This window comes from Dysidea avara, chromosome 5, assembly GCF_963678975.1.
Source record: "Dysidea avara chromosome 5, odDysAvar1.4, whole genome shotgun sequence".
Taxonomy (NCBI): Eukaryota; Metazoa; Porifera; class Demospongiae; order Dictyoceratida; family Dysideidae; genus Dysidea; species Dysidea avara.
In genome coordinates, this window is record NC_089276.1 from 28,731,565 (window position 1) to 28,841,725 (window position 110,161).

The window sequence follows — 110,161 nt, forward strand, 5'->3', positions numbered from 1 at the left end:
TTTGAAGCATTCCAAAGATATGGCTAATTTACTGTCTAATACATAACAAACTAACTTTTCCTTATTAGCTATAGTTTATAGAAGTGTATAGCGATCAGGCGTGACAAATTGATGACAAATCACTTTGTTGACAAAATAATATCTCCTTTCTCAACGCAGAGCACTTAGCATAATTTAATTTTAACCCTGGATCTGCCCCTGCTTTCTTTCTGGCATGTCAAGCACAACAAAACTGGTAAGCTTATCATTTTACAGCTTATTGTGCCGGTAAATGCTCACCATCACTATAATAATATGACCAGGTACTTTATCTTTATTTCCCTTCGAAATAATTGCGTGATTATCTATGAAAACCCCAAATTGCAACAGCTATTATAAGGCTTGTTCCTTATACCGTATAGCCTAAATATTTCGAGGGGCAAATATTTTGAAGTTGAGTAATGTTGCTAAAAATAAATTTTTCGTGGATTTGCAAACACTCCCAAAATGCATGGTGGTCTAAATATTTCAAAGCTATAATTTTTTGCTGATAATCCCCAAAACCACGAAAATTTCCCCCCTCGAACTATTTAGGCTATACTAGTCGTATAGATGAGTCCTGCTCTAGATGTCTATATGAAGCCATGTCAAATGTGCCTGGTATGTAAACCACAAATCATATCCTCAATGTTACAAAATCCTGTTGACATAACTAATTGATTCTATAGAATATTTTGTGGAGATGAATTCTGTAACATTCCTTCATAATTGTCACTTATTAGTAGTATTCTAACTTGTTATGATAACTAATATGGCTTGTTACTATGTTGATATATGATCAAAGCCTCAAACACTAAAGTACAAACTGCTAAAAGTAGATGATTGGAGCAGCATGACTTCATGATAGTAAGGGCATGAAAAGGAATACACCAAACAACCTTTTGCTATGGCCTTAAAGTAACTTTTATATGTAAGTTTGTCATAGTAGATATGTAAAGTGCTGAGTCTTTACGGACATTAATTCTAATGGCAATACATCTCACAGGTTACAGACTGACTAAGACTTCTCATTGGTGATGTACAGATATTACACAATTATTCAGCAGCCATTTAATGTTACCTTCAGCCACAACAGACATTAGCAGCAGGAAGTGTTCACAATGAGCTCAAAGAAATTTAGACGTTGAAATGCAGCAGAGTTCATATCAAGTAACGAGAGAACTCTCAGACACATGGAAGCTTCAGAACACCATTTGTTATCCCATCATGAAGATGACAGGGTTAACAATATACCCTATCAACTTAGGTCAAATGCTGCACCTTCAATAGTAGCTAAAAGTGCCACAAATGATTTTAAAAAGCAACCAGTGTTTTACCAAGTAAATAAATGACTACACAGTAATCCTATTGCTCTGACCATTATAAACCAAGTTCCTAGTTCACACTTCTTTGCCCACTACACAAGCCATCAGTACTAAACATTGTACTTGAGTTACAAAGAACACTTTGTAGAGCTCTTATTAACTTCCCACACATCCTGGATACATTCATGTACAGTTCTAGGTAGACTGCTTGTACCTAGAAACTAGAGTATGTTATAAATAATTTATTATAAACTATTGTAATAGCCTGCTGGAACAAACGACCATGAATATGTTTTTAATTTCACAGCACTAAAAACAATGATTCACAGAATATAGTTAAAAATTTATCAAATTCTTTACAAATTTCATACACACACAATTAGTACTGGTGAACTGCCCATTTGACAATCGACATAATTATGTACTGAGGGAGGAATTGTGTTCTTTATGCTTTAAATAGGAAAGAAGTGTCGTCCAGCCCAGTGTGACCAGGTTGACGTAAGTGACTCGCAGGAAGCCAGGGACAAAACAAAAGTTGATCACCTGAAAAAATAAAATTTAACATTTACATACCACAACACTGAATTTCACATTGTGGACATATCTACAAAGATGTGTCCTGGTTTTAGATGTCAATTTACATACATGTAGAGGAATGAGAATTGAACAAAAGCATTCTCGTCATCAAGGTGCACTGATTTTCCATGCTATAGTTTTAGATAGGAACTTTAACTAACTACGTACACATGTGTAGGGTTTCAAGTGTCCAGATAAACAAATGCAGTTGAAATTGTTAGTGACCATGAACAAGTCACGACCAGGTTGACGTATCCACATTTCAGAATTCTTCATTTCAGGATATACATTCTGTGTCTACATATTTCAGTGATCTCCTTCTCAAGGGTTGTTATAGTCTCTTGTGACAAATCAACTAATAAGCAACTGAGGGTTAGATGATGTGAATAACAAATTTAATATGGAGTACCTTAAACCTAAATATCTTTACATTGGTACCAAGAGTTAATACCCTACTACTATTAACTCTTATTGGTACTGTATGTTAACAAACAAATGTCTAAAAGGGCCAGTAACCTTATTAACAAGATACATGCTATGTGTCATTACCCAGCTAGCTGTTGTCACTTGAATCATAAAAACTGCATAGATTAGGGTGAGTATGTGCTACTACTATTACTACCACAAAACCCAGCCTACTAAGTATTACACTTGTTTTACCCACACATGACTACATTAGTGTACACACACTAAATATAACTTCAAGCTTGTCTACTTTCAAAAAGGATATCCTGTTGTACCATCAAGTACTAACTGGAATACTCTGAACAGAAATTTCCCCTCCATCCTAGACTAAATGAGATACTACACTCAGTGTATTGTATGATTTTTACATGTGACTGACAGGCACACGGGCATCCGACACTCATAAATCAAACAAGGCAGATATCATGCAGACTGTATGCCCAGAAGAGATGGTGTACTAAAGATGGTAAGCTATATGCCATGCATACACTTTTAAGCTAACACACCAAAAAATTTACAAGTATTACTTACTTGTGCTGCTGGCCATACTGCCCAGTCTGCCTAATGTTAAAAGAAAACACAATACAATCATGATTATAAAAACACAAACTTGTACAAGAAACACATAACAGAGCATCATCAACATTCAAGTGATGTGAAACACTACACTCAGATGTAATACAAACATTACACAGCAATGCTTACCCAGCATAACACTGGTATAGCTATGCACTATCCAGGTACTACATATGAGGCTTAGAAATGGGACCACAGTTGGTTAGTTGGTTGGTTCTGTAAAACCACAATTGCCTGCACCATTGCCTGTAATGACTACCAGGGTCTAGACAGTGGGCATATAAGATAATACAATGTAACTCACTGGTATTGTAACAACTGTGCCAAGTAACTGCAATAGTTGAGAGGGATTTAATCTTTGTAATTACAAGGGACCTGATATTCCACTTAAACCTTTATATGGGTAAACTAGAGCAATGGGAGAGCAGTATATAGTTTTCTTGCTCAAGGAAATGACTACAATAACTGCATGTATGCAATACTGAACTGTTACTCTGTGATTACCAAATCAATGCTTGACCACTGCAGCAGCAGCTGCCACACACACACACACACACATACATATGGTATACATGCGCACAAACACACATAATTACAGAACACACACACATAATTTGGATACCACTATATCATGTGATTCATCATTGGTTAATTATTAAATAAACAGGACACATTTATACAAACTTGAGGTCTTGAGCACAAAAGGAATGCTACCAATTATGGTTAAAAGGGATGGGCATTACTTGGTGGCTGGGAAAAGGAAATCTGGTGCAACATGGACAAGGAAATTTGGTACTACAGGTAATAGCAAGAGTCCATAATAGAGAGAGCCCACTCCACTATGAACTCTTGGTAATATTATCAGGTCTAAACCACAGATTACCATTGATTTCACACTATAGAAGATTGCTTTGCTCAAATAGGACCATTTTCATGAAATGGATGAAAACATTTAATTTTGCAAGATAAGTCAGTCAATGTTATGATCAAATATTTTTGCATTTTTGCATTCACTTTTTTTCTATTGTGTGTTTACGTTGGAGAGGATACTAAAGAGAGGTCCCCTTGTCTCAAAAAATCTATTTAGATAGAATAGTACCAACCCAATAGGACCAACCCTAGTGTTGTGCTGATTGATAAATTTACATTCACGCTCAACTTGTAAACTATGTTACTCCACACTAGAGTAGAAACACTTCAGGTTGTTGATAAGTAGAGTATGTCTGGTGTGCGCGACACTAAGAATGTGTTAATATGAGCTATTTGCACCCTATACTTGTTTTGTGGGCATTGGTACACACTAGTGTAGTTCATGATGAACTAGAGTTCAGAAAATAAGGGCTGACAGTAGGAATTATATTATTTTACATACTAATATCACATGTATGTTGAAAGTTCATAAGTTCACAGCTCACTTTGTAACTTGGGAGAAATTTGTTCTGCAATTCCATCTTACTTGCTGTCCACATCTTGCCTTCCATTAAACTCATTCCTACAAGAGAATTAGTACAGACATTGAAAGCTAAACATTCCCATGCACACTGTTGTGTGTGGGCGTGCTTATGCCGACTTTTAATTTCCAGCCCACAACAAAGATAGCAAGAAGCCTGCAGTGTGAAGTGCAGAGCAACACACTTGCATTGTCTCTATCTACCGCCACACAACAACCACGTACTCACCCAGATAAAAGACTGTGATGCACGTTGGTGCAAACATCAGTTGGTCACAGACTATCTTCCTCGCGACAGTAGTCAAACTGTTTCCAACGATAAACCGGTCCAATTGAAGATACCAGAAATGATTTAAGGGGCCCATACACACGCCAAGTGCGCACATTCGCATTGTCCGTGCGTAGTCATAGGGAAGACCGGCCCCAAATACTTTCTGTTGAATGACATCTCCGAATGTGTAGAGAGTCCCTGTCACCGTAGTATTGAATAGTAAAAGTCGTACTGTCCTAGATCCTTTTCGAGCAGTAGCTTCTGGTAGTAGGAAGGTTTTGAAAGAATTCACAGCCAATGAGATGGACCTAGCGGCCCCTCGATACATCACCATACACACTCTCTCTCATAAACCAGCCTGTAAATTACTTAGGAGAAAATAACGACTGTCGCAGTACTAAAGGTTAATGTATTTATAGAAAGGCTTTAGTATATTCTAGAGTCTTCAACTGTTCGCCGCACCCATGGATACTCGTCCGGTGAATCAACTAGAATTTCGACTAGACTGAATTCTTTAAATACCAGTACGGCACAATGCGTCCGGTGCTTATAAATTAATAATTAGAAATACCGTATAATCGACGCTTATTAATTAGAACTTAAGCGCTTCATAAGATGGCGAGGTTACTCACGCTGTTTTTTAGTAGACACTTATTACTAGCCAACACTTCGATAGCTTGTCTCATTGACGGACTGGGAGATTATCTGGAACAAAAGCTAGAAGGCGCAGAATGCTTGGATGGAGCACGAACTGCTCGCTTTGCCTCCCTGGGCCTGCTGTTTGGTCCATGGGAACATTACTGGTACCGAGTATTGGACTCGAGGCTACCTGGGAAGGCCACTAGAGTAGTGGCTTCTAAAGTATTACTGGATCAATTCCTTATGTCACCTGCTGAGTATGCAGTATTTTATGTAGGTGAGTTTCATTGACTAATTTTGTATTTCTTGAATTACATGCACAGTTCTCAAGAGGTTCACTGTACACCAAGAGGGTAGCAATGAAATAATTACATCCTGTACTCCAATCTTCATCCTCGGTCAAAAGTCAAGCTGAGAATTTGCAGTTGGTCAAAGCTAGGACAAGCACTGTTGTGAAGTGTATAAAATTCAATCAAGCGTTTAATTACTAAGTTCAGGGTCAAGGCTTTCCCCCCTGCTTTTGACCAAGGACAATCAGAGTACAGGATATATTGGGGTGCAAATCCCTTGTACACCATATAGTGGTCTGCAGCTGTGTGCAAGCCAGTAGTCCAGCATATATGATTATAGTGAATAATTAGGAAGGTAAAATCAAGTCAAAGTCAATTTTGACTACACTCACAAATCATGGCACATAGTCAAAATTTGCGTTAATCACCTTCTAAATTTCAACATGTACATAATTTTGTTGCTATAGAATTTGGGTCTATGTCATAAGTTTGTCTTTGTGTTGTACATCGATGACCTTTGTTGTACCATTAAAGCCATAAATTCTCCAATTATATTGTCTTCATGTGTTTCATCATGACTTTTCATCATGCTGGGCTGTAGTTTCATATAACCCATGTAGTGGTTTTGTTGGTTTTCATGAGACACCCTCAAATTAAATACCATTGACCTCTAATGAATAAGACTGACCTCTTAATGCCACTTGATTAAAAATACATAGGATTTTAAGTTACTCAACCATATGTTGCCATATTCCTCTCCACATCAATGACTTATTGTGTAGAGTAGACTAAAGTATCAACAAATGTCTGTGGATGTTGTTAATAAGTGGACTATAAAAACTTTGTGCGTTGCACCATTTATGGCATCCTTGCATATTTTGTAGAAGCATGTTTTTGTACATTGAAAGTTATAGTAGTTACAGCATTTACCTTGTAAAGCATAATTGTTTGTGTAAAAAATGACATTTTTGTCAACAAATTGTACTACGACATGACAAATGGTGGTATGTTGTTCTAACACAACATCCAGCCAATAGTGGTATAGACTTGAATGTTTCCACTATGCTGTAACATTGTGTGTTCAATGGATGTATGCGTGTGCATATTCACTGTTGCAATCACGTTACCAATATAATAGGCCTCACTAGAATGGAAGGACACACATTTACTGATGGACTGGATGAATTAAAGGACAAATTTTGGCCAACATATAAGGTAGGGTATTTCCCTTATGCACACTTCACATGACATCACGTGATCCATCCTCAGGTTGATCTAATGGTATGGCCACTAGCACAGATGCTCAATTTCTATTTTCTACCGCCAATGTTCCGAATGTTGTTTGTCAACATAGTACACCTGTGCTGGATTATATTCTTATCTTACATGAAGCATAGTTGATTGGTAAGCTCATTGTAACCCAGGCTGAATCTGATGGATAATTATTTTGATCGAGTTTGCATGCTTGAAGAAGATTTGAGACTGGATTATTTTCATAGAACAATAGGACTCTGTACATGTGTTGACTTTATCCAGTTTACTTATTTAAAATTGGTGTCATGGTTTAAAAGAGGGTTACATAATGTTTGTGTACATTGCATAGTGGCAGTGTAACATTTGAGTATTGTGATGGGTTAACACAATTTGGGCATCACTGGGTTCTATAAAAATTTGAGGGTAAATTATTGGTATTATACTAACTGTCAGTCACACTAAGCAATTATTAACTAGCTGGCAGTTTACAGATCAATTTTTTCATACACAGAATGTACATCAATTGTGAAAAATTTTCCCCTTTCAAATGAGATTTAATTGCTGATAAAGTTAATTAGTACAAAAATATAAATAAATAAAATAAATCATTTGGTAATGACCAATAAAGATTTTATTGGAAAATTTTATTTAGATGTCCTTTCCATTTTTTCTACATCAAGATTATCAGCTACTTGATCCTGTAATGGTAGTAGTAGTTGTAATAAGAGTTGTGTTTTAACACTTGGTTACCATGGCATTGATGATGCTAACGTGGTATGTGATACTGCCATTTTGTTCAACTAGTTTCTCCTGTATCCTCTCTGGATCACCAGCCACCAAAACAGGTTTGTCTGGTACAGCCTGTATAACAGCACTGCATAAAAAAGCTTTTGCAAACATGTTTGTACAAAATGTTGTTTGTGGTATTTCACTCCAATAGAACACACACAAAATGGCAACTATATGTGCAAATACAATAAGCTTTTATGGGTGTAGAATATGTCATGTGATCCAGTGCAAGTGGACTGGAAATGGGGTTTGTTTGGGAAGATGCGTATCACAAAATAGTGCAAAATATAATTTAATTGTATGCACACAACACAACGGACACTTGTACACTCACAGGTTGTTGGTTTCTCAGATCAGACATTAGTCCACTCATTCTAGAGGGGAAGTCATTGATGAACACTGATGGATCAAGTGCCATAAACATGTGGGCCTACAAGTAATAAACCACAGTTACATACTGACAAACAAAATACTAACATGGTATTGCCACAATTAGACTACCCAGCCTCAAACTGGATTGTCTATGCTAATGATAGTAAAGGATTTGCAAACAAAATTCCATATGTAATAAATGGAAATCCATGATAAATTTTTCACCGTTACCCCAAAACCTTGAAAAAAGTTTTCTCTTCAAAATATTTAGGCTATGCGGTATCTCTTGCTCACCACGCCACCCCCCAACCCTGTTGAGCACTTGTGATACAGCAGCACTGCTGAAAAACCAACAGGAAACTCTACAAAGATTACCTTCAATACAAGATACTATTAAAGGTTATGAATTGCTCCATCTTTGGTGAAAAATTCGTATGCGTAGCTGCCAGTTACAATGCTGTATAATATTAAAATGTTAGACTCTATTTAGGCTGTTTTGGGTGGGTAATAAATCTCATATACTCCACCTTGTTTTCTAATATACTCCACGCCTTTAAGCACAATATGACATATGCTCAAAATCGGATTTGTCCAATCGCTTTATGCGTTGTTCACGTGCAGTGATTTAACGAGCGCGATTATTTAGTCACATGAGGACGCATAGTTGCCATGGCGCTAGTATTATCGTAAGAAAACCAGCCGCTTTTGCCGAGCCTACAGCAGAAACAGCCATGGATGAGGTAAGTGATCTGAGTGTAATGTGAAATAGAGTCTAAAGCAGTTATACGGGCACAATGTGGAGTCTATGAAATTTATAAACCCTCAGGCCCTTAGTAGCGCCCTCGCTTCGCTCGTGCGCTACAGCCCGGGCCTTCGGGTTTATAAATTTCATAGACTCCACATTGTGCCCGTATAACTATTATTTATTCTGTGAATTAACAATGTACACATACAGGTGATTTTCCAAAATTCAGTCACACATGCAATGAATACTTTATCTATGAAAGGCCGCATTTTCAAAAAAAATCTAAATTTTAACCAAATTCACGATTTTAGAAAGATTTTACAAAATAGTTTTGTAAGGACATGCCACTTCACAACATGACTGCTCTATTAGAGTATGTTGGCTGAAATGGAACCTCAAGTTTTGTACAATATATAGGACTGCACAGGAAGCTAAGATCACAGCACAGTATACACACTTTTCTAGTGACAATATATTCTTGTGATTCTGAAGGTGTACCCAATGAAGACTCCTCTGAACTACTCCATTTCCTGATACGCTCTTTGAAGCGTCCCCCACTCATCACACCACACAACACATCCACCATTGTAGCTAGTCCATATCCTTTGTAGCCAGCTAAGGGGGTGTAGCTGATACTCAGCAGTTAATAGTGGGTGGGGCTCATTACTCACATGTCTCCTCTCTTCCTCCCAAAGGTAACAACATTCCACCATCATTATACTCTGATGTACTAGTAGTGTCCTGTGAGTGATATAGGCAGTGAATATGATATGGTATTGTCTTCCAATACACTCAATCCTGCCAGGAGACAGTACTATTCTTGGCCCTCATGAAGTAGTGCAGATATGTTTCTCATGCTCACATGTTTGAAATAAATAAATAAATTTTTATGGCATTGGATTGGAAGCCTTGCTGGCATGACAACAAAGGACAGTAGGCAGTTGTGAATGAAGAGCCCAACATACACTCTAGTACCATAAACCACTGCAAGCAACAGTTTTTCTGGTATACGCACACTTCCTATAGGCCAACAAGTTAGAGCAATGCCACCAGACAGCCTTTGCATCGTTGGGGGCAAGACTAATCAATTACTCTCATGCCCAGCCAGGCCTGCACTAATTGCACAAACACCATCTGGTGACAATGTTTGGGCCCAGAAGTGCAATCTTGACTAATGAGAATTGACAAGTTGCATCACATGAAGTTGATGAAAAAGCAGATGATTTTATTAAACAAAGAAGAGAAAATGTTAGTTCCAAATGGTTTTTTTTTCACCAACTTCAAATGATTATATACACAGCTCCTCAATTCTGATTGGCCAGCCAATATTCTGACTGAATCACACTTCCGGGCCCAAGAAATACGAGCATTGTCACCAAATGGTGTTTGTTAGGGTAGGCCGGCCTGCACTGGGATAAGGACAGACTAATGCTCACCTTTCCATCTTTATCCACTGCCCACCCAGTTGGTATTGGTATTTGTTTACGATGGTTCACCTCTACCTGTATAATAGTATACATAGTTCTCATAGTTAACAAGATAAGGTTCCAAGTATGCAGTTCCAATTTGGAGGCGAAAGATTAATCAAAGGCTTCCAGGAATGCTATGGGAGCTAATACCAATCAAATGCCTGGACAGGTGCAATTGTGGTGTGTACAGGTGTCCTTCTGTAAACTATACAGTAAAATAATGATAGTAACAGCTGCAACAACCCCAAGTGCTGCCTGCAAGCATTGTTGTAGCCACAGCACACAATACCATATAGCTGTGGGTAAAATTTTCAAGGTTTTGGCAGTTATTTGTATCCTTGAAAATTTTTAGACCTTCAGGAATGCTTTCAAATCTGTTTTTTTTTTTTTTAAATTTAAAAAATAAACTTTATTTTTACTTTGCTCAATTGCAACCTTGAAAATGCCCCCACCCCCCCTTGAAATATTTAGGCTATGCGGTACCACAATTTTGTTACCATGGCAACATACCTTTCCTTCAGCTACAGTAGTTGTTGACATGTCCAACATAAACTCATCACCATGGAGACCAGGAGCACCAAAGGCAATTGGATTAGTACCCAATACTCTCTGTAGAATATAAAAAGATAAACTGATAGTTGCAAAAGACCATGGAAAGGTTATATATTCATTTGGATACGCGTGATAAGCAAAATGCTATAAGGACTGTTCTATTAGAGTATTTTATCACAAGGAGTACATTCTACAGTATTGGTGCATGCATAATGTGCAGATTCACTTATCTGAACATTTTAGCATGCACAGGTGTTCAGATAGAGTGGTCCCACTCTTCATACATTTCAGCTACATAGCTATATGAGCAGACTTGACTGCATAGTACTATTAGAACAAATTTTAATAACTCCTCTGTTAAACTATCAGAGCCAATGTTGCACAATTAATTGTAATGCACCTTTTTCCCTCTGGTGGGCATCATTAAGGGTGATGCGTTAGTCATTGACATTCCCACTAATCCACTCCTGGTGGCCATTTGACTGTAGAAACCAGCTATCCCATAATGGTTGGAGTCTGACAATGAATAGTAAGGTAACATAACACACAAACAAACAAACAAAGAGGGTACGCAACACACGTACTTACGTGTACAAGTAATCCAACCAATTCCAGCCTTCCTGGCTTTCTTGATTGCCAGCTGCATACAGAACACACCAGCTACCTACAGGAAAAGTTTAATACCTAAACTTTTACACAAAGCATTTCTAAAGGATTCCAGTGACCAAGTACATATACATACAGATCCTTCAAGTGCTGATCCAGGAGGGGATATAAGGTAGTCTGGAGGGAGTGGATTATCCTGAGTTAAATGTCTTCAGTGTAAGGGAACTAGTGAGGGGGTCGGAGCTATCCTAAGCCACGTCACACCACAGGTTAGATGTCTGTGCCAAATACACACACACGATTGCTGGAACAATATGTAATGTACCATAAAGTGTATAATACATAATGATACTGATTGTAGTGCACAGCAGTAAGGATCATGAAAGTGTAGGGTCAACATCAATTACAACAACTATTGTACCTTATACTATCGACAACTTGGTGACACTGGTTACAGTATAATTAGGGATGAGCCTATTTTGCTTTTTTTCTACCTATTTTTCTTTCCAGCAATTCTTTTACTTTTTACCTATTTTGCTCGAAATTTTTCTATTTTGCTGAGCATCAGCAAAAATTAATTGCAGTATCTCAAGCTTACAAGCATGTGTAACTACTCTATTAGAATATTTCGTACATAGTGACTGCTCTATTAGAGTATCTTGATCTTCAGTCACCATTTCCTATGAGCATATCTTGTCCTAATACTATGCGTGACTGTTATATTAGAGTATCTCAATCTTTATCATACAAAATGTGCTAAGTTGCCATTCCTGGGTGCCCATTTTTCCAATTTTCCACCTATTTTTCCAGCATTTTGCTCTTTGCTTTTACCAACGTATTTTTCCAAAAATGTTGCCGGCAAAACTGGCACATCCCTAAGTATAATTAAGGTCAAACATGCTCACAAAATTAATGACAAGTTGCACAACTTCATTTCAATGAATTTACTGATGGAATGAATTACTAATGCAATTGATAATGGTACACAGCTCAAAACAGGCTAACATTACAAAGATGATTGCATAAATTAAAACTGTCCTAATACCACTGAATGGAAAGAATTACCCGACGTGGAAAGTACAATGCTGGATGGCGTTAATGAAGGACAGTCTTTGGGGTATAGCCAGTGGAACTGAAGTAGTGCCAGGTGAAGACAATGCAGAAGGCCGAATGAAGTTTTTGCACGGAGAGATTGTGCCCTCGCGATAATTGTGCTTGCTGTAGACCTGTCGTTATTATATCTACTGGGGGGCCTGGAAGATCCAAAAGCTGTGTGGAAAAAGCTAGAGGAGCAATTTCAGCCTAAGATTTGGTCAAACAAACTGCAGCTCTGACAAAAGTTCTACGCCTTCAAGCTAAAGGAAGGTGGGTCAGTCAATGAATACATAAAGACCATGAGTGAGATTTTCGAGGGACCTGCCGTTATTGGAGATGCAGTATCAGAAGAAGACAGAGTGGTACACTTATTGGCCAACTTACCAGAGTCATATAATGTGTTAGTGACAGCACTTGAGGCACAGTCAGAAAATATCCCCAAGTGGGAACTTGTTACTGAGAGGTTAGAGTCAAAGCTCAAAGAAAAGGTACCAATACCTTTGGAAGACAACCGTAAAGCCCTTACTGCAGGCCAGAATAAGGGGTTCAAGAAACCACTTACGTGTCATTACTGTCACATGCCTAGCCATTTTAAGAAAGATTGTGGAAAGTATCTAGCAGCTCAAAAGAAACAGGCCAGTGTAGCTGAGAAAAAGGCAGTGATGATGAAGCACTTGTAACTATTCATGCACTTGCTGCTACTTCTAGTGGAACTTGGATAGTAGACTCAGGTGCAACCTGCCATATGTATAATGACAAGAATCTGTTTGTTGATATGAGACGCCTGGAGGCCCCACAGCAAGTGACGCTGGGTGATGGAAGCCCAATGGAAGGACCAGCAGAGGGCACAGTGAAACTAGCTATGATTCTACCTGATGGAAGCACACAAAAGTGTAAGCTAGAAAATGTTTTGTATGTTCCTAAGCTGTCATATAGTCTCTTGAGTGTGTCAATAGCTTTTGAGGCTGGGAAAACCACTAATTTTGACAAAAAGGAGTGCAAAATTTTTAATCAGGAAAAGAAAGTAATTGCTGTTGCCACCAAGCATGGAAACCTGTATTACCTAGACCACTCTAGAAAAGGGGATAGTACAAATGTAACTAAATGTGAAAATGAAATGTTGTGGCACAGAAGGTATGACCATGTTGGTGAGCAAAGCCTTAAAAGTCTTGCAGGTGGTAATTTAGTTGAAAGGTTTGACTATAATTTGTCAGGTGACCTTGGCTTTTGTGAGAGCTGTATTGGTGGAAAGCAGCACCGAAATTCCTTTGAAAGTAGTGAAAGGTAGACAGGAGATCTGCTTGAGCTAGTCCACTCAGATGTTTGTGGAAAAATAAGTGACAAATCGATAGGAGGAGCTCAGTACTTTCTAACATTCACTGATGATAAGTCGAGGTACTCCTGGGTGTACATAATCAAAACGAAAGACCAGGTCTTTCAGTGGCTTGTAGAATGAAAAACTCTTGTAGAAAAGAAGAACTTTCAGAACAGACAATGAGGGCAAGTACACCTCATCTCAGTTTGAGAATTATCTTAAGGCAGAAGGTATAAGGCACGAATTGACAGTGCCCAAAACGCCTCAACAAAATGGTGTCGCTGAGTGTTTAAACCATACCTTAGTTGAAATGGCTCGATCAATGCTTTTAGATTCAAAGCTGACTGAAAAAGTTTTGGGGTGAAGCTATTTGAACGGCAGTGTACTTGAGGAACAGATCACCAGTCAAAGCTTTGAAAAAGACACCTTTTGAAGTGTGGCATGGCAAAAAGCCAAAGGCGAACCACCTGAGAGTGTTTGGCAGTGATGCATATGCACATGTTCCCCGAGATGAGAGGGCTAAGTTTGATTCGAAGACACGCAAGTGTATTATGGTGGGATATGGAAATCTTACCAAAGGCTACAGACTGTATGATGCCACACAAGGGAGGATATTTCATAGTCGTGATGTACAGTTTAATGAACAGGTCAAAGAGCACGGTCAGATTACACAAACTACTGCCAAGAGTAATTATCACTTGATTGCTGAATTTTCTGAAGTTGAAGTTCCTGAGATGGAAATGGCTGGTGATGCTGCTCAACCTGAGCAAATCAAGGAATCAAGTCCTCCAGAACCTCAAAGGTCTACCAGAATTAGAAAGCAGCCTGACTACTATGGCCAAGAAAGTAGCAATGTATGTGAGGTCCCTCAATCGCCAGTATCCTACAAGGAAGCTATTACAAGGCCAGACAAGAAAAAATAGGAATCTGTTATGGAAACAGAGATGACATCATTGAGAGAAAACAATGTCTGGGACTTGGTGAAGTTGCCTGAAGGTAAAAGGACAGTTGGGAGCAAATGGGTTTACAAAGTAAAAACCGGAGCAGATGGATCTGTGCAGAGGTACAAAGCAAGGCCGGTTGCACAAGGGTTCACACAACAGTATGGAACAGATTTTGATGAGACATTCTGCCCAATAATAAGACAAGAATATCTCTGGCTCCTAATGGCTTTGTCAGTAAAACATGGCTTGTCTCTTCATCAAGTTGATGTGACTACTGCATTCTTAAGCGGAACCCTTGAAGATGAAGTATACATGCAGCGGCCAAAAGGTTTTGAGTGTCAAGGAAAGGAAGAGTTTGTATGCAAGCTTAACAAAAGCATTTACGGATTGAAGCTGGAACTCCACTCTTGATACTTACCTGAAGGAGATGCAATAGTGATCCATGTATTTATTTTCGGAAAAATGGAAAAGATACGATGTTCATTGGGGTCTATGTTGATGACATAATTCTTGCTGCCAAGAATGAGAAACAGCTCAAACAAGTCAAAGAAAAACTGTCTAGTAAGTTTGACATTAAGGACCTTGGTGAACTCAAGTACTTCCTTGGTATGAAAATTGAGCAAAACAAAGAAGCTGGATCCATATGGATTGGACAACCTGCCTATATTGAGAACCTGCTAAAGAGACTTGGAATGCAAGACTCCAAGCCAACAAGCACTCCGGCAGATGTCAGTTCAAAACTTCAACCTGCAACCAGTCAAACTGAGCCAGTTTACCAGGCTGAATACCAGTCAGCCGTTGGAAGTTTCATGTATTTGGCAGTGAGCACAAGACCAGACATAGCATTTGCTGTAAACAGCTTAGCTCGGTTTAACTCAAATCCTCAGAAGGACCATTGGACAGCCTTGAGATATCTAAAAGGTACTATCAATATTGGTATACTTCACAAACAAGGTGGTTCAGACAAATTTATTGGGTACAGTGATGCAGACTGGGCTGGTGACACTTCACACAGAAAGTCAATTTCTGGCTACATTTTTATGTTTAGTGGTGGACCAATCTCCTGGCGCAGTAAAAGCAGAAGTGGGTAGCACTGTCCACAGTCGAAGCTGAGTATGTGGCATTATCTGGGGCTGCCCAAGAGTGTTTATGGCTGAGACAACTAGAAAAGGAGTTAGGATGCTCTTCTGAAGGTCTGACTTTAATATTTGAAGATAATCAATCTGCTATAGCGATGGCTTATCATGTGACATGGTTGCATTATAATTGTATCCAAGAGAAACTGGTCAATAAGCTTCACTAATTAATTCGAGGTGTTAGCTATCCGAATTAGTAATGAGATTAGTTGACTTGTTACTTGTAGCAATAAAATTTAGCTTTGTTATCATTACTTAGGTAACCTAGTAACTTGAGTTGTATTACAACATATTACCACAAAAGTATCATGTTACATAAGTAACACATTAGCCCCAACACTGCTGATGATAGGACAAAATATTTATCATGTCAGTGTTGGATGAGTACATCAATACCTTACAATTAGCCATACAAGAATGCAACTCTAGCTACTTACTGATTCGCAAGTGTACCCATCCATGCACTCACCGATCCTAGGCCATTTCTTGCATCAACAAAAGCTGTCGAGGACGTTTCTTTGACAATAGTTGGTGTAGCATTTCCATCACAAGCTTTAGTCTTCACTTCTTTGATGTACATTTCTATGTATGTAAAAAAAAACATAGTAGTAATGCGTTTATTTAATATAGGCATCTTCTGAGGTCTCACCTAAGCGATTTAATCCATGGCTATAATGCCCCTTAGTATCCGCCGCTACTAAAGTATCTGCTAAAGCTCCTCCGTGTTTCGTCTCCGTCCCAATAACCGCCATACAATCAATAACGAAACGTTTAACCTCTTTGGGTGTTACCAACAATTGGGCTGGAAACCTACGACTCATCCTTATCACAAATAGCTAGCAAGAAATAACGACGTTTGAAACTTGGGTTTGAAAAGAACGAGTCAACGTAGCTTTTCACGTGCTTATCTCATGCCTAATGTGCACGTGGTTTCCAGCTTAAGATTATGGTAACACATCAGTGAAGCTCCAGTATTTTTCAGAGACCCCAAAGTTGGCTCCGAGCGTGGCGCTTGGCCGGAATCTGGGTGGCCTGCGGATCAAGTCACGATGGAGTTGGCTTTTTTTTCACCCCTTCTAGGTATTTGTTCCGTTTCACTTTAGGATATTTAGCTCAAAGATTTTCGCTTAGGCTCCTAGGCTATGGGTAAACACCTCGAAAAGGCTCTACCTTCTGTGTACACCCTCCAGTGCCTAACTGGTAAAGTAGATAATAACATAAGAGAAGTTCAGGCCCAGACACGTGCCTTAGTTAGAAGCGCCCGCCCCTTTGTATTTGAAGGGGCGGGCGCTGCCAGACCATACTGCCATGCAGTGAGCTAATTTTGAGCACATGGGTGCATAAAAGCAACACAATAGTGAATACTATAGTAAATAGTGGTCATTACTGTACATTTATAGTGAACATCATTGCAGTGACATTGAATTTAAGAGTTCATCAAGGAAAGGAATAAATTTCTAGACTTGGGCCAAGGTTCTATGGGAGCTGGCTAAGACACTAAATAAAATGGATGTGGTGGGTCACTGTGGGTGATGCAAAGCTATATACTTGCATGCATAGCTATACAGGTATAAAGGATCTATGGTTATTGCATGAGGGTTACACCGCTGTAGCAAAATAATCCTTCTATCTGATGATAAGATCATGAAATTCCAGAGTATATTATACCTTGCATGGCTCAAACAATGTATAGCTTCAGTGAAAATAGGTTTTACAGCCTTTCCAAAATCCCTATAGTTTAACTCTTAACTCCTCTTGCTTTTAACCTATCACTTTAATATTACAACAGGTGGTATAGTGTGAGGTGGTACCATGCACAGTCAAACCTCTCTAATCTAATGCTCAACGGGAGCCATAAATTTTGCGAGTAAGAAGGCTGTTGGATTATCAAGTCATCTCTGTAGTCCGACATTGTACAATATCTAGAATTATGTCAGATTATACAGTAAATTACAGGTAAAACGGATCACACAATGTTTTAGCATGAATTAATTTTAGAATTTGCAAGTAATACAGCTTTTTTCTATTACCGTTACAAATTAAATAATTTGGTTGCTTAAAAATCGTTTCTGTGATTGCTTTTGATGCAGCATTAATCTGTTGGATTACAAAGGTTGAAAACATAGCTATCTCCAAGTCTAGGGAGTCAAATTTTGTGTTGGATTATGGAGTATAGAGGTGTCAGATTACAGAGATTGTTTTCTATATGAAAGTGTTGTGTTGGTAAATGACATTATGGTCAGATTAGAGAGGATTCTGGATTACGCAGGTGAGTACATACACATGTAATTGGAAAGACTATAAGACCACTTTTCACAGATCACATTATTATATTTCATACATAAATTTGTTCATTTTGTATCATCAAAACATTCAGCTAATATAACTTGTTGCTTTTTGAAACTCTTCTTTGGTATAAACCCCAAATTCATGTTCTAAACATTTGTTAAACAGCCAACATGCACACAAGTACAAGTGTTTTTTCATACGATGTGAACTCACACCTGGTACAATAGCTACAACAATTATACTAAATACATTATTTGAAGTGCTATTGGAAACTAAAATAGTGTTAGCTGACCCCAATCCTGCAGTAAAACAATACATGAGCCATAACAGCTGACTGGGATGTTGAAACTTTTAAATTTCTAAATGAAAGTCTCATATAATCCTTTACAGTGTGCCAGTTTCACTTAATACAGTGTCCCAGAATGGCAGGCCAGAGACCATGCATGCATGCATGCACGGGCACTATGGAAGATAGCATCTTTGTAATGATATGGAACTGACTATAAATTAGTAGTTGCAATTTACACGTGACATGCTGGTGATGCAAAGTAAAATAATTTACTACGTGTAGCTGGTGTACAGTGTGCAATTGGGAAAAAGTGGGGGGAATTAGATTTATTTTTATCGTGACAGATAAATCTAGCTATGTTTAGATGTCCTTTCCATCTTTTGTACACTAAGGCTATCAGCTACTTGATCCTGTAATGGTGGTAGTTGTGATAAGAGCTGCGTTGTACTATTTCACATACCATAGCATTGATGATGCTAACGTGGTAGGTGATACCACCATCCTGTTCAACCAGTTTCTCCTGCATCCTCTCTGGATCACCAGCCACCAAAACTGGTTTGTCAGATTCCGCCTAGATATAAAACAAAGCATATAACCATGAACTAGACAATTGCATAATCACATAGTCAACTGAAGTCCTATAGCTAGCAACTATCCCAATACAGCACACTCACAGGTTGTTGGTTTCTCAGATCAGACATTAGTCCACTCATTCTAGTGGGGAAGTCGTTGATGAACACTGATGGATCAAGTGCCATAAACATATGACCCTAATATGGAAATTACTGCATATACGACAGAACTCTTTAAAGAAACATAATCAGGCCTTGCTCATGATTATAAAAAATCGCCAAATTTTATAACACACAACTCTTCAAAAAAGAGCACCTCTCTAATAATTATGATAGGTACTATGGTATAAACAATTGAGCCCATGTCCATACCAGGTCAGCCTCTGAAGGGTCACCGGTCCATTTCCTGATCCGCTCACCATAAGGTCCCCCACTCATCACACCACACAAAACATCCACCATTGTAGCCAGTCCATATCCTTTGTAGCCAGCTAAGGGTGTGTGGTTGATACACTGCAGTGAACAGTGGTGGGGCTCACTACTCACATGTCTCCTCTCTTCCTCCCAAGGGTAGTAATTTCCCACCATCATTGTACTCTGATGTGCTATTAGTATCCTATATGTAGCGAATAAGATAGGAAAGTAGTTCTGTTTAATGCTCACCTTTCCATCCTTATCCACTGCCCACCCTGTAGGTATTGGTATTTGTTTACGATGATTCACCTCTACCTGTGGATAAGGTGAACACAACTTAAGACTTGCGTACTGTGAGAAGAGACTGGATCTGCAAGAATTCACATGTTTGCACAAGCCCTGTATTTCACAGAACTCATTTAATAAATGCAAACTACAGTATAAAATTTGAAAGCATGCATTACAATGAAGGAAACAAGTAGGTTTACTATTATCATGTTCTCACACAACTAAATCCCTGGTCATAGGATGCTTACCCAGTAATAAATTTATAGCAACATACACAGAAGCCATCATGTAGCCCCACAAACATGTGAACTCATCATGTATACATTACCACATAGCTATTTTTAGTAGTTAATTTTTGTACTCCATTTGCTCTTAATTTAGTTACATGTTCTTTAGAGTTGGAGCATACTCTCTTGGCTTTAGCTTGGCGACCTACAATATAGATTTACTTGTTTACGAGAATGCACATGATTGTGTAGTTGTGTGCTAAGTTATGATTATTTAAATAAGTGCCTGAATTGAAGCTCTGATTGCTTCATTGTTAACATGTAGTTACTATGGTAACACACCTTGCCAACAGCCACAGCAGTGGTTGCCATGTCCAACATAAAATCATCACCATCCATACCAGGAGCACCAAATGCTATCGGATTAGTACCCAACACTTCCTGTGGAGTACAATGTGTACTGTGCATAGCCACGTAATTTAACTTCCAATAAATCAACTCACTTTTTTCCCTCTGGTGGGCATCATTAAGGGTGATGTATTAGTCATTGACATCCCCACTAATCCACTCCTGGTGGCCATTTGACTATAGAAACCAGCTATCCCATAATGGTTGGAGTCTGATAATCAGTTATCATGCATGATGACACATATACAGCAAATGACAAGACCATACGTGCGCAAGTCACCCAGGCTATTCCTGTATTCTTGGCCTTCTCAATTGCCAGCTGCATACAAAATATCCCTGCCACCTATAGCACAAGTAAAACATATCACAAAGTTACAGAAGGCATGATACAGCTGTACGTATTGTACAGGTACAAGAAGTGCATGTCATATAATTGTGGTGCTTTACAGAAAACAATAACTAACTTGTGGTTTGTATGTATGCACGTTCGTATGTACATACATACATACAGTATGTATGTAAACAGTGTTGAAGATTTAGTTACTAGCCTTTTGCAAAAGCCAGGTTGATACTACAATACAAACTGCATGCAGTACTGCAATGTACATATACAAATTGAGTTCATTTATAAGTACATACGTAGGTACGTAATCAAGTGATTGAGTGTTAACGTTAAAAAACTGAACAAGGAAATCCATATACATGTTACATGAGAGTTTATTAATAAGGATTCACTACAAACTAAAACCCATAACCTAATAACAAGGTGGTGAACCATTGCTTGAGTAAAGCATTTATTGGGGTGAGCCTGGCGAGCTCTACACAGATCGGTAGTCATTTGACTGTGGTACGAGCGTCGCGTTTCCAAAAATTTACGTAATGAAACACGGCTTAACTTCCATCTATGGTTCACGTTATCAACCATTACAAGATGAATATATGCTATAGATTACTGATGCTCCAAATATGGTTTGCGCTATTGACCATCACATGATGAATATATGCTGTAGATTACTGATGCTCCAAATGATGAATATACACTGTAGATTACTGATGCTCCAAATATGGTTTGCGCTATCGACCATCACACGATGAATATATGCTGTAGATTACTGATGCTCCAAACGAATATACGCTGTAGATACTGATGCTCCAAATATGGTTTGCGCTATCAACCATCACACAATGAATACATGATGTAGATTACTGATGCTCCAAATATGGTTGATGCCATCACACGATGAATATATGCTGTAGATTACTGATGCTGCAAATATGGTTCGCACATGATGAATATACGCTGTAGATTACTGATGATCCAAATGCTATAGACCATCCCCTGGATGAACGAGGACAGAAGGGAATGGAAGGAACGCTCGTTTGAAAGTCAAGATGACAGATGTAGACAAAGACGTAGAGACAAAATGTGATAAAGAAACTTTACAACAGAAACAAGCAAGAAGAGCCAGACTAAAAGAATACCACAGACAGAGAAGAGCTGAGATGACACTGGAATAGCACAATAGTTTATTACTACAAAGAAGAGAAAGGTATCGCCAAAGAAGATGAAATGAGCCCTTGCCTGATAACAAGTCATTTGCTACCAACCATCAATTTCCCCCCTTTGATATAATGAACTTCATGATGATAATCACACATTATACCTTCTCAAATATTTGCTCAGGCTCGCCCCTCTTAGCATCTGTCTAGTTTATATGCCATGTACACTGTTGTATGTAGTATACGTCTCACAATGTACTGAAAGTTGTACCCACATGCAGCGGATAACATGTTAAAATCTACATACATTTACCATTAGACACAAAGCTTTCCAACAAGAGCTTTTACTCATCGAGCTTATGGGAATGATATTTACATAGAAACACCATGCCTACTTCAAAAAATAGCAAGGCTTGTCCCACCCTTGAAGCAATAGCATCTTAGTTGCCTCTCAGCAGTCACATAATTATGATAGTGATTGCTGCCATATTTCTCCATCCCTTAAAGAGATGCTTTCCCATTAACCATCATTACATCACTTGAGGCTTGGACACCTTTCGAGTAAAATTAAGGTATACAGTGTAGGCTAATGGTTCAAGTAGTAGCCTCGATGAATACAATGACCCTTCAATAACCCTTCTCAAGACTACATACATCATATGCACATCTTAAACATATAATATGGTTAAAGTACACACATGTACCCTGTAGGTACACGTAGCTGGCATCCAAGAATGCATCCAGTCAATTAACAAACTTTTAAATTTAAGAACAAAAACATGTAGAAATTCTCTCATATCTAGCTACCTTGTTCATAAGACCACCCAACAAACACAGATGCATTATTCTTATTAATTTAATATGGCCACCTTGTCCAATACGGCGAACGGCCACATGTGTACTAGAAACACAAACTATAGGCCACGGTACAGTAACACTGCAAAAGTTTATCTGTGCAAAATGTTATGGTTAATAAAGTTTCTTCACATAGCTACGTACAATCATACATCTGCTTGCATTGATATTTACAGTACTACTGTATGTGCAACTGCTCTATTAGAGTACTATATCTTGATCTCTTCTGCTCCTTGGTTGTACTCCGGCATTATGCTCAATACATTTACCAGCTTATTAAAGCATGTCGGCTGACATAATTGGTATACCGTAAAAGCAGAATATTTGACTGGGAATTAAACTTGGCAGTTGGTGAATTTTCACTGGAATCATCAAATTTAAATCTACCAAATAGCTGACCAATTCATAACAATAAGTGATGTTAGGTATTACATTTGCTCTAAAGCACACGTATCTAAACTCATGGCTCTTTTGAAGTACTTCAAGAAGACAGAAAATAATGACGGGTTGCCATCTAAATTATAGGCCAATGAACACTTGACTGTTGACTATATTGAATCCGCAAATAAGAAAAATCAAGCTTGGTGATCAATAATGCGGAGAAATGTAGGGGAAGATGTGCATCGTATGCAACTAACACCATTTGGTGCCAGTTGATGACTGGACGATGGAGAAGCAGGGTAGCAAGAATGTAGTTATCAAGGGATCAGACGATAAATGACAAATAACTGTTGTTTTGGCTGCTACTTTGACAGGATGCCTTATGAACCCACAGATTTTGTACGAGGGCAAAACCAGTAGATGTCACCCAGCGGTTGAATTTCCTGAGGGTTAGGATGTGTCGCACACTTCAAACCACTGGTCAAATGAAGTGTCAATGATTCAATATTTGAATAAAATCGTGATTCCTTTTCTTAAATCAAAACGAGATGCACTGAAGCTACCACAACCCCAGCCTGCCTTGGCAATATTTGATGTATTTAAAGGACAGCAAACAACTAAATTTAAGGATTTGCTACGTACCAATAATATTCGAATGGTGGTAGTTCCAGCTAATTGTACCGACAAGCTACAGCCAATTGACCTGGCCATAAATAAAACACTTAAAGATGCCATTAAAAAGTGGTTTAAGATTTGGTATGCACAAGATATGCAAAGACAGCTTGACAGTGGGGTACCTGTAAACAGCATTAAATAGATGTATGGATTGATGAGTGCAATAAAAGCCATTGAATGCAAGCTGGCTGATGTCTTTAATCGCAGAAATATATAGCAGGCCTCAACTTGCCATTAATGGATTTAGGCATGCTGGAATAACCCATGCTTTGCAGATATCAAGGTCTTCTGATACAGTATACTGTGATAATTATGTGTGCATTGATTATTGTTAGTATGAACTTCAGTTGATTTTGACACTGTACTATGAATAAATTTACATTTGTATTACACAGTCATTTCATTAGCTCCATGTGATTATATTCACAACATGATTCACTAGTGACTAATAGTGTCCAAAACTCTACATTGAAGGTTAGACAGTCCTTTCTGCTTTGTTCTTCATTGATGGTGAGGAGCTGAAGGGAACCAGAAGTTTATCTTCAAAGCATTGTGACAGGTGGTTGTGCATCACTGAGTGTTGGTAATTACTAAAGCATGGCTCATCCATTGCAATATCAAATATACCACAGTCATTAAGTGTTGGCTACATTTCTGTGTCCACGATTGATACTTTTAGTTTCTTCTCATCTGTAACTAAAGCTTTTATTATTGACAAAAGAACTACCTTAGGATGGCTATGGAAAGCTGAATCACAGACTTTCACACTGTCATCAGACCACTGCATTGTTTACAACAATCTCCAGTGGTTACCACGAACCAGTAAAATTTATAGCCTATTTGAAGGTAAAACCTTACCATGTCGCAGAGTTGATTTGAGCCCAATAATAGTGGGAACTGTTTCTTCAAAAGTGACTGTGCAAATGATATGTGTTTGTCTGTTAAACAATAGCCACCAAGTAAAATGGCTTTATCATTTAAATTCATGGTAACTCTGTCAAGACAAACCCAGTTTTCAGTCTGTTCGTCAGAATTGGAAACATCTGAGTCTTCAACAATAGTTGGTGCAGTTGTAGAATTTAGTGCACCTTCATCACTGAGGTGAACATCTCCATCTTTATCGTATGCGACACATGTATTAGTAGGTTTGACAGCACTCCCAATAGCAGCTGCAAAGTCAACATCACCTTCAGCAATAGAGTTTTCTGTGTCATAAGTTTCTTTTTGAGCAGTAGCAGTAGAAGGTCTCTTGAATATCTTCTGGTTGATATCACTGTAGTACCATCCAGAGTATTTGAAATCCTTGAGAGAAACATCAACAACAATTCTGGAAGTGCAGCAATACGTTCCGTGAATATCTCAATAGACGCCTTGATAAGCCAGTTAGTAAGTCAGTACAAATTCCACTAAATTAAACCATGCAGGTACGTGCCCACGACCAACTGTGGGCTCACGCCTGGTTTCCAATTGGTATGGAAAAAAACCGTGTGTCTGTGTGTATATGTGCATACTGTCCACACACAGTCCTATTGTGTTGCAGAATATACACGCTACTTTACAATAACATCTACATGTAAATGTATTCATGTGTAACCCACTGTAAACACTCCAATGCTTACTTTCTAATTGTAGCACATATGGTACTACTCAAATGTAACGTTGCACTCGCTCGCACCGCTTGATTACAAGAAAACGGAATGAATACTTACGAAGGAAACGGGTGCCACGCCCTTTAATTAGCAAGTTTTTTAATCACTCGCCATGCAACATTACGTTTGAGCGGTACCGTAAGTCTTAGCATTATCATCTCTGCACAAACAAATAGCCACAGGGCACAGTATTTAGCTACTGAGTGTGACATAAAGAATATCCAATACCTTGTACTACAAGTTAGGTCACTTAATTAAAGTATAATAAAACCATATAAACATTCGTTAATAAGGATTCACTACAAACTGAAACCCATAATCATTCATTAAAGGTAAGACTATAAATACTGACATGGAGAATTACTTGAGTCAAGATGAGGAAGTACAGTATATAGCTCCACCATGACTGTAATATAGAATTTTTGCAAGGCCTAATATACATACATGTATGTAATGGGCCCAAAGCACTTACTGAAGAAGTACTGTATGAAAAGAAACCTTGCACGATCACAAGAACAGATCTATCTTGGATTGGGAAGGGGGGCTCACAGGCATGAGCCCCCTGTGGGGATCCGGAGCACACCCCATCAGAAATGTTAAATTTGGTGATAAGTTTGATCATACAACAGGTAAGTTTTGACAAAAGAAAAAGTAGATGAATAAGTTGCAGTAAATTTGCTAACTTTTATTTGTCAACTTCCTATAAATGCCTCTAAACATGTTTATATAAGAGTTATACCATGGCTACAAGGGATTTGCTGATATATACACCCAAAGCCCAAGCCCGAGGGCTGCGGGTGTATATATATATATCAGCAAATCCCAAGCAGTCGTGGCATAAGTGATATATATCATTTGGGGCCCACTTACCTAATAGGTGAAAGAACTAACGAGAACTCATCCCGTTTCTTTTATACAGTAGCATCTGAAGATCGATCGTGGTCTTAATAGCGTGGGCCAATAGCCATCAGAACGTTATCCATACGTTAAAACATCATTAATACGTTACCATGCTTCAACACGCAATGTTAGAAAACTTGCGATTGTGGGATGGAGTTTATATTGTTGTCACTTTTGTACTAAGTTAAGCCAACTTATTGGGACAGTAAGCAAATTATTATATTAAGTTAAGTACTTAGGACTGTAAGTTACTAACCTATTTCAACGTAGCAGTAGTAGCTTTGCTGTTCCATGGTTTGTTCAAAGGCTGGTATGCTGTGGGTAGAAATACGCATCCAGGATCGCCCAAACAATTATTTTGTGCCTTCATTATCCTTTAGTAACCACCAACTAGTCTATCTTAACAAATATACTCAGCTTAGCAACCACTACAAAAATGAGTCCCACAATACAAAGCTCTATGTCGCTCAATATAACGAGTCAAAGCGCATCGTTTCTTTGAGCTGGCTGGGTATCAAAATCATTGGTAAACCACTTTCCTATGATATTTCCCGGGCAATATGAGAGTTAAACACCGAGTGGCACCTTTGAACGCCCACGCTAAAGTGGTATATATTAGGAATTTTCAGAGATTATAGCCAAAAAAAGTACGGAAACAAGAGAGGTCGCTTACACCTGAAGATATACTAGTGGACAATTAATCTGTACTTCTAAAAATTGTTTCTACTAGTTTGTTTTAAGTAATAGTTAGACTTCAGACCACAGGGGTCTAAGTAATTTAGTAATCTCATGGTCCTGTGTCGTGGCGCCTGAGCGAAGCAAAGGCGCTACTATAGGGCCTGAGGGTTAACTTATTTAGACCCTTTATGTACTTTTTGCACCTTAACACTGTTGACAGCTGCTTGCAACAGAGAAATGCATCATTAATTAGAAATATTCAGAAATCCACTCTTCCAAGCCTGTATACAACCTTTGTGAGTGAAGGACAAGTTTGTGCAATCTATATTAACTTTTTTAATACAGACAATTACAGACATTCATTTACCTATGGGCTCATATACATGTACAAAAGTAGTCTCACGTGGCCAAACCTCTTTTTCTCGGCATGGTGCTTATCGATTATAATTATAAGCACCTGCTCGAAAAAAGGTCTGGTCCAGAATTAATACGTAAACTCGTTTTCACACCCCAAGCTAGAGCTCAGGGTGTTTAATGCACTTTCGTCATTAAACGTATATTTCCTATTAAATTTCAAGCCAGGTATGCACTGGAAATGCCATGAATGATTTCTGGTAGCGGTGATGAGAGACACTGAGATTGTTTTTCTACAGTTGAAAAGGTCACGGATTGATTCCTTGTGAAACGAAAAGGCGAAAGGCGAACCGAGCAACCCCAAACAGGTAAAACTAAGCCCAAACAAGCTTTCAGATCAACCTGAAACACTTTCAACAAGTTGCTAAAAGAATTATTAAACAAAATTTTCTAGTATCTGACTGACTGTGTATCTGACTGACTGATTGACTGACTGATGCCTTCAGACAAGCATAACTCGATAACAGCTACAGCCAGACACGTACCTTTTGACATACCGCAGTATGTACAATGCATTCTTCATGGACTTACCAGTGTCCTCCTTTGTGTCCCATTTATCTTTGCTGACAGTGAAAGATGTCAATTTGGCGATAGAGCATGACGGCTTCCCTTCGTACTGGAAATCGTCTGTATTTTTCATAGTCGCTACTGTGATTGCAGAGGTGCTTTTTGAACAGGTTTTGATTCATACTACTTGTAACAGGTTAACATAGCTGACAACAAAGCATAATGGATACTTCACTTTTCAGACAACAATTGATAGCTGGGGCACGCGACACCATTTCTTTCTTTTGATGTGGGTTCACCAGTCACAACAATTTTATATTACAAAAAAAAAGAACATAACAAACAAGTACAAATTTTCAACTAGAGTAGGGACCATGGTACATCGATAAAAAGTACTGAAACAAGCTGGAGTAATGCATGATATTAAATCACAGTAAAACAATGAGAAGTGTTATATCCCTACTGTGCCATAACACTTCTTATTGTTTCACTGTGATTTAATATCGTGCACTACTCCAGCTTGTTTCAGTACTTTTTATCGATGTGCTATGGTCCCTACTCTAGTTGAAAATTCCATTTTTTGTGTACTTGTCTATAGTAACAAAGGAGTGGACAAGCAAAGTTTCAGCAATTTATGATTGACGGTCTTGGAGTTATAGCGTTAGACATTTGGAATAGCAGTAAATTTGACTTGCACAGCGACAATATGACAAACAAAACACAGACCTGCACTTATTCAATCGATCATAACTCATGACGGAAACAAGCTACAAAGTTGGCTCGATCTGTTCATTACTGTATGAACCGGAAAATCCTTTAAGGTATAGTGCCTTCCCCGTGTGGACAATGAAAAAGGCCATTCTCTCAGTGACAATGATAAACTTTACATCGTACATAAACGCCTATAACCCATGTCCCTTTCACTGTATGACCACAAAATAAAGATTGTCTTACTCTCTATGAACAGATGAATTTGGTGGTGTATAGGTCTTATTGATTTGAACTTTGTTTCAGTGTGTACCGAAACAATTAAAACGTACATAAATTTTCTTATGCATACTTTTAACCTAGTTTATAGCAAAATAGAATTCTGCGGCTTGGTCACAAATGTGCAAGTCCAGTGTACACATATACGATAGCTCAAAGTTACAGCACAAGCTAAAGTGAAACCCTTTGAGATGAATCAAGACACAAAGAGAGTGACACAAAGCACACAGAATGGGAGAGCAACATGTACAAGGGTTGTTGTAGCAATGACTCAATATATCCGGCCATTTGTAAGACTACTCCACAAGTATCTAATACATACATATATACCAGAGACAATGGTGTTGGTGTGGTAAGGAAATGAGATGATATCAACAGTTAGCAAAGCCCATGTCATCATGTGCATATCAGTACCACATGTACAGTTAGTGTTCAGGAATGTTGGGCTATATTGCAACCTGTATAGTAAATCAAATTACACAAAAATTAAGCATTTTAAACAGAGTTATACAAGAAGCTGTCCAGCTAGCAATGGCACGTACATATACTGTATTACTTGCACACGTATCAACCAGTACTGCATGCAGGTCTGAAGAACTAGTGCAGACCCTAGTCTGTATGGTTTGCCCAAAGGAAATGTGTGGTGAAAATTTAGATTGACCGTAATTATTGTGTCAGGCATTCCAACAAAAATATTTTGAAATATTTTTAGCGGGTCAAGTAGTGCTACAAATGAGCCAAATTTCAAGATCATGTGTAATTGCATCCATGAGTTATTAAATGTTTTTGCTCAACGTATTCAAACTATAGCCTAAGTACACGTACCACTTGTCGATGTCACATGAGCCTTTGGTATGCACAATATTATGCTTTTACATTCCCCCACCCTCTAAAAGAGTACATTAAACTTGCGTACATGCTTATTAAGGCATGAGCTCGAGAGTGGTCTTCAGCAGGGGGTCAATACATTATCCATCACACTGTAGACTCACTCATACAGTTCTTTTCTACTGGAAGAAAGCATCAGCTTGACACACGTACTTGGAAGTTAAACATTCTTTGTTTGATTCAGCAAAGTTTAACCGACAGCTATGGAGACTGATTACTCGGGTAACAGCTTCACTACAAACTAAAATCTGCAAAGTGACTGCATGTTAACCTGCAGGACTGACTATTACCTGGTACAATTTTGTGAAAGTGATAACTGCTTTCCTGAGACATTATACATTTTATGAAGCACACGCTTTATATTTATAGCACACTTAGCAACAAGGCTATCAGCAAGACAACAACCCTCACATCCACTGCTACTAAAGATTTGTCACCTTACGGTATCATGTACACAATGTGGTACACACAATCTGGTACACTAACAGTAGACTATATTAATGGCCTGAGCCTATATGACACCAGTCACTTATTTACTTAATGTCCCCTTCGGGTTTATAATTGAGATCGGAGTTTATAAATGTGGCTTTTATACAAGTACTATATCTACAGTACTGTTGAGGCCTTTTAGAACATTATAGTTACAAACATAATTATTGTAAAAATTATGAATGGTGCTCAAAATCATGTTCCTTTACACCCAAGTAGAGCAATCAGGCTTTGCATTATTGATGTCTCATTTTACTATATTTGCTTTAGGACCATTACCATAATATGTACGTATATACAAAATTTTGAAGTATGTAAAATTCTCGTGGATCAGCAAATTTCAGTATTTTTGTGGGTTTATTTTTGAAGATCACTCGTATTTCACTGACGTTACCTATTAGACAGCATAGAGCTAACCCTGATAAATGTCAATTTTCGAGGATGAAAACTCCTGGACAGCCAAGCAACCGTGAAATCCATGAAAATTCTGTCCTTTGAAAATTTGTATACTACAGTACGTGGTCATAATAATCCTTGCAAAAATTTTGCAAATATCTATAACACAGGATAACACAGGATAACACAGGATAACACAGGATGCATAACTTCTTGTTACTGCAGCAATGGCAGGAGCAAGTAGAGTCCTGCGGTATTGCCAAAAACCTTTATCGGTATAGACGTATTTTTAAAATAATACCCCTAGTATTGTTAAATATAAATTTACCCTACTGTACAATTGTTGAATAGGAGTGGTATTTAGTAAGTCAAACACTCAGCTACCTGTAAAAAAAAAACAGTGTTTTGATGCCACAACCTTGTATTTTACTATTAACTACTACAATACTTATATTCGGTATTTTTGATATTTCGGTTACATGGTTTGGTATTGGGCCTCAGTATAGTACGTACATATATAGTATTGTAGATTTGTTAATAACTCGGCGTAGGTACATGTATATCGCAGAGCCCTAGGAACACGCAGGACAATACACTCCAATATTGGGAGAGAATTTGCATTAGCTACACTAAGTGGTGGATAAAGACCGAGATACACATATACTATGTGACAAAAAAAGTTCACATTTTGGTGATTAAAGTACAATGTTTACCAGCAATATACACTAAATACCCTATGACCCTCCATGTGTGGAGGATGATTAAAGCGCAACGACAAACATCCTGTTTAAGCGGAAAAAAACAAAACACAGGCATCTTGCAATATAGGATCACTAATTATAACACTCCTATAGAGTATATTTTTGATTTGTCACTAAGGAACTGTGCATAGATACATAATTCTTCAACTCCATTCTTATTATTACTGTGTACATGTCCACTAGTATATCTGCAGGTATAGGTAACCTCCCTTGTTTCACCACTTTTTAGCTGTCCCCTTGCTTCCCTGCTTTTCTGTTCTTTGATCCCTAATCCAGCTTAAAATTCCTAATTTTGCCTTCTACTTGTTTATTTTTTATAAAACACAATTATGACTACTGAATCCACATGTACACCTGTACCACACATTTAAAAGAATGACGTATTCCATAAAATAATATTGCATCTGAATGCGTACCCCAATAATCAACTACGCACTGAAAAGTGAGGTGGCTATCTACGCTTTGTTTGTAGCTATGCTCCACTCGTTACACAGCATTACAAACGAAGAAAAATACAAGAAATTTCTCTGCAATGAATCCAGTCGCTACGGAAAATGCAGGTGAAAAGCATGACACAGCCAGAGGGAAGCCGTATTGCGCTATTGCAAATTGATACCTTGCGTTGTCAGAGAAAAGAACTGGAACACAAAGGAGGACAAAGGTAAGTCCATGATATATGCATTGTAAGTACTGCGGTTAGCAAAAAGGCACGTCTTGGGACGAAGCAACGTCGAACAGTGAAAAAATCAAGCCTGTAGCCTTATCCATTGTCGAGTTATGCTTGGCTGAAGGTATCAGTTAATCAGTTAATAGTTAGTTAGTTAGTCAGTAGAATACTCAGTTACATAGGAAATTTTTAAAATTCTATAGAAATTTGTTTGGGATCACTCTGAAGGCATTTTGGGCTTGGCTATGCGTAGCCAATACTGCTGAGCTGTTATGAAGGAAATTTGAGGCTGGTTTTAGGGTGATATTTTTGGGCAAGAAAGCCCAAAACTGCATGATCCCTAATACACAGTACTACCATACTGTATGATACACTCTGTTAACTTTAAGCTACATATGTAGACTCTTTAATTCGCAACTTCTTTGAGCTTACCACACCTACTGTATATGTCCCAGATCACTTTGTTATTCCTGAAAGTCATCAAATAAATTCATTGATATAAAAGCCGATCACATGTGTACACTTAATTCAGATAGGCATAGAGTTAACTATACAAGTATAAGAAAGCACAGTAGGGATATTCACTTCTTATTGTTTTACAGTATTTGGACATTACGTACTACTCCGATCCAGCTTGTTTCAGTGCTTTTTATTGCAGCATTATACACTGTCCCTAATCTAATTTTAAATTCCATATTTTTTCTTATACTTGTTTGTGAATTTTTTTGCAAGCTCATGACCACTAAATATCTGCTGAGTTACCCACAGCACTATTATACTAGATTATGACTTGTACAATAACAATTGATCAGTGGGCGTGGTTCTACATAAGCCTACAGACAATAACGAACGTGGATTCATGCATATCTACATGGGCGTGGCTACCATATGTCTACAGACAGTAATTTACGTAAGTGGGCGTAGCTCACGAAAGAAGCAGAGCTACGTTATGACGTGTGGTAACATGTCCACATTTAATTTAGCACGTGGGGTCAGACCCGAATAATCTGTAAAGCAGGACCTGGATGACCCAACTCGGTTTAACATTGTTACTAAATAAACTATATTTATTGACTTACACATTGCTATATAGTTCACCGTGAGTTGCTCTCTCTAATCGATATCAACAGCAAGTCTGACGTACGCGTGTGCTTTTGGTACAACCGGCGACCACGTGTATTCGAATAGTTTGATGCAATATATATTGGTATGGAAGCCGTACTGTAGTCTATTAACACTTAGCGGTAGAACCTTGACTGATGGCCATGGTAAAGAAGGATAAAAGGTAAGACAATAGCGCAAGCATTGTATGTTTATCAATATACCAAAGGTTTTTTCTTAAGCAATCTAGAAACGTTTCTGCGAAAGAATTAGGGCTATAGCTGTAGCCAGTTTTGCGCTACGCTTGACTGAAGGCGTCAGGCAGGCAGGCGGGCGGGCGGGCAGGCAGGTAGGCAATAGAAAATTCCATTGACTAAATTTTTTTAAAAATTCTGTAGCAACTTGACGGAAACATTTTGAGTCGATCTGAAGACACTTTTGGGCTTGGTTTTACCCAACCAATACTGTCATGTCTTTGTGAGGAAAAATCATGGCAGGTTTTTGGGTTATATTATTATATCACGGATCGCCCCCACACCTTCGATGTCCCTAATATACAGTACTATCATACTGTATGATAACAGTGTGTATCTCAAACTAAAGTGTATGTACCTTAAGACATAAATAATAGACCAACAACAGCCTCCACTCAAGGAGATTTACATATCGGACAATGCTGAGTTCTCAAGAGTTTCACCAAAAAATTTCCATTTTCATAAAGCTAAGTAAACAACGCTTTATGTGATATATTGCTATTTAGTTTTGCAATTTCATATACTCCATGCCTTCAGGCATAATATAACATGCTCAAAATCTACTGAGTATGCATTGCTAATGTACAGCGATGTAATGAGAGCGCTTAACTGTGTCATGTGAGAATGCATGGTTACCATGGCACTAGTATTATCGCAAAAGCTAGATCCAGCCACTTGATGTTATCACTGAAACAGCCATGGAGGTGATAGTGTAATCAGAGTCTACGCATAAAGTGGAGTCTATGATATATATATATAGCGCCATCACTTCGCTTGCGCTATATACAGCCTGGGCCTTTGGGTTTATAAATTCCATAGACTCCACATTGTGCCCAATTAACTATTATTTGTAATTATACTGTGGTTGACTCCCTTATAGCCATTATCCCATGTACTCAAACAATATTGTTTTCAACCATTAGATATTAGCAAGTATCAGATTTTAGGTGCAGCCAAGAGGTCCGCAACTCGTAAAAACCTTACACGAGATTTCAAATCTTCAACTTTTCCCAAGATTTCAAAGATTTTATGGCAAGGTTTCAAGATTTCAGAGCAAAAAAAATCGTGGTATCTGGAATAGTTAGATCACAAGACACTTAGTATCTGGAAATGTACAAAAACCTTTGCAAGTGAAGATTTAAGATTTTGAAATCTCTAGAAACATTACAAGAGTTCCAGACCAATGTAAGCATAATGCTGAATATACGAAAGTATACGTAAAATACATGTAATTTTATTTTACAACAATTTTTCAAGATTAAAGATTTCAAGATGTGAGATTTCAACAAGATCTCAAAAAGGCTGTAAAAGATTTCAAAGGAAGTGTGGATGTGAGAATTACAAATGGCAACAATCATTTTTCATTTCCAATATGCCACACCCTAACTACTACTGCATGGATAATAAAGCATTATTGACTGTTTTTGCACACGGAAGATCCATATATACTATTACGTACATCTCAATGTCATTTATGTAGGTCAGAGAAAAGTCCTCTAAGCACTCACAGGTCACAGCTACACAAACATATTAGTGGTATGAGGTTCTGGTTACACATGGTATATATGGTTATGAACTTGTAGGAGCTCTTTTAATTGTGTTTTCACATTCTATCAAATTCATTCATCAGCTCACCGGGACACAACGATCGGCATAGAAAGATGAGCAAGCTTTTTGGCCGGTCATCAGGAAAAAGTGGAGATGGTGAGTTTGTTTGTAAAATAAGAACCCTTAGTGATGATGATAACTACTAAAGTAGCCATGACTTGTGTATTAAACGATTTTATTGGGCTAGAATCAACAACAACGTTGGTGGCGCTATACACACATACACACTTTAGTGTTGGAACACGTTAAAAGGCATCAATACTTTACGTGCCAATAGCTTATCTGGCTCATACACACATCCGCTATTACACACTCACCGATCCTAAGCCATTTCTGGCGTCAACGAAGGCTGTAGATGGCGTCTCTTTGACAATGGTTGGCGTAGCATTCCCATCACAAGCCTTAGTCTTTACTTCTTTGATGTACATTTCTATATAGCAATAGGATCAATTTGCAACCATTTACGAGCTGCTAGATTAGTTACTACTAACCTAAGCGGTTTAACCCATGGCTGTAATGGCCCCTGCCGTCTGCCGCTACCAGCGTATCTGCTAGAGCTGCTCCATGTTTGGCCTCCGTCCCAATAGCTACCATACATTCAATAATAAATCTCTTTACTTCTTTGGGTGCCACCAAGAATTGGATAGGGGTTCGACTCATCGTTCCCACCTCGGTTCCCACCAAGGCAATTTACTGAAATAAATGCCTACCATTTATTAAGTTATCACGTGCTCCCCAAACTTCTTGAACAGAAATGGGCAACGCGGCAACGTCGAAAAAGGACGGAGGTTCTTGTACAATGTTGTCATAAATAGTATCACTTTGTACTTCTTTTATTTAATAAGCTAGTTTACATGTCTAAGAGGTGATAATTATCCGCTATGCTTTTTTCTAGTTGTGCAGGCGTACTTGGCACAGGCTAAAGAAGAATTCCACCGAAAATGGGAGGCCAAAGTGGATCCTGTAAGTTGTTTATGTGGGATATGAAAGGCGCTAAATGCTAAATGTGTGGCGATAATTCTAGGCGTTCCTTTATGTCCTTAGTCACCGTGCTTTACGGGGTTCGTTTGCCACACCTGGCCTGTTAAAATGTGTCTTAAAGTGGCCGCCTTAGCTGCGATAAACTTTTGAGTTAGACTGCTGCAGTGTTTATAAAAGCTTGGTCTTACAACGGAGGTGTAATATGCTCTCTCTGAAAGGTTTTAAGCGAAAAGATAAGAAGGGCCAAATGGATAGGGACCCGCAAACTGGAGTCGCCGCTTCGTTTTCTTCTCTTAAAATAGCTGGTAAAGAAGATGAAGCGGTTAAAGGCGAAGAGGCACCGGTGCTTTACTATTTGTGCTGTAAATGTAAGTGTTTTGTATTCTTTTCAACAGGTTGCAGCCAAGCTAGATGATTTTACAAGAATTAGAACGCTAGGCACTGGTTCATTTGGCAGAGTTATCCTAGTGCAGCATAAAAAGACAAACCAATTCTTGGCCATGAAAGTGCTAGATAAAGCCAAGGTAGAGTTGTCATAAACAGGAGATTTACACTTGGCAGTGACATTTTTTTTTTTTTAAGGTTGTAAAGCTCAAGCAGACAGAACATACCCTTTACGAGAAGAAGATTCTGCACTCAATTAATTTTCCTTTTGTAGTGAACATGCAGTTTGCCTTCAAGGTATTTAGAAACAGAACTATACAAAGCATTCATGCTAAGTTGAATTTTTAAAGCCTGCTCTATGCATTAGCTACAATTTTAAATGTCTTCTTGGTTCCATTGCAGCTGTTTCATATGGAAACATAAATAGTATCTTGTAAGTGTTGGTGTTACTTACAGAAATTTAAAACCTTTTTAAAATTCTTTTTGACAAGCGAAACGCGAGTTATGTTGTGTGTTTGTTTAGTGTTATGTGTCGTTTAGGACAATTCCAACCTTTACATGGTATTGGAGTATGTAGCTGGTGGAGAGATGTTTTCTCACTTACGAAGAATTGGTCGCTTTAGCGAGTCTCACTCCAGATTCTATGCTTCTCAGATTATCCTGGCCTTTGAGTACCTGCATAACTTGGACATTATTTACAGGTCAGTCCAGTAATTATTCCAACTATCTTGTAGTTTGTTTAAATATGCAAACTGTAGGGACTTGAAACCAGAAAACATCTTGATTGATCATGAAGGATTTGTTAAGGTGTGTGAGTATTTGAGATCAAATTGGTTTCATATTTCTTTAATATTATTTATCTGTTGTGATTGTAGATCACTGATTTTGGATTTGCTAAGAAAATCAAGGGACGTACCTGGACATTGTGTGGGACGCCTGAGTACCTTGCTCCAGAAATTATCCTGTCTAAGGTAAGTGAGAGCAATACACTAAATACTAAAATGATGTGTATTGTTTTAAAGGGGTACAACAAATCTGTTGACTGGTGGTCCTTGGGTGTCCTTATGTATGAAATGGCAGCCGGCTATCCACCATTCTTTGCCGACCAACCAATACAGATCTATGAAAAGATTGTATCAGGAAAAGTAATGGGTTGTGTCCTAGTCTTACAGTTTGCTATGACTGTGTTTTGTTGGTAGGTGCGTTTTCCATCCCACTTCACTGCAGATCTAAAAGATTTACTGCGGAATGTACTACAAGTAGATCTCACAAAACGTTTTGGTAATCTCAAGAATGGAGTACAAGATATTAAGAGCCACAAGTGGTTTGCCCCTACTGACTGGATAGCCACTTACCAGAGGAAGGTTTGTACGTGTGTGCGTGCGTGTGCATGTGAGAGAGAGAGACGTAATCCCCTCTTATCGGTTTGCAAGGCCAACCAACTGCCCCTGCATCACATGGTCAGGGATAGTCATATCACCACCAGGCCCATAACTGGACATTGGCAAGGTTGATAACCCAGGCCCTGCTTCTTAAAAGTCTGGAAGTTCATTCCCTTGCCTAAATGATAATTGATACCCAGCATCCTCTGGCTAGGTGAATGGCTTTGGAAGACTGTTGACAGGCAATAAATATGTTCATAATTATTGTGCTGTGTGTGCACACGTGTGGTGTTGTAGGCATGCATGTGTGTACAGTGATTATTTGTTGCTATTGAAGAAGAGAATATGGACATTACATTGTTAATCTTTGGGCTAATGTATACATGTGTGTTAGGTCCATTTTTAATAGCAACACTTGTTTATACTACAAGCACTACATGACATTTATTGTCATATACTTCCGCCTTGGTTCCTATCAACGTCTATATCCTATGATAGTTATTTACTCAGAACAGCAACTTACGTATAGTAGGGACAGTGTTGTGTCGCATGATGCTGGTGCAGTTTAAAATGTTTCGTCGTAATTTAGCAACATTTTAATATTTTTTTGAAATTTAGTTGACCCATAGCATTGGTCTAGACCACAAGTATTGGAGGAATGCGCAGCACACAAACTAATTAATCATTAATCTTGATATTAATTTTAATGAAGCTGATAAGTGGCATGTGCAGTGTCTATCATGTTCAATAAGTGGTTATTACCTATTGAAAACATAGCCTTGATTCTACTTCATTTTTGTATGCATACAAGAAGGACATGCTCCCTTTAGAATTTTACCATTTCTAGTAATGTGCACACTAGTGTTAATTGTACTGATATGACATTTTGCCAGTATTCCGATAACCAATATTTCCAAATATAGCCGATCCAGTATAATACTGCATGTCTACCTTCAGTGAATTTTATCGCAAATTTGTTTATAGCTTGTTTGTAGTGGTGGTAGTGCTACAACAGTAGCTGACAGTACTTTTAAGCAGTAGTAACAACACTGCAAAACAGTAAAATGCTACTCTATACATAGTTTAGTGCATGAGCATGTATTTTTACATAGTACATTATCTGTATCTGCTGTCTTTTCTATTGTGGTGTCGATCAAATACCAATATACAAAACATGCAGCTGATATATGGTTTTTCTGATAACCGATCCAATTATCGGTGCAACACCAGTGTGCGTACACACACACACACACACACACACGCACGCACGCACGCACACACACGTCTGGAGATCATCATCTATGCCCCAACCCTCCATGAAAGGTACACTCTCACCTAGCCAAGGAACGCTGAATAACCCATTTACAAGCCTTTGAATTTATGCGAGAACTCACCTAGCCATGAGACGTTGAAAACCTATACCATATAATAGCCACTGAAGGTGAGACCACTCCCAGGAGGATGGATAGATCATAGCCAACTGAGTCAGAGACTTGGTCTCTTCCTTGTGCATAGCATAGTGTATAATAATGTAAGGGCCCTGCAAGGCAAACCCAATGGAGTCTGCCTGTGACAATTCATCCCATTTCATTTGGAATGAATACTTGCAAAGTGGGTGCTACACCCTTTAATTAGTTTTAATTGTTCGCACTCTCGTGAGATGGCATTGCATTTGAGCGGTGGTGTGTGTCACCACATGCGCACATGTCAGTGTGTGCTTGTGTATTTTGTGTGTCACTGTTACCATGAGTATGTGTTGTGTGTCTGTTGAACATATGAGTAGGTAGTAACATTTTGTCTTGCATGTTATGATGGACACTCACCACAATAATGTAAAGTGTACTATTCAGTCCATTAACCCCATAGGTAGTACAAGACAAGCCATACTGATATCTATCAATAACAGTGTTCGTTATATTCACTTGACAGATACTAATTGTGGTATTTGAGGGTCAACTTTAGTAACCGGTTTTGATTTCTTTTATAAAGTGTGAAGATTTTGATAGTTGTGTTATGTTACATTATGAAATATGGATACCTCATAATCTTGACAATTGTACACGATATTATATAATAGATCTGTAGCCAATCTGTACACAAATCAACAAATTAAAGATTTCAGAAATTTTACAATTACATGTAGGTAGGTGACAATTTACAATTACATGTAGGTAGGTGACAATCTTCTATAGTGCCCTGAGCCGTTTCTCAAGATAGACATGTTATATGATACCACTCAAGTGCAACATCTTGGCAAGAGTGCAAGTGATTTTTTTTAATTGAGGGCGTGGCACCTGTTTCGTTCGTGAGTGCCATATTTGACCAGTTAATAGCCACGGCTACTATAACTAAGGAAAACTCTATGGCTACTATCCGAGGGCAGCTATTATGGGCTTGTGTGGAAGTAGCTCATGGTGTTTATACACATTCACCAGTGACTCGGGGGCGGTTCCAAGAGCTGGAAAGGGGAGGGGCACAAACAAGCTAAGTTGTAGGTGGTTGGAGAGAGTGGATTCTCTTGTTAGTTGTTGTATTTTGTAAGTAGCAATGATCACTCCTTTGTAGGTTGATTTTTGTCATTCTGGGCCTTTGCAGATGGTTGTGTGAAGTCTTAAAAACTTTTTAAAAGGTTATGAAAGTCTTGACACCGGTAACACAGTTAGAGGTGCTTAGTATGTATGAAGGTACCGTATAGCCTAAATATTTCGAGGGGCAAATATTTAGTGGTTGAGCAATGTTACTAAAAATAAAATTTTTGCGGATTTGCAAACACTCCCAAAATGTATTAGACTATATGGAGGACTAAATATTTCGAGGCTAAAATTTTTGCTGATAACCCCCAAAACTGCAAAATCAGTGAAAATTTCCCCCCTCGAAATATTTAGGCTATACGGTACTGGGTGACAGTTTGACAACTATTGTAATTTGCTTCTAGTGAGTTTGCAACAAATGGTAGTAATATTGCAGTTTCCATCAGTTATATAATTTTTATTAGTCTGACATTCAAGGTGTCTAGTATTTCTATCAAAAAATGTAGCTATACATATGGCTCTTCCATGGGGGGGATTTGGCCCAAATGCCCTGTCCTGGATCCGCCATAGTGACTGACCTTGTTTAATCATCCTTTAATACTATCATTCACTTCTCTCAAAAATGTTATTTCCTGGTTTAAAACAACTCCTTTCAGTCCTTTGCCCAGTTTCTGTTTCATACGTGTCTTATCAACACTTGCATTAGTATATTCAGATACAAGCCACGGCTCATATCTGAGGGCAGATCTTATGACAATAATTCTGGGCTGTGGGGCAGCTACTATCTGGGGGCGGCTATTATACGAGCCACTACCAAATATGGTATTCATTTCATTTGGGATGAATACTTGCGAATAAAACAAATGCCATGCCCTTTAATTAGCTAGTTTTATCACTCACACTCTCGCAAGACATAACGTTGCGTTTGAGCGGTACTGTACAAGTCCTATGGTATTACCACTATTCTCCTAACTAACCATTGCTACATTCAAAACCTATCTTATCATGTCACCGCATAATAAGGTCACCTGTAAGCCTAATTGTGCCAAATATTTATATTTCTCTTTGCTGTAACATTATTCGAATGTTTTATTGTATCTAGGTTGATGTTCCCTTTATTCCCAAGTGTAAGGGAGCTGGAGACGCAAGCAACTATGATACTTATGATGAAGAAGAAATCAGAGTGTCTGGAACAGAGAAATTTGCCAAGGAGTTTACAGATTTCTGATCAGTTGTGATAAGACACTAAAAACTTATTATATTATTATTATTATCCACTCATACCACTATACTAATGCAGTGTGCAATGCTCCACAACTAAGTTTTATTATTTGTCTGTTTTTAACTACTAGTTGTCATTAGAAATCAATGTATCAAAATAATACAGTGTCACGTGATTGCGCAGGCCCTACTTGGCGCCAGAACAAAATTATTTTTGTCGGCGCTTGATTCTATATAAAAGCCACGTGACCACGGGTAACTTCGAAGTGTCGTTACGCGTGTGCTGTGTGGAGTACTATGGATGTTTCTTGGCTAACAAAGCTGTGCAGGAAACGGCCACAAGATGGAAATAAGATACGTTCAGTTAGTGTTGTAAGCGGTTTCTTTTTTATGATCAATTTCGTGGTGGGAACAGGGTTTCTCAGCGTACCGTACGCTTTCTACAAAGCAGGAGTGATCTCTGGAGCAGTTACACTAATTGTACTATCGTTCATCAGTTGGAATACCGCCAACTGGGTCGTAGAGACCATGGCAAGAGCTCAGGTTAGCTTATTTTCTATTTGTGACCTTGCAGCCTTGTGACGTATTGTACTTTTCCTGAATCATTGTGTAACCTACTTAACTGACGAAATCATAATACCAGATACTGTCAACAATGGTAAACACTTTCTAATGTACGACTGTTGTATTTTTATGATAACTCCTGTACCTAGTAATCAGATCATTTTTTTCTCCAAGTGTTTAGGCCAAGTCACCAGCTTCAGTAGTATACTGTAGTATGGTACTGCTCTGAATATTATTTCATGATTTGTTTTCACTGTGCAGAAATGCACAAATATACCAATTATCTGAGGAAGGAGAGTTAGCTATATGGGGGGTGGTCCAAAGCTTAATTACAGAAGGGGGAAAAGGATTATATGGGTCAATGTTAGCAAGAGCTCATATATTATGATCTCTTGATGTTTGTCTGATGTCATTGATTTGCTTGCATTGATCATGACTTTGTTCAGGGATGAGATTATTTACTTTGTTAGCAGAATGAGAAGTAACTACACCTTAGTCAGAGCGGGCAATCAATTAAATGCTGTGATCTTGTGATGGAGAGCGTGTCGTTGAGTTGTTGAGGGTCACTTAAATATTCAAGTATTTTATGTACAGTATAACTGCATAATGACATGATACAATATGTGTGTGACAAAAGTAGTATGCAGCTCCAGCTTAATTTAAACCTCCAGTTTAGATTCCCTTACTCACTGTACCATCCACCAGTGACTATCTTACTATTACCTGAAGCCAGGGTCAAGTGATGATGGCAGCTAAAAGTACCAATTTCAAATGCAAAGCAATACTGAAGTGCTTTCTCGATAGGTTAATTTTGTACAACTAAATTCATATTTGCTTAGCAAATAGGTCAGTGGTAGTCATAGTAATTTTTCAAAGCAGGGAATAGCAGATCCCGTGCTCCTTTTGCCCATGTACTAGAGGATCAGGTCACTACTTGGATAGGATTACTTAGAGATTTGTTTTACCAGACCTAGACTATTACAGGTCTCTATTTGGTCACAAGGAACTCTAACCTTGACAATCAGTCATATTATTGAGATAATACCCCTGCCTTTTAATTATACACACACACAAAGCAAAAAGTGGAAAAATAAAAGTCTTCGCTTACCATGATGTTAGATGGTCATGCCTACCCAGTGACCCAGCAGGGATACCTACTGTGTGTGCTACTCTGGTGCTAAGATTCGGTGCTGGTGGATCCTCTTGGGGCAGGACTGGTAACCCACAGGAGGTTATGCTATGTCTCACAGGTGAAGGTGTAAGCACCCAAGGTACAGTACATTGCTGCTTCCCCAGTTACAGGTATATAACATCAGGTTCCCATTTACATGGCTGGGTAGATTAGACCAATGTGAGTACAGTTCCTTGCTCAAGGAAACATTGACCATAGCAACTGGGCATAACCAGGTTTAACTTTTTACTACCAGGCCAGTACTCTAGCCACAAACATTGGTGCTTACAAGTTTCACCTTTCTAGTATATTGTACATACAATTCTAAAATAATAGTTATATCTTAATCTTTGCTTCAGTTTGTATAAACCTACAGAGACTTATATCATGGGTAAGCTATCCATAGTCTTCAGAGGACACCTCACAAAATTGACTTGCATTTTCATGTGTGCATTGAAATTGTAAGTTCATCGGCTTATTATTTTTATTATCCTTTCAAGTGTTGGAAGTGAGCTCATTTCATGACAATTAACACTGTTGTCATTACTGACCTTTGTGGGTTTATACATTAGTGCTGTGACCTCATGGTTGCTATGATATTATGGCTTCTCTTTGTAGTGAAGTTATTGTAATGTAAATTAACACTGCCACTTCAAAGACCTGTTTTGGTTTATTCAACAAACCACTGCTAGGTAATGGCTTTAGAACTTCAAACAGTTACTATAGTAGTAGTGACAAGGAGATATCTAATGCACTAGAAGCTAAGTAATAGTTAGACGTCAGACCACAGGGGTCTAAGAGAGAGAACCATCATTGACAATTGTGATGAAAAGATGTACAACAAAACAAATAGGCATGTGAAACCTCAGACAGCATGCGAACACAAAAAGTAGAGGACTACACTGTGGGCATGGCAAGGCAAAACAACAACAACAAAAAAGACTAATTACTGTAATTACAAAAATAAAACTGTCTAATTTGTGCACCACTCTTAATTTAGTAACCATGGCCCTGTGTCATGGCGCCTGATCGAAGCGAAGGCGCTACTACAGGGCCTGAGGGTTACTAAATTACTTAGACCCCTGTGGTCTGAAGTCTAACTTATTTAGACCCTTTATGTAGTTGTTGTACCTTAACATTGTTGACAGCTGCTTGTGACAGAGAAATGTAGCGTTCATTAGTAGAAACAAGCCATTACTCCACCCGTAACAGAATTAATTTTCAGGTGGCGATGCTGCGTTGCCAACGCTACCAGTCCGGGTGCGCGTAATAAACATGAAAAGGGTCTAAGTAACTTAGACACCTCCAAAATTCACCACAAAAAGGGTCTAATATAAGAGTGTTGTGGTGATCATGAAGTACAGGGACTGGTATTACTTGTTTATTAGTCAGTATTCCCTCAACTCCGATCATATTCCCTGAAATCATAAATATCAGAGTGGTAGAACAGACTAAAGTTGTACATACAGGGGGTGTACCAATACCACTTTTCATATCCGATATCAATGTTTATTAAGTGTTTCTGATACAGGACTTCTGATGAGCCAATATTGCAAAAGCGTAGCTGGTACTCATTATTTATACATGATCACTGTGGCCAGAAAATTAGTAATATACAAGAGAGAATAACACTGTACAGTCCTGTAACAAAATGATTACATAAAAGATAAATGGCTTCCTTTCTGTTAGTTAACCACACAGTAAAGAATGTTATTGGCTTCTATTCTACTATACCAGCAAGTCATTCAAGACTGAGTGCCAGCGATGATACACATGGACGGTACTCCTTCATTGGTAGATTACAGTAAGCCATACTAAAAGATTAAAGTTTTAACGTTGAAATTCTGAGCAATAATCCACCTCTGTCATTTGGTTCCTTCTCAGTTCTCTCGAAGTTATCAGCAGTGCTCTCGTGGGTTGCGATGAATATGCTACGCCACTTGGAAAAGAACTTCATTTGTTACAGGACTATGCAGCATTAGATGTTCTCCTCTCTCATAGCATACTTTTGCTGTGTGAAATCTTATATTCTCAACAGTATAGTATGATGTTTGTAGCTACCGGTATCTGTTTACAATGTGTCTTGATACAAAACTTGTCTGATTTTGTCAGTACAAAAGAGGCTACCAAAAGATGATGAAAAAAAGCTTCAATAGTGTACCAAACACTCCAGAATTCCTGCCACACGTACTATCCTAGCTGTGAGTCTTACATAGATACTTAAATAGATGCAGGGCTTATCGTGTTTAGTACTTAAACAAATATATTGGTGATATACAAGTTGGTTGTGGTACTGATTCTAATATAGTGTCGGACTGTCAGTATCGGCACAACCCTAGAACAGAAATGAAGTTTCATGGTGTGGTTTAAAGCGTGTATCAAATATACGCATGCCATTCTGGGGAATTTGGTGACAAATAATACAGTACAGTTTATTAGGATCATGAGCTTTATAATATCACTTCTTGACAGTTTGGCAACATTGGTTAGACTCAGCCAAGCCCAAAAATGTCTTCAGACCAACCCCAAACCCTAATAAAAAGTTTGTATAGAATTAAAATCTATTTAACAGAATTTTATGCTGACTGACTAACTGATGCCTTCAGCCGAGCATAACTTGACAATATGGGTTTGATTTCCTCACTGTTCAACATCGTTTTGTCCCAAGATGTGGCTTTTCAAAAATCACAGTACGTACAATGCACACATCGTGAACTTGCCTTTGTCCTCCTTTGTATTCCAGTTCTTTTTGCTGACAATGCAAGGTGTCAGTTTGCAATAGTGCAATGCGACTTCCCTGTGGCTGTGTGCTAATCACCCATATTTTCCATTGTATAGGTGCTTCTTCATTTGTAAAATTATGTAATGGTTGAAAACAGAGCGTCAGTATTTTGGTAAAATAATTAATAGTTGTGGCATACATTTGGACGAAAACAATAAGTCTGGTGCCAGTCTTTCTTTTGTTGCGGTATGCATGGGTTCACCAGTCATCATACAGTATGATAGTACTGCATAGTAGGGACGATGGAGTGGGCATGGCCTGTGATAAAATATTACTCAAAAACCTGCCTCAATTTTTCCTCACAAGGACATGACAGTATTGGTATTGCCAAAAAATCAAGCCCAAAAACACCTTCAGATCAACCCAAAACATTTTTGTCAAGTTGCTACAGAATTTTTAATTTTTTATTTGACAGAATTTTCTACTTTCAGCCTGATACATTCAGTCAAGTATAGTAGAAAACTGGTTACAGCTAGAGCCCTATTTCTTTCACATAACTTTCAAATTCACTTAAGAAGAAACCTTTGGTATGTTGATAAACATACAATGCGTGTGCTATTGTCTAGCCTCTTTTATCCTTCTGTACCATGCATGCGGTGAAGGTTCTTCATCGATAGATCAGTAGGACTTCCATCCAGGGGCGTGGCAACATTATGCAATATAGTATTGCATAACATGTACACTTGTGGACATGTGTTGTAGACGTTGCAGTGCTGAGTGTGCTGTCCAATATCATCAGAGACAAGTGTTCGTTTTTAACAAAGTTAACTACTTGCGTTTCTGAATGTTTGCTATCACAGTGACCAACACTGTGATCACTACAGGCACAAGTCCAGACACTCTTAATTGTAGACTCCCCAGCAATGTTTCACTGTTAAATCTTACCATTTAGGTCTTTAGAAATGCAATTGAAGCCTTTAACAGTTGCTGTAATAACTTTAGAAGATAAAGAAGATAATTATTTAGAGGCGCCTATCGCAGAAAGATAGCAGTTTCATGAACTATTATTGCTGTAAACAAAGGTAAAAGTGTTTTAGTTTGTCATATAGAATCTTGTAATAAATGTTTCTTTGACTGATAAACTGATTGAATTGAAGATAAACTTGTCAGCAGTTCTCAGTCAGGCATCTGCCAAATAGATTCCATGGAATCAGCCCCACCCACCCCTCCTTTCCTGGGATCCACCCCTGCACTAGCTGTTCACTTCACCATTATCGGGACTGGTAGCATGCTTTCCTTCATGACTTCTTTGTGTTTCTTCACATGATGTGTCAAGCAAACCACATATAACTGCTACTAATACCAGTTAATGAGATAACTCGATGAACTTCTAAGTGAGCACAGTTTAGCAATAATAATTATGTGGTATGTTATACTTTTAGCTAATTGGCAAAGATTTCCTGACTACTTGCATATACCCGTATAATTATAATGTTGTCATTAACTATAATTGTGACCAGTTTTGTGAAAAAGGGATCTTCCTGTGTACACATCCCATTTGCCAACTTCAACGAGATTTGATTCATAGCTTCAGACAGATTGAAGGAAACTATTGACTTCAAATCTGGTCAATAGTTAGCACCAACATTGCTAAATGGATATTTTTTTTAAAAGTTCTATGTATGGCTACTATATAGATGAGTGTTAAAGACCTGTTTCAAAAATCCAGTTAGATTATTATTAGAGGTGTACCGATATGAGAAAACTAAACCGATCCGATATGAGATTAATCATTTTGAAACCGATATGATACCGATCGGATATACCGATATAACTAAGTGTAGCTATTTATATTTGAGGAACCATGTTCAATTTCATTCTAACTACTGAAGACAGTCTTAAGATCATTGGCTATGCTTGATTATCCATGGTGGTGTGGCCTCTATTCACAGTTCAGGCTATCTATAAGGTACCACAAATATTTTAATACGTGCCCCTAGTCCAGATTACTCTGCATTTTAATGGCTCGTAGAGATGGCTGGTTGTTTTTATGCTGTGTTCTTGGTTCATTTTATTGCTGTTTCTCCAGGCTCACCACTATGAGTGTTTGTTGTATGATTGGTAAGTATTGTGACAACAAAACAGTAGTTATGGATGCACTTAGATGGCTTCATGTAGCATACTGCTTTTGCACAAGGAAAATAACTACCGTTTCCCATCCTTGTTAGCCAAATAATAGGGTGTATAATGTAGCTTGATTATTGGACAGTGTCCTTAAGATAGTTCAGTTGTACATCAGTGTATCATATCGGTTTTTTGCAGCAATATCAGCTCCCACCAATATAGCCAAAATTTCTATATTGGCCACCGATACGATATGTATCGGTGTATCGGTACACCTTTAATTATTATACAGTGTGATTAGGGGTCAAGAACTTGCAGAAAAAGTTCAAAACAAATATAAGAAAATTAGGAATTTTAAACAAGAGTAGGGACAATTTAGTACGGGATGGTATATTTAGCGGAAACGGCGGAATTGGCGGAAACAGCAGAATCGTAGCTTACAGATTATGGGCAGCCTTAGAACACCCATCACCACCTAGCTGCTCACTGTTACATATATAAAAACAGCTACATAGAACTCACCACGATTAAAGCACATGGTCTATGTATCGCTGATCTTGCAGCTTAACATTATCTGTAGCAATCAATTCTTAGAGTGTAGTCATATCTCAACCATCACACCCCATATAATATTTTGAAGCACATGTTACTAGAAGCGCCTTCAAGGGTGACGCTTATAATTGAAAATCTGTAAAAGCTACCTCAAGAAAATAGGGTATGGTAACTGGCTATAAGGCATTTCAAGTAGCATGCACTTTAAATTATGGTGTGTTAATTGGAATGTGATGATCAGTAAATCATTAAATTAACTGATGAGGCTCAAGATATGACTAAAGTCTAAGAATTGATTGCCACAAATAATAGAAGACAGAAAATCAATGCTACAAAGACCATGCGCTTCAATTGTGGTAAGTTCTATGTAGCTGTTCTATACGTACATAACAGTGAGGAACTAACTGGTAGTGGATGTTCTAAGACTGTCAATAATCTGTAAACGATGATTCTGCCGTTTCCGCCATTCCACTAAATATACCATCCCATTTAGTCCAACAATAAAAAGTACTGAAACAAGCTGGATTGGAGTAGTATGTAATATCCAATTGTTGTAAAACAATAAGAAGCAAATATCCCTACTGTGCGTTTCAATCTCCACAGCACAGCAGAGATATTTGCTTTTTACTGTTTTACAGCAATTGGACATTACATACTACTCTCATCCAGTTTTTTATCGTTGTACTAAATTGTCCTACTCTAGTTAATTTAATATTCTTATACTGGTAATAATATTGCAAAAGAAAGTTACCCTTAACCACACATAATTTTAAGGAATACGTGATTACACAAAACCATTTTAAATGGTCTGTCTAGCCAGACTAGCCTATGGTGGATGGGCATGCCATTAGGGCCGGTTCTTCTATTCTTTAAAAATAAATTTAAAAATAAAATTACCTAGAGCCATATACCAACAGAAAGCTTATTCATTAGGCTACTTGAGGAAGTCTAAATAACCACTGGAGCCAATGAGAAATGGTGATTCGATATTCCATTATTTCTCAATACTTGTGACAGCAGCTATAATAACAATTAATTAAATCACGTGAGCTATATATGGCATGACTCACTATTGAATGGGGAATCTCCTCGTGCTTATTTCACACGAATCTAATGAAGTAGGAGATGTTAACCATTTTCTAAAGGTATGTAAGGGGGTTTGCGTGCTTATTTTGCATAACAATAGTTTCAGGATGAGTTTTGGCCCCTTGCTTTCGTGCTAGGGTAAACCCCTAGGTACCATTTTAATCCTTGCTTAATTACTGTATACATAAAATGGTGTTGATTATGTAGCCATAGGAAAAATGATTTGTAACAGCCATGCGTAAATGCTGATTTATTGGCATTTACGAGTTAATAAACAAGTACAAGGAAAAATTGGGTAGTTTGTTTAGGGATCGTAAAGAAGTAGGGAAACAAATTAGCCGTACACCTGCAGACACACTAGTGGATATTTAGTCCCTAATTCAGTTCATTGTCACCTTTAAAGTATGCCAAATAAAGGTTTCTGCAGGGTCTTATGAGGTTGCCCATACAATAAGTGTATTGTGTTCTTGTGTGTAGCATTGTGCCTGTGTGTTACCATATAGGCTTTGGAGAACTGGAAGAATAACAGACTGCACCCAAGGGAGGCTAATAACATGGGAGACAGTCCACCACTTGATAATGATCCTAAAGTTGTACGCCCAGACTTCACAATACGGATGGACCGTAAATTTGAACTGGCTGAGCTATGCCAAATTTTTTATGGCGTTCCTATAAAATACCTGTATATGATAATCCTGTCTATTATATTACTGATGGCATGCTGGTCATGTGCTACTGTGGCTGGAACAGCCTGGTCTACAAATATTCCCTTCAACTTTGGTTCCCTTGAGCAATGCCCTGATGGAGCCTTCAAAGGACACATCTTTCCTAATCATCCTCATGGCTGTATAGATGCATACCGATTCTGTGTCATGATATTTGCCTTGATTGTTATACCGCTCTCACTGTTGGAGCTCACTGATCAGAAATACCTCCAAGTTTTGTTAGGGTTGATGAGATTTTTTACAGTAATCTGTATTGTGGTGTTTTGTATTGCTAAACTGATAACTGATCCACACGGCAATGCTGGTCATAAATACAATAACACTAATTATGATTATGGACATGAATTGTTTAAGTTTGATTACTCCGGCTGGCTGTTGTCTGTTCCTGTGTTGGCATATGGACAGATTCTTCACATGGGTATACCCTCACTGACACAGCCAGTTAGAGCTAAGCAACGATTGAGAGCATTCTTTGCTGCTGTGTTTACATGCACAACATTACTGTACACATCCCTTGGTCTGCTGGTTTCTTTGTGGTTTAAAGGATATGTTCAAGAAACCTGCACCTTGAACTTTGTAAGTACACATTTTGTGTATTCAGTTAGTATTTATTTCTTATACAGGTGTCCCCTGCACATCATAGCTCTTCAACTGCTCTTCGAGTGATGTCATACTATATTATATTTTTCCCTTCGTTAGATGTGTCATCAGCTTTTCCCCTAATTAATGTCACAATTGCTAACAACCTCTTCATACTTATCATGGGAGTGGACACTTCTCAAGCCAGCAATGTCAAATATGGTCGTTTAGTAAAGATATCACTGCGTGTTGTGTGCGCAATCTTTCCAATTACTGCTGCATTGTTTGCTACAAATTTAGTATTCATAGTCAAATATGGAGGAATACTGGGACTAACGTTGTGCTATTTCTTCCCAATTGCATTACAGTTGAAATCTCAGTACAAATGCTATCTTGTATTTGGTGGTAGTGGAAATCAAAAGGTGCAAGATGAACAATCTTATTCTGGTAGCCATGCCAGCGATGATCAACAACAGCCACTTCTTTTAAGACAGGCAATCAGAGAGGACACTAAAAGACATCCCTGGTGGTACAACCCAGCCTACTCTACACAGTATGCCACTGTCCTAAGTCATCCAGTATCGGTTGTAGTGTTGACTGTACTGTCATCAATTGCTTGTGGTCTAGCTATTGCAAGTTTAGTGGGATCTTAGTAACTTAACTTATTTTGTATTTATATTGTGTGATACCCCTTTTTAATGATAAAAGTATTCTAAAACTATACGTAACTTACACTAATGTGCAAGATACACATGTCTGCTTGCTATTAGTTTATACTGGTCTTGTACTCATTGCTAAAATTACCCTTGATAGTAAAGGCCTGGTTTCAATGATCCTTTTTCCTTTGTAGAATGGAAATATAGTAAATACCATGTGTCGGACGATAACACACCCAGTGTATCACGAACGGTTGGTATCCAGCAGAGTCTCTCTTGATTGCTCTATTAGAGTATTTCAATGCTTTTTGACTGCTCTATTAGAGCATCTCAATCGTTTTAGTCATAGACATAGTGTAAAGGATCTATATTATAGAGGAGGGATCTGGCAACATGTAAAGAAGCTATTTGGTGTCTCTGAGGTGATGCAGTGATGACTTTATTTAGTCCTTTTTCGCTGGTCGTTGCCGCACGTGTCTACAGAAAATAAACCAAGTGCGCATGCGCTGCATGTGGTGATGCAGTGATGACTTTATTTAGTCCTTTTTCGCTGGTCGTTGCCGCACGTGTCTACAGAAAATAAACCAAGTGCGCATGCGCTCCATCTGCTGAGGTATAAAAATGGTCTACAAGGAGAATAGCTCAGTACAAAGTTTGGAGGAATTAAGAAGTTGCAATATACAATGTCTAGATTCTGTATCACTCAGTTGGTAGTGATGCTCGGCGTCGCAGTTGTCTCAAAAGCTACTAGAGAAGATCGTCCTAATGTTATATTCGCGATGGCGGATGATCTGGGATGGGGTGACGTCCAGTATAACAATGGTAAGGCCGCCACACCCAACCTGAACAAGATGGCACGCTCCCCCCAATACCATACTCCTACAGCGATATTACAGTGGTGGTCCAGTATGTTCACCTACTAGAGGAACTGTATTAACTGGTAGGAACCATAATAGGTATTGTGTGTGGACTGCTAACGCTGGTAGAAGGTCTGGTGATTTCCTTAGACCAGCAAAGCAGCCACTCCCTCTATCAGAAATCACTGTAGCTGAAGTGATGAAACAGGCTGGTTATTCTACTGCCATGTTTGGTAAATGGCATTTAGGAGACTTTAAAAAACTTGACGGTAGCAATAAAAAGTGGCCAATATCTCATCCTGGACAACATGGGTTTGACAAATGGTGGGCCACTGAGAGATCAGCTCCAACTTCTTCTCCTAACTGTGGATGTTTCCTACTTTCTGAATGTGTACAAGGACACTATGGTAAACATCCAGCATGCATCAACTACCATACTAACAAAACGGACACCATTAAATCATGGAAATATCCTATCACTGGAGATGACTCTAATTTTATTTGGCACCTGGCTAAGAGATACATTACAAAACGGGCTAAGTCTAAACAGCCATTTTTTCTCTACCTTCCTTTCCACACTGTACACATTCCTTACATTGCTACACATGAAAACAGAGAAATGTACCTAAAACAAAACTACACTAAAGATCAAGCAGATTACTATGGAGCCATCACTGCTTTAGATGAAGTCATTGGAAAGCTACGAAGCATGTTGAAAAAGTTGGGAATTAAAAACAACACTCTTCTCTGGTTTACTAGTGACAACGGACCAGCACGTAAAACTCCAGGTGACACTAATGGTCTACGGGGACATAAACAGTTATTATATGAAGGAGGAGTACGTGTTCCAGGAATGATAGAGTGGCCAGATGTGATCAGTAGTAACAAAGTGTCATGGTTCCCAGTAATATCTAGTGATCTACTACCAACTGTTCGTGATATACTGGGTGTTAAGCCTAGTGATGATCGTCCAATAGATGGTATTTCTATACTTCCATTTCTACAAGGGAAAATAGACCACAGAAACCAGTCTATGTATTGGGGCTTCAATATCAGGGGCAATTTTAGTAGTGAATACAGCATGTCTACCAGTGGAGACCAGTATAAACTGGTAGGTACCTATAAGAATGGCAGGGTGGTTCATTATGAATTGTATGACTTATTGAATGATCTTGGGGAGACTACAGACTTAAAGGATAAGTTCCCCACCATCAGTAATGAACTACTAAACCAAACTGAAGAGTGGAGGAAGTCTGTGATGGAAAGTGTTGATAAAGTTGGATGTCTTGGAAGAGCATAGTAGCTAACAGCTTAACATATTTCTATTGCTCTGTTTATTCTAATACATGCATACCTATATAATATCTAATCCTCTATGTTTTGTATGCTTACTGATGTGCATTGATTGCTGTAAATGACGAGTTTGGTGAGACTAAAGTGTGTTGCAAATTTGTTACGTACTATAATAATAAACTTTATTATTCACTCTTACTAAGTAGCTTGTGGATATACTGTGGCTGGTATTACATAATAATTATAGCATTGGTGTTAACAGCCAGGTGTCCTCTGTATGCATTGCTGACATGCATGCCACGTGATTATCAATGGATGCACAAAAGAAAGGCATGAGCCTACACAATATGATATCATTAACATTTGTTATACATTAACCTCCATCAGCCTCAGTGACCTCATGCTCTATTCATATTACTAGGCATCCAAATTAGCACCCATTTGGTGTAAATTATCAGGGATAAGCTCATCAGCATCCTTCAGAACTTCCTTATTTGTCACGCATGGCATAGAAGCTGTCTACTAGATACCATCCAGGCAAAGTGCAGGTATGCTGGGCATTGTAAATTTGGAATGTGGTTATAAGGTATCTATGCACTAAAGTATATAATGCTCTTGTAATTTATACAAAAAGTCAGCTACTATTCAAGTCATTGTACACCTGTACATGTACATCTATCCCTGAGTTATATAATGATGTGCATGCAATTGTTTTAAGCTTGACAGTGGACATGCTCTTCTCTGGCATTGCCTACACTTTCTGTGCTACAATTTTCAAATGTAGTTATACACAAATAGCTGTAAAGTGTATCATAATACAGATCCTTCAATGTATGTTTTATACCATTTGACATAATAGGCATACATGGCTACATGCAAAGGACGTTCTAGACACAGATCAATTTGTGCCTTATGCATATAATGGTTGAGTCCCAATCTTCACTGGTGTTAATCTGTACAATAGCTAGTGGGATTTCCAGTTTTACTACACCAGGTGGTGCTTTCATCAGCTCCTTCACACAGTCAATGCAGTCCTTTGCAAATATATATGCTTGGTTCAGTATCCCATCACTGATGGCTGCAACTACGTAACAGAAAATATTGGCTCCATGTCTTCATCCACTCCATTAATTGTTTTTCATTTTGAGAGTTCTTTAACAGTAGAGTATGCACTGCTGTACATGTATGCATGAGGGAAAACTTCCACAAGAGCACTATTCAGGTTTGTGACTATATGTTCATTAAGGTGCTTAAAGTATACATGTCCTCTGTTATTGTGGCATATATAAAACTCTTATAGTAGTTCTTAAAGTTATAGATTTTATATAATGTATAGCAACAGGCTTATTAGAGCCAGTAGCTAAAGTGCACAAGGCATAGCTAAACTATGTCTGATTACACATCCACTATTTCCTTTAATATTATTGATCATGAATTACTACACCAATTCTTAGATTTTAACTCTACATACGGGTGTAATTATGTGATCATTCATTGCTGTAAATGACAAATTTGGTGAGACTAGAGTTTGGTATTTATAATGCATCAATTTCATTATTGCTATTCAGCTATTGCTATTCAGCTATTGCTATTCAGCTATTGCTATCTGCATTGCAAGTTCACCAATTATCCACTTTGGCATACTGATTTAGGAAATATTTTATATGTTTGGGAACTCACACAGCCTGCATGCTTGCCCAGGCCAATTACAAATTTAAAGGTTTATACGCTGCTGCATACTAACTACATGATTTTTTACTGGCAAAGTTCATTGGTCAGGATACTGCAATTTGTCATGCACTATATACTGTGGAATAACCTGTACACAGAATTCATAATGTTGCACAACCGTACTGAATAATTATAATAAAAATCTCTCTGTTTAAGTTTGTTAGCTAACTATCAAAAATGGTTTGTTGTGGATGGACCATGGCTGGTACATATAGCTCATTGGTGTTAACCATCCAACAGCTGTGCCCTCTGTATGATATACGATGCCAGACATGCCACATGATCATCAATGTATATTATAGCCTGCTAAATATTGTTTGATGCACAAAAGAAAGCACGAGCCTACATCATGCTCACACCATGATATCATTAATAATTATTAGCACTTCTATTGTGTGTATAGGTATCCTGATTACCACCCATTTGGTGCAAATTACTCATCAGTATACTTCACAACTTTCTTATTTTGTCACACATGGGCGACATGGCATAAAAGCTATCTACTAGATATCATTTAAACAAGGTGCAGGCATAGGTACCGGACATTGCGGTGTAGATATACAAGGTTATTGAATTTTATACAGCAAACTCAGTAGTTACGTGTAATATAATATAATGCTACCATTTTCATACAAATGCTTGTCTGTGATTTTGAGCTACAATTTCCACATGTATAGTTATACACTAATGCGAAGTGTATTGTACAGATCCATCTTGTACCATTTGACATAGCTATAGAGCATGAACGCATACAAAGGACATTCTGCAGACCCAATTCCTGCCTTTTGGTTGAATTCCAAACTCCATGCACTGGCCACTGGCAACAATCTATACAATAGTTAGTTAGTTTCTCTAGACTAAGTGGTGTTTTCATTGAACTCTTGTCAATGCTATCTTTTGTTGATATATGCACTTACCTGGTTCAGTCTCCCAACTATACCCAGTATTAATGGTTGTAGCTATGTAACAAAAGATATTGGCTCCATGTCTTCATCCACTGGATTAACTGTTAATTTCAGGATTGTCCACTACTTGGTCTTGTTTGAGGGTAGAGCGTAAACTTGTTGCACTACTGTATGCATGATGGCAATAGCTATACAAAACACTTCCATGTCTTGGAAGAGAGCACTGTTCAGATTTGTGTACATTGTTGCGCTTGAGGTCAAGGTGGGTTCTGAACATAGTGTGTTTGATGTACTACTGTACGATACATATAAAGTATACATGTCAGTTTGGGTGAGAGACATGTCCTTTGTAGTGTTGTATTCTGGACTTTCATGAATAAGATAATTGGTGAGTGGTTTTTAAACATGCACACATTGTAATGAAATAACTGTTCTTCTAGAGTACTCGATTGTCATGTTAGGTTATCATTTAGTTTACCTCTTAATAAAGTCAATTACAAATACTTGTAGTTTTCAATGTTGAAAAGTCAGCTACTATTATAGCCACAGATTATACATAGATACATAATCTATGGTAGCTATATAATCAGCTGCTTGTACCTGTTATATGGAGAGCTTATAACCACATTAGGTTTGTGTCATGACATAATTTCAAGCATAATTAGTTAGCAAAAGCATTATCCCATACAGCATAATAGGACAATCTTTTCAAGATTTTAAATTAAAATGTGTAATGCATGTCAAACAGAAAATAAATAATAAATCTTCACTTATAAAAGCTTAACTGATTTTGAGCACGTTAGGTTTGTTTTTGAGCATTGAATAATAGCCTACATAATTAGAAATCCTGTTTTTTTTTCTTTTTAATGAAATTACAGTTATAAATTGCTGGCACCCACTGATTAAAGTGAACAAGTCCCGAGAATTATTACCCTAATTGAAAGTCTTCTGGTGCTGGAGAACATGAATTATTGTATACTGAATTATTTCATAATATTTCACTTCATGATCAGCTTCCTTTCCTAATTCTAAAGCAATGTTGTAAAATCTATTCTGCACTTGCCTCAACTATCACGTACGCACGCACAATGGTATGAATAGGCACCAGCCTATTATGCTGGCATAATTTTGAGCATAATAGGTGCCTGAAAGCATCAAGCATAATGCTAGCATAATAGGCAGAATATTTGTCATACTGTAAGCAAAAATTCATGCCACAGAAAAAGGTGGACAGTACAGTGATGCGCAGTGGAACATAGTTATTTGACAAGACTATTATTATAGTTTACAATGCAGCCAAATTCTTAATGCACAACGAGCGTTAACTTTTACATTTAACCAGTTGTTCATAAGCAAAAGTTTATCATTATCCATTGGAAAGTAACAAAACATGGGAACTGCGGCAAAAGGTTTGAGCATAATTATGAGCATAATAGGCAAAAATTTTGAGCACTGCAGCATAGCATAATAGGCAAAATTAAAAGCATAATAGGCTGGTGCCTAGGTATGAACCAGGAGTAATAACAGCAAAATGTTAGGTGAGATGGCTAAGACTGATGGTATACGTAGCTGCTTGATACAATTTGCACAGAGTGAAAAGCACACTGTGCATGAAAACCATAGGGGGGTTCAAGGACATGTCCCACCAAACCTTTTTTTTAAAATCTTAAATTAAATTTGGCAACAATTTTAACTTGAAAATGCATCTGAATGTTTTGTTTGAGCATATGACTGCTCTATTAGAGTACCTGACTGCTCTATTAGAGTATTTAGATATTCAAAGTAGGGGAGTCAAGTTCCACCTGAAAAAAAAGGGGGAGAGGGCTCCAGTCCTTCTACTCCTCTTCCTGTTGCTATGCCTATATATGGTATGGCTAACATTTTATAGACCATAACATGTGGGAGGAGATCCATTTTACACAATTACCTAAAGAAGACTTATGCTGCTATATCTAACCAATTGAAGAAATTTTACAATTTGTCTTAAGTTTTTGGTTAGATACTCAGCAATATCTAAAGATTCAAAGTAATACTAAATACTTGATATGAACACAGGAAAACGCAACTAGTATCTAATTGTATTGGGTTCCTTAGCAACCAACATAACAAAAGGTGGAGTTAGTTGGGGTGCATTCATGGTAAAGTTTCAGAGTGACATGTTGTATAGTGCTAAATGCAAGTACATTCCTTGGTGCACTATAGCATCAGAGGTGGATTAATAGCTGAGCTGGTAATGGAATAGCTATTGTCATGTAGTGGTAATGTACACTCAGTTTTACAATGAGATGCTGTAGAGTGATCTAAATGCTTGGGGTGTAGTTATAAATCCCTGATGTTCCTGTGTAATGAGTGGCTGAAATTCATTCATATTTTTTAATACAGCCATGACTGTACTATTAGAGCTATTGACTGAATATGTAAGACTTGGAATAGAATTAATAGCTTACTCAGCTTATATATAACACTCCAGGTTAGATCAATAGTTTATGTGGGCATAAACACTACCAACTGTTCATGATATACTGGGTGTTAAGCTTAGTCATGCATGATCATCCAATAGACAGTATTTCTTTACTTCCACTATAGGCCACAGAAACCCTGGGAATCAGGGGCAATTTTACTGTACTACTTACTGTACTACTAGTGGAGACCATGCACTACAACCTGATAGCAACATAGAATAGTAGGACAATCTGTAAGACTTGTTGAATGATCCTTTACAGATCTAGACATAATTTCCCTACCATCAGCAATGAACTACCATTGATAAAGTTGGATGTCTATAAAACATACAGTGTAACACTTCACACAAGTTCATCTGTACATAATATGATCTTGTTGTTTAGTATTGTGCACACTGTTGTAGGATGAGTACATACTACATAATATAGAATCCAAACATTAAGCACTACTGTAAGTGACATACATATCAATATTAAAAAGGGTATCACACAGTACAAATAGAAACTAAGACATAATTACTTAAGTTACTAAGATCCAACTAAACTAGCAATAGCTAGACCACAAGCAATTGATGACAGTACAGTAAACACTACGACTGATACTGGATGACTTAGGACAGTGGCATACTGTGTAGAGTAGGCTGGGTTGTACCACCAGGGATGTCTTTTAGTGTCCTCTCTGATTGCCTGTCTTAAAAGAAGTGGCTGTTGTTGATCATCGCTGGCATGGCTACCAGAATAAGATTGTTCATCTTGCACCTTTTGATTTCCACTACCACCAAATACAAGATAGCATTTGTACTGAGATTTCAACTGTAATGCAATTGGGAAGAAATAGCACATGGTTAGTCCTAGTATTCCTCCATATTTGACTATGAATACTAAATTTGTAGTAAATAATGCAGCAGTAATCGGAATGACTGCGCATACAACACGCAGTGACATCTTAACTAAGCGACCATATCTGACATTGCTGGCTTGAGAAGTGTCCACTCCCATGATAAGTATGAAGAGGTTGTTAGCAATTGTGACATTAATTAGGGGAAAAGCTGATGACACATCTAATGAGGGGAAAATTATAATATAATAAGACATCACTCGAAGAGCAGTTGAAGAGCTATGATGTGCAGGGGTCACCTGTAGAAACAGTTATATAAACACATACTAAATACACAAAGGTTGCACTTACAAAGTTCAGGGTACAGGTTTCTTGCACATATCCTTTAAACCACAGTGAAACTAACAGGCCAAGAGATGTGTACAGCAATGTTGTGCATGCAAACACAGCAGCAAAGAATGCTCTAAGCCACTGCTTAGCTTTAATTGGCTGTGTCAATGAAGGTATACTCATATGAAGAATCTGTCCATAAACGAACACAGGAATAGATAACAACCAGCCAGCGTAGTCGAACTTAAACAATTCATGTCCATAATCGTATTTCGTGTTATTGTAGTTATGACCAGCGTTACCGTGTGGATCAGTTATCAGTTTAGCAACACAAAACACCACAATACAGATTACTGTAAAAAATCTCATCAACCCTAACAAAACTTGGAGGTATTTCTGATCAGTGAGCTCCAGCAGTGATAGCGGTATAACAATCAAGGCAAATATCATGACGCTGAATCGGTACGAATCTATACAGCCATGAGGATGATTAGGAAAGATGTGTCCTTTGAAGGCTCCATCAGGGCATTGTTCAAGGGAACCAAAGTTGAAGGGGATATTTGTAGACCAGGCTGTTCCAGCCACAGTAGTACAAGACCAACAACCCATCAGTAATATAATAGAAAGGCAGATCATGTATAGGTATTTGACAGGGACACCGTAAAATATTTGGCACAGCTCAGCCAGTTCAAATTTACGATCCATCCGTATTGTAAAGTCTGGGTGTACAACTTTAGGATCATTATCAAGTGGTGGATTGTCTTTCATGTTATCAGCCTCCTTTGAGTGCAGTCTGTCATTCTTCCAGTTCTCCAAAGCCTACACAGTAAGAGACAGACACAAATGCTACATAAAGTTTTTACATAAAGCTTTTACATGTACATGAATTTTTAAGCAGCAGGAACGAGTGAATTTATGTTGACTTGATATAGCACATTAACACGTGAGCTGACACACTTAAAAGATCATTATTACTGCACCTGGACAGTATGCAAAACAACTGTAAAATAAAAGAATGTGGAATACTGAATGAAACGTTAAGAACTGACAAAAACAGGTGTGGGTGGTGGACGGGAAGAGAACTTATTTGGAGTGGCAAAAACTCTGCCAAATGCAGAAATATCCCAGACCAGGTGGTGACTTGATCCACAGATAGCTTACAGTCTAGGCACAGCCTGGGAACCAGGATCTTCTGCAACAAAAGTCGAAATTTCTTTTAGTGTCTTCCATTCAGGGTTGTTTACTATTCACTATTCCACTACTGCAAGAAGGCTGATATTAGGATGATTTTAGGCTAAAATCATTATCATGCTGTTAGCAATAGGTGATACTGCAATGATTTGGTGTGAACCTTCAGTATGCAACAGCCAATGTTAAGATTTAGATGTAACTGCTAGGGATTTTGGCACCAAAAGAGTTTGTTTTTATGTAAGAGTGTTTAATCCGACTGCTTCATAATACTGCATTGCTTCCCTTTACAGACGATTTGAACAGGAGAAGCAACAAGTACAATTAAGCAGTGAGTTTGTGAGGTGGAAATGGGTTCATTTACTTCATTGGTGTCTACTGCCTTTGGGGAAATGGGTAGTGCTGCTACTACTGTTTACAAGAGATTTACTTCTCTGCTTTCTGTGAAGGAACAGCCTTATAGCTTGGTGATGCCTTGGCTACAGTACTCTATTAGCTTTTCTCTTTTATGGTCAGCTACCGTAGCTTTATAGCCTAAATATTTCAAGGGGAAATATTTTGAGATTGAGCAATATAGCTAAAAATTACTTTTTCATGGATTTGCAGAGGGTCAAGTGCTTTTCAGGGTAATTCCTTCACATTATAATTAATCCAATATGTCTATCTATCTATCCAATCTTTTTGTCCAGCACTTTACCATCTAGTGTTGGGGGTGGTAGCAAGGGGTGCTGGTCACCCCAGGTAGAGTCTATAATCCAAAAAATCAACTTTTACAAATTGATCCCCCTACCATTGTGGGATGTTCATTGTAGTATCCCTTTGCTAGATCCACCATGAAACTGGAGGCACGATTGTTGTCTTCACAGAAATATCGATTTTATTATTTCACGAGACGCAAAATTAATTTTTTTAAATTCTGTGCTCCACACAAAGGAGCGGATAAAACTTGCTACTTAGCTAGATATTATCTAGAGTTATTGTAGTTAAAAACTATGTACAGTAATAAGCAAATGATCCACTGGGTTCCCGGCACAGGGTTGCTTTCTTTCTAAAATCAGAAAACGAAACATGAATTTTTGAATTCAAACTGTCCTACCAGCCAAGACAAGAAAATCCAACTCTTCCTCATAGTGATGTGATAAGGTTGGATGGATAGTCTGTCTATGCTGTTAGTCTGGAAAGGATCTGAGACTTCTCACCATTTGGGTGAAGAGCGTCAAAATGTTCGGTCGTCATTCCACGGGATTCTCTCAATAGTGCCAAAGTCCTTTTTTCAGTACTTCTCATGGCACACTGGTCACCTAATTTTGTTTAGAATGATGATAAATGATGGTCCAAAAAGTTTGGTAGTGTTTCTGTGATTTCATATGATGTAGTATACCAGCAGCTCACCAGGAGCTCCACCCAGCTTGAATCGAAAATGAAAAATTTGTGCTTTTTCAGTTTGTTTTGAGATATTTTGCAATATAAAGGTGATATAGGGTGATCTAGTAAAGATTTGAAGCTGCTGTGGAACGTGAAAGGTGAAGTCAAATTTGGATGATTCAGCTGCCTGCTGTGGTGCATCGCTTACTTAGAGTGAGGTGTGAAAGCTATGGATGAAATAATAATTGGCAACCGCTGCTACCAGATGTCCAGGGACATCTTTTACCATAGATTTAGTCAATAAGCAATGGCTGCAGAAGCACTGGAAATAGCTAGAAAGCGCAATACAATTCTTTAATGCTGCAGAAATTTTTGACACTCGTCACCCAGATGGTGAGAAGTCTCAGATCTTTTCCAAACTAACAGCATAGACAGACTATGCACCCAACCGTATCAAAACACTATGAGGAAAAGTTGGCTTTTCTTGGTAGGGCAGTTTGAAATCGAAAATTCGTATTTCTTTGTCTGTTTATCCAAAGAAAGCAACCCTGTGCTGGTCACCCAGCAAATCATTTACTTATTACTTTTTAACTACAACAACTCTGGATATGATCTGGCTAAGTAGTAAGTTTCATCCGGTCCTTTGTGTGGAGCACGAAATTTAAAAAATAAATTTTGCATCTCGTGACATACTAAAAATGATATTTCTGTGAAGACAATAATCGTGCCTCCGGCTTCATGGTGGATCTAGCAATGGGATACTACAATGAACATCCCACAATCATAGTAGGGAGATCGATTTGCAAAAGTTGATTTTTCGGATTGCAGACCCTACCCCAGGAAAATAAAGATTTAGTGAATTGAAACGTCTTTTGTATATACAACACACAGATCATGGCAATGCATGTCAGTATATAGTCCAGCACACTCGAGGTCACACTCACACTGCATGATGTCTCAATTAACTGATGTATTGACATTAAACTAACCTGAGCTCTTGCCATGGTCTCCACAATATAGTTGGCGGTATTCCAACTGATGAACGATAGTACAATAAGAGTAACTGCTCCAGAGATCACTCCTGCTTTGTAGAAAGCATACGGTACGCTGAGAAACCCTGTGCCCACCACGAAATTGATCATGAAAAAGAAACCGCTTACTACGCTAACCGAGCGTACCTTATCCCCATTTTGTGCTTGTCTCCTGCACAGCTTTGTTAGACAAGAAAAATCCATAGCAATTCCACATACGCCCTTGATCTGCAAATTAAAGTTTATGTCACGTGGCTTTTCTTAATATAAGCGCTACTTATAAATAATTCTATGAAGCGACCGGATTCGGGTCTTATAGCCTTTCCAATTGTATGTACTTGGCAATCCAGCTTGAAAGTTGGTCCTAACATACTATTTCTGGATGTAGCTAATTATAAGATAATAGCTAGGTTAAGCACATATGATGAGTTACTCTGACTGAGCTACGAGGTTTATGCACTTGTCAATTTCATGCCCCACCCCCGGGCGTCCCCACACCCCAGATGGGGATTTGACATTGCTTCTTGTCCCCACCCCTGGGGAAATTGACAGTTGTCCAATTCACTGACCGATTTTCAGTAGTTGCATTTCTAAACAATAAAATCGCACTTGCTTTTTACTAGCTACAGGGCAGGTTTATTACTAGTCGCATGCATTAAATATGCGCTTAGTCATCCTTGAGGTGTTATCAAATCCCCTACTATGGGGGTGGGGACATAGTGGGGATTTGACAGCCGATTTTGCCCCAGTAGTGGAGAATTTGACACCACGATTTGTCAAATCCCCTGTACCCCTTCCCCCCCCCCCGGTGGGGCATGAAATTGACAAGTGCATTATATAGCTATGACTCTTCAAATTTGGAAATTTGGCAAGGCTATAAGACCCATTTTCGCAGATCTGGTCACATAAGATATAATCTTTGATCTGGTGCTAGCTAATTAGTCACATTCATAGTCATGAAGTAGTCACATTCTACTAGATCTACCCTTTTTTCTTCCACCCAAGAAAAAACCGGTCTGGGAATGAGACTGCTGATCCTCTAGGGGCATAGTGCTGTTGTACAATTACAATGTGACTAGAATCAAAATTAAATGTGACCAGATCTGCAAAAAGGGGTCTTGTAGCCTTTCCAATGCATTTACTTGGCAATCCATAGCTTGACTCGGCTTGTGAGTATGGTACTAGCCTGAAATTTGGCTACTTTACACTCACTATTCCTGGATGTAATTTTAAGACAATAGGTTAAACACATGATAAGTTATGACTCGTCAAACTTGGAAATTCGGAAAGGCAATAAGACACCTTTCGCACATCAGTCCAGTCACAAAATTAATAGAATACTTCTACACTGATTATCATATCATAAAGTCTACTGATGCCCTATGCTTAGCTTGTACTGTTGTCTTTGGTGTTTAACTATACAGATTTAACTAGCTACATAACTACAGTATTGTATACCTTGTAGTTAAGGATTTACTTTTAATTGGGCTCTGGAAAAGTTCACATTGTAAAGTAGATAGCTAGATACAGAAGACATGTAAATTTTAAATTGTGCATGCACAGCTACTGCATACAGATACACTCAATACAAGCAGCTAATTAAGTAATGATGTATATACTATTCAAGTTTCAGATGTTAAGCTACGTATAGCTATATTGTGGTTGGAATATTTTACTTCAGTTTTAGCCACATATACTGCTTGAAGCAGTGCGACAAGTATAAGACACACAAACTAGTTTGTCGTATGACTGATGACTATAGAAGAAGAGGTTTGGAGTCATCGATTGCAAATAAATTGCATGCATGCATAGTCTTTCAATCTGCAGAGTATTATTAGGAAAGAGGCATATCATATCATATAGCCACATAATTATACCTATACATGTTTCCAGGAAACTTTTACAATGCTTCATGCAGACCCTGTTCCTAAGGTGCACAGTGCTGGTCCTATGGGATTATGGGTCTGACTATCTGACTATCTAGAGAAGCAAAAGCCTTTAGATGCAGGGAATAAGAATATCAATGATGTATGAAGTCTGTTGAATGCAGAAAAAATCTCAGCACTTCTAATAATAAAGGACTGCTGTGTATAGAATTCGTGAGAGAGAGAACCATCATTAGTGATGAAAAGATGTACAAGAACAAAACGAAACAAAAGGCACATGAGTCTTTGGACAATATGCGACCACAAGTGCCCCTTGTAGAGAACCACACTGAGGTCAAATTTACTTTTGTATAATCATTACAATGGCGGATCCAGGATGGGGCATTTGGGGCAAATGCCCCCCTCCACCTTGTGGAGGAGCCAGCCATGCTTCTGATTAAAACAGTTAGTAAATTTTATGTCAGGCCAACCAAGATCAGTTTAAAACTTACGAAAATATGCACATTTTACTAGCATTTATTACAAATTCACCTGAGACCAAAGCGAACCGAAGTCAAACTAACTGTAAAATAGTCACCCTGCACCTTCGTGCGTACTAAGCGCCTCTAAAAATAATTATCGTGTTGCTGTTGTTTAAGACATTCAGAGCCTTTTAAACAGTTTTAAGACTTCACAACCATCTGAAAAGGCCAAAATGGCAAATATCAACAGTGAGACACCACTAAGAGGTGATTATTTGCTGCTTTAAAAAAGCAGCACTGAACTATAATAGAGAATATGGTTCTCCCCATGCATGCAACCACCTACAACTTACCCTGTTTGTGCCCCTCCCCTAGCCAGCTCCTGGATCCGCCCCTGCATTATGTGGCGGCTGCATCAAAATTAGTAAAGTGCTAGTAAAGAGGAAAACCGTAGGGAATATGGGTTCAGTTCTGACTAACTATAGTACGTGGAGTCTGGGGGGGCATTGAAATGTAAAGATTGAATCTGGAAGCAATTTTAGGGAAATGGTTAAGATCTGGAAGTAGCTAATTTAAGAACATATAGTAAGCTGAAGGGACAAAACTTAAAAAATAAAAACTACGTATATAACACGATGGCAATTTTATTTTATATAGTGCTTGGACTGTAAGAAAGAAAATTAAAACTAGTTGGATTGTAAGGAAATTTTTAATCAAAGAGCTTAACCATGAAATGGAACATTTTTGAAAATGGCTACGTATCTCAAGATTGGATCTTGGTTAGTTAAATTCCTGTAGCTAGTACGTAAATTGTAAATAGTTAAGATGTACAACATATAACTTTGAGTTTATACTTTTCTGTTGTGTAACTGGCTAACTATTTTTGTTTAAAGGTTACAACTAGCCCAATCACCATTTAGCTACAACTAGCTTTTTGACCCGACCATTTTTAGCCCCTGTAGACTAGCACTTTTATTTCAGTTGCTCTTAAGAATTCATATATACTTTTAATCTTGCTCTTATTTAAGCCATGATTTTTACTAACAGGGAAGTAAATATAATACGAACGCTCTATTGGAGTGATTTGCGTGTATAATCGGAAGTGTCACATGGTGTAATTTGATATGTGCGGTGTCACGTGAAACCATAGATACATAATCTATGGTGAAGCCTTGTACTGGTATACTCTGGGCTCACTGAAGTGATTACTCTTACGATTATCGTCCCGATCGTCCCTCTTATATAGAGGCCACTTTGAGAGTAGGCTATAAAAGTGGCAATATGGCGAAAGTGTTTAGACTCCTCCTGTGTGTACTGTTGTTGATCGTCTCAGAAGCTACTGGAGAAGATCGTCCTAATATTATATTCGCAATGGCGGATGATCTAGGATGGGGTGACGTCCAGTATAACAATGGTAAAGCTGCCACACCCAACCTGAACGAGATGGCACACTCCCCCAACACCATACTCCTACAGCGATATTACAGTGGTGGTCCAGTGTGTTCACCTACTAGAGGAACTGTATTAACAGGTAGGAACCATAATAGGTATTGTGTGTGGAGTGCTAACGCTGGTGGAAACACTGCTGATTTTGTTAGACCTGAAACAATGCCTCTCCCTCTATCAGAGATCACTGTAGCAGAAGTGATGAGACAGGCTGGTTATTCAACTGCCATGTTTGGTAAATGGCATTTAGGAGACTTTAAAAAACTTGAAAAGGGAAATGAAAAGTGGCCAATATCTCATCCAGGGATGCACGGGTTTGACGAGTGGTGGTCTACTGAAAGATCTGCTGGATCATGTACCATTAATTGTGGGTGTTTCTCTATTGCTACTTGTGTAAATGGCCACTACAAGGAACCTCCAACATGTACCAATTACTACACTTATACCAACAACTCTGGGGACTTGGAGGAATGGCCGGATGCTATTCCTGGAGATGACACTCATTTTCTCTTTACACTTGCAGAGAAGTACATTAGGGAACAGGCTAAGTCGCAAAAGCCATTCTTCCTCTATCTACCTTTCCACACAGTTCATATCCGTTACATTGCAACAGATGAAATGAGAGAGAAGTACCTCAAACAAAATTATACTGAGGAGCAAGCAGATTATTTTGGAGCCATAACTGCAATGGATGAAGTCATTGGAGAACTGCGTAGTCTGCTAAAAGAGTTGCGTATTAAAGATAACACTTTATTTTGGTTTGCTAGTGATAATGGAGCACTGCACAATAGCCCAGGTAGTGTAAATGGTTTACGAGGATACAAGACTTTATTGTACGAAGGAGGAGTCCGTGTTCCAGGAATGATAGAGTGGCCAGATGTGATCAGTAGTAACAAAGTGTCATGGTTCCCAGTAATATCTAGTGATCTACTACCAACTGTTCGTGATATACTGGGTGTTAAGCCTAGTGATGATCGTCCAATAGATGGTATTTCTATACTTCCATTTCTGCAAGGGAAAATGGACCACAGAAATCATTCCATATATTGGGGCTATGACATCCATGGTAACTTTAATGGCAAATACAATATGTCTACCAGTGGGGACCAGTATAAGCTGATGGCTACTTATGAGAATGGTAAAGTACTTCGTCATTATCTTTATGACTTGTTGAATGATCTTGGGGAGACTACAGACTTAAAGGATAAGCTTCCTACTATAGCCAATAAACTACTAAACCAAATTGAAGAGTGGAGGAAGTCTGTGATGGAAAGTGTTGATAAAGTTGGATGTCTTGGAACTGGTGACATTTCATATTTTAATAATTAGTTAGCTGCTTGTTTAGTATGATCTCATGTTAATACTCATGTACATGTAATACCTTATTGACTTACACTTAGTGTACAAATTGTGATATCTGCTCGTAAGTAATTACAAGTGGGGGAGTAGAGTATCTGCCTATTTGTATTATGTAGTGTCACAGTGCCAAGCCAAGCCTTTAAAATTAACCAAGTCTTAAAAGTTACATGACACTGAATCCTTTCAAGTAAATGGATTAATGTTTTATTGCTTGTTATTTTGATAGCTACCTCTTAATGTGTTTTTATCACCTTATCTAATTATGGGACAGATGTAATTATGGCAAGATGATACAATTGTGGCAATGTGTATTGGAGATTAATCACAAGTTATGGTGGTCAGTAAACTTCCTATGGCAAATAGCTAGTAAACTTCCTGAAGGCAGTAGGCATTATTCATTAGCAATGTATAACAATTGCAACAACCATACAGTAATGAGTACTGATACATTCAAGTTAAGTGAGATCTTCCAAGCCATGCATCCTAGCATGTTTTTGGCTGATAACAGTTTACTTGTTAGAATTTTTACGGTGCGTATAGGTACACAGAGATACACCAGCAATTTTAATGAAGATGTGTATACCAAGTGTGTTCATGTAAACAATTATTTTTTCATCCATAAAGAAGGACATACTTCTTCAGTAGACTGCTTCCAATTTACACACCATAGCACTGCTTAATTGTTACTTGCATATTTCAATTAACTAAGACTCTGGTGACTGCAGATTATGAGAAAGTATTTTCAAACAGTCTAAACTTGTTTTGCAAACAAAGTGTCTCCGGAACACGTGGCTTATACCAGCATAAATCTCAGCCTGTCTCCCTTCTCAAGTGTCACTGTGGAATGGGGCACAAGCAATATCAACAATCAGTTTAATAAAGCTTAGTTTAAGAGTCTATTCCGGTCATCACAGGGACAAAGTTTTCAAACCTTGCTAAGAAGGTGGCTGCATCATTTGTACACAGTTCGCACATTTTGGAAATTTTCATAATGGCCAGGTTTCAATGTATATATGTGCTATTGTGTTTTGACATATATAGTGTGAGTAGAATTCTTCATATATGTAGCTATGTAGAGAGGCAGTAATACTACTTTTCTATAAATTATGTTTGGATGTTAATTATCTTAAACGATTTTGTGCACAAATAGAGAATAGTACATTGAGAAATTGTTGCAATTAATCTAATGATGCCATTACCAATCATTTTAATAATCACAGCATCATCATTATTCTGGCAAACATAATTCAACAATGCAATGTAATTAAAATTTTATTACAAATTTGCCATATTGTACAGTGGTGGTTCTACCATTCAGATAAGAGAGGTTATATATGTATATAGTATTATCATAACCATTTTTGGAAACTGTATATAGGTATCAGTAGCATATACGTAGCTGTACAATTGATGTAATTATATGAAATTGTATAATTTGGGTTGTATCAGGTAACTGTTCTATTAAAATACGCTTATATTGATTTTATGCATTAAAGGTCCAGCAATTATAATTAACTTTGTAATTAATGTGTGTTACAAAAATGAGTGAAATGCAACAGTTAAAACAGCACCAGAAATTTATAGCTATTATGCACAGTGAGCAGTATAGGAGTATTATCAAGGTTGAAGGTTTGAGTAAGTGGGTTATCAATTCTTCAACAAGTTTGCTAGAATCAATCAAAAACTATGTATATTAAGTGAAATACACATTGTTTAGCCACAACTAGTTATTTCATATAGGTTACACTAACTATGGCATTTTATAGTTCAATGCATAGAATTTCAACTTTGGTTATTTCTCAGTCCTTTCCTTTGCTGCTTCAATCATTACATTATCATAGTTTAAGATACAGTTATATACACATTTGGTTTCAATTACTTACCTAGTTACTATATATATACAAGTTGAAAATTTGAGAGAGGGTCAGGTAGCTTCAATACCTGCTAATATTCCCTATGGGTGATATATATTTGACATAAGGCATGAATATTAGTGAGACACATGTGCCTGAAAACATCATGATTAATTCTAATACATTATAGTACTATATTTTTGCTTCTTAAGGTTCTATTGTCAGTTATGGTATTAACTCTGTGTTTTAAAACTGAAAGTCCTAAACACCTATGAAATAAGTAGTTACTTCTAAATATGGTAGGAATATGGAAGTGTGACGTAAAATATAGCCTTTGATTTCTAATAATAATATACATCTATACTTCTGTGTAGTTTAGAGTATTTGAACATGGAGTTAGAATCAAATCAGCATAATCATTATAATTATACATATACGCATCAAAATGTTTCAATCCAGGATAATAACAACCACTGCAAGGCTTATTGATATTGTAGATTTCCTAATTCTGACACGATAACATATCCAGGGTAGTTAATTTGAAGTACAACATGTGCAAGCAACAGCAGAAAGTAATGGCAAGAAGTGACAGAAAAAAGCAGCAACAGCAAGCAGTATAATAGTAGCCACAAGGACTATCGCTTAGGCAAATACAATGCTCAGGCTAACCGACCCAAACCTGTACTAGTAAAGTTCTTAAGATACATAACTAACCTTCTTAATTAGCAACAAGAGCAAGCTATCCAAACCAGTGTTTGTGAAGCCTGATCTTTCCTCTGAGGAAAGAGCCATGGAATCTATGCTATTGAAAGAAAGAATATGTTTGATAGAAAGGGAGTAGCTAGGCAATTCATAAAAATTAGAAACCAGAGCTTATTTGTGTTCAACAAACTTCATGCCAAATTACAAAATCAACAATTGCAATTGGTTAAGGTTACGGTATAGTCACGGGCAATCGTTCAAAATTTTGAATGCCTATCGATACTTTTTGAGAAGCCCATGAAACCAGTTTAGCAGCGTAAAAAGTTTTAAATGAAGGTGAAGCCCTTCATATTTAATGATTTTGTGTAGCTACAGTGTAGTTTGAGGCAGGTGGAACACTACAATTTGTTGTAGTAACACAAGTAAGCCAGCCCGTACATCGCTCAGCTCCAGCTGTCACTACCATGTTTTTCCGCCGCCAAATACAGCAAAAGCTGTAGGCTCTATTGGCTTTTCTGGGGCATAGTGATATTGTATATTACATTCATTAGGTCCTGTGGAAGCGTTTTTGGCGTGTTTCTTCCCAGTGACTCAGATACATGCCTTCAAAGAGCTTGTTTCACTCGAAAAAACTACTAAAAGTTCAATAAAACGTCTATACAACCAGTAACTTAAAAAATCGCTTCCACAGGACCTAAATATTTAAATTGTTTAGCCACTTGTGTTGAAATTATAAGGATTCAGTAATCTGTTAGTCTGGTTTTTGGCGGCGCGTTTTTATAAAACATCGCTCTATTGTAGACCACACACCCAAGAACAGTCGTTGTTCTGTAGTAAAAACAAACAAGCACAATTAGTTGTATTCCTAACACAACATAGTTGTTGAAATTATTTATCCCTGCTTGGTTTAAAGCAGGTTTTGTAATTTGTTCCGCCCACGTATTTTAAACTATTCCGTAACCTTAATGTATCTCCAGCTTCTGCTCAAACACACAGCAGGCTATGAGTACTTCTTCTGACCAAGCTTCAAATTGACTACCTATCAGTATATAAATTCCAATATAGATTGTGATTCACCATTGTCTACCCCTTCCACTAATACTACTGATACGCAAAATCCAGATACTCAAGATTGTGCACGTGTCTCAGATAGCAAAATTACCCACAGCAAGCTTAAATACTAAGTCTTAATTGTTGCAGTTTAAGCTCAAAAAAGCAACTTTTTTGGCTCTCATCACTGAACATGAACAGATATAATTTGTGCATGGTTCTAAATCTCATCTAGATGAGTCTTACCTTTCTGCTCAAATATTCTCTGAAGCTATAAAGTATTTAGAAAAGATCACACAGGAGGAGCTGGAGGAGTTTTTCAATGTGTACAGCAGAAGATCCAACGCTTAGTGTTGATGCAGAATTGATCTGGGTTAAAATAATTCTCTCAAACATGAAACAATTGTGACCGGATTTCACATAACAAGGCTTCCACACACACAAAATCAAACTTACGTTTTTACCAGAAATGGATTGCTGGCCTAATACACTATCACATTCCACACTGTACTTCCTTCAGGACTGGCAAGTCTGGTTTCTGTGGCAGCTTTCTTCCGACCCTGTCAAAGCCACGAGTGGGAGATTGGCGTCATTGAATGGCCATGGCTTTGAGATAATGGTGTGTAGTGAGCTGGGACTTCACAGAGAGCTCACCAATAGTGTTCTCGGTCAATTTGGAGTGATTTGAGGGCCATGGAGAGCCCAAACTTGGCCTCAGGATTCCAATCGTCTTCTTACTCCATTTTATACCCGTATCACCTGTGATATTATTACTCACTCGAGAAAAGCTGCCCAAAACAGGGCTAATTTTGGGTATCAGAAATGTATACACCCACTCAGTGATAGCTAGTAAATAGATGCATACTTGGTGCAAATTTTGTTTGCACAGCTGTAGGCACTGGGAAGTTATTACACAATGATTACTTAAAATCGCCATATCTCCTAACGAAGTTTTGTGCGTCGAAGCCGGGTTTTGTCAAATTCAGTCACAATTATACTTGGGTTCATTTTATCATCCTCCAGATCATAGATCATATCCCAAACTGGAACTCCAGACATCACTAAATAAATAAATTAATCAATCATTTCGCTCACCCGACATCATACTCCTTGGTGACTTTAATTTTCCTAGTATTGTTTGCAGCATCAGCAGACAGCAGCAACAGCAAGCAGCAGCTAGCAGCAGCTAGCAGCAGTAAGCAGCAGCTAGCAGCAGAAAGCAGCAGTTAGCAGCAGCAGCAAGCAACAGAAAGTAGCAAGCAGCAGCTAGCAGCAGCAGCAAGTAGCAAGCAGCAGCAGCAAGCAGCAGCAGCAAGCAGCAGCAACCAGCAGCAGTAAACAGCAGCAGCAAGCAGTAGCAGCAGCAAGCAGCAGCAGGTAGCAGTCAACCATATTAGTAGCAAACAGCAGCAAGCAGTAATTACAGATCCTCAAACTTCCAAGACAGTGTAAAAAGAAATTGGTACAGTTATTTCAAGAGGTTAGCTATGACCCTTTAATTGTTTCCCTTTCTAGATGTTCCAGTTAGCCCAAACAATTGCAAACTGAGGTTTAATGAGGCGTGGCAATTGTAGATGTCATGTGACTTAATTATAGCTACTATACTAATTGCTTGCAGCCACACTCCCGTTTGCCGATTTTAGCTCGTATGGGTTCAGACACAGATGCAGTTTATAGAAAGGACTTGTATACTAGCACTTTGTGTACTTCCGGTTGTGCTCTCCAACTCGGACATTGCTGTTGAAAGTCGTCCTAATGTTATCTTCGCAATGGCGGATGATCTAGGATGGGGTGACGTCCAGTATAACAATGGTAAAGCTGCCACACCCAACCTGAACGAGATGGCACACTCCCCCAATACCATACTCCTACAGCGATATTACAGTGGTGGTCCAGTATGTTCACCTACTAGAGGGACTGTGTTAACAGGTAGGAACCATAATAGGTATTGTGTGTGGGGTGCAAACACTGGTCAACAAACACGAGACTTCAAAATTCCTGAAACAATGCCCCTCCCTTTATCAGAAATCACTGTAGCAGAAGTAATGAGAGATGCTGGCTATTCAACTGCATTCTATGGTAAATGGCATTTGGGAGACTTCAAAAAACTTGATGGTGGCAATAAAAAGTGGCCAATATCTCATCCCGGACAACATGGGTTTGACAAATGGTGGGCCACTGAGAGATCAGCTTCAACTTGCACCCTCAATTGTGGATGCTTCCCACACTCTAAATGTGTACTAGGACACTATGGTAAACGTCCAGCATGCATCAACTACCACTCCAACAAGACAGCTGACACCATTACATCATGGAATGATCCTATTACTGGAGATGACTCTCATTATATTTGGTACTTGGCCAAAGGATTTATTACAAAGCAGGCAGAATCCAAAACACCATTTTTCCTCTACCTTCCTTTCCATACTGTTCACATTCCTTACATAGCAACAGATGAAAACAGAGAGAAATACCTGAAACAAAACTATACTAAAGATCAAGCAGATTATTATGGAGCCATCACTGCTTTAGATGAGGTTATTGGAGAGCTGCGTAGTCTGTTGAAAGAGTTAGGAATTAGGAATAACACTCTAGTATGGATTGGTAGTGACAATGGGCCAGAACGCAACACTCCAGGTGAGACCAATGGGCTAAGAGGTCGTAAACGCATGTTGTATGAAGGAGGAGTCCGTGTTCCAGGAATGATAGAGTGGCCAGATGTGATCAGTAGTAACAAAGTGTCATGGTTTCCAGTAATATCTAGTGATCTACTACCAACTGTTCGCGATATACTGGGTATTAAGCCTAGTGATGATCGTCCAATAGATGGTATTTCTATACTTCCATTTCTGCAAGGGAAAATGAATCACAGAAACCAGTCCATATATTGGGGCTTTAATATCAAGGGTAATTTCAGTAATGAATACAATATATCTACCAGTGGAGACCAGTATAAATTGATGGCTACTTATCAGAATGGTACCGTACTTCATTATGAGTTGTATGACTTGTTGAATGATCTTGGGGAGACTACAGACTTGAAGGATAAGCTTCCTACCATCAGTAATGAACTACTAAACCAAATTGAAGAATGGAGGAAGTCCGTGATGGAAAGTGTTGATAAAGTTGGATGTCTTGGAACTGGTGATACTCTTCTCAAACAAGTGGCTACTTTTTCTACATAAATATTATACCAGTAGTCAACTAATGATACTGTTGTTATACTTTATAATAGTAATAAAAAGAATTACATATGTGACTGGATTTGACAAAACAAGGCTTCCACACACATCCAATGCTTTGACTTGTAACTTGACCACTCAGTATGCTATTGGCCTAAAAGTTTCACAAAATGAGTCCATAGCTAGCACTATAAAATAACAGGTGAAATTTTCAAACTGATGGCACACTCCTACTGTGAGTTATGGTCCTTCAATATCATAAATCTGGATGTGTGTGGATTTGTCACTTGAAATCTGTTCACATATATTGATATATGGGGTGTATCCATTCACTGGACTGGACTGCTGGACTCTCATAAAGTTTGCTCAAATACCTTTTCCAACCACTAAAAATTATTAGCTATATGATCCTTACTTTGTATACCACACACTCAGAGTTCTCAGTGTCTTGTCTTGCATTTAGAGGCACATACAGCTAATTATAACTGTAGTCTAGTTTTAGTGGTCTAATGGTATGATAAATTTGTAATCAATGTAGGTTGAATTCTTAAAAATTTGTACACTACATTTAGTTTTTCTTACCTGCCTGTTAGATGGTGTTTGCATGCATTGGGAAGCATTCAGATTTCTCTGGCTAACTGAACACTGCGCACTTGTTGCTATTTACAAGCATTATAAACCCAGGAGCTGGCCAATCTATATATGTTACGTATGTGTTAAAATTTCTCTTTAGTGTTTACTGTCACACTGATCCATTTAGATTCTCAACACTTTTGCTGCTACAATTCATGAATAGCCATAACAATTATACATTGTAGTCATGTGTTTATATTGCATACTTAGCCTTGTATTTCGCACTTTATTGGCTTCAAAACTTGATAGCTGCCACAATTTTTACAGCATCTTTGGTGTGCAATATTGAAGGAAGTGCACGACACAGTACTTCAAGCAGTCATATTATATCATAGTATTGTATGTATGTGTGCATATACTGTATAAGCTGAGGATATATAGTGTACTATATATTAGAGCTAGCTAGGAGCTAATTTAGATAAAGATACCTAAACAACCTATTATAATTAAGATAACAATTTTATTTATCGAGATAATAGTAAATTTCCATAATTTATTGTATACCAACCACACTCAGATGGAAAGCCTGTGGAAGTGTTGAATTAGTTGGGGCCCGGCGTTGATAAAATTACTAACTTAATTGAGTACTACATGATGTCAAGTCAATGTAAACTGCATACTAAACATTACTCTATTATCAAGATAATATCAATTATTGAGATAAAACGGTTGTCACTTATTGAGATATAGATTTTATTATTATCACACAGCCCTGTTTACTATATACAAGTAAATGGTACTCACACAGTTATAATGCATATGCATGTGTACATATAAAAAATTAATGATAGTTTGTGTCTTTATGCTTACTGGGATACAGTCAGACTGGTGATGACCAGACCACAACTGATCAAGGTGATTATAGCAAATACTACTACAATGATTGGATGACTGAACACTGTAGAGTATGGTGTGTAGTAAGTGTCCTCCTTCCATCCTAAACCACTGCTCTTTACCTTCCTACTAGAAATCAATAGAGGTAGCTCTTCATTAACTGGCAAACGATGAGTTGGTAATAAAATGTGCATGAACCCCACTGTTGCATGAGGCCATACACTTGGGGTGTCTCAAGGTTAACCCTAGTTCCAAGTTGAGAGGTCTGCATTTAAGTGTGTTAAGCACCTCTAGAATAATTATTGCTTTAATCAATACAAGTGCTGTTTTGCTTCAAAACGTTATGTGAAGGCCTGCATTAGTAAGATTCAACTGTGAAACAGTGTTCAGAAGTGATTTTTACTGATTCATTGCTAAGCTATAGATCTATGTAGCTATAGGCTACAGAGTTGTATTAGCATTTACTCCAGCTGGACCGTGTACAATTCTCAGCAGTCTCAGTCTGGGTCACAGTTTTTGAAAACTTCCTGAACCTGAAGCTTCCTCTGAAAATTCCTAGATCCACCACTGTATATACCACAAAGTTGAAGTTATTTTTGTGTGCATTTTAAATCCTACAGTGACCTTAAGATCCAATCCTGTGTATGTCTTCGACAATCCACTATTATGATTATGATTATGATTATGATGTGATTTGGGTTGAGGCTTAGAAGCCTGTACACCCATTCAATTACATACATATACATACATAAATTAGATGCAATGAACAAAAATTAACTATGAATATAATTATTACATTAACATAAATTATGTATTGCCTTATAATACAGTACAATACTTCAGTACAATAGAGTATTTGGTTAAAAATAGCTTCCATATTCAATCTTGTGATAGCTATATTCTAAAAATTTCCAGAGGAAGCACCACCCCAGACCCCCTAGCTGGAAAATTCTACGTATGCGTACTCTACACACTGCATGGTGAGTGTATACTTGCCCTCTCAAACCCTCTCTTCATTGTTACTGTTTGGATGGTATAATTTGAGCCATGACTCCCATGAGACTGTAAAGCACACTAGCTATACCTTAAGCCAAGCAATACACTAAATTTAGCAATTTGGTATATTGATGAATTTACCATATAATTCATGAATTGATGTATTAGCAAAAACCAATCTCTAAAATTGCTAATTTAATATACCACTACATTAAGGTAGTTCAAACACAAAATTAATGGCAAGTATTGATCATGTGTAGTGGCATCCTTCTCCTTCCTGTTCTTTATGTAAAGAATATATTTTTGGTTACTGGCTGTGCCCTTATATGACACGGTAGTATTACAACTGTTCAGGAATAATTATCATTATTATACTTAGGTGACTCACAGTGCTTTACAAGCATTGTGAATCACTTAAACAAAGTGGCATCATTTTCAGTCAAAAATATTGCCAAATTTACTGAATAGGAGGCTAAATTTGCAAAATTTTTCTATGGGGGAATCAGTGCCCCAAGACACCCTAGATAGACTATGCTCCGCATGCTGAGTGTGCTTTGCACACTATAGCTAGTTGCATTAACCAGTTGTCGCTTTTCTTAGCCAACTAACCATTATGTTAGCACTCCTCCTTCTGAAATCCTAGATCCGCCCTGTAGTGTTCAACAAAAATACAGTATTCACAAAAAACAATAACAGTGACTGTTGATAGAAGATGATAAAGGCACAATAGACAGTTCAGGGCTCTGGTGCAGGAATTACTGCAGCGATAGTAATGTATAATGGGTATTATGAGTCGCTTAAGTTAAAAGCATTCCTATCACCTAATAATGTGAAGTCAACCCAATTTCCATACTACTTGTAGGCAAAGGTGTACCCATAAACTACACTATCCTAAACTTTCAAATATTGTCCTACCATGTGATGGGCTGTATGATCTTTTCTCTAAAGCACTGTAAATGCTCCTATTATGAGTCAAATGGGGGTATTATGAGTCACAATATTCATTACTTCATAAGTTCATTATTTTATATCCAATTGTGGTAAATGTTGTGGAAATATTTACAGGCACTCTAAAAACACTGTATTTGACTTGGTTTTTGCACTTTATATCTTCATACTCCTTACTACATGGTGAGGGGTACATGTAGCTAATCTGGAGCAGTATTCCTGCTTAATGAACTGTGTTATCTCTTAATTGGATTTGTGGTTAGCTTATGATCACTTTCTATGTTGATCTGAAGTGGTGTCATCCATTTCTTCCTAAATCTAACCCTCTGAGCATATTTTAAGCTATGCAACCCTTAACACCCTCTGACCCATAATACGTACCAGCATCTGCCTTAATCATAAAAGTCAGTTAAGAGATATTCTGATGTTGAGGATATCATACAGTGTTGACACAGACAGATAATTACAACGATCAGATACATTAGGTGAGGCAAACTTGATTACTTGTTTCTCATACACAAAAAAAATGGATTTACATGCTGGAGGGAGGTCATTTTTCATTATTAAAGAAAATGCTCCAAATCAGACTGTCTGTTACTATAAAGGCTGGCTAAAGCTTTGTAAAAGTTAATATACTTACGTTTTACCATCATTTCTGAGGTGCAGGAGACGTTTTGCTGCACTGTAAAAAGATAGCTAGCCTTCTTAACAGCAATAATGAAATTAGAGGCGGTGGGGTAAACAGGTATGTGGGCGGGGATGAGAAACTATTTATCAAGCCAGTTTGCCTGGCCTTGTAATATCTGGCTATGTGATGCCTAGCTAGCTACACACAACTTCTCTCAGCTTTACTTAGACAATAACTAATCAAACAATAGCATACATACAACAGATATAGATCAGCTACAACAATAGAACAATATGAAACCTTTATTTTTTTTTTTTTTTTTATTTTAACTGCTTTTTAATGCAGGCAAGGCCTGCATTAATGGTCTGTGGGCAACTGGTGTCCACAGCCAGAAAAAGTATACGTACAACTTACAATTACAATTGAATGTATAAAATTACAATCAAATTAAGTTAGCTGGCTAAGGTTATTACATACATTTACATTTGGTATATAGTTGAACTATCCTATAATTTTAAAACTTACATGTGTATTTAATAATAAACTTACTTATATAGCTAAGTACTTATTTTAAGAGAGAGCAAGAAGAAGAAGAAGAAGAAAAAAAAAAAGATTAATTACTGCTGAAGTTTGGTGGGCGAGGAGACTTGGAGCAGGTACTACAAGGGCAAACAAAGTGCATACTGTGGGGATTGTCAGAGTTAAAATTGTTTATAAAATGCTGCCAGAAGGTCTTGAGTAACTGTGATTTAATGGTGGGAAAAGGTTGATTTAAGTCAAGTACTGGTAGACTGTTGTAGGTTCTTGGTAATCTGTTAAAGTAGAAGTTACTTTGTTTGTTGGTTGATGTGAAATTGTGTTGAAGCTTGTTACTGGTGGAGGATCTGGTAGGATTGCGGCAAAAGTTGACATAGTTACTGATATTGAAATGATTAGATGGATGCTGGATTGATTTTACGAAGAAGAGTATGTCATAAAGATCATAGGTGTACATCAGTGGTAGTATGTTAAGTTTGATAAGACGTGTTTACAACAAACCATAATACATTATAGGAAGCTATTCAGTTACAACCACACATTAACAACCACATATTAACTATAACATGCAACTACAACCATATATTACTACAGCCTTGGACTGGTGGTATTGCTGTACTACATCCTGTAAAGTACATAGTCGTTGTTCAGAAGATCACGTGACTCGCAGAAAGAAAATGATATCGCAGTGGATAGTTTTTCTTTCGCTGTGTACAACCTCAGCAATTGCTTTGGAAAATCATCCTAACGTTATATTCGCAATGGCGGATGATCTAGGATGGGGTGACGTCCAGTATAACAATGGTAAAGCTGCCACACCCAACCTGAACGAGATGGCACACTCCCCCAACACCATACTCCTACAGCGATATTACAGTGGCGGTCCAGTGTGTTCACCTACTAGAGGAACTGTATTAACAGGTAGGAACCATAATAGGTATTGTGTGTGGACTGCTAACGCTGGTGGATACACTCCTGACTTTGCTAAACCAGAGACAATGCCCCTCCCCCTCTCAGAAATTACTACAGCTGAAGTGATGAGACAGGCTGGTTATTCAACTGCCATGTTTGGTAAATGGCATTTAGGAGACTTTAAAAAGCTTGACGGTGGCAATAAAAAGTGGCCAATATCTCATCCCGGACAACATGGGTTTGATAAATGGTGGGCCACTGAGAGATCAGCTCCAACTTGTTCTCTCAATTGTGGATGTTTCCCACATGCAGAATGTGTATTGGGCCATTACAAAGAGCGTCCATCATGTACTAACTACCATACCAACAAGACAGCTCACACCATTAAATCATGGAATGATCCTATCACTGGAGATGACTCTCATTTCATGTGGTATGTTGCTCAGGACTATATCACAAAACAGGCAAAAGCTAAGCAACCATTCTTTCTCTACCTACCCTTCCACACTGTTCACATTCCTTACATTGCAACAGATCAAAACAGAGAAATGTACCTCAAACAAAACTTTACTGAAGGCCAAGCAGATTACTTTGGAGCTATTACTGCTTTAGATGAAGTCCTTGGAGAATTACGAGGTCTGTTAAAAGAGTTGGGAATAAGGAATAACACCCTTCTCTGGTTTGCTAGTGATAATGGTCCTGAGGTTAACACTCCAGGTGTGACTAATGGATTGCGAGGGCATAAACACTTGTTATATGAAGGAGGAGTCCGTGTTCCAGGAATGATAGAGTGGCCAGATGTGATCAGTAGTAACAAAGTATCATGGTTCCCAGTAATATCTAGTGATCTACTACCAACTGTTCGTGATATACTTAGTGTTAAGCCTAGTGATGATCGTCCAATAGATGGTATTTCTATACTTCCATTTTTACAAGGGAAAATAGACCACAGAAACCAATCCATGTATTGGGGTTTTAATATCAATGGAAATTTCAGTAATGAATACAATATATCTACCAGTGGAGACCAGTATAAATTGATGGCTACTTATCAGAATGGCACTGTACATCGTTATGAGTTGTATGACTTGTTGAATGATCTTGGGGAGACTACAGACTTGAAGGATAAGCTTCCTAGCATCGGTAATGAACTACTAAACCAAATTGAAGAATGGAGGAAGTCCGTGATGGAAAGTGTTGATAAAGTTGGATGTCTTGGAACTGGTGATACTCTTCTCAAACAAGTGGCTACTTTTTCTACATAAATATTATACCAGTAGTCAACTAATGATACCATTGTTATACATTATAATAGTAATAAAAAGGATTGCATATGTGACCGGATTCGACAAAACCAGGCTTCCACACACATCCAATGCTTTGACTTTAAACAACTGTAACTTGACCACTTAGTGTGCTATTGGCCTATAAGTTTCACAAAATGCATCCATAGCACTATAAAATGACATGTGAAAATTCAAACTGATGGCACACTCCTACTGTGAATTATAGTCCTTCAAAATCATAAATTTGGATGTATGTGGAAGCCTAGTTTTGTCAAATCTGTTCACATATATTGCTATATGTATATGTACGTAGCTACTAATTCTCTGTTGATAATATAGTCACTGAATCAGACACTGATATGACTCAACAATGTTGTGACTGCCATGTACAGTACTGCAAAATTGTGTATACAATTATAATTGCACAAAGTCTTTAATAATTTTTGACATGTGTCTAAAGTACTTATGGTGCTGCAAATTCTTTTACAATGGTATGTGTATTGTCTGCACCTCTCAAATTTTTTCACAAGATGAAGCAACAACTGTTATATTAAACAATTAAACGTAGCAGCTAGGTGTGTTAAAACTTCTCTTTAGTGTTTACTGTCTCACTGATCCATTTAGATTCTCAACACTTTTGCTGCTACAATTCATGAATAGCCATAACAATTATACATTGTAGTCATGTGTTTATATTGCATACTTAGCCTTGTATTTCGCACTTTCTTGGCTTCAAAACTTGATAGCTGCCACAATTTTACAGCATCTTTGGTGTGCAATATTGAAGGAAGTGCATGACACAGTACTTCAAGCAGTCATATTATATCATAGTATTGTATGTATGTGTGCATATATACTGTATAAGCTGAGGATTTTAGTGTACTATATATTAGAGCTAGCTAGGAGCTAATTTAGATAAAGATACCTAAACAACCTATTATAATTAAGATAACAATTTTATTTATCGAGATAATAGTAAATTTCCATAATTTATTGTATACCAACCACACTCAGATGGAAAGCCTGTGGAAGTGTTGAATTAGTTGGGGCCCGGCGTTGATAAAATTACTAACTTAATTGAGTACTACATGATGTCAAGTCAATGTAAACTGCATACTAAACATTACTCTATTATCAAGATAATATCAATTATTGAGATAAAACGGTTGTCACTTATTGAGATATAGATTTTATTATTATCACACAGCCCTGTTTACTATATACAAGTAAATGGTACTCACACAGTTATAATGCATATGCATGTGTACATATAAAAAAATAAGAATAGTTTGTGTCTTTTATGCTTACTGGGATACAGTCAGACTGGTGATGACCAGACCACAACTGATCAAGGTGATTATAGCAAATACTACTACAATGATTGGATGACTGAACACTGTAGAGTATGGTGTGTAGTAAGTGTCCTCCTTCCATCCTAAACCACTGCTCTTTACCTTCCTACTAGAAATCAATAGAGGTAACTCTTCATTAACTGGCAAACGATGAGTTGGTACTAAAGCAGTCCCAAATGTCTTGTGACAAACATATTGTGATCGTAGCTGGAGTGCTATTGGGAAGAAGTAACAAATGAACAGTCCAAGAAGGCCAGCATATTTGACAATAAAAACAAGGTTGGCAATAAAGAGGGACCCTATGATTGGTATAACAGTGTACACAAGTCGTATTGCTATCAACATCACTTTCCCATATTTGTGCTTGTGAAGTTGTGTACTGTCAGAACCAGTAAACAACATGAAGAGATTGTTACTAACAGTGAACACACCCAAGGGGTAAGCAGAACACACATCCAGCGATGGGAAGAAAACAATGTAGTAAGCCATAACACGGAGTGCTGTGGAAGAACTGTGGTGAGCTATTTCAACCTGTAATACAATAAAGATTTTTTATCACCATTAAATTGAGTACAACTATACCAGTACATGCAGTAGATAGCTTACCTGAAGTTGTACAGTATACCACATGTTATTACATTGCATGCACAAAAATTCTAAGCAGTATAATTGTAAAACCAGCTTCTCCTGAAGCTACTAAAATTTTAATTCCTGAGGTAATTAGGATGTGAAATAATCACCCCTCAAGAGTTTAATCTGAACACATTAACACCTGCAAAAGTTATCAGAGTTTGTAACATAAGTTATTAGAGATGCATGCTGTTATCACGCTCATAGTTATCACATCATGGACGGCTCCAGTATATTGTGAGAAGTACACTAACATGCCAAACATGTCAAGCATTCCTTAGGGGGGGTTGGGAGCATGGTTCTCCCAGGGAAATTTTTGAAATTCAAATTCTTTGAGATTGGATGTGAGAGCATATTAAGCAAGTAAATTATTAAATACTATTATATTAAAATGTTTGACTGTTGTATCTTGGGCTGTTGCTTGACTGTTGTTCTATTAGGATATCTTGATCAGCTTGACCAGTTCCAGAAACTCCTCTGGAGCTGCACAGTATAGTGTGCATGACTGGAGCACAGCCCAAGTACAACAAAACATCATTTTGCAACTCACAAAGTTTAGTGTTGCTGTCTCCTGGATGCTACTCTTAAACCATAGTGACATAGTTACTCCGAGGGACAAGTACAGCACTGTGGTTGAGATAAACACAGCACCAAAAAATACTTTCATCCATTCCTTTGCCTTGATGGGTTGAGTCATTGATGGTATCCCTTGATGCAGAATTTGTGCATACACAAATATGGGAATAACTAATACCCATCTTGTGAAGTCAAATTTCAGTATCTGATGGCCATAACTGTGGTAGGAACTGTTAAAAGTAGTAGTTGTATTGTAAGGATTGTATTGTGGTTGTGACACAAGATTAACAACAGAATAAATAATTAAACATCCAAATGTGAAGAACCTCATCAAACCTAACAAAACTTGTAGGAATTTCTGTTCAGTCAACTCCACCAGTGATAGTGGTATTACTATCAGAGCAAACAACATGATACAGAAACGATAAGCTCCTAAACATCCTCCACTTGGAATAAGATTATTGTGAAACTCCTCTTCATCACATTGTGACAGTGAACCAAAGTTCAGAGGTAAATTTGATGCCCATGCAGAGCCAGCCACAGTACAGCCAGCCCATGTACCACTAAACATATACAGACAGAAAACCACTAGGTAGGCATATTTCATGTACCGACCAAAGAAAATTTCTGACATTTCACTTTGTTCAAACTTTCGAGTCAGCAGTAGATGAAATTTTGGCTTCTTTCTGATAGCACTGTCAGTACTGTTGCCATTAGACTTAATGCTAGCACTTCCATCTTGCTTTTTGATGCTTTCTTGCCAATCAATGATTGCCTGATGATAGATAACAGTGATTGTATAATTTGCATATCTACCTTACTGTGTAATCTGGTGCAGTTGATATTTCACTACAAATGAATCAAATAGGAACATTTGGCTGGAGACAACTTTGGTGAATTTGGCAAATGACCAGTGTTTTGCCAAACTAAAACTGTTACAAATTATCTAATAGCTAACAAATTCGCCAAACCTTTTCTCAACAAAATCCTATTGCAGTAAATTATTTGTCAAAGTTTCTTTCCACCAAACTTTCCTGCTATACAGTACTACATAATGTACATTCAATTTGATTGAACTCAATATTGGCTGATATACATGAATCGAAAATGTTTATTCTTGGCTTAATACAATGTTGTACCAACAGCTATAATGAATGACACACCAACATATCACATGCATGGCTACAAGTTTCTGTAATTTATTGCTGTAGCTATTTGAGGCTCTTAAGATATGTATACAATCCAATATTTTCCACTTACACACACACAACACGTGTGTGTATGCACGCCATGCTACACATACACATACACATACTTATACAGTCCATTTCAGGTTACGTTGCTTGCAAATACAATTGAACAATTCACACACATGATTTTCAAACGTGATCAAGTGAATGCTTACGTGCAGTGCTTTAATGTGTTGAATAACTACCTCAGTATGCCCCTGGCATTGCCTAATGATCTAAGAAGGCAAATAATGTTGTGTTATTAAAAGGAGCTTGGTTGAAAGGAAACAGCTCACGTGTTCGAGCATTCACGTTTGTGTGAATGTCCAATTGCATTCTCAAGCAACCTGAAATTGACTATAATAAATTGTACACTGGTAGGCATCCCAGTATCCAAGATATTTTAATAAAAAAATTCTTCATAATATTCCCAATAAGAACCCTGGCACAATAATAACAACATACGTTTAACTTAGGATTGCTCTGTCATCTGAGCTCCAATGGGGATGAAAATCACTATGGGGTTTGTCCATATGCTAATCATCATGGAAGTCTTAGCTTTATCATGCGTGTTATGTTTTGTGTTTTCTTGTACTCTTTTAAATGCTCCAATGGTAATGTGTACAGAGTACTTTGAAACTTTAAAAATGTACAGTTAGATGGAAGGTATTCACTGATGCTTACTTTAAAGTGCTTATAGTTACTTTGCTCAGCTAGGTACAATTTTCTGATGGCTGTGTCACTAACTCAAAATGATTATAAACCACTTCAAAGTCAGCATAACAATGCCACAATTGAAACCACAACCCCATCTTAGGGTATTGTAGCATCATTGTAACACCTCCACGTTGTTTACCTTACTTGAGATAGCCACTTGGTTATGGGTATACACCATTGTATTGAGAAGCGTGTGCAGTAGGTGAAACATATTTGCTCACCACAAAGCATACAAAGATCACTGAGATCCTATAAACCCTAAAGTTACCCTCATTATTACATGTATAAACTTGCAGCTAGAAGCAACTGCAGTTTCAAGACAGTCAAGGTTGCCAGATGGCTTTTAAATTCATCATTTGTGCCATTTTTCCTTTAAAATGTATGGGGAGCTCCAGAGAAAAAATGTACCTTATTTCAGTTTTAAAACACTGTGCATGACAAAGTAGCTATTCCCAACCCAACAAACTATATATTTCTGTGATCGGCAATCATACTCTATCTATTGAGCAAATAAAAACTCCAGAATTTTAAAACAATTGGGCTGGAATGTCAAACACTAGTATTAAAACACAGTCAGGTGATGGCTAATTGTTAAATAAATAGATATGGAGCTATAATGTGAACACATTTGAAATTCTATGCTCAATGCTTTGTATTATATTTGCTGCTGGTGTGTCAAACATAAGCCAAAGGGGCACAGGCACTGAAAGTTTTACACAAAAGGCACAAGCTCATGGTACTCATAGCTTGCTGGGTTTCTTGCGTGTGTGATAGCCGGTTTTCTATGTGACTGAGTCGATATGGGCCATCTTGCATCAGTAAGTTTTTATTGCACAGATACAACCGGCTATAGTTAGCTGTATGGGTGCAAATGTACGCAATGTAGGGAAGGGTACTGTAATCTGAGGCGTAGCTAAATATGCATATTATAGCTACGGCATGCATGAAGATACGCAGAGTGGGAGGGGCTGCATCTATATAATATACTGAAGTGCGTGCCGGTGCATCATACCTAACTCACCTGCGATCTAGACATTGTCTCAACAATCCAGTTGGCGGAGTTCCAACTAATAAACGAAAGCACCAACAGCGTGATGCTAGCAGTGAGGGCGCCTGCACGATAGAATGCATACGGGACACTCAGAAACCCTGTTCCAACGATGTAGTTGATATTAAAGAAAAATCCGCTGATGAGACCTACAGATTTCGGTTCCTTAGTTTGGTCCGTTCTATCCTTCTTGCTACCAGATATCCAGGTGGTCACGCGGTTCATCGCTCTTCGCCCAACAGATGAATTTTAATTACCAGCTTTATGACGTAATAATATGTAACGGAAAGCACGTGACAATACCTCGAGAAGGGAATTTTGCTCGAAAACTAGCTACCTACTTCAGAAACTAACATTGCACAATATGCACTGCGGATTCAGCGCTCTCATCCTTGTGAAGGAGCCATACATTTCTCGACTTTGATTGAAATACTAAACCTTGTCAAAATCAATTTATAACATGCCATTTATTGCAAACTGACTCACCTGTAACCAAAGCCAAACCAGATGTCCAGCAAAAACTATCACTCAGCATCTTCAGGCGTACTAAGCGCCTCTATAATTATTGTTTCTGGTGTTAAAGGCATTTGTAAACAGCTTTTAAGACTTCACAACTAACTGCAAAGCCTAAAATGGTAAAAATCAATAGTGATTAAGAGGTGGTTATTTCACAAAGGCAGCCAACATAAAGAGAACCTCTTCTTTGCAACCACCTACAATTTATCCTGTTTGTGCCCCTCCCCTGGATCCGCCCCTGTGAGCTAGATTGTTCTAGCTACATACCTACTTGGGATAGTGGCTGGCGCAATGTAAAGGGATAGGTTGCATGGTTTCATTTAATATATATGGTGGAACACTAACACCTAGTGATAGCTATCATCACAGTAATCAATGTTGATGATGCTGGAGCTCAGTTGACTATAATAGATAAGTTTCATCTTTATGAAACTGATTTACTTATTTATATAGCTAGCTATCAATAGAACTACTCAACTACAAGATATTAAATACCACAAACTTTGTTAAAATGGTTCATGCATACGAAGGTTTATAACTAACCACATTAATTTAGCCATGTTGAGGTCATACATTATTGATAAGTAGCATAAGTAGGTACGGTAGGTAAGTAAATAAGTTTATTATTTGCACGTATTGTTCAATTACTCTGTTTGTCAGTGTTTCTGTCCATCAAAAGTCCTCAAACTCTTTTGAGTACTTGACAGTCGATGATGTCTCTATAGCCTTTTCTTTGTATTGAGGAAAGTTACTGGTGTCTGCTGGTCCACTGCATTTAGGAATAATCGGAGGTTCGACCTAAAAACCACCATCAGGTGAATAATTTTACATTCTTTGTTTCATGTTCTCTTCTGCATGGCAATTTTAGGACATTAGAGAGTTTTTGATATTCTGCAGTTAGAGTTTGCATTTTATCATTTTTGTTGTTGGAATTTGCATGCTTGTTGATTTCAGTAAAGTGCTGTGCTATTAGTGCATGAATTGCATTTTTCACATGATATAATAACTGTAGCTGTGATGCTACTGTAATTCCAAGGCATAAAAAGTACAATGACAAGCTAATTTTTTATTTAAAATGTCATGCACACAGAGGCAACTACCCAGCAAGTATATATTTTGCTTGCCAAGACACTGACCAATATACATACTCCACCTCTTATTGAGATGGTACTAATAGTTGTGGATTTTTAACTAAATGAAGCACAGCAACTGAGTTGTGGACTGCTGAGGACTGGTGTAGATGTCAAATTATATACGTATAGCTTATATGTAACTGATACAAACAAAGTTCTGGTCTCCTGTATCCTATCTCTAAAATTAATACTAAAAGCAGTTTGTTGGAATGTTTGTGAAACACTCACCAGTATTCATTGCCTGAAATAAAAAGTGAAGCACATTGTTTCGTTTATCCTTCCCGTGGTTACCAAAAGTTTGTTTCAGTTATTCAACTTTGCCAACATGTAAATTTCTTCAAAGCCAAAATTTGAGCTACCCTGTATACAAGAAAACTGTTCATACGTATATCAAATGTAATATGATTTACAGGGTGATGCACAGAAGTCTAGTGAGTTTGTGAAGTTAATCTTTGGCTGTTCCACTTTATACAGTTGTGATATTTTGTGCAGCTGCATGTAAAGCAATTAGAAGCAGATGTATATTTTAGAATAATATTTGTAAGGATTTTACACCTTGCTAATTGATTTGTCTTAAGTTTTTTCTAACAAACCTTCTTATTAAAAATAGCCATCCAGTCAGTTTGCTCAAACCACTGATGCAGTTTAATGTCAGCAACTCCATTCCTCAAGTTACCCAGGCGTCTACTGACATCAGCCTGGAGAAGATGGTATACAATATTCTTCAGCTCCTTTGAGAAGTGAAGTGGAACACTCAGCTACAAATGATATTATGTTACAGTTAAAGGCATGAGCATGCAGTAGAATGAATCACCTTGCAAGCAATTATCTTCTCAACAGTTGTGTATTCGTCATAGCCAAAGAATGGCGTATAGCCAGCTACCAGCTCATACACCATTATACCAAACATCCACCAATCCAAGCACTTTGTATAGCCCTAAAGTAGTCACTGTCTCTTACAGTAATAAGGTGTATTCATTTCTTAGTAACCTTAAATGTAATTAGTTCTGGGGCAAGGTACTCAATACACCCTACTACACTCCAACTGCGTCCTTTGGTCCTCTTAGCAAAGCCAAAGTCAGCCAACTGTTATCGAAGAAGGATATATTTGTAAGTTATTGTGTGATCATACTTATGTACTTTCAGATATCCATCAAGACCAACCAAGATGTTTTCTAGTTTTAGATCTCTGTATGGTTTGATATACATTGATAATGCTGTTGAGGTATTTATAATGACTACACTCTTCCATACCTGTGTATTATGCCCTGACTGTGCAAGTATTCAAGTGCCAGGACGATCTGTGAAGCATAAAATCTTGCATCTTTCTCACTAAACTGTTTAAACTTTTGCAAATATGCAAACAATTCTCCTCCGGGTACATACTCTAGTATCAAGTACAGGTTGCACGAATCCTATAGCGAGCAGGTACAGGTGCTAAATAAGTAGCTATTTAACAATAATTTTTTCATGGTCAATTAGAATGATGGAATGCTTTGATGCATTTAATGTTCATAATCAAGTGATCACCCCACACAATTTCGTGCAATAGCTACAAAATCTGTACATTAATAATGTCAACCCTATGTGTGCTCACCTTAAAGGAGCAATAATATTTGACTGCAAATTGACAATCAATGCTTTTCAAGATTTTCTTTTCATCTTTGACATGCTCAACCTGTTTGCATTTAACCACCTACCACATGAATATTTTATTTAGTGGAGGACTTGATTTGATAGCTGTAGTTACATATTCAAATGTACCTTAGTCTTGTTTAGTATCTTCATAGCAAAGTATTGATTTGAAGGTGCATGTCGCACCAAGAAAACTCTGCTAAATGCACCAACCACAACAATTGTCCTTATCCTTTCAAATTCATACAGTCTTGGATAATGTTTCTACGATGTGGGCATACTTAATACTCATCCTAGTAGCTATGTGTTTAGAGTGTTACATACTTTGATAAAGTCCGCTGGCTGTATTAGTTCATCTGTTTTGTTACATTGTTTCGAAATGACTTGAGCCTCCTCAGAATTTCTCTCCATCATACAACACACACTATACACCTCTTTCTCTAGCTATACTCTAAAATTGTGTGAAACTGAAACCTTTCTGTACTATTATATTTTCACATACAAGCGCTTAATGTCTAATAGTCTAAGGTATCAATAACTTCTGCAAATGATTTTATATCCAACTTTGATTTACCAGGAGATTTTGATGGAACAAGAAAAAGTTGCTATTTCAAACACACAGTTGTAAAGGTGCTTATTGAAGTCGATGAATTCATACAGATTCATCTGTATATACAACTTCATCAATTTTTAATTCATCGAACCTCAATGGGTGCCTTTAAAACTGGTTGCTACATTAGTTGCATGATTTTGTGGTTTCAGCAGCATTTAATCCTTTTCAAAGTGTGAACCTTATCTTTCATCACAAAGTTTCCTATTGTAGCTAGTAACAGTATGTATGCATGTACATTGAAAATAATTATAATTTACCTTATTAAGTGCAGTTGATGAATTTTGTAATGAAACCAACAAACTTTCAAACAATTACGTACATAGCTACTAGTTATAATTACTGTTGAATGACAATTTCGGGCTTAATTACTACTAGCAATAGTTCATAATAATTATATTTTGAATTCTTGCTGCTAGTTAAATGTGATCACTGTTATTGAGATATAGGTAGTTATAGGTTTTACAATTACTTGGCTACTAACACCTAGGAGGTTGCAGTTTGTCTTGTATATGTAGACTAGTATTTAGTAGCTGCTGTTTAGAGTTTACTTTAAAAGTCTTTGAACAAGTCAGCATATTGTTCTGTTTCACTCTCTTCTAAATCTTCTTCATCATATTCCTCAAAGTTGCTTGTATCACCATCTCCAGCTGGACATTCAGGCACAAAAGGAGGTACCACCTTAAACATATTGCATGAAAATTTTAAATGAGAAACAATTATACGTGATTACATTTTCATACACTACACCAGCTAGAAAACCAACATATTACTATATATTTAATTATGCTAACTGTAGTTGTACATACAGTAGCTTCGATGAATTCCTGTGGCAACAGTATGTGTACCATATGAGGAGTGCATGGGAATACTTCTAGCTCAAAATTTATTGGAAGTTGGAGAGGTATTTTAAGACAATGTCAGCACCATGCATCTTGTACAAGTAGTAGCATTAAAAATGATAATATATACCTCCTTGTTGGCAATAGCTCTCCAGTTAATCCCTTCAAACCACAGATGGTATTTTATGTCATTCACACCATTAACCAGGTTACCAAAACGTTTACTGAGATCTGCCTGCAACAGGCTACGATTCAAGTGCTTCAGTCTGGATGTAAAGTGACTTGGCATATAATACTACATAGAAATAGTTTACGATACAGCTAAGATTAATATTGTCTATAAGGGCTTACCCTACAAGTAGTTATCCTCTCAAATGTAATCTTTTTGCTACTGCTGTAAAATGGAGGATAACCTGCATTTATTTCAAACAAAAAGACACCAAAGCTCCACCAGTCCACGGCCTTCGTATGACCCTATTGTTGAAAACAACAGTATTATAATGTGGACTATATTTTCCTCTTTTTACTTTATTTAGGACAATTTCTGGAGCAAGGTACTCATTGGTACCACAGAAAGTCCAAGTATGGTGCCTCCAGATTTTCTTAGCAAACCCAAAATCAACAAGCTATTCATATACAATGTTGTTGTGATAAGGTACACAGTATTCTTATACCTTCTTACCTTTAAATAACCATCACTTCCTATCAAAATGTTTTCTGGCTTTAAGTCCCTGAACAGTTAATCAATATAGGTGACAAGGTTCAAGCTGCTACAAAGAACATACACACCTGTAGACAATCCCTTGGCCATGCAGGTATTCCAGAGCCAAGCACACTTGGACAGCATAGAACTTTGCATTAACTTCACTAACTTGCTTACTCTTTTGTAAGTAATCAAACAGTTCACCACCTGGCACAAACTCTGTTACTAAGTACAAGTTGCAGTTGTCCTTGAACAGGTACATAGTAGAACCAAATGATTACTCATACGGTTGCACCGGATATATCAGTTTAATCATACATATAATATACTCATAGGGATTATCCACTCTATACACACAAACACACACAATAATTTTCTTTGACCTAATAATGCATTTGAGATGTATAGTTAGCCCATAACATATCAAGTGCCATAGACTGATCCAAATTTAACAAGTACTCTGCCCACATTGAAGTTATAGGTGTCATTTGTAGTTCTTGGAAATTCTTCTACCCATTCACTTTTAATCTTCATTTAACACATCATACACAAAGAGCTGTAACAGTATTAGTGCAACTTAGTTAAGATTCAGACTCATTCGGTATATATTTGCAGAGATATAATTTCTGAACATTGCTTCTAACCTTGAAGAAAGAATAGAGATTGATTAAGAATTGGTGGTTGATGGACATCAGAATCTCTTTTTCACGTACAGCAATTTCTGCTTGGGTGTGCTGTATCACCTATTGCAATATCATTACAGATTTAATAATGCTACAAACTACACTGATTTTCTTTACCCTTGCCTTGTTTAAAACCTTCATGGCATAAAATTTAAGTGATATCTGATGCTGTACCAAGACAACTCTTCCAAAACTACCAGCTCCAATGGTTCTTAGAATCTTGAAGTCTTCTAGCTTTGCAGGAGTAACCTGTATATAGCAAAAATACACATTATACAATACGTACTTAAATCTATTGACTGACATGCCTTAATATTTGTCTCTGTTGTGACTATTATTTCTTCTTTCTTGTCAGTAGAATTTTCAGTTTCAGTAGGGCATGTTTTGGGTTTGGGGTAAGTAGCTTTTCCATTAACTTCCACTTTCTGCTGTTTGTTAGAAGTAATCACTGGTTTGTAAAGAAGGTTTGGCTTTCCAGTAAAAGTCTTTGTTTTGTTAGTGGTCTTTAGCTTCTCTGGTTTGTCAGGTAGTTTTCCTTTGATGATTGTCATCAGTGGTTTCTTTGACTTGCTACTCAAACTCCTTTTAGCTGGTCCTTCTGCCATTACTTGTACTGACAGTAGCAATAATGACACATCTAAGAAGAGCCACTAATTTTGTAAGCTCTCCATAGTTGGGGGGAACATTGCAACAAGTGTTTGAAATTCATTTTACACTTCTATTTGCTATAAATTTGTGGATATTATTTTGATTCATCTCAAAATGTTTATCAGGATTATTATAAATTCATGATAAGCATGTATTTTCCTTTATGATAGAACACATTTGGTTTGATTGTTATTCAGAGAGTATCTCTCCAGTACAGTTTGTAAACTTTAGTAGTTTAGGGTCAGTATACTTTGTGCATATTTTCTACATCAACTATGGGACATGGCAAACACTTCAGCAAACATAAGCTCACACAGACATCTATTATTATCTTTTTCCTAGAGCTGCCCTCCTGTGGAACTCAGGCTCAATGCCAAAAGATGTACAAAATCAGACATTACATTTAATTTTCAAATACCTAATTCACATTTGTATGCACCTGTGACTCATTTAATGATTACTGTAAACTAGCTAGCTAGTAATTTTGTGTTTTATACTCTTGCAGAGGTTTGTACCTTTTTGGAAATAACTTCCCCAGTAATACTTTTTGAATATTAGGTATTATTGTAATCTATATACTCAGTTAAGTACTGCATGGCTTTGCAAAGCCAAAATATTGATATACATACATACAATATCTAAGCTACTCACACTACCAGATGTACAGCATATGGAACCGTAATAGTGGTTTTGTGCTTATTATCATGGGGTACCATAACACTTTTGGTACACAATTCCTATAATAATTGTACCAGAAACTTTCACAACAATTCATCTAGCATTACTTTATTATTAAAAGTCACTGTTGAGTCAGTATCAAATGTGGTACTGCAATTCTCTTTAGAACTAATAGCTCCTCCACTTTCAGTAGCAGCATTACCTGTACATGTCACTATTCTATATCCATCAATATAATGGAATGACTCCTTGAGTAAACTGCTCCTCCAAATTTCACACTATTACTGCCAAGCTGATGTCACTTTTTGAGTTCCATCAAATGGCATGACAGAATGATTACTAGCGTACACAGCTCCTCCTTGCTTAGCTACATTATTGCTAAAGATCACTGTTGAGTTTTGGCATCAAATAATGAACTGCAATGCTCACAGTAAAGAGCTCCCCCTTGTGCAGCAGCCTTAAAGCCTTGAAATGTCACGTTACTATGGCGTTTCCACTAAATAAGTAGACTTATTTGTGGACAGCAGTACACCACCCTCTAATTGCTTGCAAACTTGCTGGATCCAATAATAAACATTGCTCCATCATCACTGATTGTCGAACTATTGTAAAAGGTGACATTTGATTTGTTCTTAAATACAATGACTGAGCTACTGCTACAAATTTCTTCACCAGCTATCACCATGAACATTGTGTTTGAAATGCACAATGCCATTTAATGTGTAATTCATGATGTGATAAGTAAATGGGTACACCTTCACTGAAACACGAATGACCTGAACTACTGATGTAAATAACACTATTAGCAGCTCCACTGTGCCTGAAATTGCATCTATCAATCATCAACCTTGTTAGCCGATGAGTAGGTGTATAGTGTAGTGCTGACCCATGACCTTTATGTTGATTGTAAACACAGAATTGTTGATATGCATATTATCTGATGTTGCTAAGAATAGTACTATTGAGGAGCGAAATGAGCAACAGTATTGAATTATATAACGTTGGATGAGTTGTAAAAGCTGATCCCTGGATAAGATGATTCATTGCTAGTGTTGCAATTCTCCCAATTAATACCTTTCACAGTTACATTGTTGCAGGAGGAAATCCTTATTACTCCAACACTGTTACAGTGGGATTTTCATAGCCAATAATCAAAATATTTTCAAAATTCTCTAAAGCAATGCAAGGCAACATTCAATTTGCTGAAAATACTGATCTTCAGTTGCACAGCATGATTTCACTTGAGCATATCTTGCCAGAAGCAATTTTTTTGAGAACAAGTGGCATTGGTACTGTCTTCAGCCATAGTGAAAATCACAATCCTTTTTGTCAGTCGCATAACATCAATAAACACCTCAACAACAACAAAAATTTAGGAAGATAAATAAATGCTTAGCAAGACATCTCTTTATACTGCATTTGGTATGGAAGCTACACATATTTTAAAGGTGCATAATATATGGATGCAGTAGAATTTCAATCAGCAGGATGCTTGGTTCAATGATAAGTGTAGAGCGTGAAAGTTTATTTTCAAAGTAGGGACTGTTTATTTAGTATTTCAAATCAACTTTCGATGGATTTTAGGTTATGAATACTCCTAGTTTCTTTTATTCCTTGTAACTTAGAATACACGAAGGTAGCTAGTGATTATTCACTTGTTCATTAACCTTTGTAACATGTTTGTATTCTACTTGTGTAGATGTAGCTATGCTTATGCCAAGGAAAGTATTGAACTATACATATACTCACTTTTCCAAATATTAATTACTAATACAAGCAAAGCTGTCAATTCATTCTGTCTGTTGGATATGCTGAATCATAAGGAAGAGTACACAGAATATGTCAGCTTAACATAGGCGGCGGAAAGGGGGGGGCTAGGAGACTGAAGCCCCCCCGTCTGCTGAGCAGTGTGTAGCTATGTAAGGATTTTTATGTTTTTATGTAGTTTATCAGTATAAATTCATAGCTGGTGAGGTGGGCAGCTATTGTCAGCTGGTTGTGGCCTTTTTTTTTTTTTTTTTTTTTTGGTCTCACCTTATAAAACCAGAAACAATGAATGTAGTGCTTCAGTTCATTTTTTCTCCCTTAAGTCTGGATCCACCACTGGTCAGCCCCCCCTCATATCAACTACTTCCTCCGCCCCTGCAGCTTAATACTGCTATATATATAATGGTGAGAAAATTGCAGAGTGTATCAGTTTTATTAGTTACTACAACAATTACACCCAATAGTCTAGCTTCTTTAATTTTCAGACAGTTACAAGGAACGTAATTATATTATTATTTATAGTTACTTTACAGTAACTCAGTATTGTATGCTGCACACAACCATTATACTTGTTTACAAGAAAATGTAATCACCAAGTTTAGTGTAACACACCTATAATATGTCGGTATTATATACATTATAACTATAATCCAAGGACTGAGTGGGATTAATATTACATTATCACGCCGCATCAATTATAGCTACTGGTACACCTTGCTGTGCAGTACAGGAACTTAATGCCTATAATGAGATGTAAATAAAAATGATTGGAGAAAAAGATCCTATATATTGGACTCTTCCAGAGATATCATTTAAATGTGCTAGCATGAATCGTCTTCTCTATTTGCAAATACTAAAACAATTACGCAGTCCTGCATGAAGGGAAAGTATATGTATAATGATGATGTCACACATTGTTAAACTGCAAGCAGATACAACAGCCTTATTTTGATATTCTATTCTATTCTCTTTGTGCAAGTATGTCTGAGTATGTAAATTTGACAATTTAGTTAGAAAGAAGTTAATAATATCAAGCACTATATAGCTTTTGATACACTTTTCAAGAACTCTTCATTATGAGCTATTATGCATGCTACTCATATATTACATTCACTAATTGTATAAAACTATAAATTTATTGCACTTGTTGGAGGAATACAATTCAGAAATTGTTTATAGGAAATGTTGAAAATTCAATCACTTAATATGTCAGTATTATTATTTTAATTATAACCTATAAAGGGTGGGATTAATATTAAAAGTATTAGCTAGTGACACAACTTGCATGAATACTCATGTGCACTACCTCAGGAAAGAACTGCCAATTTTCAAATATTAATTTTGTAGAGTATCATTATTTAAGCTATTAGTTTTAGATATTAACTGATATGCTAGCTAACACATATTTTATGTGATCAGCTCTGTGAACCAGCCTTATATGTAGCCTTTCCAAAGTCCAACTTTTATATCCTTTCTGTGCCCTCTATTGAGATCGCGATGGTATTTTGCCAGATTGAATGCACATCATATACCACATTGTCTGTATGTATAAGGTTCAAGCTCATAAGTGATTCAATGTGAAGTTACGCTTTTTGTAAAGTTGACTAATTGGAAAGGCTACAAGACTGGATTTTGCAGAGCCGATCACATATACCAATTAAAGCATCTAGTAAATTTGTATCTTCTGATACTCTGACTATAGTGACCCAGTGAATTATGATTCTGCATGCATTGAGCTGTTGATTAGTCTTGATCATGTTTTAGCAGAAAACACATAATTACTTCAAATAAGAAACAGAATATTGCAGTGAAGCACAAAGGATGTATATAATGGCTAGTAGTCCAATCCCATGTATGTGGCATCTGTTAGCAGTGTTTTAACAATGGTGTAATAGTTACAAGCAACAAGTTAGGGAAGAGAGTCTGTCTCTTAATTAAGAGGTTGAGTAAAAAGCCACTTGGTTACCTATAGGTCCATATAACCCGAGATGCACACACTTCAGATTTGCTGCTGCTCTTGCACACCTCTAAAGCCTCAGGTAGCTACTTAGCTGTTTACTAACGAGTGCATGCAAAGGGCAACACCTGAATCAAATGTTCGGCATCAAAAATTTTGTCCCATTATAATTGCCTTATGGGGCTAACTGAATATTGTGGGTGTGAACAATTGTTCTATTGAGGAAAGTGACTTACAAATAAGACACTTGCTATAAGAGGTTGCTGAGGTTCTTCACCAATAAGACATCTCTACTGCACATAGCTAGCACCAGACTATTAGAACACTCAAGGCATTCATTATTGGACACCCAGACCCCTTGTGGTCTGAGTATAACACTACATCCAATGACAATTACACCTAACAATGATAACATTAATGTGTGATGTGGTTACCATGGAGATGAAATGCAAACCATTTTACATAACTCATAATTGATTATAAGGTACTGTGACTAGCTTGCAATATTGTACAAGTCAGTTTGAGTATACAATGCTGTATCAAATGTAGCTGCCCTCCTCTCAAACTCCCGACTAATATTAAGCGCCCCGTTCGATAAGCGCTTCATAAAGAATAAGCGCCGATCATGATGGATCCGATTCCAGAAAACACACTCAACTGTATGCACGCACAATGCGTCTTTTCAATAGACTCACATTGTTTCTCAAGGCAGCTATGCTGATTAACGCAGGTACGTACGATATTACTCAAGTGACGTCAATAACAACTGTGGCGCAAGCTCACGTTTCTAAACAAATTCAAATTTTGCTACTCAGCTGGGACCTTGTGGTCGCGATGGAATGACTCCGCGTTGACCGGTGACATAGATCTGTTCTAAGTAAATTGGTGAGTGCTAACTTTAAACGAGATATTAAAGATGTATGAAGCTCGGTATCTAGGGTGGTTCGAAACGCCTATAAACCAGGCGATTGTCTACAGAAAATCAAGCCCTTGCAGAAAACAGAGTGATTGATTGGTTTATACTTTAAACTGTGAGGGTCTGTGAACTACGGTATTGCTGGTTCCCGGCGGTAAGGCTCAATGAGTCAATCTGTATACTGCTTGAAAATTTCCAGGGTGCTACATGGTATAATCCCACACCAATATGTATCAAATAAGCTCCTTTCATTTTCCCAAGTGCCTTTTCAACTTAATGTACAGTGTACTTGGGATACAGTAAGACTGAATGCCTTAACTGTCAATTGCAATGTGTGATGATTTTCGAGATCAAACTGCTGACTAATTAAGTAACACTTTGGGGCCTTAGCTAAGTGTTTAGATTATTCAGGTGACTGTAACAGACTGTTCACATAACAGACTATAAGCATTAAATGTGTTGGCAAATTACAGTAGATTGCAAGACATTTGTCATTACAATTCCTTTTACTGGTGATATTACGTGAAAAACAGCCAATCAGATAATTTGTAAAAGTCTGGCCACCTACCATAGGTTCATTTTCACGTGAGTCTCATTTAGAATTTCTGTTTGACTGACAACCAACATGCAAAACGTTGAAATTTTCTTCTGGGGGTCATGCATGCTTTAATTGTTTTGCTTGGCATACAACAATATGAGTAATGTGTGTATTAGTTTTTTGTGATTGTACTTGCAGGTGGAAGGAATTTTTGTTGCTGCTAAAGAGCTATAGTTTTCTACTTTACTTGCCTTTTTGTTTTATATTTTGTTCTCATACAACTAAGTAGTAAATTATAAAGTGTTTTACGGCTATGGATGATGGTTTTGTCAAGTGTGAGGTAACTGTGGAGCATGTGTTACCATCAGGGGCCACAACGAAAAGAGAACATTTCAAAGGTGCCCATGTGGAACTGGGACGTAATGAACTCCAAGATGTCGTATTGAAGATCTCACATGAACGAGGCAATTTGGGACCTTACACAGTACGTGCTCACGTTGTACACAAAAAGTTTGTTAGTAATGGCAAAGCAAGTATTCGACTAATACCACAAGGACTGCAGATTATGTTCTCAAACTGTCCTCCGCAACAACTGGCATTGTTTCTGAGATTAATGTCAATGAAAGTGGCTGCTCGAGGCAGTAAGCAAGGTGCTAAGCGTCGTGTAATTGGAGACATTTCTCTACAGTTTGATACAATCAGTCCTTTGAGTGACAATGATGTACAAAAGGTACAACAAAATGGTGGACTGAAAGTGAGAGACACCAATAAAGGTGGCAGCTTAGTGACCACTCCAAAGAGAAACATGTCCACTGCTGTCAAGCGTAAGCTGCAGGAGGAGAATGGGGGTGTGGCTCAACAGCCAAGGAAAAAGTGCAGTATTTCAGGAGGTGGGGCTGAACTGACTGAAGAGCAGCAAACAGTATTGAATAGTGTTAGGAGAGGATTAAATGTGTTTATTACTGGTGGAGCTGGGACAGGGAAGTCATTTTTGTTGAGGAAGATGATCAATACTTTACCACCTGATGTGACCTTTGTGACTGCCAGCACTGGAGCAGCTGCTTGTCATATCGGTGTGTGGTGTGTGTAATGCTCATGTGTGTGTGTGTGTGTGTATGTGTGTAGCATCACCAAGTGGTTAGGGCATCTGCCTTGTGATCAAAAGGTCCCAGATTCGATTTCCGGTTACGCCACCTTGGTGTTGTTGTTTCCTTGAGCAAGAAACTCTACTCACATTGCTCCAGTTTACCCAGCTGTTAATGGTGGCCTGGTGTCAACTGGGGAAGCAGCCCACCCAGCTGTAACATCAATGGGTACCTGGTATTAACTGGGGAAGCAAATGCCCAACTGTCCTTGTCTCGCTTAACGGTGTTGAAGTTGTTGTGGAACTTTGGGTTCCACAACCTCTCTCCGTGAGACCTCTCAACCTCTCTCCTCTCTCCGTGTGTGTGTGTGTGTGTGTGTGTGTTGCTTTGTGTGTGTGTTGCTTTGTTTGTGTGTGTGTGTGTGTGTTGCTTTGTGTGTTTGTGTGTTGCTTTGTGTGTGTGTGTGTTGCTTTGTGTGTGTGTGTGTTGCTTTGTGTGTGTGTGTGTGTGTTGCTTTGTGTGTGTTGCTTTGTGTGTGTGTGTGTTTGTTGCTTTACTTTGTGTACATGTGCGTGTTGCTTTGCTTTGTGTGCATGTTGCTTTGTTTTGCTTTGTGTGCGTGCGTGCGTGTGTGTGTGAGAGAGGCTGGCTAGAGCATTGACGTGGTAGTGTGGTTTGATGCCTGATCGCAGTTGTTGTAGTAAGAAACTTTACTCACATTGCTTACAGCTGTATAATGAGGACTAGTCTGCCCCTTTACAAAAAGTGTGGTGAGTGCTGAAATTCCGAGCTAGCCAATTAATATGTGCAAAAATTGCCCTTTTATTTGAATTGAAGTGCAATTATCTGATGTAACCACCAGGCGTCTACTTGATAATAATATGGGACTGTATTTCACCAGACTGGTGTCTCACACGGCAGCTGGAAGCTTTGCTGTCTGTCTGTGCATGTGTATGTGTGTGTGCATGCATGGAATAGAATGGCTAATGTTTGCAGTACGATTTTCTAAGTACATATAACCATGTACAGTATGTGAGTATTTGTTCTTTTAGAGTATGTGCAGTTCTTGTGTGATTGTCCTCCTGTAGGTGGCACTACACTACATGCATTTGCTGGGATAGGATCAGGCACTAAACCATTGGAACAGTGTAAACAGCTAGCAGCACGTCGCCATTATGCAGCACAATGGAGGAAGTGTAGCCATCTCATCATCGATGAAGTGTCCATGGTGGACGCTGACTTCTTTGACAAAATGGAGAGTGTTGCCAGGGCAATAAGGAAGAACCGGCAACCATTTGGTGGTATCCAGTTAATCTTGTGTGGTGATTTTCTTCAACTGCCACCTGTAACTAAGGACCGCTCATCTCGGAAATATTGTTTCCAGGTGAGACTCTGAAATGACAACGCAGTGAAGCCAACTATACAACCAGTTATGAGGTTTTCTTAATAAGTAGGTAATGCAGTACACCTAACTGGTGAATTGGGTTGGTCTTATTAATGAGGTCATGAAGTACGTGTAGTGTATCTTGGTTATGTTTGGAATTTCTTTTACTTGACCACTAGTGAGGTGGTTTTACTAAAGAGGTAGCACAGTCAGGCCATTTGTCCAGGCTCACTAACTGTGTCTATAAACACACGTGTTCATACTGACCTCTAGAACCAGCTCAGGACATCATCTCTGAAAAGAGTATGTATGGAGATAGTTATATGTACATGCTCTCTTGATCCCACTTTGAATGGTATCAATCTTATTGCCTTTTTAAAACACACACTTTACATTGTGTTTGTGTACACGTGCGTGCGTGCAGGTGTGTGTGTTAGCCATCTTGTTTTCTTCACTACAGGCAAGGTGTTGGAGACAATGTGTGGATAGGAGTATAGAGTTGACTTTGGTGAAGAGACAGAATGACCCCACCTTTATTGAGATGTTACAACAGATCAGGCTAGGAAGGTATGTCATACATATGTACACATGGGTAGGTATGTATGTTTGTAAATCATGCCTTCATAGTCAACCCTGCAGTAGCAATATATATTTTTAATGCAATGTGACTGTTGTATGGGAGTATTTAATCAGCATATGGGAAATAGAATATACATGAAAGTACACCTCTGTACTTGATAAACGACGAAAGTTTGGAGTAACTAAAGTCTGGCGAATTGAGGAAATTCGCCAAACTTTATTCTTTGTTCACCAATCAGCTATTCAGTATATAGTTCCATATTTAGCTGCATGGTAAATTTGCCAAACTTTTGTTCTCCAACCTGCTTCACATGCTGGTTTGCCAACTTAAGTCTCGTCAAACTTTTGTCGTTTACAGTACATGTAGTATTTGGGCTACAGCATACTAATATTCTCATTACGTTATAGTACATAGCTAGGTCTAGTAAATAGAGTAAGAAGAAATTTAAATGAATAGTGTGATGCTAATAATCTCTTTGCATATGCAGTGATATGTTTATAATAGATACTATTGTTAACTTTATTCCAATAGATGCCCTCCATCAGTTGCTAGCCGGTTACAACAAACAGCTGGCAATGCAATAGAGAAGGATGGTATCCAGGCAACTAAACTCTTTACACACACAAGTGATGTTGAAGCTACCAACACTGTGAAACTGTCTGAGTTGCCAGGGGAACAACGAGACTATGAAGCTTCAGACAATGACACCTCCAACACTCAACATATAGATAGTGTGTGTCCAGCTGTCAGTAGCCTAGGGCTAAAAGTTGGAGCTCAGGTGATGCTCATCAGAAATCTGGATGTATCACATGGGCTGGTTAATGGAGCAAGGGGTGTGGTCACTGGATTTAGTGGCAGTGGAAAAGGTTTGTACTTGTCAATGTGGGTAACTTTAGAAGCGCAGCGGTTTGCAAGAATCTTTCAAAAAAATTATTAGAATTAAAGCATGTGTATACAGTAATGATTTGTACTTCTCTGGAATAGCACTTGGCTGTAAGTAGAACAGATTTCTGTCCTTAACTACTGCCAACAGGTACCACTAAAAATCTTGCAGCTACTTTGATATTCAAAGCTGACAAATTCTGCTAGCATATGCGATATTTATCAAGTACAACATTTAAGCAAGTTTCACATAAACCACTGCACAAGAGTGTGTTCTTGTAAAACTGCCAAGCTGCGGTCCAAAAATGATTATTCTGTTAAAGCAGGTAATAGTTCTACTGAAGTACTGTATGCTCTTGTAAATGGACTTTCTAGTAATCTGAACACAAAGTGGGCCAGTAGAGTGCAATTAAGGGATTTTGGGAACCTTCATCTGGTGTCCTGATTACTACTAAATAGCTTGTCATTTTACATTAAGGTGTTACATCAATTCTGTTTATTGTGAGGCAATCTGTAGTGTGAGCTTTCCAGATAATAATGTGGTGATGGTCACAATGTCATGTGCAAATCACATTGTACAGGTTTACCAGTGGTTCGATTTTTGACTGGTGTGCAGAAGATGATTGGATATGAGAAATTTGTGGTACGTGGCAGTGGAGGTGTTGGTAATGTTGTTAGGAGACAGCTGCCATTGAAGCTAGCCTGGGCCATGTCTGTTCACAAGAGTCAGGTGCGTACTACAATATGTACAGATACATTATGTATGTGTAGACTAAGTGAATTCATATGGTAACAACCAGAGGTAGGACATGCATTGCATGTTGAATATTTAACTGCATAGTATAATTATATACCATTTGCTATCTTTCACGTGACTGTCAATAATCACAGTATGAAACCAGTTTACTTGGGTTTTGTGAATGCCTTTAAGGAAATGTACTTTGTTTTGAAAGAGCCCCTTGATAAGTAGAGGAAACAACTTTTTTTTGCCAGTAAACTTTAAGCGTTGTTACAAAATCAAGTACATAGCCTTTAAGCATAGGTGAAATTCTCATTAAATATCTACTGAGTCTCAGTGAAATCCATCAAGTGTTGGTTTTGTACTAAAATTATTGGGACTCACGTGAAAACCAGTATGCAACTAAGTCAGTAAGCAGCATGCAATACATGTCCAGGAATTTCCTCTGCCCAACAATACTGGGGCACTAAAGACTGTATGCACGCTCATCTAAAGCCCTACCTTAGTTTCTTACATGCTAATGGAAATGTTGTATGTTTGGATCACATACGTAATATAATTGTTGAACATCTCTCAGCAAATATTTAAAGAGCAATAAATTCAGTGTCTTTGTTTCTTGGCTTTGCATCAAAAATTGCACTTGTATGGGAATTTATTACATTGTACATGATATTACAGTGGAAAGGAAACAGTTGATTGATTACCTGAACACCAAAATGACTGGTCTATTAGAGTATTTAGTCATCAGGTGTATGCTCTATTAGAGTAATTGACATCACCCTGTGAAGTTCAATTGGTTTTATAAACACCATTCCCTTCGTATTAGTTCAGATCATCAACTCACTGTTGTAGTTATATACTTGTTCAATATTTAGGGTACAACATTGGACTGTGTTGAGATGTCACTATCACGAGTGTTTGAGGATGGTCAAGCTTATGTTGCACTCTCCAGAGCTCGCAGCCTAGCCACACTAAGAGTGTTAGACTTCACCAACAGTTGTATCAGAGCTGACTCTACTGTTGTAGAATACTACATGACTCTCAAGAAGTCCCAGAAGAACTACATTGAATGTACTATGTAACGCACATAATACGTATATTATATAATTGTGAATGATGCCACAGTTTTTATACAGTGTACAGTAAAGGTTTAAATGACAACCTAAAAACTTAGATTACAATTTGTTGATGTTCTTTGTGGTCTTGCACAACCAGACTACACACTGAGGTGGAACACATGTAATGTACCAAAAGTGTTAAGAAACTCAAAAACAGGATCAGATGTTTGGCAGATAACTTATGCATATAAATAAAAGTAATATTAGCATTGAGAGCTAGATGTATTTTGGTAGTGTAGGATGTACATTGAGAGCTAGATGTATTATGGTAGTGTAGGATGTACATTGAGAGCTAGATGTATTATGGTAGTGTAGGATGTACATTGAGAGCTAGATGTATTATGGTAGTGTAGGATGTACATTGAGAGCTAGATGTATTATGGTAGTGTAGGATGTACATTGTAAAGTTTATTCAAAGGTGCAAACAAATTATTCCCAATCATCATCACTGTTATCATTTTTAGTGTTAATTGTATTGTTAATACATTCACCATTAGCCAGTGAAACTCAAGGTCGTACATTGAAGCCAAGAAGAGTTGCTCCCCACTATTTGAATATATTGAAATGCCTACTAAACCAGATTGGGTCTTCATCATCCTATTAAGGTTTTCACATGCAGGCATGGTCAGAAAACTTAATGATATTTCACTCTTTGTGAGAGATATAATTATTTCCATCTTTAAGTCTATTTCCACGTTGCTGGATTTGAAGAAAAGAAACATTGCACAATCAGTGCTTCTCAAGCTTCCAGATGGAGAGCAATATCAGATGATCCAGCTACCAGTGAGATAATCCATCAATTATTTGAACATAGCATTGGGTAATATTTCCGCTTTTAAATAACCTTCTCTTTACTTAGGACTTAAAGCAGACTGGTGTCGGCAATTCTGTTGCACTGGCTACCAAAGGTCTGCAAAGTCATTTTGATGCATGCTTCCTGTATTTCTTTGCTGGACTCAAGCAGAGGTGTGGAATCTCTGTAAAGAAGTCTTCCAAAACAAGAGCCATAGTATTGTGTGTGGATACATGCACAAAGTTCTGCTTGTAAAGGCTATACACATGTGGACCTGTAGAGGCCCATAAAAATTTGCTTCAATCCAAGTTTCATCTATTTTTTGAATTCAAAGTCCTCAGAAAAGCCATTCAGTATATTTGCACCTCTACAAGTTTTACAACCATTTTATTCAGATAATAGACTTATAATGTGGTGCCATGTTAAAAATTACGACAGCTTGATGACCTTGACCAACTAAGTACTAATTAGCTTCTTCAATTGAGGTGTTTGCAATCTCACTGTCACAATTTCACATGCAATATCAACAACAGTGTGGCTGACTGACCAGGTTACAAAAGTGATTTAATACAGCAACAGTGAAGGCATATAAGAAGTTCCAAAGTAGGTTGTAATGCCATCATTTATGTCTTGTTTCACCACATTGTATAAAATTCATAATTAATTTCTAATACACTACTTTTGCTATAGCATAATATATATACCTATGTGACTGCATGTTCTAATAGAATGTTTTGTATGGCTGCAGGATGACTGTTTTATTAGAGTATCTTGATCATCAAGGGGACTAGTCAATTATCACCCCTGATGAGTAGAGATGTAAAAATGTCACCATTGACTTTAATGTCACCATTGACCTTGCTGGGTTCATTCATATTGGACTTTCTATACCAAATAAAGGTTGAAAATCTTTTTACTGCCAATTTGAGATTACAAATTGATGCTGGCAATACAGGAACCTTCTTTTTATAACAAAGTAACCTTGCTTGGTTGACTGCATATTATTATTCAGGTCAAGTCAAGATGTGCTTTATGGAGATTAAAAAACCAATATGTCTTTGGAAAACTTAGAGCATGTGGAAGCCGAAAATTAATGTTCTACACGATGTCCTGTGCAATAGCTGTACTGTAACTGTTAACTGTTCTCAAAAAGTGTGATATCAAAATCTGACTAAGAAAGGAATTTGTTACTATTACATAAATATGACTTGTATGCCTTTCACATACAGAACAGTTCCATTTATAAAGTTACAATGGCAACTGAGATGCACATACTATATAGATGGCTAGCTATTATACTGCATGCACAAATACGTGTCAAGCCAAAACTGGTCCTTGGTCATATTTTACGCTTCTCTAGTAACTTTATAAAATGATGGCCAATTATATATTAATTTCAAGGTTAAAACTTGGCTATTTGTGTATGCATCTCAGTTGCCATTGTAACTTAAAATGGAATTAGTTGTAAGCAGAAATTAAAGGCATACAAAATCATATGTATGTATACTTCTTTGGATTAGCAAATCCACAAAAATTGCACCTGTAAATTGCATCTAAACAGCCAAGCTGTGAAGAAAGGATGCTGCCCCCGCAATAAAAGTATTATGTGAAATTAAAGGCGGTGGCCAAGAAATAATTGCATGCAATGATGTTACTGCCAATCATTGTACCGATGTGTGTGTGTGATCATTGGCATTGAGATCATTGCAGCAATTTCTTGGCAGCCACCTTTAATTTTTGCATATTTTTCACCCTGGGACTGCATCATTTTCTCACAGCTTGGTTTAGATATCAATTCCTTTTGTAACTACATCCCCAAAACCTGGCCAGAGAAACCAGCTTTGAAGTTCTTGTCTTTTTCTTTACTACAGGAAGAAGCTAAACAGTTTGTTATGTGCATTTGTATGTATTTTTAACAGTTTTATTGTACATATGCATATCAGCATAGCTGTGAAAAAAGGTTAGACCAAGACTGCATGCACGATACAAGTAATTATACTCAGAAAAAACAAACTAGTGAAGGTCAGTACTATAATTTCTGCCACAATACTCACTATTTTTGTGTAGTGACGTTCACTACTTTTGTAGTGATAGTAGTGAACGTCACTACACAAAAATAGTGAGCATTGTGGCAGACATTAGTAGTAACGTTCACTACATTTAGTAGTGACCTTCACTACTTTGTTTTTACTGTATATAGCTGTTCTCAAAGGGTATCATAATTATGATATCAGAATATGGTCAAGAAAGCAATTTGTTGTAGCTATACCTGGTTGGAGAGAGTGGTCCCATTGAGATATGGCTTCTTTACTGCCCTTAAGTGATTGTTTGTTAATCAGATTGTATATTGTCAATGTTATATAGGATGAAGCTAAACTGTAGTTGTGGCTATTACAAGGCCTAAAATAAGGCCACAAATTTGTAGTGCTAAATCTAAAGTTTGCAGTGATAAATGTGATTGTGTGTAGTGTTAATTTATAGGGCAAGAAAGACTACATATCATGTATACAAACAATACTATACTATTCTGCATCAAATCACTCTCAGATTGAGTCTGATTCTCAAAAATTTCCTGGAGAAACATGTCCCCAGACTCTCCTAATTTGTTTGTTTGGACTATTTGCACATCAAGGTATGGCTGCTTTTCCTCTGTGTATGGTATAATGTTGTTAGGCCCAGGCATTGAAAAAAGATTATGCCCTGAATGTGCACCAGATGCTTCCTTTGCTTCTGATACATAGTGTATCGAGTCAGTTACTTGAGCCGGAAAGTGTACAGTGTTAAATAACAATTATTTTAGGCACTGGATTATGATTATGATTAAATATGGGTAAAGGCAAAGCCTGTATACCCGATCAATGTATTAACATTCATGATACAAAACTAAATCTAAATAATTATCTAACAGCGATTCATGATTAGTGTTG

The 110,161-nt window shown here is 37.7% G+C and overlaps 15 protein-coding genes across 21 annotated transcripts; 8 read left to right on the forward strand and 7 right to left on the reverse strand.

Moving 5' to 3' along the window:
- Nucleotides 1-1,598: 1,598 nt before the first annotated feature.
- Nucleotides 1,599-5,184, reverse strand: LOC136255809 (mpv17-like protein 2). Of its 2 annotated transcripts, XR_010701114.1 has the most exons (5): nucleotides 4,640-5,184; nucleotides 4,376-4,452; nucleotides 2,916-2,945; nucleotides 2,088-2,285; nucleotides 1,675-1,886 (listed from the first exon to the last, which is right to left on the reverse strand). XR_010701114.1 is itself a non-coding variant. In XM_066048705.1 (4 exons), exons 1-4 carry the CDS (start codon nucleotides 5,013-5,015, stop codon nucleotides 1,761-1,763), a joined length of 609 nt encoding a protein of 202 aa, XP_065904777.1. In that variant the 5' UTR covers nucleotides 5,016-5,182; the 3' UTR covers nucleotides 1,599-1,760. The 2 variants fall into 2 exon arrangements, 1 of the variants encoding a protein (XP_065904777.1); XM_066048705.1 differs by lacking the exon at nucleotides 2,088-2,285 and having other exon boundaries at nucleotides 1,599-1,886; nucleotides 4,640-5,182.
- A 71-nt stretch (nucleotides 5,185-5,255) lies between these two features.
- On the forward strand, nucleotides 5,256-7,238 carry LOC136255811 (mpv17-like protein 2). The gene is made up of 3 exons (XM_066048706.1): nucleotides 5,256-5,597; nucleotides 6,749-6,825; nucleotides 6,880-7,238. The coding sequence occupies exons 1-3, from the start codon at nucleotides 5,297-5,299 to the stop codon at nucleotides 7,009-7,011; spliced, it is 510 nt and encodes a 169-aa protein (XP_065904778.1). The 5' UTR covers nucleotides 5,256-5,296; the 3' UTR covers nucleotides 7,012-7,238.
- Nucleotides 7,239-7,405: 167 nt separating this feature from the next.
- Nucleotides 7,406-17,073, reverse strand: LOC136254941 (uncharacterized oxidoreductase YjmC-like). 2 transcript variants are annotated; one of them, XR_010700838.1, is made up of 11 exons: nucleotides 16,537-17,073; nucleotides 16,357-16,469; nucleotides 11,380-11,455; nucleotides 11,192-11,307; nucleotides 10,750-10,848; nucleotides 10,207-10,272; nucleotides 9,442-9,511; nucleotides 9,228-9,385; nucleotides 7,988-8,083; nucleotides 7,615-7,738; nucleotides 7,406-7,562 (listed from the first exon to the last, which is right to left on the reverse strand). XR_010700838.1 is itself a non-coding variant. In XM_066047659.1 (11 exons), exons 1-11 carry the CDS (start codon nucleotides 16,706-16,708, stop codon nucleotides 7,509-7,511), a joined length of 1,131 nt encoding a protein of 376 aa, XP_065903731.1. In that variant the 5' UTR covers nucleotides 16,709-17,068; the 3' UTR covers nucleotides 7,406-7,508. The 2 variants fall into 2 exon arrangements, 1 of the variants encoding a protein (XP_065903731.1); XM_066047659.1 differs by having other exon boundaries at nucleotides 7,615-7,725; nucleotides 16,537-17,068.
- Nucleotides 17,074-18,696: 1,623 nt separating this feature from the next.
- Nucleotides 18,697-35,817, reverse strand: LOC136254942 (uncharacterized oxidoreductase YjmC-like). The gene is made up of 11 exons (XM_066047660.1): nucleotides 35,576-35,817; nucleotides 35,402-35,514; nucleotides 20,642-20,717; nucleotides 20,470-20,585; nucleotides 20,309-20,407; nucleotides 19,701-19,766; nucleotides 19,584-19,653; nucleotides 19,410-19,528; nucleotides 19,140-19,235; nucleotides 18,926-19,036; nucleotides 18,697-18,875 (listed from the first exon to the last, which is right to left on the reverse strand). Exons 1-11 carry the CDS (start codon nucleotides 35,742-35,744, stop codon nucleotides 18,816-18,818), a joined length of 1,095 nt encoding a protein of 364 aa, XP_065903732.1. The 5' UTR covers nucleotides 35,745-35,817; the 3' UTR covers nucleotides 18,697-18,815.
- Nucleotides 35,026-41,744, forward strand: LOC136254943 (cAMP-dependent protein kinase catalytic subunit beta-like). Of its 2 annotated transcripts, none has more exons than XM_066047661.1 (10): nucleotides 35,026-35,180; nucleotides 35,980-36,047; nucleotides 36,461-36,589; nucleotides 36,648-36,746; nucleotides 36,990-37,150; nucleotides 37,208-37,256; nucleotides 37,325-37,420; nucleotides 37,472-37,594; nucleotides 37,649-37,813; nucleotides 41,465-41,744. In XM_066047661.1, exons 1-10 carry the CDS (start codon nucleotides 35,138-35,140, stop codon nucleotides 41,588-41,590), a joined length of 1,059 nt encoding a protein of 352 aa, XP_065903733.1. In that variant the 5' UTR covers nucleotides 35,026-35,137; the 3' UTR covers nucleotides 41,591-41,744. The 2 variants fall into 2 exon arrangements, with proteins under 2 accessions (XP_065903733.1, XP_065903734.1); XM_066047662.1 differs by lacking the exon at nucleotides 35,026-35,180 and adding an exon at nucleotides 35,780-35,872.
- Nucleotides 41,745-41,822: 78 nt separating this feature from the next.
- LOC136255539 (transmembrane protein 104 homolog) lies at nucleotides 41,823-51,827 on the forward strand. The gene is made up of 3 exons (XM_066048330.1): nucleotides 41,823-42,126; nucleotides 50,306-51,103; nucleotides 51,151-51,827. The coding sequence occupies exons 1-3, from the start codon at nucleotides 41,881-41,883 to the stop codon at nucleotides 51,757-51,759; spliced, it is 1,653 nt and encodes a 550-aa protein (XP_065904402.1). The 5' UTR covers nucleotides 41,823-41,880; the 3' UTR covers nucleotides 51,760-51,827.
- A 541-nt stretch (nucleotides 51,828-52,368) lies between these two features.
- On the forward strand, nucleotides 52,369-54,098 carry LOC136255540 (N-acetylgalactosamine-6-sulfatase-like). Its single transcript, XM_066048331.1, has one exon. It carries the CDS (start codon nucleotides 52,819-52,821, stop codon nucleotides 53,917-53,919), a length of 1,101 nt encoding a protein of 366 aa, XP_065904403.1. The 5' UTR covers nucleotides 52,369-52,818; the 3' UTR covers nucleotides 53,920-54,098.
- A 5,260-nt stretch (nucleotides 54,099-59,358) lies between these two features.
- Nucleotides 59,359-64,003, reverse strand: LOC136255541 (transmembrane protein 104 homolog). 2 transcript variants are annotated; one of them, XM_066048333.1, is made up of 4 exons: nucleotides 63,910-63,990; nucleotides 63,721-63,848; nucleotides 60,200-60,997; nucleotides 59,363-60,147 (listed from the first exon to the last, which is right to left on the reverse strand). In XM_066048333.1, the coding sequence occupies exons 2-4, from the start codon at nucleotides 63,733-63,735 to the stop codon at nucleotides 59,539-59,541; spliced, it is 1,422 nt and encodes a 473-aa protein (XP_065904405.1). In that variant the 5' UTR covers nucleotides 63,736-63,848; nucleotides 63,910-63,990; the 3' UTR covers nucleotides 59,363-59,538. The 2 variants fall into 2 exon arrangements, with proteins under 2 accessions (XP_065904404.1, XP_065904405.1); XM_066048332.1 differs by having other exon boundaries at nucleotides 59,359-60,147; nucleotides 63,721-64,003.
- A 3,209-nt stretch (nucleotides 64,004-67,212) lies between these two features.
- Nucleotides 67,213-91,603, forward strand: LOC136255543 (N-acetylgalactosamine-6-sulfatase-like). Its single transcript, XM_066048334.1, has 2 exons — nucleotides 67,213-68,904; nucleotides 91,593-91,603. Exon 1 carries the CDS (start codon nucleotides 67,391-67,393, stop codon nucleotides 68,882-68,884), a length of 1,494 nt encoding a protein of 497 aa, XP_065904406.1. The 5' UTR covers nucleotides 67,213-67,390; the 3' UTR covers nucleotides 68,885-68,904; nucleotides 91,593-91,603.
- Nucleotides 74,122-75,759, forward strand: LOC136256406 (N-acetylgalactosamine-6-sulfatase-like). The gene has a single exon (XM_066049358.1). It carries the CDS (start codon nucleotides 74,184-74,186, stop codon nucleotides 75,702-75,704), a length of 1,521 nt encoding a protein of 506 aa, XP_065905430.1. The 5' UTR covers nucleotides 74,122-74,183; the 3' UTR covers nucleotides 75,705-75,759.
- On the forward strand, nucleotides 81,039-82,454 carry LOC136255161 (N-acetylgalactosamine-6-sulfatase-like). Its single transcript, XM_066047881.1, has one exon. It carries the CDS (start codon nucleotides 81,039-81,041, stop codon nucleotides 82,452-82,454), a length of 1,416 nt encoding a protein of 471 aa, XP_065903953.1.
- Nucleotides 83,680-88,257, reverse strand: LOC136256661 (transmembrane protein 104 homolog). 2 transcript variants are annotated; one of them, XM_066049641.1, is made up of 4 exons: nucleotides 88,001-88,257; nucleotides 85,008-85,808; nucleotides 84,259-84,358; nucleotides 83,680-84,042 (listed from the first exon to the last, which is right to left on the reverse strand). In XM_066049641.1, the coding sequence occupies exons 1-4, from the start codon at nucleotides 88,250-88,252 to the stop codon at nucleotides 83,780-83,782; spliced, it is 1,416 nt and encodes a 471-aa protein (XP_065905713.1). In that variant the 5' UTR covers nucleotides 88,253-88,257; the 3' UTR covers nucleotides 83,680-83,779. The 2 variants fall into 2 exon arrangements, with proteins under 2 accessions (XP_065905713.1, XP_065905712.1); XM_066049640.1 differs by having other exon boundaries at nucleotides 83,680-84,358.
- Nucleotides 89,131-91,722, reverse strand: LOC136255162 (cAMP-dependent protein kinase catalytic subunit 1-like). The gene is made up of 8 exons (XM_066047882.1): nucleotides 91,636-91,722; nucleotides 91,441-91,575; nucleotides 90,931-91,091; nucleotides 90,817-90,865; nucleotides 90,667-90,762; nucleotides 90,491-90,613; nucleotides 90,270-90,434; nucleotides 89,131-89,341 (listed from the first exon to the last, which is right to left on the reverse strand). Exons 1-8 carry the CDS (start codon nucleotides 91,720-91,722, stop codon nucleotides 89,216-89,218), a joined length of 942 nt encoding a protein of 313 aa, XP_065903954.1. The 3' UTR covers nucleotides 89,131-89,215.
- Nucleotides 91,723-92,338: 616 nt separating this feature from the next.
- LOC136255163 (cAMP-dependent protein kinase catalytic subunit beta-like) lies at nucleotides 92,339-94,754 on the reverse strand. The gene is made up of 9 exons (XM_066047883.1): nucleotides 94,458-94,754; nucleotides 94,267-94,398; nucleotides 94,111-94,209; nucleotides 93,553-93,713; nucleotides 93,446-93,494; nucleotides 93,291-93,389; nucleotides 93,115-93,237; nucleotides 92,894-93,058; nucleotides 92,339-92,602 (listed from the first exon to the last, which is right to left on the reverse strand). Exons 1-9 carry the CDS (start codon nucleotides 94,752-94,754, stop codon nucleotides 92,474-92,476), a joined length of 1,254 nt encoding a protein of 417 aa, XP_065903955.1. The 3' UTR covers nucleotides 92,339-92,473.
- A 5,191-nt stretch (nucleotides 94,755-99,945) lies between these two features.
- LOC136256135 (ATP-dependent DNA helicase PIF1-like) lies at nucleotides 99,946-106,517 on the forward strand. Of its 2 annotated transcripts, XM_066049078.1 has the most exons (8): nucleotides 99,981-100,084; nucleotides 100,138-100,269; nucleotides 100,852-101,726; nucleotides 102,827-103,122; nucleotides 103,583-103,689; nucleotides 104,234-104,568; nucleotides 105,166-105,314; nucleotides 106,199-106,517. In XM_066049078.1, the coding sequence occupies exons 3-8, from the start codon at nucleotides 100,967-100,969 to the stop codon at nucleotides 106,403-106,405; spliced, it is 1,854 nt and encodes a 617-aa protein (XP_065905150.1). In that variant the 5' UTR covers nucleotides 99,981-100,084; nucleotides 100,138-100,269; nucleotides 100,852-100,966; the 3' UTR covers nucleotides 106,406-106,517. The 2 variants fall into 2 exon arrangements, with proteins under 2 accessions (XP_065905149.1, XP_065905150.1); XM_066049077.1 differs by lacking the exon at nucleotides 100,138-100,269 and having other exon boundaries at nucleotides 99,946-100,084.
- The last annotated feature ends 3,644 nt before the right edge of the window (nucleotides 106,518-110,161 follow it).

Coding starts and splice junctions, on each gene's coding strand:
- LOC136254941 (XM_066047659.1), bottom strand. CDS start 16,708: ATGAGTCGTAGGTTTCCAGCCCAATTGTTGGTAACACCCAAAGAGGTT. Junction 11,308..11,379: donor TGGTTGGATTACTTGTACAC/GTAAGTACGTGT, acceptor ATTCATTGTCAG/ACTCCAACCATTATGGGATA. Junction 7,563..7,614: donor TTAGCATCATCAATGCCATG/GTAACCAAGTGT, acceptor CTACCATTACAG/GATCAAGTAGCTGATAATCT.
- LOC136255541 (XM_066048332.1), bottom strand. CDS start 63,966: ATGGATTTTTCTTGTCTAACAAAGCTGTGCAGGAGACAAGCACAAAAT. Junction 60,998..63,720: donor AGACCATGGCAAGAGCTCAG/GTTAGTTTAATG, acceptor CTTACTGTGTAG/GCTTTGGAGAACTGGAAGAA. Junction 60,148..60,199: donor AAACCTGTACCCTGAACTTT/GTAAGTGCAACC, acceptor CTGTTTCTACAG/GTGACCCCTGCACATCATAG.
- LOC136255809 (XM_066048705.1), bottom strand. CDS start 5,015: ATGGTGATGTATCGAGGGGCCGCTAGGTCCATCTCATTGGCTGTGAAT. Junction 4,453..4,639: donor CATCACAGTCTTTTATCTGG/GTGAGTACGTGG, acceptor ATTCTCTTGTAG/GAATGAGTTTAATGGAAGGC. Junction 2,946..4,375: donor AATTTCTCCCAAGTTACAAA/GTGAGCTGTGAA, acceptor TTTTAACATTAG/GCAGACTGGGCAGTATGGCC.
- LOC136254943 (XM_066047661.1), top strand. CDS start 35,138: ATGAGCAAGCTTTTTGGCCGGTCATCAGGAAAAAGTGGAGATG. Junction 36,747..36,989: donor ACATGCAGTTTGCCTTCAAG/GTATTTAGAAAC, acceptor TGTGTCGTTTAG/GACAATTCCAACCTTTACAT. Junction 37,421..37,471: donor CAGAAATTATCCTGTCTAAG/GTAAGTGAGAGC, acceptor ATTGTTTTAAAG/GGGTACAACAAATCTGTTGA.
- LOC136256135 (XM_066049077.1), top strand. CDS start 100,967: ATGGATGATGGTTTTGTCAAGTGTGAGGTAACTGTGGAGCATGTGTTA. Junction 101,727..102,826: donor AGCAGCTGCTTGTCATATCG/GTGTGTGGTGTG, acceptor GTCCTCCTGTAG/GTGGCACTACACTACATGCA. Junction 103,123..103,582: donor CTCGGAAATATTGTTTCCAG/GTGAGACTCTGA, acceptor TCTTCACTACAG/GCAAGGTGTTGGAGACAATG.
- LOC136255543 (XM_066048334.1), top strand. CDS start 67,391: ATGGCGAAAGTGTTTAGACTCCTCCTGTGTGTACTGTTGTTGATCGTC.
- LOC136254942 (XM_066047660.1), bottom strand. CDS start 35,744: ATGAGTCGAACCCCTATCCAATTCTTGGTGGCACCCAAAGAAGTAAAG. Junction 19,767..20,308: donor CTGCTGTGGCTGTTGGCAAG/GTGTGTTACCAT, acceptor CCTTATCCACAG/GTAGAGGTGAATCATCGTAA. Junction 19,037..19,139: donor ATCTGAGAAACCAACAACCT/GTGAGTGTGCTG, acceptor TTTTATATCTAG/GCGGAATCTGACAAACCAGT.
- LOC136255163 (XM_066047883.1), bottom strand. CDS start 94,754: ATGGCAGAAGGACCAGCTAAAAGGAGTTTGAGTAGCAAGTCAAAGAAA. Junction 94,399..94,457: donor CAACAGAGACAAATATTAAG/GCATGTCAGTCA, acceptor TGCTATATACAG/GTTACTCCTGCAAAGCTAGA. Junction 94,210..94,266: donor AGGTTTTAAACAAGGCAAGG/GTAAAGAAAATC, acceptor ATATTGCAATAG/GTGATACAGCACACCCAAGC.
- LOC136256406 (XM_066049358.1), top strand. CDS start 74,184: ATGCAGTTTATAGAAAGGACTTGTATACTAGCACTTTGTGTACTTCCG.
- LOC136255540 (XM_066048331.1), top strand. CDS start 52,819: ATGAAACAGGCTGGTTATTCTACTGCCATGTTTGGTAAATGGCATTTA.
- LOC136256661 (XM_066049640.1), bottom strand. CDS start 88,252: ATGAACCGCGTGACCACCTGGATATCTGGTAGCAAGAAGGATAGAACG. Junction 85,809..88,000: donor AGACAATGTCTAGATCGCAG/GTGAGTTAGGTA, acceptor ATCTATCATCAG/GCAATCATTGATTGGCAAGA. Junction 84,359..85,007: donor AGACAGCAACACTAAACTTT/GTGAGTTGCAAA, acceptor ATTGTATTACAG/GTTGAAATAGCTCACCACAG.
- LOC136255811 (XM_066048706.1), top strand. CDS start 5,297: ATGGCGAGGTTACTCACGCTGTTTTTTAGTAGACACTTATTACTAGCC. Junction 5,598..6,748: donor GTATGCAGTATTTTATGTAG/GTGAGTTTCATT, acceptor CCAATATAATAG/GCCTCACTAGAATGGAAGGA. Junction 6,826..6,879: donor AATTTTGGCCAACATATAAG/GTAGGGTATTTC, acceptor ATCCATCCTCAG/GTTGATCTAATGGTATGGCC.
- LOC136255162 (XM_066047882.1), bottom strand. CDS start 91,722: ATGGAGAGAAATTCTGAGGAGGCTCAAGTCATTTCGAAACAATGTAAC. Junction 90,763..90,816: donor GTCTTGATGGATATCTGAAA/GTACATAAGTAT, acceptor CTTCGATAACAG/TTGGCTGACTTTGGCTTTGC. Junction 89,342..90,269: donor TGGCTATTTTTAATAAGAAG/GTTTGTTAGAAA, acceptor GGTGGTTTTTAG/GTCGAACCTCCGATTATTCC.
- LOC136255539 (XM_066048330.1), top strand. CDS start 41,881: ATGGATGTTTCTTGGCTAACAAAGCTGTGCAGGAAACGGCCACAAGAT. Junction 42,127..50,305: donor AGACCATGGCAAGAGCTCAG/GTTAGCTTATTT, acceptor GTTACCATATAG/GCTTTGGAGAACTGGAAGAA. Junction 51,104..51,150: donor AAACCTGCACCTTGAACTTT/GTAAGTACACAT, acceptor TTTCTTATACAG/GTGTCCCCTGCACATCATAG.
- LOC136255161 (XM_066047881.1), top strand. CDS start 81,039: ATGGCGGATGATCTAGGATGGGGTGACGTCCAGTATAACAATGGTAAA.